The following is a 144,179-nucleotide window of genomic DNA, read 5'->3' as shown; positions in this document are numbered from 1 at the left end:
AATCCCCTGTGGCTGGGGCAGTTCACAGGGCAGGGTAGAGATGCCAACCACTGGAGCCAAATTCAATTCAGAATCCAAACATAGGCTGTGTTTGAGAATCGAGACTCTTTGAGGTTCACCCAACTCCAATTTTACCAATTCCCTCCAGGGAAATATTTCCCTTTGAAGCATTTTGGGATGCAGGTTTGGGTTTCTGGTGTGGTACAATTTATGTATAGAATGAACAGTCTGCACCTAACCCTCTCATTGCCTGTGTGTGCAGTCGACAGCGACCTATAGCCAAGTCAGCAGTGGAAGGCACGACTGGAAAGCATTTCTGCTCATGTGCATCAAAATTAAAATTTAAAAGGCAAATAAAGAATATTGAATTAGCCCAGATGTTGTAAAGTTAATATGCATGTTGATTTCCTCAGAAATAACTCTTGAGAGTTGCAACAAAAAGACGGTGGAGGAGGGGAAGGAGGGCTTGAAGTGAAACTCATTTGAAAATGGTAGCTTTTAAACTGTTTATAACATCAAGCAATGTCTTTCAGATAATTATCAAGGCCCACAACCTGAAATACTCACCCAAACAAAAATAAACAAACAAAAACGGGATAGTTTCCCTGAAAAGATAATAACTTCGTAAGATCTGTGGTTGGAAGGCATCTATAGGAAGATGGGGAAGGAAGTGCCCCCTCAAGCGAATTGGAGAGAATCTATTAGGTCTGAATGGCTCCCAAGCCCCATTGGAAAAATAAATAAGCTTGAGATGAAAGCTAACTTGGGAGCTGGAGAGAGCTGAGAACTGCACTCACGCTGAGAATAACAGGCTGATGAGCCTACTCACTGGGTATTGGGGTCAGCACTACTCCCTCATGGTTACATTATCATTTAGGGCAAAGCAAATTAGAGGACGAATCTGTAGTCTGGGTAGAAACTGAAGCCCTTTCTATTCCTGGCCCTCTGGAAGACGTTGTCCCCTCACCATTAGGTCAAAATGACTTGAGACCAAAGAAGGGAAAGTGCCAACATTGTCAGCCTACCTGTGGATCTGCTCCATCGTTACTGCATACACTGTAAATTTCTGAGTTAACATCAGGGTTCCCTGGATGCCATGGGCTTGTCTTCTTGTTCAGCCCTTGGACACACTTCCATGTGACTCCATTGTGATGTCATGTACCTAGTATGTATCCCAGAAATATCTGAGAGCCTGGCCTGCATTGTTATTATTTCCTTCTTCAATTTCTGAAATATATTTGGGAGTGGACCTGATAAGCCATGTCCCCTGAGCCTCTCAGAGCCTTTTATTTTTCACTCAGTTGTTTTTGCATTACTCAGGGAGTCTTCACTTGACGGTTCGATCACAAATAAATACAATTTGGTTGATCCACCATCATGGTGCCCCCCCCAAATTCATAAAGACTTAAGAAGTAAGAGTTTGTTCTTATATCATGCCGTCTCTCTCCCTTTGCAGATTTGAACACCTACCTGTCAACTTGGAGTCTCCAGCTTTACAAATAACTTCCCCAGCACCCACACATACCTTCTATCATTCATCTTAGACTTCTCCAAACACCTTTGACACTGTACAGATCTGGGAAACAGTGGTGTATTTGAAACATTTTATAAACAAATGCATTGGAGAATTGAAGTGTGCCTCCATGAGTTGAAGAACAGACACCCCCTTCAAAAGAAAAAAAGAAGAAGCTAAGTTTGTACAAGTCATGGAGACATGAGTGATGAGCCTAAAGAGAAATAAGGCACAGCCCCATTCCCACCTTGAGCAAACTCTACATGCATACTCTCCTTCCCCTCTTGTATGTCTCTTTGCACACACACATTTCTCATTTCCTATTACGAATGAAATCAGTATGCTTCCACATTTACTTAAATTAAGCAAGAAGCCACAAAGGACAGATAGCCAGATTGTGGTGATAAGCAATTTAAAACTATGAAGTCTGACACTAGTTCCCACAAAATGGATGATAAAGTAAAATGAAAACCCAGGTGTGGTGGTCTGTGCCTTTAATATCACCCTTGGGAGGCAGAAGCAGGCAGATCTCTGTAAGTTCAAGACCAGCCTAGTCTACTTAGCCTTTTCTAAGCCATTCAGAGTTGCACAGTGAGACCATGTCTCAAAAATAAGTATATACATATGTGCATATATAAATGATGCTATAAAAAAGTCTATGTAAGTTGAGTGAAGGAGGCATCATCAGCAAATCTCATAGCTCCCTCCCTCACAGGTACCTCCACAGCAACTTGGAAAAGCTGAAGCTCGTGAACCTCATACTGAAGGCTGTAGCTGACTTCCTGAAGCAGGAAGAAGCTGACAGGATCCCTCAGCAGCCCTGTCCACCATCAGAAGCCAAAAAGATGTGGAAGTTGGTGGCATACTCTCTACAAAGCTCATCCCGTGTAAACAGCTATGGTATGAGGATGGAAGGCAGCTCAGCTTATGGTCACTTGAAGGCTAGTCCATAAAATACCTGTAGCTCAATGTAGAAAACCCATGAGGATGAAAATGACCAGGAAGTTCCCTCACACACAACAGCCCTCACAGTTTGTGAGTTTGACAGCCAGAAGCTTTCCCAGGGCCATTTAGGAAACACTAGAGTCTATCTCCTGCCTCTCTTGGGGAACACAGAAGATTAATTTGAGATGTGAGAGACCATCCTGTTCTCTTCTTAAGCCTGGCTGTGGGGAAAAATCATCTCAACAAAGCCTAAGATGCTAGGGTTTTAGCAGAGTCTACCCACCTAGGGGAAGGGAGATACCCAACTCCATCAACTCTAGCCTTCCTGGCTCACCTAAGAGTGGAGGACAGAGCAGGTGGTACAGTAAATTTTACTGCCAGTGAGACAGGCTCCCAAGATACAGACTTAACCAGAGGTCTTCAGAGTGCTTCCCCACATCACCAGGGCCTGCCTACTGCAGTGCCTCCTACCCAAAGCATCCTGTCTTCCTCTCAAGCACAAATTACAAGGCAAAGAATCAGCCCTCCAATTTAAAGAGAAGGACAACAGAAGTATAGTCAGAGGTGACAGGAATTGAAAATTTACCACACCAGAAAAAAAAATCTTTAAATATGGCTAATAAATTAAGGGCTTTAAAGGGAAAGGAAAAATGCACAAAACAGATAGAAATGTTATCTAACAAATGGAAAAATCTATGAAGGAATCATAAAGAAATGCTAGAAATGCCTAAAAACTACACTAATAGAAATGATGAATGACTTTGATAGCTCATAAGGACACTGCACACAGCTGAAGGAAACACAACTTCCAAAATTGGAAAGTAAAGCGAGGAATGACATAGTAAGGGTTATAATAGTAATAATTAATAATAGAGAACAGAATATCTAGAAGCCATAGGGCAACCACAAATGTGATATATTATATATAATGTATTCAGTTTTCTGATATAGATACTCCTAATTAGTACCAGCACAGTATAGCTTTATCTCTTTATTCTATGTGTGTCATTTGGTTTAAAGTTTGTTTCTTATAGACAATATATAGTTAGGCTATAGCTTCTCACTCACTCTACAAATCCAAGTCTTTTAGTAAGTGTATTTAAATTAAGGATTTCTAAGTAATCATCTACAGTATAGAAGCAGTGTAGAATCATTAGAAAGTAGACTTGAATTAGCGGTGAATGTGTGCCATAAACTTTTGGGAAACAACCTTAGATATAAAAACAAAACACAAACTTGATGTGCTAAGAAAGAAGAAAATACAGAATAGAATAGAATGTTCAATTAAAAGCACAAAAGATGGGGCCTCTGGTAATGGATCAGTATTTGTCCCTAGTACACGAATGGAATTTGGGAGCCCAATCCACATAGAGGGATACTCTCTCAGCCTAGACACATGGGGGAGGGCCTAGGCCCTGCTCCAAATGATATGACAGACTTTGAAGATCCTCCATGGAAGGCCTCATCCTCCCTGGGGAACCAAAAGGGGATGGGATAGGGGGTTGTTGGAAGGCAGGGGAGGAGGGGAAGGAGAGGGAACTGAGATTGACATGTAAAACAAGCTTGTTTCTAATTTAAATAAAAAAAAATACTAGTACAGCCCTGTTATCTAACATGCACTTTTCTTGGAGATTTGAAATAATTTGGAATATATATATATATATATATTTGGATATATATATATATATATATATATATATATCCACAAAAGAAACAGAAGACATATACAGGAATAAAGAACAGGGCATAGATAGAAAACAATACCAGTTAACAGTTAATAACAATTCAACTGTGTACATAATCACAGATGTGTGAGAAGCTATAGCCTAACTATATACTGTCTACAAGAGACAAACTTCAAATAAAATGGTACACATAGATTAAACGTAAAGAAGTAACGCTGCACTGTGCTGTTTCTAACCAGGATTATCTACACATACAAAAAAAATCAACAAGCAAAGTTGTCAGAGGAAGACAATAGGGTTGTGTTTCAGGAGAGAAAGGGGGTACACTGGACAAGAGACTAGAGTTTGATCTGCAGAATCCCCAGAAGTTGTGTGTGATAACTGCGTCTATAATCCAGCACTCCTACAGCAAGACAGGAGATGAAGACAGGGAAATTGCCCAGAAGCTCCTAAGCCCAGAGTAGGCAGCATAGTGACACAAACAGCAAAAGAGACCCTGCCTCAGCAAGGTGGAAGGCTAGACCCCTCCCCACTCCACAAAGCTTTCCTCTTACCTCCACATGCATGCAATGGTATATACATCTGCACACCACACATACACACACACACACACACACACACACACACACACACACACACACACACACGCACGCACGCACATGCACACACATGCATGCGCACACATATGCACACATACACAAACATACACATATACACACGCACACATGTGCACATACACACACACACACACACACACACACACACACACACCAAATTATACAGTATTCTTAGGCCAACATGGATGTTGGGGAGGTACTAAATTTAAATTTAGAAATTATAAAATATCTGCCCCGATACCAACTAGAATTAAGCTGGAAATCAATGACAAACACATGACAGGAAAATTCCAAAATGCTTATATATTAACAAAATAACTCTAGATAACATTTGGATCAAATAAGAAATATTGAGACATTTAAAAATATTTTAATGAAAATGTAGCACAGAATTTTGTGGGACACGACAGAAGTAGAGCAAACAGTGAGATTTACAGCATTGATTACATGTTGTATAAAAGAAGAAATCAAAGTAAGCATAAAAACCATGATAAAAATTTGAGAAGGAAACAAGAAACTTAAAACAGGAAATCAATAGAAAAGTAGGTCTACAGAAAGATTAATGAAATTAATTATCCTCTATTTAGTCTAACTAAGGATAGAATTAATGAGACACAAATTGCTAATGTCCTAAATGAAAGAAAGAAGGGCAAGCTGCAGGTCCCATTGATTGCAAAATGATTACAAGTACTCATCCTGAAGCGTTCTATATCCATGAGCTGCATAGTCTACGTTCTATTGACCGTTTATGTGAAAGAAACAACCTGTAAATCTTACAAGGAGAAAAACTAGGCTTCTATCTACTAAAGAGACCAAGGTGAAGAAGAGTAAGAGCCTTTCAAAGCAGAAAGCACTGGGCCTAAGTGAATACCATCTTAGGCCATTGCAAATAACAGAATTGCGAAGGCTGAGTAAGCCATAAAGAAAATGGGTCTGCTTTGGCTCAGGCGTCAGAGCCAAGAAGGAAGTAATATCTAATGATGGTCTTCATACTAATGCAGTCTCAAAACTGTCCTGGGGCATCACATGGCAAGAAACAGGGAGTACATGGGAGACCTAGCTCAGCAGGCTTTTACTGTGGATCCACTCCTAAGATAACCCATTAACTCATCAATCTTTTAATGCACTGGTCACAGGAGTGGATTAATCCACTCATGATGGCAGAACACTCCTCACCTCTTAAAAAAAAAAAAACCAGCTGGTTTCATCTTCTAATATCTCCTTGTGAGGATTAGATTTCAACATGAGTTTCAGAAGGGAAACATCTATTTGAACCACTGAGTTGTACCTGAAGGTTATGTCCTCCCCGAAGACATATGAGACAGGACAAAAAAGAAAAATTGTGAGGACATGAGAAAAGAAAGGAGTCCCTCATCCTAGAGTCTGGCCAACGGCTTTATAAGCAAGAAATCCAACATACTTAACATTTGCTGTAAGGAAAAGATGATAAAATAGAGAGACTGTGCCCTTCATATGGAGGTATTTTATGTAACAGCATCACTGATTCCAGCTCAAGACCTGAGTATGTATGACCTTGGGCAGGATCTTATTCCTTTCCCCAGTCATGGCCTGAGAATCTCTGATGAAACTCGACTTTGTTTACAGTAAAATCCACCAACCTTCCTATGTCCCTGTGAAGAAGACTTCTACCTCAGCTATGACAATCTTGCCAGGTGCCCCTCAGGAACCACCCACTCATTATCTCATATTTCTTAGAAATGTTTTGAACATTGCAAATTCAGATTCAGAACTATAAATGACAGTTGTAAAAGAAAAATATTAGCTACAACTCTCCCTTGTGAAGTCTGTACCCTTATTTGGATAGAATTTATTCTCCAGGAGTCTATCTTGAGAAGCCCAGACCCATGCTCTCTGGCATGTCTGTCTCCTCTTCTGAGTGCCTTTCTTTTTATTCTCAATCTTTCTGCTTAGGCCCATATTAAAATATCTTTATTAAGCCTCAGTTCAGCTCATAAGCTGCCTAGTCTTGAAATTCATTTCTACACTGAAGCTGTGTGTCACAGTAACAGGATGGTGGAAGCAGAAACATGAGGCAACAGTAGCTAGGCAGCTCAAAGAGATCACACTGAATACATCCTGACCTTTTGGTCTTCCAGAACTGTAATAAGAGTCAGCCTTACAAGTTTCTAAGCTTCCCTTTAGACCCATTTCTCATTGTATCATATGGTAGTTTCTTTAACAAAATCCACTGGTCCATGTGCTTAATTTTTCTTCTATAAGCACACATTACCTTTTTGTGACTTTTTAATTATTTTATCTTTTGATATCATAAATGGCCAGATCATTTGATATTGGATAGCCAATTGGTATACTATTTCCTTGGGAAGACTATTATTTCTCCCATTCTCATCATTCCTTAGCTGCCTGTAGTTCTTTGACTAGTGTTGACACCTCCTGAGCTTCTCCCTTATCCATGTTAACATGTCTATTGATGTCATCCTTGTCCATCTCATGTTTAGGAAGCCATGCTGGTGAGATTTTATGAGTGTATCTTCTGGAATTCCTAGGAGATACAGTCTCACAGCAAACGCCCTGTTCTTATAGTTTTTTATAGTCTTTGTGCCCTTTCTTCTGCAATTATCCTTGAGCCATAGATGCAGGAGCTGTATTATAAATGTATCAGTTGTTTCTGAGCTCTACAATCCTGCATTTTTGAGCAGTTATGGATTTCTGTAACAATCTCTATGATTTTCTGTAATGGTCTCAGTCTGTTGCAAAGATAAGTTTCCTTGACAAGGCTCAAGAACTACACTTATCTCTGGGTATAAGTACAAATATTTAGAATGTATTAGGGATTGTACTGGTTTTGTAAAGTGCTGGTTATAGGTTCTTCTCCAAGATCCATGATTTCACTAGCCCTGGGTAGTTGGTTAGGTTTCCAGTACCCTGGTACTGGTTTCCCTCTTCTTGAATAGGTCTTAAGTTCAACTAGAGAGCTGTTGGTTACCACCAAGTTATGCATGCCACTACTGCACCCTTATGGTTATTACACAATGCTAGTCATTGTTGTTTGTTATTCACATGTGTTGTGTACATATGTGCCCAGGTATATGTTAGGGAATGGGTTGCTGCACATTTGCATATGCATTTAGAGACCGGAAGTCAACCTTGAGTGTCAGCTTTCAGATGCCATTCACCTAAATTTTGAGACAGTATCTCTCACCAGGACTTGAGACTCACCAATTAGGCTAGTCTTAATACCTTAGCTACCTTAGGTATCTGCCTGTCTCTGCCTTTCCAGAGGCATGATAACATGTTACAAAAACATGCCACTATATTTGGCTTTTCACTTGGGTTCTAATTTTCAAACTCAGATCCCCATGCTGATACAGCAAGCACTTAATCCACTGAGCTATTTTGTATTAGCCATCTACTACTAGGCATGAAACCTACTTTGAGTGTGGTTAATATATCCATTGGAGACTGCACTGGAGAAATCAATTTTTCCTTTGAAAGCTGATATCAGTTGGAGATAACTTCTTGGTTAGGAGTGGGATCTATAAGAAATTTTAAACCTATGCTTTGTCTTCTTTCCAGTCCTCGTCAGAATCACAATTTATTTCAGAACTGTCACAGCCCCTACCCATTATCCTATTCTAAAGCCACTTCCACATTTTGGGGTATTTTGTATTAACTATAGCCATTCTCAAACATCAATGTTTTGTCTTTTGTTACTTTTCTGCTGCTAACAACACAACACCAAAAACTACTGTAGGTTATTTGTTTTTAAAAAGAGGCGAATGTTAGCTGATAATTCTACTTCAAGGGAATAGAGGTTGCATCCTATGACCTGGTGACAACCTTCTGTCAAGATCCCAAGGGATATAGGGAATCATGAGTTAAGAAACAGGATTTGTGAGAGAGACCAAGCCAAATGGGCTTCCATGGCTGACTTACTGTTGAGATAACCCATTTGTACACCTTGGCAATCACTTCTTGGCTATTTAGACATGATAGCCACCATGACTAATGGTTCAACACTTTACAATCAATTCATGTGATTTATCATTTTGCTAGAATAAAAGAGAAAAACCACATGGTATCTAGATGCAGAAAAAGCATTTGACAAAAATCCAACAACCATTCATTAAAAAAAAGAAGAGACTGAGATCAGTTGGACACAAAGGAAACTTCCTTAAGTTGTTAATAACATCTACAAAAACCCATAGTCAGCATTATAATTAATCCTGATATTCTAAAGTCTTCTCACTAACATTAAAAGTAGTATGAGTGTCTGCAGTCATCTCTACTTTTCAGCATTGTACTGGAATCCTTACCTAATGTTATTAATAAAATAAAAGTAAATAAGATATATTTGGGCTGGGTAAAATTAAATTAAATTAAACTGACTTTGTTCAAAAGTGACACAATCAGTCATAAAGAAAGCCCCAAATGAATGAATGAGTAAAATCAATGAAAACCTTGACAAAGTAAATCTTAGAAAGAATAAGTGACTGAAGCAAAACTATAGCATATAAAATTTAATCATATCATCAAAAGGTGAATGAAACTTGAAATTTAAAACATGTTACCATTAATATCATCACCCTTCAAAATGAAATATTTATAAATCTGATGTAACATCACTACACCTATTTTAGCAAAGCTACAGAATTTGATAAAGGATACCCAGAAAATAACAAAATGTAAAGATAATCTATACTCATGGATGGATGACTCAATATTATGTTAATATGTCAGTTTTGAACTTGATCAACAAATTAATTGCAGTCACAATAGAAATCCTATAAGGTTATACCATGAACATTGTAAAGCTAAATCTCCAATTTATAAAGAAAAGAGAAATTGAGAATAATCCATTCAATATTAAATAAAAATAGCAAAGTTAGAGGCCGCAACATCTTTTATTATTTTTTAAATTAAAAACAATCTTATTTTACATACCAATCCCATTTCCCTCTCCCTCCAATTCTCTCAATCCCCCCACTATCTCCCCTTTCCACCCCCCATCCACTCCTCAGAGATGGTGAGGCCTCCCATGGAGGATCATCAAAGTCTGTCACATCATTTGGGGCAGGACCAAGGCTCTCCCCCATGTATCTAGGCTGACAGAGTATCCCTCCATAAGGAATGGGTTCCAAAAGCCAGGAATAAATACTGGTTCCACTGCCAATAGCCCCATAGACTTCCCAAGCCCCCCTGCTGACTCCCACATTCAGGGGGCCTGGTTCAGTCTTATGCAAGTTCCCCAACTGTCAGCCTGGAGTCCTTGAGCTCCCACGTGCTCAGGTCAACTGTTTCTGTGGGTTTCCCCAACATGGTCTTGACCCCTTTGCTCATCACTCCTCCCTCTCTACAACTGGATTCCCAGAGTTGGGCTCGATGCTTAGCTATGGATCTCGGCTTCTGCTACCATAGCTACTGGATCAAGGCTCTATGATGGCATTTAAGGTAGTTATCAATCTCATTATAGGGGAAGGGCACTTAAGATGAGGCTGTAACTTCTTGACCTTAAGACTTTATGTAAAGCTACGAAAACCAAGACCATGTGGTATTCAAGAATAGACTGATATATCAAATGTAAAGCCCAGAAATGGGTCCACATAAATGTAGTCAAATGATCTTTGACAAAGAAACAAAGGCTATAATAACTTGGATCAAAGATGTTCTTCTCAACCAGTAATAGAAAAAAAGAACAGACCCTTGTAAGATCATAAGAAAGAAAATTTAAATAGACTTCATACCCTTTACAAAAATTAAATAAGATGGAGCCTAAATATAAATGAAAACAAACAGTGTACAACTCCTAGAAGATACAATATGATACCAGCTCTGTGGCATTCTAAAGAACACAAAAACTCTGATGGCTAACACATGTCGTTGTACTTAAACCTAGATGAAATGATGGCATTTGTATGATGAGGTGTTAATGTAGGTTCAGATGCAACAAATACCCAACTTCCGGGCAGAACTGGGCAGCAAACACTGTCAGCTGCTGACCCATCGCACTGGCTTCAGTCTATTAATTTTTGTAAATTTGCTGTGCTTGAGTTATGGCTGCAATAAGTGCTAGTTAAGTTGCTCTGGGTTAGTTAATGCATCAAGGCCTTGTAAACTGCTGGCATAGTAAGTAGTATTTACTTCCTTGGCTTGCCAATGGACTCCAGCAAAGCACTGGGTGTGAGACTGCATCACAAAGTGCTACACACTCATTCTGCATACTTCCGACAGAGGCAGCTGAGCAATTTCTCATGATTTTCCACTGAGCAAGCATTCGTGGCTGTACATGTGGACACACCTCACCCTTTTACAATCTTCAAGAAATTAGCATGGGCTCTTAGAAAGTCCCAGACAAAAACTGGTGAAACTTCATTGGATGCCAAGAAGGCAGCTGGCACCATAAACTCTGCAAGAGCTTGGCTGGCACACCTCCTTCTACATGCTGCCAAACGGTTATGGTAGGGGGATCTGGCATTGCACTGGGGATCCAAACAGGAAACAAAGGAAGGCCATATACTAACCTGCCTTTGCCCCTAATTAAGGGGTCAGCTTTGGCAAACTACTCATTCAGAACCTCACCATGTTATGGAGAAGGATCCGTGGTACATATATTGTAGGGAGTGCAAGGCGTAGCCCAAATCCTTCAGGATGAAGCATCCAGATAACATAAACATTGTTTTGGTTTGACACATACTGCTAATTATCACTATCCTCTATTTCCTTAACTATCTGGATAGACATAAAGTCTTTAATGCTCTCCTCAGGGTTTTGTTTTTGTTTTAATATTGTACATATATTTATTTTACGTTTGCCTAGCTACCTTGTAGGTTATTTACCAAGCAATTTTTAATGAGGTTATTTCCATTTTGAAAATATGAATACTTGTTCCAAAAACAATGTGATTTTTGCCAAATAAAACAAATAAAAATAACTTTCTTTTCCCATGATTTGGATATGGCTTGTCCCCTAAAGGTTATCTCTTGCAGATAGTTTGCTCTCCAGTGAGGATGGAAGGATTGAGTTCTGGGATCATTAAAACATAAAATGTCACAGAAGGTAATTGAATCATGGGAGCTCCCAGGAATGGACGGATACTGTCTTCTAAGAGTGGTGTTGGTGACATATCCCTGGATTAGTTCCTGAGAGAGAGTTGTTTATAAAAAGAGCAAGCCTGGAACTGAGAAGACACTCAGTCATAAAAGTATCAGTCATGCAAGCATGAAGACATGAGTTCAGATCCCCAGCTCCATATAAAATCTAGCCATGATGCTATATGCCTGTAATGGGGAGGCAGCGACAGGACAAAATCTGGGGCTGGATGCCCAGGCAGTCTAGCCAGTTGATGAGCTCCAAATTTGGTGAAACATTCTGTCATTACAAAAACAAGTGGCATTGCTCCCATATGTGCATGTAAGCGTCATGCCGTATAAGGACAGGAGGGGCAATCCACAATTTTGCTTGCTGGTTTCTCATTCACTTGTTGCCATTTAGAAAAGCAGTGTCCCCTGGGTTCAGGCAAAGGAGGAGTTTTCACAGGGACTCCTTGTCCATTATCCTGGCCCATGGCCTAGCAGTGGCTAATCAATCCAAGACTCCCCATATCCCCATCCAGCTCCCATTCTCAAGCAGTGCTGTGGTTTAAAGGAAAAACTTACACAAGAAGGGATCTTAGCCTTTCTTTTGAATTTCTCACAGTCAAATTTCCCAGGAAAGATCGGGGAACATCTCTGCCTGTATTCAGGCCAGGCCATATTCAAAGAGGAAGCTACTGAGAAACACTTTCCTAACATATCCACCAGAGAGGCTTCTGCAGGTCACTACAGCCATAACAACATGTGTCATCTTCATTTCTTAGTGAGCCCGGAAATCTGGATATGAAAATCCATAAACTGGTGCTCAGAGACATTCATGATCAAATTGACCTTCAAATTGAAAAGATTCCACTCAAAATTTGAAGCCATGTATATTTTTAAAAAGATTTATCTATGTATTAGTAACAGGAAATTCCATTGAGAACTTTGTAGCTGTGCACAAGCGGTATATATCCCACTGAGAAACGGGACTAACACTTCCCCTAGTTCAAGAACAAGGAGTGTGATGGTGGGTCTCTTTCAGCCAACAGTAGCCTACAGGACAGCATCTTGCCAATAAGAGAGGAAGAGCCGAGGACACTGAGGTTTCTTACATATTTATAGGTCTCATAAAAATATTCCTGGCTCCAAACTTAAAGGTCTCCTGAGTCACCAACAGCTAACAAAACATTGAGCTATCAGATGTTACACTGCCAACACCACGAAAAAAAGGAGTGAGTCAAAGAAGAAGAAAAAAAAGAACAAAAGCAGAGGGAGGGAGAGGGATGGAGGGAGGGAGGGGGGAGGGAGGGAGGGAGGAGGGAGGAGGAGGGAGGGGAGGGAGGGAGGGAGGATAAGAGATGGAAAGAGGAAGGAAGAGAATGGGTGTGTTAATGCCTGCTAGTTTAGGCCAGTTTTCTGACTAGATTCATTTTCTTCAGATTAAACAAGTATTTATGAAGTGTATCCCATTGCTACCCAGCCTCCGCTGTTCTAAAGATAGAAAATATATGAATGGCCAAACCCTTTATATAGCATGGTGCAGTGTTTGCATATAACCCCCCCCACACACACACACACACCTTTTAGTAATTAATATAAAGCCTATGAATCACTCACTTGGACACTGAGTAGCACCTTTTGCACAGTGCTAATTTTGCATTTGGGAACTTCTTTTTTCCTGATACTTCGATGGCATGGTTGTTTAGATCTGGAATGTGTTTTATTCTGGGAGTATAGGAGCCCATAGTTGGGAAAAACAAGGCATCCAAAAGAAAAACCAGTAGTATTTATTTCAATAAAACAAAGCCTAAAATAAGCCACACAAATGTGCATATACAAATCTTCATACCACTTTTATGTAACATAGTTACCACATGGTGATACATAAGACCTAGAAGAACACTCACAGGAGTGTCCGTCTGGCCATTCTCCCACCCCAGTTTAAAACTCTACTCAAAATTTAAGATGATAGGTATGTTTAGCTCACAGAGCATAAAGGTTCACCATGCTGCCTACCTGCCTACCGGTCTACCCTGATTTCTTTATTTATTCATGTATAGTGTCTACATAAAGCCAGTTTGTCATTCTGACTTCTAAGCAGCAGCATCTAGCCATTTTATTACTAACATAGAGCTATTCTTAGAAACTGGAAACTTTGGATAGTCCCTCTTTCTGATACTACTCCTTCTCTGTGCACACCACCACCTTCTCTCGGGCACATCCATAGTAGCCTAGGCGGTTTCACCACGTCCCTTTAAATAAATTCTCCCCTAAGGGCCAGTTCAACATTTCCCATATTTAAGTCAGCCCATGTCCCCTTGCTAAGTACCTTCCAAGTCTTGAATCCACAGTAAATCCAGGGTCGCCATCAAGATTTTGATCACAGGCTCCATGGAATTGGCCCCAACTACTTTTCCAACTCCTCAGTACCTCCCCACCCACCCACACTGTGCTCTGGGTTTGGGTGGTTTTTTTCTTCCTTTCCTGCATTCATAAACCAAGTTTATGATGTCAATGTCCATTGTCCCTGTATTCAATATATCCTAGGTTTCTCTCAGAAAGTCACAATCTCTGACTTCTAGCTCACTTTAGCTTCTGAAAGACCTTCCCTGAGCATACAGCCTCAGGTAAGCATTGCCTCCTCCATTCATTAATACTCTGCAATTTTTAACTCACTCATTTTTCTAGCACTCAGGAACTTTTCAACTACCCCACCATGCCCAAGGCTGGAATACAAATCTCATAAGGTCACAACAGTGTCCTATACACACAACATATAACCTGCATGAGATAAAAAGCAAGTCAGGTGCGATAGCACATGCCTGACCTACCAGCTGCTTGAGAGGTTTAGGAAAGTAAATTACTTGAGCTCACAAATTTGAGATGAGCCTGGGCAACATGTAAGAAATATCTCAAAAAGAAAAGAGAAAAGAAGACAGTAAGAATTTGAAAAAAAAAAAGTGAAGAAACTCCCCACACGAACGAGTCTTTTGTACTATTTCATAACTCTGCCTTTTATAGAATGTTCTATAGTTGGGATTATGTGCCTTTTAAGGCTGGCTTCTTTCACTTAGCAACATGTGTTGATTTCTTCCACGTCTCCTCAGGAAATGATAGCACATTTCTTCTTCTTATGGGATAACAATTCATTGTTTATCTGTTCAGCTACTGGAGGACATTTTGAAAGCTTTCAAGTTAGGGCAATAATGAAGAAAATTGCTATAAAGATTTATACACAAGTTTTTCTCTAAGTATACATTTTTTAATTGGTTTGGGTCAATGCCTAGCAATGGGACTGCTGTGGTAAAGACAGTTTTCTACGGAACCATAAAGATGCCTTTCAAGTGGCTATAGCAGTTTGCATTTTCACCAGCAGGACATGAGATCTCCAGTTACCCATGTCCTGAGCAGCATTCGATGTCAGGATTTTGGATTCTGGCCATTCTGTTACATAGCTGTATTTCATTTTTTTAAATTCTCAATTCCTTAATGACAGTCAATATTGAATCTATTTTCTTATATTAACTTGTTACCTTTGATGAGGTACTTTTTCTGACGATCCTTATTTTAAAATATACTTTTAACTTTGAAATCATTTTAGACTTGCAGGGAAAAAAGCAAAGAGGGAAGATTTCTTGTATACTTTCCACTCAGCTCTCCCTAAAGTTAGCATCTCCTGTAGTTATGGTACATTTTGAGACTAAGAAGTTAACCCCATATCCTAGAAATTGCCTTCTCTCTTCAGACTCTATCAGCTTCCTAATCAATGTGTTGTGGTTGTTACTTTCATTGTTGATGATGCTGTTATTGATGATTCTGTTTTTGGCGATGATGTTGCTGATGATGCTGTTGTTGGAGATGCTGTTGGTGGTGATGTTGTTGCTGATGATGCTGTTATTTCAATATCCAGTCCAGGGGAGCACATTTAACTTGCCATGTTTCCCTAGTCTCTTCTGGTCTGAATTGTTTACTTGGGCTCCCTTTGCTTCACCATGCTTACATTTGATTTTTAGTGAGAAACAGTGTATCTGGAATTAGATAACTTCAGTATAAATGATGGAATCGGGACCTTCAAATTTTCCTCCTCCATAAAAACAAGAAAAAATTGACAAGAATCAACAGAAACCAATGAGAAGATGCAGTACTCTAGGAGACTGACTGAAAAGAAGGTCTTGAGCTCACAAAAAAGCTCCTTATATTTGATCCTGCCTTCAGCTCATTCCTTCTTCTCTGGCCCAATGGCTTCCTTGAGAGCCTTCAGGCTGGTACCACTGACAAGGAAAATGAGCCTCAATCTCAGCACCTGCTGTTGCTTGGCTCATCTGCTGGTTCTCTGGTAGACCTCACTTACAAAGTTCCTTTTTTTCATCCAACACAGAGTTTAACCACTACAATATCATAGCAGCACTAGGGAAAAGTTAATTATAAGCAATTAACTCTGCAGCTGCCTGAGGTATGGATAGCAATGGCAGACAATGAACTACTAAGACATCGTAAAAGGAAGATGATGTGCCCAGATGGTCTTTGAAAGGTGTGTGGGATCTAGAACCACCATGCTCTGCAGCTACATGATGTTTGAAGAAAACCATAGACAAAGCTAATATTTCAGCATGTCATGTGGCCCCACACAGGAAGTGAAGATTAAAACTACATTTTTAAACCCCTTAGTTAACTGTGGTAAACAGCCTCTGAGAAAAGAGTCGAGACATTAGCTCTGAGAGGTATTGGAATCTCTGAACAGTCACTAGCTGTTTAATAAGCTAACTGAGCAGAGATCTAAGCACCTGCCCATGATAAAGAATGCTGGCTTCCTCATAGAATCCAGTAGTTTGGGGAAGTCATTCCACAGAAGATGGAATTAGTTTGGGAAAGTTATTCATTAAGTAGCAATTACTACAAAAGGCAGCCATAGTGACTAACTGGGAATGGGAGAATTTGCTTTCCAGAGTAGTCACTTTAGCCAGATGTTGGTGGCATACACCTTTAATCCCAGAACTTGGGAGGTAGAGGCAGGCAGATCTCTGTGAGTTCGAAGCCAGCCTGGACTACAGAGTGAGTTCGAGCACAGGCTACCAAGCAATACAGAGAAACCCTGACTTGAAAAAAAAAAGAGATAGTCACCTTAAGTTAGTCTGGGGACTCTGATTTATTCAGCTAACAAGGTGAGGTGTGTGAAGAAAGAAAAGTTTCCTATGCACAAAGAAAGAAAACAGAAATCACTAGGACCTGTCCTTGAAGAAGACTAGACATTAAGCCTAGATAAGGTGACTGGTAAAAGAAATCATCTCTAAAGAAGTAAAGGGAACAATAACGACAATGTGTTACCACATAAAGAAAGTAAAATATTTTAAAAAGCCATTCTGGGGTATGAAAGTAAAATAATGGAAATGAAAAGAAGTTTGAAGGAGTGTGTGGCAGGTTTGAGCAAGAAGAAAGAATGGGAAACTTGGGACAGATCAAGGAAAAGTATCCAACTTGGGTATCAAAAAAAGAAATGAGGAACACAGTCAGACCCATAGTGCACCATTAAGTATACGTATATGGAAACCGTCAATGGAAAGGAAAGAGACACAGTGGGCAAAAGACCACAAAATTTGGTAGAAAACAGAAATCTACATTTTCAAGAAATCCATCAAGTCCAGGGTTTATGAAACTGGCCATATCATATTCAAGCTACAGAGGCCAAATGGTAGAAAGGGAATCCTGAAAGCATACGAAGTATTGTTGATAAGATGAATAGTAGAAGGCCAGCAAGATGGCTGAGTAGGTGTGGAAGGAGTGAATCAGCTCTACAGAGTTATCAAGTAGAGTCCACATCACATGAATGCCATGACACATATGTGCCCCCATGGCATCTCTCTCTCTCTCTCTCTCTCTCTCTCTCTCTCTCTCTCTCTCTCTCTTTCTCTATCACATACACACACACACACACACACACACACACACACACTCACAGAGCACACCACACAAAGAGAGAGCACATCATACATATACACATCACACATGAAAGCATAAGCATATCACAAAAATTAACTAATATTTTTTCTTATCAAAAACTATAGCCAGTGGTATAATGTTAAAAGAAAAGTAAAGTGATAGAAAGAATACCTGATACCATCAACATCTGGCCTTTACATTCATGTACACACATGTGCATTACATCTGCACGTACACACACACTCCACGTACACAACATATATATGTGTGTGTATTTATACAAATGTACATATATAGAAATATTTATCAAAATATATGCATATATATATCTATACATGTGTACATATATATGTATACACGCATATATGTGTATGTTTCTATGTTTCTATGAGCTGTACCTACTTGAATGTGGCAGCCATCAGGGCTAGGAGTGATGTTATTTCCCTTTGCTGGTTGCTTCTGTTTCCTTGAGGTCTGTCCTAGGAACTTGAACTATGTAATTTCTTTTTTTTCTTTTTTTATTTAAATTAGAAACAAGCTTCTTTTACATGTCAATCTCAGTTCCCTCCCCTCCTCCCCTGGCCCCCTATCCCATCCCCTTTCTGCTCCCCAAGGGGGGTGAGGCCTTCCATAGGGGATCTTCAAAGTCTGTCATATCATTTGGAGCAGGGCCTGGACCCCACATCCCCAGTACAGGGACTGCAGAAACATACCACTTACAATACCCAGCTTTGTTTGTGGATGCTGGGATTCAAACTCATGTCCATTGGGGTCTCTCTGACTTATGGCCTAAAAGATACATCATGATGGAGTTCTAACAACAGAGTGTGTCCATCTGTATCCCTGAATTGTAGCACTCCCAACTACCAATCTTAAGGTACTTGAGTCAATTTGGCTAAAGGCTAGTTTAAATCTTTACTCTCTCTGTGGAAAGCATGGTAAAACTGTAATGATATTGGAGAAAACTAAAGAATGTGATGTGAAAAAAAAACAGATAGATTAAAAATACCTAGATGAATTTTTACCTAGGCAGGCAGTAAAAATCATTTTTCTGGATTTGGGGGAGTTTGAGATACTTGTCAAGTGACTTAAAAGTGTATTCTGTTGTGACTTATCTTCCCATTATAAGCAAATATTTTGAAATTGAAAAAAAAAAGAAAAAGAACCTGTGAGCCAAAGCTTTCTATATTTATCAAAATGTTCCTTCAAAGATAAAAATAAGATCCTTAGCTAAACTAAAGCTAAGATTCTTTTTTTGATAGTATATATGCTGTATAAGCAATTCTAAAGAAAGTCCCCCAGGCCAGAGCTTAAAAACATTAAGTAATCAAATTACATGGAGAAATAAGACTCACCAACACAGTAAAGTACCTAAATAAATATACAAAACCAGTGTAAGTTTAGTCTTCATCTTTTACACCATTTATAAAGCAGTAATTATGAATTTGTGTTAATGGATATATTAGTCATTTTTCTCATATAACTTACCAAATACTCAATAAGAAGTGACTTTGGGGGAAAAGTCTTCTTGTAGTTCACAGTCTGAGAGGTTAACATGATGGAGAAAGCATGGAGCTAGGGGAAGGACAGTGGCTGCTTGCACATACTTCAGTAGATCAGTAATGAGTTGGGAATCAAGGCCAGCTGTCTCCAGAGACCACTTCCCCTGTAGTGGAAAACCTCCCAAAACAGCATCAACAACTGAGAAACAGACATTCAAATATATGAGACTGTGGGAGACATTTCACACTCGCACCCTGACTCTGGCCATGTGATGTATAAAAATGCAGTTTGCATGATTTGTAGGAGCAGCACCAAGGAGCTGTATAAGAGAATAGAAATGTGTGGGAATTTAATTTTCATATAGCATAAAAATTAAGTAGTAATCAATCATAAGTGATGATGCTGTTGATTATAATTATAAAGCGTATAACCTAGTAACACAAGAACAATGAAGAAAACAGACAATCAGAAAACAAATAGATTGAAAAGGTAGGTCCTAAGTTATCATCAATTATATCACATTCAAATGGACTAATTACTCCAATTAAAAGTTGGAATCTGCAAGAACAAGGTTTTTAGTGATCCAGCTGTTTTTGTCTACAAGAAACACAATCTACAGGTTTCAGTTATTTTCCAATAATTTGAAAGAAAACAGACATATATATTATGTAAATATTTGCAAAAATCTGGATTAGCTTTACTAATAACAAAATAGTCAAAATTGTTATTAGAAACAAAAAATGCTATAATGACATAAATATCATTCTATCAGTCCCATTAATAAAATACAATAATTAAGCCAGGAAGTGGTGGCACACACCTTTGATCTCAGCACTCAGGAAGCAGAGACAGGCAGATCTCCTTGAATTGAAGGCCAGCCTGGTCTACAGAGCAAGTTCCAGAACAGCCAGGGCTACACAAAGAGACTCTGTCTCAAAAACAAAAAAGGACACAGTAATTACAAATATATATACATAACAATAAAGCTGAAAATGAATAAAAAAACTGACAGAACTAAAGGGAAAATAGGCAATTTGATGGTAATAGGTAAGTCTTTACTATCTCATTTTCAATAACGCATAGACTAAAAAGAATGAAATAGAAATTAACATAAACCAGCTATATCTAATTGACATGTACAAAATTTTCTACCCCAAAACATCCAAGTCACATTGTTCAGGCTGCAACAATGGCTCAGGAGGTAGCAGCACTTGCTGCTCTGTGGATGACCTCTGTTTGACTCCCAGCACCCACAAGGTGGCTCATAACCACCTGGAATGTCAGTTTCAAGGGATCTAGTGTCCTCTACTGGCATCCATTGGCACCAGGAAGCCACATGGTGCACATGCATGCATGCAGGCATGCATACATACACACAAAATAAAAATATATATTTTTAAAAATATAAGTTTCCTCAAAACCTTTTAAAATTTCTTAGAATAAGGTATATCCTTGACCATAAATACAAAAATAAATTTAAACATCCTGAAATCATCCAAAGTCTGTTTTCTGAATCCAACAGAATAATCTCAGAAGTCCATAAGAGAGGAAAATTTGGAAAATTCACAAATGTGAGGAAATTAAACAACATAAATGGATTAAATAAGAAAACAAAGGATACACCTAGAAAATACTTTCATATTAAAAATATTCACCATATCAAAGCTTATATGCTATAACTCAAGTCTTGCTTATCAGAAAAGTCACAGCTAAAATAATGTATACTGAAAAAGTTTTCAAGGTGGTAACTGTCATCTTCCATCCTAGGAAGGGAGAAAAATATAAGCAAATGCTACCTAAACCAAGGAGAAATGAGCATAGGCAAATGAAAAAGACAGTATAAAATTAGAAAACAAATTAATGGAATAGAAGTCAGTTTACTGTAAAGATAGCAAAATTGGCAAACCTTAGCAGGGTGGACCAACAGGAAAGAAAGATGCCTTGTTGCAATGGGCATCTATCTGTCATATAAGCCATAGAGAGTCCCATCACTTTAGCTTGCTTGTATTGTCTATCAGACCTGAGACAGATCTAGTCCAGTTTCTCATTCTATGGGTCACTGTGGAAATAAATCTGCTTTCTTCTAATGTTATTAAAGAATAACTGTGTAGTATATACGTGTGCATACTCTTGCCACCAAAGTACTAAGTGTCTATTGATTACCTGTACCTTTATAAAGGATAAATTTGTAAGGGAAACACAGCTGTGTCATTGAGGTGGTGATGTTGTGGGGAAGATATTTTCAGTAATGATTAATATATTTTTTCTTCGTGTTGTGATTAATGTGGAATCGTTAACTAAAAATTTAAAGCCAAGTCAATCAATAGGCCAAGGTAGGTTAACTAAAAAGTGACTGGGCAGTATTTTATAAGTTGTGAAGTACAGATTGATAGGGTTTTTATCCTCTTACAAAAGGGTCCTATCTTTATATGTCTACAAAGTGTGCAGAGTAAAGAGAAAAGAAGCACTACAAAAAGAGTAAACATACCTGTTCCTATTCCTACGAATAGAGTAGTTCCCAGCACCATATGAGGACAAAATCAGGCTTTTAGAATTCATATCTACATGAGCATTCAAGAAATAATTCACCCATTCAGAGGTCATAAATCAGAGTATAATATAAAAAATATTGCTGTGACAAGGACAAGGAATACACAGTGGCCTCAGCAGAGGACTAACACTTTCCTGCAGAAGAGAAACCTGTGACAGGGAACAAAGCAGCGGCTCTTTGTGATGGGGAATTTAAAGCCTGGTCCTCCAGTGCAGAAGTAGTGTTTAGAGTTCAGAATGTTTGTCTGTCCTGGTGCGAGTTCAGAATGTTTGTCCTGGTGCGTGACTCCTTCCGATATCACAGACAAAGGCTGGGCAAAGAGCAAAGCCCCAGACTGAACTTGATGACTTCTGGCCCAAAGAAGACATGTTTTCCTCCAAGGATACTCTGGTTTCTGAGCTGGCACTAGCCAAGTGCCGTTATGTCTAGCGCCACCTTGTGTAACGATGGAATACAAAGCTTTTCATGAACCAAAACTTAAAAAAAAAAAAATAAAAGCATAAATGAATAAACTTAAGGGGAGGGCATAGCAGAGTGAAGGAAATGCCTCTTGTGTTATCTGAAATACTTGACTGAGTTAATTGAGTTTTTCACTTACTATCTTAGTTAGTTTTTAGGGGAGAGATATATCTGAGTTGGAAAAATTAAAAATAATAGTTATAGCCGGAAGGTGTGGCACACGCCTTTGGTCTCAGCACTCCACAGACAAAGGTAGGCAGATCTCCATGAATTCAAGGCCAGACTGGTCTACAAAGTGAGTTCCAGGACAGCCAGGGCTGCTACACAGAGGAGCCCTGTCCTGAAAAACATGATGATGATGATGATGATGATGATGATGATGATGATGATGAGATGATGATGATGATAGTTGTGAAGGTGGGAGTTGGAGTTGGGGTTCACTAATTGATGGCAATGTACTATTGTGTGTTATTTCTGGCCAGCCCCATTAAAGAAAACTGAACTGAACCTGTTTGTTTCTGTCAACGTCTTACTCAGTCATGTTTCATTGATAGCTTCTAATTGGCAACAGTAGAATATGTTGACACTCGATGTCAACAACACTGTCCTCAGTGTCAGTCTCTGGATCTCACATGCACATTCATGCACTCACACACACATATACATGCAAATACACATATATACATACAGACCACACACACACACACACACACACACACACACACACACACACACACACACTCACAAATACATACACAAAGATATCAAACGACTCAAACTTACTTTTTAATATCAGTTCTAGATACTATGTCTCTGGACAAGCAATTGAAAACACTTGCAGAACCATGAGAAGAGATAAGCCAGGGGCTCAGTTTGAGGTAGAGCTGCTACTGACCAGGATGGCTGCAGAAAATGAGCTGCAGGACAAAGAACCAGACTGGCTTGACCCTCATGGTGGAGGCTTTTGAGTAATGGAGACTTTGGGCTGTCTCCAGGTCAAAGTTAAAATAATATTGGTAACCTAACCTTTAGCTGTTGGAATAATTTTCTTATCATTTCTTATGCTCGTTGCTATTACTTTCTTATAAGCCCTGGAGACTAATTTTAAAACTCCCCCTCTCTAGGACAACCCTCAGACTTCAGAGTGTCTTGTATTATTCCCAAGAGCCCAAAGTGATGTTTCGAATAATGAATTGACTGACCACCTACTTTTTATTTCCTTCTTCCCCTCTTACCCAGAGGAATGAGCCTCCTCTTTAACTACCCCGCCTGGAGGGGGTTGCAGGAGGAAAGCCAAAATGCTGCTTCTTCATACTGATGCCCCAGGAGTCACCATCAGCTGGATTTCCAACCTTCAGATGGTTGATGATACGTTTCTCCTCAAGCCAGAAGGGTTTGATGCTTATGGATGTCATATGTGAAAGAGAGCTCGCCGTCTCATTCTGAAAGCTAGCAAGCTGGGTACGTGAATGCAGAGACGAGTTATCTAAACCATTTTTTAAATACTCTGGTCCTGTAGGAGTGACTGGGAAAGTACGATTGTGATCAAGAAACGAGAATCAAGGTGGATTATTTTTTAATTTTAAGAACTATTCATAGTTGGGCTGGGAAGATCATTCAGCCAATAAAGTACTTGCTTGTAAGTGGGAGAGGCCTAAACTCAGTCGCTAGGATTCACATTAAAAAACAAAGTCATGTATGATGAAACCATAGGAGGAACCCTGAAGCTTGTCAGTCTTCTTGGTAAGGTCCAGGACAATGAGAGACAATGTCTCAAAAGGTAGGAGCCTGAGGAATGGGCACTGAAGCTGTTCTCTTATCTCCACACGCATGCACATACATGCATGTATACACACATAAACAGGTGCACAGAGACGGGAGCAGTATTAGTTTGCCCTTGAAAGTGGACTGATTCCAAGTTTCCTGATTTCATACAGTTAAAGGAGATGTCACTGAAGATCCACAGTGGGCGCTGCAAGGCAGAGAGTACACAAGGATAGCCACTGAAAACTCTAAACGTACAGAGCTAGGGTGAAGTTTGCATCAGTGGTCAATATTCAATACTGGAAAATATCACCTAAAATTCAAATTTGTGACATTTAGAGAGCCAAACAGAACAAAGAAAAACTTGTTGGCACTCCTGTCTAGCAACTGTCAGCTGAGCAAGAGTGGCTCTCCCCCACCTGGACACTTACATTCTGTTTATCACCATCCTTACATTCTGTCCTGTCCCTCAGTGCCCATTTGATCCCCTTGCTTAAATCTGGACTTCTGAGAGGAAGTGACACCGGCATGAGGAAAATCCATAGACACAACAGACTGAAAGTCACCATGCCTGAGAGCTCCCTGCGCTGGCCCTGCCCTAAGAGATGGAGATGATCCTTGCAGGCAAAAGCACACTCAACTCATTTGCACACTGAAAAGCTGAGCTGCCTTGGAGATGAGACAGGAGTTTGTGGTCGGGGACATTTATTTCTGAACTTAATGACATGGACAGCCACAAGTCTGCCCACAGTATCAATTTTTCATAAAGGAAAAAGAAAAGCTATTGAGTCAAATGTTCCAAGATTGCCTGGTCTAGGGCACAGTGTATTTATAGCTTGGATATACTGACATGAATGCCTCGTTCAGTGGAGAAAAGTAATAAGAGATACTATTCTTGAACACTCGTTGTGTGTTCTCTTTTCATTCTTGTCATCACTCAAAATGGTTTTATACTAACAAATGAGGAATCTGAGTTTCAGAGAGGGGAATTAACAGAGGGCAAGTCACACAGCTGGCTGCTTCACAGAACAAGCATTTGGGGGGCTGGGCAGATGACTCAAAAGCCTGAAGACCTGAGAAGACCCACTTAAAAAGTGCTGGGAGAACCATTTGCAAACCCAGTGCTGACAAGGTGGAGGCCAAAGGATTGCTGGGGACTCTCTGGCCAACTAGTCTAAGTTGCATTGGTGAGCTTCAAGTTTAGAGACCCAGTCTCAGAAAATTCTATATCGAGCAATTGATGAAGACACCCTCTCTCTCTCTCTCTCTCTCTCTCTCTCTCTCTCTTTCTCTCATGCATGCACGCACACACACACACGCACACGCACATAGCATTCAATACCCATGCAAACCCATGCTTCCTAAAGAATGTAGCATAGGCATTTCATATTTGAAAGTCTTTTGTATTCTTAGTACAATTTTCTAAAGATTATTTCCCTTGAGCCACATCACAAGCTCGTGAGGTAGAGAGCTCATTTGCATAGCTTACATATGAAAATTCACAGCATGAAGAATTTAAGTCTTAATTTAGTAATTAGCACTAAGAGCTAGCGTTCCATTTTCCACATGTCTAATTCAGTGTTCTTTCCACTCCATCAGACCAAAAAGCCCACTTGGAGATGAGAATCTGTGTCTTTCACTTCCATTGCTTAATGTTAAGGAGCTGGGGTGTCTTCATATTCTAGAGATGATGTGCATTTCATTTAAAGACAGGTCTCTTTATTTGAAAATAGGACTACTACAAGAATCAGAAAAATGTTTTAGATACTTATTAAAATACCCAGGCTACTTTTAAGGCTCCCTGTAAAAGTGTTCTATAACTGAACTCTCGTTGTAATTACAGAGACAAACTTAGTCTTTTGTGGCAAAGGCAGTCGACAAGGAAAAATAGATCTGGGTAGAATACTTTTTTTGTTTTTCAAAATAGCACAACCTAGTTTAGGATCGATGGTGACTGCCAAAGTAGAGCCACAAACTGGAATTTTAAAAATTATTTTAATGGTAGAGGAGAGATCTGTGGTTTAAACAGATTGAATTTTGGTGTCCAAGAATGTATCTTATTTATCTGCATATGGTTTTACAGGTCAGAAATGTCCACAAGCAGGGTTTTTTAAGGCAAACTTACAGAAATGGAATGCATTGTTAGAATACTGGGGGGGGATGCACTCATTCTGAAGTCAGAATAGAAGACCATGTTACAATTTTTCTTACAGTGTTTCCACTGAATTCATAGATTCTCCCAAGTTGGAAAGAGTCATTGATTCCACAGTTGTAGACAAACACTGCTTTCTTTTTTCATGATAAGGACCCACATCAGATGCCTGAAAGTCTACATCTAATTTACTCTATTAAAGGAACAGATTCTGATATGAAAGTACAGCTCTGAGGGGGAGCATTCTGGGAGTGAAATGCACAGACTTAGGAGGATATGAGAATCTGTCTCAACCCTATGGGAAAACCCACAGGGACCCAGAGGTGCAGACAGACTAGATGATGTTAATAACAGAGCCAAGGCAGCAGGTTGCTTAGGCACCCTGTGCTAGAAAGAATAATGAGAATACTATCAAATTCTAGTTTATAAGATTCTTATATTGGTGTTGACAGAAACAAAGAATTGGTACAGTTGGAGATAAGGTAGGTTCTAGAATGGTGGGCAACTATTTCTTTTCATTTCAATTGACTGATTGATTGATTGATTATTAGGGTTGTTCTAGGGTTGAATTAGGACCTCCTGTCTATTAGCTACGTGCTTTTCAACTGAGCTATATCCCCAGGTACTGTTTTTATAAATTATTTCAACTCAGGGCCCCACAAATCTGTCCAAACTGACCTTCAACTTTCCTTGCAGCACAGGCAGGCTTTGAACTGACAGCCTTTCTGCTTCAGCATCCCCTGTAGCTGCAATCGCAGGCCTGAGCCACCAAACACCACTATCATTCCAGAAGAAGGTGAGAAGAGGCTGTAACTTCAAGAGAAATTTGGGATGCTCTCGACGGTGGTCCAGGAGTGGATAGTAAAGCAGGTTATTCCCCATACTGCAACAGGTTCATGGGGTCAAGGGCCACCTATATTCTTAAGGCAGCCTCACAGGGACACTGCTCTGATGTCAGCAGAGACTATCAGAGAGCAGTCTCACCAAAAGCTGTCAGGAAGAGACACAACAGGTGACTGACCTGACACTGGACATGGACTGTAGGCTGGTTTCAAGCACACCTTTAAAATAAATCACAAGCCTTCTCTATTTGAAAAGAAAAGGGTTTTAGATGACATAGAGAGAGTAAGTCACCTCGAAGTAAATTATACAATCACGTAGGGGCAGAGCAAGGATAGGGAGCAACTCCACAAGACTCTATAGAGTCTAACAGTTAAACTCTCAGAACCCCAGCTTTAGACTTCAAAGTTTCCTATAGTTGTGTGTTGCTCTCCCCTGAAAAGGAGCCACTCCCTAAAACTATGCAGAATGCCCAAAGGATTGACCCTTACACATGTCCTTTTTAAAAGTGAAACCATGTGGATGTCAGGCCCCTTATCCTGTCCTTTTAACTAAGTAAGAGAACCTGAGAATCAAGTAAGTAGATTGTATGTGAAGAGCCATGAAATGTCATTAAGTGCTTTTCTCTGAGATCTCTAGCTTCATTAGAAAGAAATTTGGTGTCCATCAACACTTCCTATTCTTTATTGTCTCTGCACAATATAACTGGAGGAATCAGTGTTTCCCTAAGATGTACATTGGCCTCAGCCTCTGCTCTACTTGTAATCTTATCCTGTGGGAAAAAAAGTCCTTCAAGGAAGCCTGTTACGGAAGTACATCACTTAACTGGCTGGTTTTGTGACAATTTGAATCATCAGAGAGGAAGGAGTCTCAGTTGAGGAAATGCCTCCATGAGATCCAGCTGTAAGACATTTTTTCAATTAGTTATCAATGCGGGAGGGCCCTGCCCATGGCGGATGATGTTTTCCTAGGCTGGTTGTCTTGGGTTCTACTAGAAAACAGGCTGGCCAAGCCAGAGGAAGCAAATCAGCAAACAGCAGCCCTCCATGGCCTCTGCATCAGCTCTTGCCTTCAGAGTTGCCTGATTGAGTTTCTTGACTTCTGTCAGCGATGAACAGCAATGTGGAAGTATAAGCCAAATAAACCCTTTCTTCTCTAACATTTTGGCCATGGTGTTTTGTTAAAGCAATAGAAACACTAAGACATTCATTATCCCTTAAAACTGTATTGAGGAAGGCAGTAGTATGCTAAGCACACAAGGAGTCCATGGGCCACCAGACTCGAGCATCATATTAACATCAGACCATCCATGTTCTGCCATCACAATGGTGTGACCCTTTGAAATGAATCACTAGGAAATGGAGATAAGCATTCTTTCCTGTCACATTGGTAGATGAAATCATGTAGATGGCATATTAACATGTCCCCATGATACTAGTGACTGACGGTGCCAAGTTAATTCCTTTTCCCATCTTGTCCACAGGATACACAAGTAAGAAGTCAGGGGTCTTGTCTGGTACTTTCCAAATTGATAAATGATGTTCTAAAGTAATGAGAGTTCGGGCTTGAGTCTCCTTTATGATTAAATGTCTCTTTTTCCGTATCACTAAACACAAACCAAATGTCTAACCAAATGCAAGTGGTTTCATCACACTGTAAGAATAGAGTGGACAAAGACACTCAGAAAATAAATAGATAAAGGTTGAGGCATGCATCAGGTAAGGAGAGTACTGGAGTTATTCCAGAACAGTTTCCTCCTCAAACCCAGAAACTATGAGGGAGCCAGTAAACATCCACACGAAAAAATTGTTTTCAGAGGCAGGCACATTCATTTTAAAAATCTGTATTTCACTGAACATGTTTAGTTTAAGGTTATAGCTCAAGAAGGAAAGATGAATACTCATCTCAAGGTTGTGAGTTATATGTTAGAAGGGTTAAAATCATAAACAGGAAAATGTCTGGGCATGCCTACCTTTCTTTTCCATTAAAAAGGATTTGGAAGGTCTGTTAATTGTCTCTGTGAGCACCTGCCTCACTTAGCTGCTAACAAATAGAGCAATAGTAACCTTACGAATGCCATAAAAATGGTTTTGGGGGGCATCAGGGAGCACAAGCATGTTCCAGAATTACACAGAAGAAATTACACTCAAGTCAATGTGAAGTACAAGTAAAAATTCCAAAGCTCTACCCACTATCAGTCCTCATGGTTCAGACAATCAGACCTTGACTGTCCAGAGTCATGGAGGCTTCTCCCTTCTTGGCAGCATTTGTGCCCACCCTTCATCGGTCTGAAAAAAATGGAATCAATGTCTCACTGTTGCCAGGTTTTGGCCACTTTTGAGACAGTCATTTAGAAAAGTGGTCACAGCTCTAGGGTTCTGTTCCTTCCTTCCTTTTCCCCAGCAAACTGTGGGGATGAGGAGATGAAAGAGAAGCTGCCTTACAAGAAGATGGAGAACTGGAGCCCAGCCGTGACCCCCAAAATAGACACAAAGATACAGAGAGCATATTTTTCTACCAATAGCCCAAGGGAGAACCTTTTCAATTGAAAAGACTTTTGATACAAGGCCAGACTGCCCAAGATGACCGCCTAAAAATATACAAAAATCCAGGAAAAACAAGCTCTCTATCCTGGAGAGACTGTCAGTGCAAAATAGTTACTAGGCTTTTCCAGTGACCAATAATAAAAGAAAAATAGGCTCCCCATTATGAGGCCAGTGCTGGAGGGTCTGTCCACTGGTTCTGAGCCAGCTTGGGGATTTTCTGAGTGTGTTACAAATTACAGGAACAAAATGTGGACTTTTTGCTCTAGCCATGTTTTCTGAGGCCAGACAATTTATTATTAGGTTCGTTTCCTACATCTGTTGCAGAGAGCTGTCCATGTATGGACATTCATATGCTATTTTGAACAACAATTATACAACACATACAAACATTATATGAAAGAATTGACAGAAACATAAGCAAAAAGTAATGAAGTTAGTGATTCTTTTATTATCAAACATTGGTATATCAATATATATATATATATATATATTATATATATATATATATATATATTGGTTTTTTCGAGAAACCTGTCCTGGAACTAGCTCTTGTAGACCAGGCTGGTCTTGAACTCACAGAGATCCGCCTGCCTCTGCCTCGCAAGTGCTGGGATTAAAGGCATGTGCCACCACTGCCCGGCAACTTTATATTTTATTGACTGTAATTTTTTTCTAAAAAAAAAAATCCTAAGTAGAAAAGATGAATCCAAAAATACAACCTATGCTCATATTCTGAGTTTATTGTTTCCTGATATAGACAGACATTTTTATGATAACAATAATTTAATGCAATGATGCCCCCATTATTTTAGGGGTTACCATAAGACACTTAAGGGACTGAAAAGGTAGATCAGTCAGGTTCTCAGCAACCTTGTTACAAATATAAATAGATAGATGACAGAGAAGAGAGAGAGAGAGAGAGAGAGAGAGAGAGAGAGAGAGAGAGAGAGAGAGAGGCGATGGGAAATATATATCTCAGTGCTAGCTGTAAGAGTTAGAGACAAGAAGGTCCCAGGAACTTAATGACTAGACAATCCGGCCAACTGACCCATTCCAGGATTAGTAAGAAACCCTGTCTCAAACTATAAGATGGAAATCCGTAGAGGAAACACTTGACATTGACTGCTGGCCTCTACACACATGAGGGCGGGATGGGCACTAGTTAGGGAGCCTTCCATCTCTAAGGTCCCATTAATAGTTACTTTCTTTTTCTTCTGACACTCTAATGTGTTATATAATTATTGCTCCAAAATAACAACATGTGTACTTCCATACATGGTGAGCTTTTGAGCTTGTGTCCCAGTCATCAGCACAGTTCCTGACACGTGGGAGATACTTGATACGTGTTCGATGAGTGAATTCCTCTGTTATGAGCATCATTTGAAGGTATATTTCATTTATAGTTTTATATTATGACTTTCATGGATCCAAACCACTGTGTGTGCAATAAATTCCTCTTAGTGCTTAATGCTAGAGGCAGAGCTCCCCCATGCCATTCCCTTTACACAATGGTAAAAGCAATATGTTTCTCCTGCCTGGTTAAACCCTGGCATTCTCCAGACCAAGTTGAAAGATCAACTATCATCAATACTCTTGGTCAACAATTTCTCATGCAATGTTTTCTCTTCTTTCTTCCTATTGTCTGTCCATTGTTTTGTCTTTTATCCTTGTTTTACATAAACTTTAACTTAAACTGCCTCACATATTTGTTGGGAGAAAATAGGAAGTAAACAATGAATTAAAAAATAACAAATATGAGCTGGCAAGATAGCTCAGTGAATAAAAGCTCTGACCACTGTGCCTGCTGACCCTAGTCTAATCCCTAAAACCCATATGATGGAAGAGGAGAACAGATTCTCACAAGTTATCCTGGGTCCTCTACATACAAACTGTGGCATGTGTACACCCACATGCATGCCTAAAAGAAAACAGGTAAAAATCTAAACAATAAGTGAAGAAAGAACTAAAAAAAAAAGCAGTTAGCATATTTCCAATGGCTTCTTATATAAACCACAGAAATACCAACAAAACACTATTGCGTTCTACCCATAATCTTCTCATGTATTTCGATAGAAATAAGCTGAACAGATGTAGTGTTAAACTGTACAAAGACTATTGGACTAGAAAACCAGAAACACAGCTCAACCATTACCCCTCACTAGCAGTGTAACCTTGAACAAGACATACGAATTTGTAAGCATCTGTTTGGCTTCTTCCAGATGAGGAGCCTTCATTCTTTCAACATAAAGAGCCTTCACTGTGTGACAGGGACAATGGAGGGCACTGAAGATGTTAAATAAGATGAAGCTATGCTATTAGGCTAGAGCGTAGAATAGTGACAGACAGAAAAGCAAACAGAGAGAGGGGTTCAGAGTAACTCATTCCCTTGCCATGTGGCACCGGCCAGAGGGGAAATACAGAAGAGAAACATCTATGCCAGACTGGAAGTTTCCTGGCTATTTGAAAGGTAGCATCATCTGCATTGCTTTTTCACAGTTGATTGGGAATTATCTACATGAAAAAATGGGGCAGGGAAGGGAGAATGGGGCACTCCAGGGCTCAGAAAGAGCATGTGTGAAATGATGAGACACAAGACAGAATGACAAGCTGGGAGCTACAAATTGTTGGGCAATAACATAATATACATCCCACCCACCTCCCAGGGTGGTTTGAGTGATCAGCTGAGCGGATGTATACATGGGAAGTGCTTTTAAAACTGCAAAGCACTGGGCTGTATTCAGATGTAAGAGGTTATTATTAGACACTCCATTTTTCCCTTCCTCCAAATTGGAAACATTTGCTGAAGTAAACATTGCTGATGCATTAGCTGTCAAGATGGTGTATTATATTTGGGAAACATTTGCCAATGTCTGTTCAGTTTTCAAATTCCCAGTCACATGTGGTTTTTGTTTGAGCAAATGCATCAAGTAATAATGCGTTTATTGTTAATTGTGCAATATCAGGCTTCAAGGTTTAAATCATCTCCAGTCTATGCTGCCTTTATCCCCAGCTGACGGTGGGTGCTCACCATTGTTTATTAACAAAGACTAATACATGACCACTCTTGATCAAATTTGTGTTGGTCAAAATTCATCAGAGGAAAGTCAAGATTTCTTGTGGGGGGAGTTTATGCAGTGTACATATATACCTATGACTGTGTGTACATGTGGGAAGACTAGAGAAAGACACTGGATATCTATCTTCCTCTATCACTCATTACCCACATGCCTTGAGACAGTGTCTCTCATTGAACTGGAAGTCTGTCTTTTTGGCTAGGCTGACTGGCCAGCCAGCAAGTTCCTGGGATCTTTTTGCCTCTGTTCCCCAATGTTGGGATTATGAACACACATGACCATGCCTTCTGGTTCTTTCACAAATTTACTGAAGACTCAACCTCAGTTCCCCATATGGAAGAAACTTGCATGGAAGTGCTCTTCCCCACCGAGCCATGTCCCCAGCACCTCAAGGTTCTTAGAAGGGACAAGTGTGCTGATAAAAACAAATCCCCTCCAAGCCAAAGTAGAAAAGAAGTTTCATTATCTCCACTCAAAATGGCTTCTCCAAAAAGCTCACTGGAACTCAGAGTCAAATGCTGATCTTCCTCTGTGATGCTTCAAGAAACAAACACTTCTCTCTAGAGGATACTTCTTGGTGGTTATAGAAATCAGCAGAAAGCATTTAGGGTAAAAAAAAACTTGGATGAAGAGCTCATGTTTGCAATTCTTGACATTCACAGACTCAGTCCCTGGAGAGTTTGAGTCACTGCTAGTGTGAAGTGTCCTCCTTTCTCTCCTTCCTGTGGAGGGAGATGAGGCAGGAAGGGACAAGAGGTGGTTTGGTTTATTTCTTTTTATATATTGCCAACAAGTAAAGTAACATGGACATGAATTTTCCATTTCAAATCCCCAGAAATTACCTGTCATCTCTCACTCTTGCTCCTTCCTACAGAAGAGAATTAGCTTCCAGTTTGGGGAGATCTGTGTTGCTGGTGAAATTCTCTATTGGATCATGATTAATGAAGCCACTCATTAGTAATATTGACCACAGGGGACAGGGACTTGATATTGATGAGCCTGAAATGTATTTCATTCTTCCTGTGTAGCTGGAGCAAAACCATACCATAGTTCATTGACGCTGGACCAGACCTGAAAGGTTATTCTGTGTGACTTCATTGTATGACTGAGAAATTCTAAGAGGAAAGTCAGCTTATTTGTTAAAGATCAGGCAGTGACTAAGTGGCACAGTCACACTCCGAGCCTCCAGGGCCCTTCTCCTATACTCACTGCTGATTCAAGGCTACTAAGTTGAGGGTTGGGAAGGGGAACAATTCTGGAATTGGCATCTGCCTGGGGTGGGTGTGGGGTGGCTTTCTTCCAGGGACCCACCTGCTAGCACTCAGTCCCACCACCTGAGGGAGCTGTGGAGTCCATTCTTCCACCACCTAGCACAAGAGTCCATTCTTCCACCACCTAGCTCTGCCATGTGCTGGGGCAGCGAACCCCTGCTTGGCAACTAAGTGGTATGGGTCTGTGGCAAGGCAAGTAGCCAAAGAAACAAACTCCGCTGTGCCTTAACAAGAGCAGTGGCTGAACCGCCAGACAAAATGGGAAAAAATGATTTGTTGTAGAATTCTTGTTAGTCTAGTCAGATCTCATTCGCCTGTGAAACCGGATTTGTAGGCACATGTACTGGCCAATGAGTCAGCCTTAAAAAAAAAAAAAAAAAAAGTCATTCATAATTTATGTATAAACAAGAATAGCTTTTGTTTCAGAGAACTCCAGAGGGTTTCACAGCCCTGTCTCCCAGTCCCATTCCCGAGAAGCGGTTCCTGTCTCAAGGCGGTTCCTATAGGCCTATAAATACTTTGATGTTCAGACATCTGGAACTTATATTTGGTGTTGACTAATGAGTATTATTATTTTATTATGTATTTATATATGATCTAAAAGAAATTTGAGGTTAGATGCCACATAACTCTGTATACACACTGAACAATGACAAATTCTTTTTACCCATTACACTGATGATTTATTACAGGGCATAAGAAGTTCTGAGTCGTTCACTTGACATATAATTGTGCTTGGGAAGATAGTAATGGTGTAGAGGGAATGTAAAATTGCCCTTAACGTATATTGTTAAAATACTTTGAAAGTGAACAAAATGGACTCCAGAGGCACTATTTCACTCGAGATATATATATATATATATATATATATATATATATATATATATATATATATATATTCAAAGATAGCCAATATGGAAACAAACTGGAATTCCTTTGAATAAGTAAAGATGAGTCCCAGTCTTAGAAATCCATGTGGGCATGCTTGAAAGGGCAATAAACAATACATAATGGATCTGACTTCAAAGAGAGCCTATTGGAGAACCAGACTTATTTCAAAGCCCAATGTTCCATTCCTAGCTTGTCTTGATACCAGTAAGCCACAGGTAAATACGCTGAGATCAAAGGAAAGGTGGGTGTGAGGAGGGGTGTCATTGACATTACTTTCTCCTCAAAGCATTTCCCCCAAGGGACGCTGGAGACAGCACCTTGTAAGAGCCTCTGTTGTATATTCAGGAATTTATCTTAGAGGAAGGAGTGTCAGAGGTATTTCAGTCTGTTAAGAATTGCCTCTCAAAGCGTGGTACAGGAGGCACGCTGAAGGCAGCATATACTGGGGAAGGGACACAAAACTGCAGAGAGATAAATGGCTTCATTATGCCCCGCACCAATCCATGCTCGCTTGCCTTTCCTCTGGAGAGCAACATCCGTGTAAACTGGCTTGGCCCATCAGCAGGCTGCCTGGCCTTTTGTGGAAGAATGAGTCCTCTGTGTGCACAGGCAGAGAAGTTGCCAACAAAGGCCTCCACTGCAGTGGTTGACAGCCTGGGCTTGCTGTTCAGCGAAAGCATTTCCAGGGGCTGAAGCTGTGAACAGGAAGTGCTGTTGACAGCGAGAAGAGCTCCGCATGGCTCCCCTAGAGAAGCCTTCAGATTGACTTATCTGCTTTGCTGACAGTCCCCAATTTCAAGGACACAGTAGAGGCGGTATTCACCGCAAGTCCTTACCCAGACTTCTGCTGAATCATACTGAACTGGGTTCCAGGGCTTTTGTATCAGGAGGGAGACAAATCAGAAAGATGCAGCGGATCCTGCAGCAGAAGGGGGAGATCTGGAAGCACAGTAAAATCAAATTTTGAGGAAGAGGTGGTCATAAAATGAAGCAATAATGCTGATACTCATACCTGTGTGATAACCCGACTTTACTGCTCATGATACATAGGTTAAAATATTGCTTGGCATAAAAACTCTTAAAGATATGCTAGCCTTAACTTGAATGACTGCAAAACTATGAGATGGAGGGAGACAAGTTTTAGACACTGCTTGGATTGCATGAAATGTTTCTGTCCTATGCATTTCTCATGTGCTCTGGCATTTTTCTTTGTCTCCCAGTGAATCTAGCTCATATCCAAATTAAAATATAAGTCTTAATTGGGAGCAAACAGTAACTAGGTGTCTGCAAGTAAACAACAATAGATTGGTGAGTAGCTTGAACCAACCTTACTGTAAATGAAGGAAACTGGCTGACATTAGCTGCTGCCCTGGACTGTATTAGTGCCTCCCAAAGATGTCTTCCAGTTTAAGAAGAGTGAGGTGGATGGACCAGTGAAATCTCCCCATGCTCCTTCCCACATTATTTAATGTCCCAGGACTTTGAATTGAATGGTGCCATGCTTCTAACATGGGTTGATATATTAGGAATTAAAATATAGCTGAGATCTGATTCCCTGTTTCCAGGACTCTTACATGCATTATCACAGTCAGTATCCATTAGTCTAGCTCAGCCTTCCCATAGAATTGTGATTTCCCTCCCTCCATCACTGATGAAATAATGTGCCCTGGAAGATTGTCCAATTCTTGGTCTGGCTTCTTCTGGTGTCACACTGGGAACCCACGTTTCCTCAGACTGTTTTCATGAGACTATAATCCAGTTCATTTCTTACAAATGCTGAACAGCTCCGTTCTCACTTCTCTGCAGCCCTGTTTTTACACAGGGACCATCACTTGAATCCTCAGGCCCTGGATGCTAAGAGATGCTTCCAGACATGGCCTTGGTCCCCAAAATGCTCTCCCAGGACTGTGTAATGGCCTCTGCGTAATGCACCTGAGTCTTCCCTCAGCCCACCCTGGCTCTTTGTCCCTCTCCCTTACAGTGTCACCACACTTGACCCATTAGGCATCAGGTCTGAAGCATCCTGAGCCACACAAGTGAATAATCAACTATGAAGAAATTGAGTTCACCTTACAGTGATTTCCATTGCCTTCATTTCTCATTTCCTTTGTAACAATAACTACGGTTTACAGCGTAGTTCATCATAAATCTCACAAATGATGAGCCTTTCGTTCTCAGTGAGGAAACGAAAACTTTATAGACAACACCCTCTCTGAGATTCTAGTCCATTCAGAAGAAAGACAGAAAATAGTGAGAAAATCTGTCCCAAACAAATGGCATTAAATTATCTACTTAATAAATATTTATTGAGCACCTGCTCTGTTCCAAGCCTCTAAGTGCTATTGATATGGATATAGATTTAAAATGTCATAAGTGCCTACTTTCACAGAGATTACATTCAGAAAACCATTAGCTGTGTGAGTATAGTCCCTTTACCTTTGTGAACCATGTTTTTCCTTATGTGGAAAGTAAGATCTTTTATCTAAAGGGAAAGAACTTCCATTTTCAGCCCCAATCCTCTGTGCTTCTTAATATATGTGCAATATATATGTAGCTAAGTAAATGGGGATAAATTATGAATCATGACCACACACACACACACACACACACACACACACACACACACACACACACACTTGTCTGAATGGATGTAAAGGAAACGAGGAAAAAATTCAATTTGACCCAACAATATTCAACAAATACTTACTAGGTGCTGGAAAAATTAAAAACACAAGGATAAATTACATACTATCCCTTTGCACGTCAATATCTAACAGAACAGACATATAAGATGAATTACTTTTTAGGTATGTTTCAATTGAATTAGAATTATATCACTTTCCTCACTCTAGCCCCCTCTCAAATTGACAGCTTCTATTTCTTTGATTATTGTTATATGTACTATACATGTATAGATAGTGTGCATGCAATATATATGTAGCTATATACAAATGACAAGGACAATATATATGTACATATGTATGTATATAAGTATACATGAATATACATACAATGTGTGTATAGTTTTATGGCTGACCATTCTGTATTGAGCAACCAGTAAGAGACTCATCCCAGAAAGGGACTAGTTTCATACACTCCTTCATACACTAGTCATTAGTTTTCTCTAGTTCTTTGTCTAGGGATAAAAACCTCTGAAATTTTCTCTGTTTCACATTGATAGTTCCATTGCTCTGATCTTATTTCTGCAACCATTACTAGGAGAAACCGTTTCATAGCTGGCTTCTGCCATCCTGCCTCTTAGAGTCTTTCCATGCCTTCTTCTGCGATGTTCCATGAGACAAAGATGCAGGGGCTGTAATGTAGATGTATCTTTTGGAGCTGGGCTCCTCACCATCTCCTTTTTGTTCTGGTTTGTTTTTTCAAGACAAGGTTTCTCATGTAGCTTTGGAGCCTATCCTGGCACTCACTCTGTAGTGCTGGCCTCGAACTCACAGAAACCTACCTGCCTCTGTTTCCCTAGTGCTGGGATTAAAGGCGTGCACCACCAACACCCAGCTTGCTCTTCACAATCTGTTGGCCTCTGCACTGTGTCCAGTTATGGTTTTCTGTGATGTCTCCATCTGCTGTAAAGAGAGGCTTCTTTGATGAGGGGTGGCAGCTACACTTCTATGTGGGTATAAAAGTAAGATTTAGACTATATGCTGGTCTAGAAAAGTGGTGGTAGTGGAATGTTTTTAAAAGTCCATGACATCATTAGCCCTAGGATTTACAGTATCAGGTATGAGTTCCCTCCTGCTGAGTGGGCCTCAAGTTCAACTAGACAGCTGCCACCAACATGTGAGTACCACTCATTGCATCTGAAATAATCAGATATTTTCCCATGCTGATCATTGTCATGGTTCATGGATATTGCAGGTGGGTAAGACTGTTTATAATTGCTTCCCTTCTTTGGCATCTTGCACAGAATTTTCTGAAACCATGAAAGTAAAACCTAAGGAAGGAGACTTTCAGGTCAAAACCAGCTCAATTCATCTGAGTCCTATGTCTTAAGTGTATGGGGGCTTGCACAATAGGGACCACCTTCAACCTCTGAGAAGTAACCAAGGGCTTCATCAATAATCTGTACTATTTTGGGATCCATGTAATGAATTCATGTTATAGTTTTTAATTACTATCAATTTTTGCAATATACAAAATTACAAAGAACGTAAAACTCACCGAGAACCCAACCAAGCAGAGGTGAGATGTGGCTCCTTACTTCTTCAGATACACCTTGGCCATTCAGCCATATTCCCAGGTTCGTTCGTCCAGTGCTATCATCTTCCTTATAAGTTGGATCACTTGTACTCCTTACTGCTAAGAGAATTCAGGAAGCTACTTACACTTCGTTCCTTGCAATTGAGAACATCAAAGATGTAGAACTACCTTGGAGTCTGAGAAAAGTCAAGAAAGGATGGCCATATTGCTTCTTCCTGAGGTTGGTAGCTAAACTCTCAATTCCTCAGTGAAGATGAGGATTTCATAGAGCCCACTGTGCTAAAGTGTTTCAGAGACAGGACTAGAGCAGACTTCAGAGCATCTCAAAGTCCTTGGAGTTTGACTTTGTTTTTCTTTGCTTTGAGAAGGTGGAAACAATATCTGGGGTATCACATATTCTAGGCAAGCACATTACCACTGAGCCATATCCCAGGCCTCTTTTCATGTTTTATTTTGAAAGGAGTCTCACTAAGTACACCAGGCTGGCTTTGAAATAACTCCTTATATATCCCTGGAAGGTCCTAGACTTACGATCTCCCTGTTTTAATTTCCCAAGTATGTACCACCAAGCTCAGCTTCAATTCTTTTTGGGGTTTTCTGTTTGTTCATTTGTTTGTTTTGGTGGAGAGTGAAATTAGGTACAGAGAACAAGAATTATTTGTGGTCAGTCCAAGCTTATCTAATGCTATCCTAGCTTGGCTTTCAGGCAATTTCAGGGTTCCATTCTTTGTCATTATGCTGCTTCAGGAGATTTTTTTTTTTGATCTTAAAATTTTCATATTTTATTTTATTTCATGGATTTGTGTGCTTTGCCTGCATGTGTATATATGTGTACCATATGCATGCCTGGTACCATCGGAGTCCTAAAGAAGGTTCTAGGTCCCTTGGAAGTAAAGTAATGGATGCTTATAAGTCATATAGGTGCTGGGTGCTGAACCTGGGTCCTCCATAAGAGGAACAAGTACTCCGAGCCACCTCTCCAGCCCTATGTCAAGGGACTTTAATCTGAGATTTCTGGTGAATGCTTATTCCCAGTCTGATGGTCAATCTAGTAGATTGGATGAATCTATATGTTTTATAGAAAGAGCCTTGAGCATGAAAATAATTGCTTTCCATATGACTTAGGAATCTTACAAGGAGCACTTGAAAGGAGATTAGTTTCTAGATAAAATGTAGTTTCAAAGATTTGACATGGCTTTTCATGGTAGATACTTGATATGATATAAAAGTCTGATATTTTAAGATGAGACAGGTCAGCTTTATAAAATATGGTGTGTGGTGGAAATGTAAGACCCTCAGAAAGCCCAGGCTTCCAGAATCTTAGCCCAGGACCTCGGCCACCCCAATCACAGAATGGAGGCGAAAGCTTGATGCAAATTTCATGAGGCTTTATTGTAGTTTAACGCCATGCTAGCTCGGGTCTTTGATCCACCCGCCATGTCTGATGGCTAGCAAAGACAGTTCGAAGCTGCTGCGTACAGATCTTTATAGGGCAGCGAAAGGGGAGTGTCTAGGGGTATGCACAGGTTCAGGATTGGTGTGCCTCCAGGCTTGGAGGGCTTGTCCTGTGTTGATTGGTCAACTGTTGTTATGGCCCATAGGCCCTCCCAGGGTGGTTGCTATGCTTTGTGCATCATTGCTGTGCGCTTGTCCATAAAGCACACCCAGGGTCATAAAGCATAGCGCCACCAGCTAAGTTCTGATTGGTTCCTTGTCACGAGGCAGGCATCTGACTTTCTAGTGTCTAGGACAAGGTCATAGAAGCACATGTTCAGCCGTTATGGCTGCCAAAAGGGAAGCTGGTCCCTTCAGAAACACAGCTAAAAGACAAATATTCTCTTCAGTCACTTAGTGATATGTCAGTTTCCCATATGGTATTGTTGCAATGACTAAATATTGTGGCATTTATTTATATTGCAAGTTTTGTATTTGTAATCAGTGAATTTATTAAGTATTTTGTTTTTAACTAGTTCACTTGTAACCATACATTGCCATTAACTGATTAAGAACAGTCTATGTTGAAATGTCAGGCATTCTGTAGACATGCTTAGAGAACAATATACACCAATGGTCTTTCACAGTCAAGTTTATAACAATATGCTAAAACAAGCTAAACAAAAGTGTCATTCATTCATCTCAAGTGGAAATACTATGCTTTCAAAGCCCAGAAGTAAACAGACATAAAGGAACACAGCAAATAAATACACTCCCAAATATCATTCATTTAGTACACACTTGACTGAAGTTATGGTCCTCAGAATGTTCTAAAAACCTTATTCACATTTCCAGGAACATAATACATATTTTATAAATCAATTTTATGAATTGTCTCTATCCTCTCTACCTCACAACAGCATGAAATTGATGGCGATCAGAGGAAAGTGGGAAAGAGGTGGCAGGTGCTAAACTCAGAAATGACAAAAGGCATCAAAGAAAACACAAATGAGAATTCTAAGAACCAAGGAGGTCAAGGACACAGTCCTACTCATAGTTTTAAAGAACTTGCTGTATCACAGCATTGTACAATTTCAATAACTATAACCCTAGGATCTGTGGGGAAAGCTATTGAATTTACTATAGTCTCTTTATAAATGTGTGGAATTCATTCATTTTTAAATCTTTTTCCATCCATCATTCCATTAAACTTATTTACCACTCTACAGTTGAACACTTCTGCTTATTTCTTCATTTAGTCAAATAGGTAACTTTGATATAAACCAGCAGTAACTGAAGATCACAGATTTAAGTGATACATATGCCTTGAGATACATTGTTCATGCTCTTAGAAAGAGCTCCAGAGAGTCTCTAATCCCACACTGATTATCCTGTGTCATTTAAACAAGACTTACTTGTCTTGGGGACCTTTTATGATGGTTAATCTTCATTAGACTGGCTTTAGAATCACCTAGGAGGCACTTCCCTGGGTGTGTCTCCTGAAGGCATTTCCAAAGTTTACCAGAGAAAGGAAGACATACCATGAATGTGGGTGGTACCATCTCATGGCCTGTGGTCCTGGAATGAATAAAAAAGGGGTGGGAGGGGACAAGAAAGTGTGAACAATGGCATTCATCTCTTTCTCAGTTCCTGACTGTGGACACAACGTGACTAGCCATGTTGCCTCCCCAGCTATGACAAACTGTTTCCCCTCTTAAGCGCTGAACCAGAATACACCCTTCCCTAGATTGCTTTTGTCAGGTGGATAGTCAGAGCAATAGGAAAAACAACCAACTGACACACTTTTAATCAAGGAACATTTCAGAAATCAAATCTTTACTGGATACACAAGGAACATGCTGTCTTAGGGCTCTGTAAGCTTTACAATACTTAATAACCATCCCTAATTCAGATGGCAATTATGTTCTGAGTAGCTTGAAATCACAAACCCAAGATGAGAAGATGATTCAACTCTGTGAATATAACACATGTTTTGAAAAGGAAAGAACTAGTGTTCTCTCAATAGATCTTCTTCCTGGTTTTGCCTGTGTGAAACTAAAATTTCCAGTCAAGTAGACAGTGGATGAGTCAATTAGAAACTAGAGGATTTTTTTTAGCACCACCAAGGAGGTAGAAACACAATTACATTTTATAACTTGTGTAACTACATTTTCTAAAGTGACCTGATTATCAATTTATCTTTAGAATCATGCCCAAAGGTCTAATTTCCAGATACTATTTTCTCTGTGACCATAGACCAATCCCTAAGGACTCCACTCTCATTTTATGGAGTTATGATCTCAGCTCACAAAACAGCTCTATGGGCTTATGTTTACATAATCATGTATGGGTAAATACAATAACCAGCCAAGTTCATAAACTTCTGTTTCCAGGGATGTGCTTTCTCATTAAGTTCTAGGCTTTTTCAGTGACATGGCTATTTTTATTACATTCTTCCACTCAATCAACAGAGATTTTGGAGAGCTAACTATGAACTGGGAACTGCAGATTAGCAATCCACCAAAAAGGTAGCAAACTTGGAGTTTTGTCAGCATAACCCCAGCATCCTCAAGGCTATTGTGTATGCAATACCTGTTATATCAAAGCATTTGCTGATGTCATACATATGTGCAGGGGTCAGTAACTTGCATGGAAATTCTTCATTGTGAAACATGTATATGGTGTAAGAATTTACCAGAATCTCAAAAGCCACTTTTGCTCTATAAATTTCTCTTAGAAGCATTTATGTTTAAATGTGAACAGAAGAAAAAAGAGACTTCTATTCATAAACACACCTTCTAACTTCTTTGAAGCCTACTGTTTTCAGCATTACCTAAAGAATCACTCTTCTGTAGGCTGAGATGTATTAAGGAATTATTAACTTCGGTGTTTGCTTTCCCCCAAAAAAATTATAAAAGGCAGCTCAGCATGAGTTTTGTGTAGATGTTAACATCTACTAAGCTAGCCACTGCCTTTTCAGTCAGACATTAAGAATGGAGAAAACTCTCAGATGTCATTTAGTCCAGTAACATTAAACCAACAACCACTGGTGAGAGCAGGCAATATGTGCAGGGAAACCTTTGAACCACAGAGCCACCCAGACTTCAAACAGCAAATCTGCTTGCATATTTCATTTCTTGATGGTGCCAACAAAATTTGCTTAAATAAAGGATTGCACAATACAATAATGCATTTGAAATCACTGAAATAATCTAGGTCCCTTGAGTTACAGATGACAATTCTCATACTCAGAGACAGAAAATTTACCAAAGACTACAGAATGGGTAAGTAAAAAGAACCATATTTTGTTTCCTATTGCTGAGATTAACTCCATGACCAAAAGCAACTTGGGAAGGGGAAGGGTCATTTCACCTTACAATGTACAGTCCATCATGGAAGGAAGTCAGGAAAGAAACTCCAGGCAAGAAGATGGAGGCAGTAACTGAAACCATGAGAGCTCTGATTACTGGCTTGCTCCCCTATACTTTCTCATTCTGCTTTCTTATACAACCTAGGATCGCCCGCCCAGGGGTGGCCCACCCACAATGGCCTAGGCCATGCCACATTATTTATTAATTACTAATTACTAATCACCAAACAAGAAAACTTGCCCACAGACAACCTGGTGGTGGTATTTTTAAAATAATGCCATTTGTTTTTTTCTTTCTAGATAGCTCTAGCTTGTGTCAAGTTAAAAAAAAAAAAAGAAGAAGAAGAAGAAGAAGAAGAACATCAGCACCACAAACAGTATCTGGATTCAATTCGGTGTTTCTCACTCTTTGTTCAGATTTTGTCCAAGTTGTTCCTGCCACAGACTAGGAAGGTATTTAAATGCTGTGAGCCCTAAATTGTGACCATATTTCTATACTGTGACATGTGAAAATTTCTGTTCTTTCCAAGGTGTTTGTTCTCTTTCATAGTGTATTTCCTGCAGACTCAAAGGGGTCAAGACACTTCAATTTGTAATTATACCTCAGAGTTTTGCTCAAAGGAAGTGTCAGTATTACGAGATATCAGTTAATTCAAGATTGGCTTGTCAAAAAGACTCTAGATTTGGACCAGAGAAATGGCTTAGGCTCTAATCACTTGAGTTCAATTCCAGAGACCCACAGAATAGAAAGAGAGAACTAACTGACTCCCACAAGTTGTCCTCTAACCTCAGTGTTTCCCCAGACTTGGCGTCAAAGAAAAAATGGGAGGATTGAGAGAGACCCCTGTAAGGGGGCGGGGGGAGGGGGGAACAAGGGAAGAACACCAAAATTGAAAGGACTTCTGGTTCCCCATGGAAATGAGAATATTCAAATGTAAGGGTACACTTAAGATACAATCAACACCGTATTTAGTCTCATTGGCCTATTAAGTATGTTTAACACATGTGCAAGATTGTCCTTCTCAGGCTTGCCTACAAAATCCATTGAATTTTATAAACATGTGGGTATCAGGTGTCTATACCCATTTACCCCTGGCTTTTCAGTATATAGAAAACTATAATAATAATAATAATAATAATAATAATAATAATAATAATAATGAGTAGCAATAAATTTCTGTTATGAATATAATAATGTGAAAAGAAACAAACTGTTTTAAGCAATACTGAAACTAGATAGGATTGTGTTGGCTAAGTCTATATAAAAAAGAGGTATAACAAACAGCCTTAACAAAACAAATTCTCATTTCTATATTCTAGCCCACTAGAATATAGAGTTATCTCTGCCTTTACTTCACCTCTGTTTTTCCAGGCAATAATTGTTTCTAAGAATGGATTATCAAGAGGGAACTATGAGAATGAGAAGGGAAGAAGAGGAAGGATGCAGAGGTCATGAGGGACCAGAAAGGTTGAGTCAGGGGAAGAATAGAAGAAAGGGTATGTGTTAGGTAGGGTTTTAGTTGGGGAGGTGGTAGGGGAGGATGGGAGGGAGAAGGGAACTGGGATTGGCATGTAAAACAATCTTGTTTCTACTTTAAAAAATAAAAAAGAATGGCTTATCAACCTTTGGATCTTTGGATCCTCAGTATCTCAAGCAGAATCTCTATACCTAAACTTTGACCCTTAGAATCCTGGCTCAGTATACCTATCAACCACCTTCAACTAGGCTCTTCTTCTACCTTTTTTTTATGGGCTTTCTGACTTGACAATTTGGTGTTATTATTAATATCAATTTTGTAATTTATTTGAATTGATCAGTGAAATGATAAAGAATATAGACAAACAAAAAAATTGAAGGAGGAGGGAAGGGAAGGAGAGACAGAGACACAGAAACAGAGAACAAATAAAATCAGAAATGCAAGAGAATTACAACTTATGATAAAAAAGATCATAAGAAATTGCTATGAATAATTACACATTAACAAAGCAGACATTGTAGGTGAAGTAGAAAAAACTAGACACACACAACCCTCTAGGACTTTCTTAAAAAGTTTAGAAAGCCTGCCTTGACAAGTTTAGAAAGCCTGACAGCCCTATAGTAATCAAGGAAACAGACTGGCGTATTTAAAAGGCTCACAACTCAGTAAAGCCTAGAACAATGGTTCTCAACCTGTGGGTCATAAGCTCTTTGGGTGTCAAAAGACCTATGACCATCAGAAATATCAAATACTTACATTACAATTTGTAACAGTAGAAAAATACAGCTATGAAGTAACAATGGAAGTGATTTAATTGTAGGGAGTTACCACAACATGAGAAACGATATTAAAGGATTGCAAATTTAGAAAGGTTGAGACTCACTGGCCTAAAACCAAGTGGCTTCTCAGTGAATACTAATGCTACCAAACACTTAAGGAATTAGTATTCTGTCTTAGAAAACTCTCCCAAGTTATAGAAGAATATAAAATACTCTGTAGTAATTAGAGGTCCATTTGTCACTCCAATACAAAAGCTGGCCAAGACACTACAAATAAAATGTTAATTCAATATTCTTGGTTAGCATAGTATAGAAATTTTTGATAAAATACTGTCAGACTGAATTTAATAGCACTTTGCCAAAAAAAAACAAAACAAAAAAAAAAAAAAAACCAAACCAAACACCTGATCAAGTAGAATTTACTCCCAGAAGGAAAGGCATTTCAACATTTGCAAATTGAGGGGAATGATATACTTGGGCCTGCAGAATGAAGAACAAAAAATGATCCCCTTGCTCAACAGGTGCAGAAAGACATTGAAATTTAACATCTTTTCCTAATAAAATTCTCAATCAATTTTTTTTAAAAAAGGAGGTCCTTCTATTCTCTACCATATGGATAAACTTGAAAGACACACTGGTTGGGGTAAGTCAGCCACAGAACAACTGCTACATGATCACATTGCTAGCAGGAACCTACAGGAATCAGAAACAGAAATATAGAAATGTAGAAATAGAAAGCAGGATCATGATTTCCTGTACCTGTGAAGGGAGGAAATGAGAAGGTGCTTGTCCAACTGTATGGGGCACAGTTTCAGCCATGCAAGACAACTAAAGCCTAGTGTGCACATAATTAACTATACTGTGCAGTACACTTGAAGACAAGTTTATCTTGTCTTCAGTGATATTATTTCACAAAAAGACTGTTCAGGTGATAGCTATGTGTCCGACATTATTTAAGAAGCAGTTTCATGGATGTATACTTATTTTAAAACTCTTAATTTAAAAGATAAATAAAATATCTTTATTGGGTGTCAGCCATACCTCAATTATACAAAAGAAGTCAGCTGCACAAAGTGGGGACTCATCAGGACCCTGGCTCTAGGCTTTGCAGCCTTGCTCTCCTTTGTACACATGCTGATTACCATGGAGTCCCATAGGTAGTGACAGTTTCTCAAACACTCCACCAAGGTCACATTAGAACAAGAGGCCCAAGAGGCTGTGATGCTGAGGAACCAGGTGATGCCTCTTCAAATATCAAAGGACACTGACAGTGCAACATGCCTCCTTCCTCGGAGGATTCCTCACCTCTTGCTCAATGTGGACCATTCTGGAGACTTGGGATGAAATGAAAGGATTATATGTGGGACTCTGAGCCTCAGCCAAATTCCTAAGAAGTGAGCCAGCGCTGTGGCTGAGACCAAGCCCTGCTAGAGGAATCCAAAGGCCAGTGGTTGAGAAATGTTCTCTTGGCCCATCAAATGGATGGTGAAAGCTTTGCCAAAGTACCATCGCCAGTGGACTTACTGTTAGATTATTCAAGGTAGGCCCTCCATTCAACTGCATGCTTCGTGGGCTGTGTTTCCTTGATGTCATTGATAAGGAAAGTGAGGTTCTTGAGGGTAAGGAAATTGTTCTAGATCACAGTTTTTAAGTGCAGTCCCATCCTCATGGTGGAATCAAGATGATAAATTGAATACACATGCTTACAGCCTTCTTTATCAAGTACAAGGCCGTTAGATAAAAGAGAGATTAACCACTTCATGACACCTCTTTGCTTCCATTATGCTAGCAACTACGCCATCTGTGAGAAGTGTTGAATGGTAAAACACTGTTAACCACTTATCTACTTTAAAATATATTCTCTGTTATAGAAACCAAAATCACTTTCTCTTTCTCACCTCCACTACTGGGAAAAGAAATTTAGTCAAAATTAGCTCAACTAGTACTTCATGATTCCTAAAATCAAGCATGATGTGTCACTATGGAAACCAGATGTAATCCAGTCTGATCCACACAAGCATCCATCCTCTTCAGCAAAGTGAGGCTGTTTGATCTCAGTGAGATTTGTGTTAACATCTGGATATATCACACTATGTGTTGTATGAATCATTCCATAGCTAAAGGAAATGAAAATAAGCAATTAGTTCAGTTAAAGGGTTCCAGTGAAACAAAGGATATTCTGTTCACCACTTTTCATTTGTCTTGGCGAACTGTGACAATAATACCTTTTATTTGCACAGCTCCTTTATTCTAGTAGATTCTAAGTTCTCATGCATGATGGGAAACTACAGTAGGTTTGGCAAGGAAAAACAAATGTTATTTGTTCCATATTAAAACACAAAAATTTGACCATAATTGATTTGGGTGTGTGTGTGTGTGTGTGTGTGTGTGTGTGTGTGTGTGTGTGTGTGTGTATGTGTGTGTATGTGTGTGTGTGTGTGTGTGTGTGTGTGTGTGTGTGTGTGTGTGTGTGTGTGTGTTTGTGTGTGTGGTGTGTTCCATAGATGGGTGCAGTCTGGTACAAGAAAGAAAACATAGCATTTATAAGCAGTTGTGTGTGACTCTTGCCCCTACCATAAACTAGCTAGGACCTATACTTATGTCACTTTCAGTCTTGATAAACTTCAGTATTCTTTCCTCCAAAGAACAATAGTGGAGCTTTATTTCCTATGATTATTACTGAGATAAAACAAGAGTTATGGGCTTAAGAGATGAATTACATAGAATGTTTACAGTCCAGGAAGTTTCCTATGGCAAATGTTAAATAGAAGTTTTCAGTTGGCAATATTATGAAGTTTCAAGCAAGCTAACATGTGTAGCTCATGCTTTCCTCCAGTGTCTATACTCAACTCTTTCTTCTCTAGTTATTGCGTAGCACTTGAAACATACCAGGAGTCTTGTGGGTGTTTATCAGGATGGATGACGCTGCATAAATTTTATTTCATTTTCATTGAAGAAGTCAAATTCAGGGTCTTATATGTGCTGGGAAAGTGGTCTACATTAAGGTACACCCCCAGTCCCCTGGATTTCTACTCTGCTATGCAGATAGGAAAAAGAACACAACAGATACACAAATAAAACATGTACCATCAAATTCTAGATTAGCTTCAAAACCAATATGAATAGAAACAAAAATCTATGAATAGGTTTAACAATAAGAACAGAAGACACTAAAAATCCTTCAAAATTCTTTTTTTTCCAACTTTTTTTTGTTTGAATTAGAAACAGGATTGTTTTACATGTCAATCCCAGTTCCCTTCTCCCACCCGTCCTCCCCTACCGCCCCCCCCAACTAAAACCCTATCTATCACATATCCTTTCTGCTCCCCCTGGATGGTGAGGCCTTCCATAGGGTGTCATCAGTGTCTATTGTATAGGGCCTAGGCCCACCCCCACCCACCATGTGTCTTGGCTCAGGGAGTATTCCTCTATATGGAATGGGCTCCCAAAGGCCACACCTATGATAGGGATAAGTACTGAACTTCTACAGAAGGTCCCGTAGATTTCTGAGGCTTCCTCACAGAAACCCATGTTCCTGGGGTCTGGATCAGTCCCATGCTGGTATTCCAGCTATCAGTCTGGGGAGCAAGAGTTCCCAGATGTTCAGGCCAGCTGTTTCTGTGGGTTTCACCAGCCTGGTCTGGACCCCTGTGCTCTTCACTCATCCTTCTCTGCATCTGGGTTTCAGTTCAGTTCAGTGATTAGCTGTGGGTGTATGTTTCTATTTCCACCAGCTGCTGGATGAAGTCTATAGGATAGCATATAAGTCAGTCATCAATGTCATAATCAGGGGAGGGCATTTAAGGTAGCCTGTCCTCCATTGCTTAGATTGTTAGCTGTTGTCATCTTTGTAGATCTCCAGACATTTCCCTAGTGCCTGATTTCTCTATAAACCAGAAATGTCTCCCTCTATTATGATATCTCCATTCTTGTTATCTTCTATTCTTCCCCTGACTCAAACTTATTCTTTAATATTCACTAAAACCTTTGTTTTTGAAATCATCTAAGTGAAGATGTTTTAAATGTTTCACAGAAGATAAACTTTAATCATTCAAGAAAAATAGCATATCTCAAAATAAATATCTGTATTTTTTCCTAGGTTCAAATGCTTCTGTGGACTGCTAAGGTAAGTATCACTTCTTGGGGGGGGATATTTTTTGTGGTAGGATTTTAGCAAAGGGTCATATTATCCTTGAAAAGGTTTTACATGTGTCTTCACTAATGTGATGCACATAATAGTTTCAGATGAGAAACAAACCTGTAGTCTAATGTGATTTGATCATAAACAAAGACAGAAAGTGAAGCCCCTCCCAGACTAAAGAAAAAGACAATAACTGGGGTGGACTTTCATCTACAAGTCTTGAGTGGGGGTAAATAAATGAGGGATTGGTTTAATTGACTTTATGAACAAAGAACGGTTTTACACCCATTGCCAATCCAAACTATGTGGTGTAATCAGTCCTTTCAAGCTGGTCTTGCTGGTGCCTGAGTTAAAGCTTGGGCGCAGGATTTAGATTTGATGGTTGTGGTTTGTGGCAAAAAGTTGGAGTTTTGTTCATTCTTTGTCATTTCTTCTGCTATTTATTTGTTGTTTTTTATTCTTTTTGTTTTGTTTTACTTCCTTCTCTACCTATAGATGAAATAATGACTATTTGATTACCTGACCAAACTAGCTGTCTGAACTCAAAAAAAAAAACTGATTTCTCTGTAAACCAGAAATGAAAATTTCTGAAAATAAAAAAGCAGCCTGAAAATAAAAAAAGGAAAAGATGAAAGCACTAAGAAATAGAGGAATTTATGGGAAAATAGAAATTTGAAAGAGATGGCAAACAACTAACAGGAACTAAGAAATGAAACTAGGGCTGTACTTGGAATAAAAAGTGGAGAAAAAATAAAAATGTGTTCCTTTTGCATTTGTATTTGTTATATCTTTGGAGGGAATTTCTACACACAAACACAGGAATGTATGTATGTATGTATGTATGTGTGTATGTGTGTGTGTATGTATGTATGTATGTATGTATGTATGTATGTATATCATTCTTTCCAAGTCCACAACAAAGGAATAAATGACTGGCCTTTGGTAATTCCACACTTCCATGCTGTGGGTTTGTTTAGAATAAAATTCAGCCTGGCAGCAAATCTCCTCTGGGCTCCTAGCTCCTTGTACATCCCTATAGAGTGTCCAGAAAGAGCACAATTGGAGATCTGTCATCTGACAAAGAACTTACTGAAGTCCACATAGGAAATAAACTGCTTGTTATCGAAGAGTCATCAACAAGCTTCTTTCAAAAGATTCAGAACTTCCATATAATTAATGCTACCATGCATTGAGAGCTTTCCATTACTGGAATAACAGGATGCTAAATCTGACATACAATTTCACCTTCATATCACTTTATTCCAACCACACGTCTAGGCATCCACTCTTTGCACATACAATGGAGGAAACTGAAACTGAAGAACACTAAAAACCGAGCCCATGATCAGAGAGTGCACAAGTATTGGATTTGGAATGTGAAACACCCAAGTCAGCCAAGTCCAAAGCCCTTTTGGATGTGGCCACTTCTTTGAATAAGAGAGTAGAAAGCCATGCAGGCCATCAGGCACTGAAGTCCAGATGTCCCCAGATGCCGGGTTTCACTGGAATTGGACTTGGTCCTAGAAGAGCACTTAGCGAGTGTTAAGAAATGGAGGGTTGCCACAGACTCAGCCTGGTTGTCTACTCTGTAATCACTTATCCAACACCACTATGATGCCATTTCATTCTCTAGCTTATTTCTGCCTCTTGTTTTTATTCTGAGAGGATGAACCAAAGCATGTGCTAGCATCTTACACAGAGTGTGTGTGGAGATACAGAATGATGATGACCCTGGAGGACCTTAGATCTCTGCAAGCCCAGCTCCAGCTCTGTTTAGCACTAACTCTGTGGGCAGTAAAAAAAAGTAACAGTAGGACAGGAAACTAGTACAATGGCAGAGCACTTGCCTGGCATACCCAAGTTACTGGGTTCAATCCCCAACACCAACACAAAACAAAATAATAGCAGTAACTATATGGCAGTCACTGTGTGCGGCTTTATGCAAAGACAATCTTTTTTAAAATGTTTTATTTCTTGATTTTACAGTAGTGCATGTTTTACTTGAATGTAAATATGGTTTCTGAAGGCATACCTTGTTTCTGTAGAGCCAAAAGAGGCTTTTGGGTCCCCTGGAACTGGAGTTACAGATGGTTGTCAGCCATCATGTACATGCTGAGAACTAAATGTAAGTCTTCTGTGAGAACAGAGAGTGTGTCTAACTGCTGAGGCATCTCCCCAGCCCCAATTCATATTGTCTGAATTCACCTGCAGCTCTTTGTGATATATCCATAGTCCCCTCATATAACAGATTAGGAAACTGAGAACCAGGGAATTTTCAAGACTTCAATCCAAGAACCTTACCTGCATGACCATCATCAAGCTACTTGACCTCTTAAAGGCTTGGTGTATTATTTATTGTAAAAAAAAAATCACGCAAACATGGCATACACTGTCTACCTATCATCTTTAATCCCATACCTCTTTTCAGCATTGAATAGAATGCCCTGAAGGAATTGGGTCATGGGTAATCTGTTATCAACTTAGACATTGACTGAAGGACTGGTAAAGGGATGTTTAAGGGATAATATAAAAGAAGTACTTACAGACTAAACCCTCCGAAGGCAGAATTGTTGGTCAATCACTTTGACAGAGAAGTCACACAGACTGAAGTGCCCATCACTGCCTTCAGACTGCTTTTCTGACAGCGGAATTAAACTTGAGGCTGTTGAAAGTGACAGAAGTAACTGAAGTGTAATCTCCTCTATCATGAGGAGGTCTTCCCACACACAGACCCAATGTTCCAATAGCTTCCAGGGCCTCCCAGTCATATCTTTCCAACCTCTGTTGATTCTACCACCTCACCTGAAAAACCCTACCACTGCCTCTTGTCAGTCTCCTAGATCCTTCTATGATGAGTTCAAACAGCATGTTTTTAAGGTTTTTCTGGAGTTTAACACAGTTAACTGCATTAACTTGGCACAGGCAGCCTGATAGCATGGTAGATATAACACACCCAGAGAAGTAACTTTATCTTATTCTGCTCTGTATCCACAGCAACTGCCCCATAACATGCATAGTTGGTGCAATAAAATTCAGTATGATAAGAACCCCTTGTCCTTAACCTCTGCATCACACCATAAATCAAGTATGTATTTCCCCAAAGAACTGCCTTTGTTCTCTGCAAACTGCCTAACTCTAGCTTTAAGTATTAACAAGCTCAATATGGCTGTGGTTTGCCCTCCATGGCAATGGAAACTGGGTTGAGTTGGAATTGATTTGCTAGTGAAAATAGATTGCTAATGAGTCATTCCCTTACTCATCATGGGGTGAAAGTTTAGGACAAACCAAGAGGGAACTCTGCCCTTAGCCACATCTGAAATGGAGAATGCCCACTGGGAAACCACCTCCACTGTCCCTTCCCATGATTCTTGGACTGGGTTTCATTGGAAGAGTTACAGGGCTGTTTCTCACTGATGCCAGGCAGAAAGTGGACGGAGTAGGCCACAACTACTAAATGGTAAGCACAAATTCCTACTGCCAGCTCTCCTGGCATTTCTGGCACTTGCCCATGGAGTTATCAAGTGTTTGGAAGACAAAGTCCTAGCCACTAACTTTACTGTGTGTATTATGTATCTTCTTCCTTTATTTCTGCAACAAGGAACAAAGACATCCTAATTACAAAAAATTAGTCAACTTCCATGAGTCAATATATATTTACTGATCCCTGTTTTTTGCCAGAAGTTTGGTGTAGAGGATACTGTGATAGCAAATAGAGCCATAGACCCTGTGGCAGACATTGTAGAGACAAAGAATATGGATCTAATTATCAGTTCTGTTTTGTGTAAGCCATGTGACCTCCATTAAAGGCATTAATTGCTCTGTCACAATTTTCTCATCTGTATATGGGAAGGACAATAGCAGTATATACCTTCTAGGGTTACTATGAAAAATTTTAAAAGTAGTTATATAATTATATATAACATATATATATATATATATATATTATATATATATATATATAGTAGTTATAGCAGATCTTGGAAAAGTTTGGCCACTTGTATACTAGTTTGGTGAGGGACACAAATTTTAACAAAAATAGTAATTATAAAGACAATGAAAGACCCAAAATAATTCTAAGTGAGCCACAATGTATGAAAGTGAGAGAGAATTCCAGGCACACTTAAACTAATCTTTTGGTCAAAGAAGGCTTTTCTGGGGAAGTACATGTGAAAGGTGACTGTAAAAATTGCACGGTAAAACCTTCCAGGCAGAAGCTCTATGGTGAATGACACAGTTCCAACAATTGGAAGAGCAATGGAGTTGGAGGACCTCTGACAAGGTTTAGGGAGCTAGGCCCAAAGTGAAGTAAAGAGATGAGCTCACAGGGATGGATGGGATCCCAGTGACAGATGGACTATGTCTGGGATGTGGTGAAAGAGGTAAGGAGTCTTTTTTTTTTTTTTAATTATCTGGCCAAAATTACTCTAGCTAGAGGAATAAGAAACCAGAGAACCAAGGAATTTCCAACAGAAGACTAACCATGCCCTGTGAAACTGTGGGGGAATGCTGCCATTTGGAAGGTTTGTTTTAATTTGTGTCTGGTTGCTCACTTGTTCCCCACCCCCACCCTCTGCCACCAGCATTGGGGATCAAATCCAGGCCTGTGCACTGTAAACAAATGCTGAGTCACTGAACTGTGTCTCCCCAGCCCCTGAAACTGTGATTTGAGGTTAACAAGAAGTCTACTCAGGACAAACTGACATCCTCCTCACCTCAGACCTTAGCCAAGCCATTTCACTCCAGATGTGCTTCATGCTGAAGAGATGCCAGTGAGGAAATGTCTATGGTAACAAAGGGGATTAGGGAATTTCATATTTCTGAGCAAAGAGATGGTATGGAGAAATGAGAATTTGAAGGTGTATTTGAGAAAGAGTACTTTAAGTCAGGGAGCACATAGGAAGGAAGGAGACAAAGTAGCTTCAGGAAGGATAGGGCATGTTCAAACAAAGTCCACAAAGAATGCATAATTGCCCTACGTGCAAGTCTCCATGCTCCCCTTCCACTATGCTCCCGGACTCTGGGTGGTTTGGATTTATTTATAGGAATTCCAAACAAAGACTGTCAGTTCTCTCTCTCTCTCTCTCTCTCTCTCTCTCTCTCTCTCTCTCTCTCTCTCTCTCTCTCCCAAAATATTAATCCCACAGTAACAACACCTAGTGAGAATTAATTTGAAAAAATTCCAAGACAGAACAGCATGATTAGAGCATAATTAGAGAAATCACAGAAAATGAGTTTCTGCCTGAAAATGCAAACAGCTAAATCAAAAAAAGGAAGGTGATACAAGATGTAAATGATGACTTTAACAAAGAGAAACAAATAAAAGGCAATCTGAAGTACTGGAATAAATATATTCTTATTTCAGTACTTCAATATATATCCATCAAAAAGGACCATGAAAGTCTCAGCAATAGAGTGCATCAAAGAAATAGATGAATATATGAGCTTGAAAACAAGGTGGAGGAACTAGAGTAATACAACAAGGATGAAGATAAAATAGTGCGTATTATGTGAGCTCCAATATATACAGAGTACTACCAAGAAGATAAAAACCTATGAATAACAGGCAAAGAATAAGGAGAATAACCTCGTCCTAAAGACATAAAAACCTTTTTTTTTAAGAACCATAAGGGAAGATTTCCCAAAGTTAAAAAAAATAGATGCCAAACCAGACAAGAGCAATATTTAGAACACCAAACAGAACCAGAAAAAAGAACAACCCATTGTGATATTATAATTAAAATATGCAATACATAGAACAAGGAAAGGATATTGACAGCACCAAGAGAAAAAACCAAATCAGGCCCATCAGAATAACATCAGGTTATTCAACTGAAGTTGTAAAAGCCAGAAGGACCTGAGTAGTTCTGAAAAACATCTGCCAACCCAGACTTTTATACCCAGCAAATCTATCTGTCACAATTGGAGGAAAAATAGAATCTTTCTAAGATAAAAGTAGGCTACAGGAATTTATGACCATTAAGCCAACTCTACAGAAAATAGTTACAGGGATTCTTTAGAATGAAGAGAAAAAATAAATAAATAAATAAATAAATAAATAAATAAATAAATAAATATCCACAAAGCCACAAGAAAGAACAAATCATGTTAGAATAATAATAAAAACAAGAGTGCAAGAGGGGGAAATAACATTGAAAAAAATCATCAAAATGGCAGAAATAAATACACAACTTTCAGTAATAATTCAGAATAGTAATGATCTCAATTCTTCAATCAAATGATGCATAGTAGTAGATTAGATAACACATCACAAAAGACCGAGCAACCTTAGATCGAAAGAGTGGCGAAAGGTTTTTTAAACAAATGGACCTATTAGTAAATAAGTGAGGCTGTCCTAATATTTAGCAAAACCGACCTCAAAATTAATGAGAAAACATAAAGATAAGTACTTCATACAGGTTAAGGAACAATGCTTCAAGAGGACGTTATGATTCTAAACATATATACTCCAAACCGGTGAACTTGGTTTCATAAAACAGACTAGGGCAATTGTAATAGATGTCTTCAATAGCCCACTCTCACCACAAAAATAAATAACTAAAGAAATGTGTAAGTTTTTTTGTTTGTTTTTGTTTGTTTGTTTGCTTTGTTTTCTTGAGACAGGGTTTCTCTGTGTGGCTTTGGAAGCTGTTCTGGCAATCACTCTGGAGATCAGGCTGGCCTCAAACTCACAGAGATCCACCTGCCTCTACCTCCCTAGTGCTGGGATTAAAGGCGTGAGCCACCAACGCCTGTCGAAATGTGTAAGTTAAGCAACATGACAGATTAAATGGGCTTAACACACATCTACAGAACATTCCATCAAAACACTACAGTACAGACCCAAAGCCACAGGATTTCCACAACATAGGGCAACAGCAGGAGGTGTTCCAATCAGGGCCCAGCATCAATAGTGCAGCAGCAACCAGAGACCTCAAACCAGACCAATGACTGTCTGCCATGAATACTTGCAAGTAAGGATATATGGGGCAATGGGCTTACTGCATGACTCACTCTGTCACACTACAGCGTCCATGACAAAGACTGATTTTTTTCTTTCTCTCTTTTTTCTTTTTTGTCTTAAATTTTATTTTATTTTTTGGGGGGCAGTTGCAAGGACAGAGGGTGTATATGAAGGGACAAGAAGCATGATGTGAAAGATACAAGGAATAAATTTTAAAAAGAATTTAAAACAAATCTCTAGGATATATATTCTTCTTGGCAGCCAATAGAATTTCCTCCAAAACAGATCATAAATTGGCACACAACACAAATCTCAACAAGACAGGAAGACTGAAGCAATTCCTGGCATCCTATCTGATCACAGTTAAATAAGTCTACAAATCAACAACAAGTGAAACCATCAAACTACACAAGCTCATGAATATTAAACAACATATTAATGAGTGACTGGGTCCATGAAGAAATCATTACAAAATTCTAAAAATTCCTGGGATCAAATAAAAATGAAAACACAACAGACCAAAATCCATGGCATATGATGAAAGCAGTCCTCAGAAAGAAATGTATATGCCTAAAGACCAACATTAGAAAATCTTAAGTAAGTAACTAAATGATACATATTAAGCCATTGATAAAAAAAAATGTGTTAGCTAGAGCAGTAAGACAAGAGAAGAAAATAAAAGAGATACAAGTAGGAAAGGAAGAAATCAATTGTTTCTATTTACAAATGACATTGTTAGAAACCCTAAAAGCTCCATCAGAAAACTCCAAAAGCTGATAAACAATTCCAGACAAGCAGCAAGATACAACACTAACACACAAAAATCATTAGTCTTACTCTATATCAATAACAAATTATCTGAAAAGAAATTTGGAGAAATAAACCCATTCATACTTCAAACCATAAAATGTATTAGAATAAAGCTAACTGGGCCTCTAGAATGAAAACTGTAAAACACTGAAGAAAGAAATTGAAGAAGATACTAGTAGGCTGGGAAGACATCCCAGGTTCATGTATTGGGAAAATCATTATTGTGAAACGACTATCTTCCCTGCCCCTGCCCCAAAATCTATAGATTCAATGTGATCACAATCAAAATTCTAGTGGCATTCTTTCACAAAAATAGAAAAACAAGCATTCCTCCCTCTGTGAGTTCGAGGCCAGCCTGGTCTACAAAGCAAGTTCCAGGACAGGCACCAAAGCTACACAGAGAAACCCTGTCTTGAAAAATGAAAAGAAAAGAAAGGAAAGGAAAAGAAAAGAAACAAAGTCAACAAAGGCTGGTGAGGATGTAGAGAAAGAAGACTGCTTTTTCACTGTTGATGGGAGTCAACACTGGTGCCACTACTATGAAAGTCAATAAGGAGGGTGTTTTCAAAAATTTAAAAATAGAATTACCATGTGATTCAGCTTTACTACTCCTGGGAATGTACCTAAGAGACTCTATCTTGATGCAGATATCTTTGCACATTCATCTCTGGTGCTCTGGTCATAGTAAGTAGAAAATGGAATCAGCCTAGCTGTCCATCACCTCATGAATGGACAATTGAAATGTGGTGTATGTACACAATTGAACTGTATTTAGCTATAAAGAAAACTGAATGTGTGGGAAAGTTGATGGGAATGGAATATATCATACTAAGTGAGGTGATCTAGATCCAGCAAGAAAAACACCACATGTTCTCATGCACATGTGCATTCTAGCTTCTAGTTTTTAGATTTTGTGTTTAATGTGGAATGTCAATAGGGCTGAGGAAGTAGCTAGGAAGTAGAGAGAAAACGTTAATGAGTGAGGGGATAATAGAACACATGTAATATAAGAACAGTGGGTGGAGAATACTGCGGGTTAAATGCTTAAATGGTCCTGGGTGGGGGATTGGAGAAAAAAGTAGTAGCTGAAAAATGGGTGCATAAAAACTAAGGCTATATGGAAAATGTATATAAAAACCTAGTATTTTTGAAACTGGTTTTAAAAATATAATCTTTAAAAGGAGTTGGAATAGAGTTACCCTGTACTGGTGGACAATGCTAATTCCAGAAGTCATGGATTTATCAAATGTAAATTATAAGATCAGGAATGGGATGTAAGTTACTGGTCAGAGAGGCCCCAGAAGTCCCTAAAACAACACAGGTTATTATCATTGCTCTTAGCATAACTAGATGCTAAGACCCTGCTACTGAAGATACCATGCACTTTAGTGGCAAGACCTAGACAGGTCAAGCTGAAACTTACTTGAAAACTTCCTCCCAGCTATCTAGCTTTCATAGTGCTGGGGAGTTTCTGTGCAGGTTGCTTAGAGAGAAAAATTTATTGATGGATGTGGTGATTTGAATGAAAATGGACTCATTGGCTCATAGAATGTGGCACTATTAGGAGGTATGGCCTTGTTGGAGTACGTGTGGCCTCTTTGGAGGAAGTGTGTCACTAGGGCTGAGCTTTGAGGTTTCAGAAGCTAAAGCCAGACCCAGTGGCTCATGATCTCTTCCTGCTGCCTGTGGATCCAGATATAGATCTCTGGATCTCTCAGCTACCTCTCCAGGACCATGTCTGCCTTCATGACACCATGTTTTCCACCATGATGATAATGAACTATACCTCTGAACTGTAAAGCCAATTCCAGTTAAATGTTTTTATTTATAAGAGTTGCCAAGGTCATGGTGTCTCTTCACAACAATGAAACCCTAAGACAATGGCACTTTATTTTCAAGACAGGGTTTCTCTGTGTAGCCCTGGCTGTCCTGAAACTCACTCTGTAGACCAGTCTGGTCTCAAACTTACAGGGATACTCCTACCTCTGCCTCCTGAGTTCTGGGATGAAAGGCATGCAGCACCATTAGCCAGCATTATCCAGAAGTAAATTCTGAGTACAGCCCTTGCAGACAGGATGTGCCCAGCAGTGCAATAGTGGCATGAAGGTTGTGGGGGTAACAATCAGATTTGAGGTTTGCAAGACAGGAAGTAATTCATATCTATAGGTATGTTAAAAAATACCATGGTACAAATATACCCAATATGCCTGGTGTGTGGAAAAGGCCAGGCCAAGAGACACTAATTGAAATGGTGTTTATTATGAAGTGAAGGTGCAAGGCAACTGCAGAAAATGCTAAAAATAGAACTACTGGCTAGATCCACTTGAGGATGAGTATGAAGGCTGGGGAGCCGGGGTGGGGGGAGTAAATTTTGTTCTGTCAGAGTTAAGGGTAGCAGTGAATTAACTGTCCTGTGCCTTAAGATTTTCATTGGAAGTAGAAAAGATAAGAAAAGCGGAGCATTCAAGGTCAGGTTGGAAGAAAAGCTCAAAATGACACTAGTAAAGACTGTTGAGAGTGAAAATTATCTGGAGCCCAAAGAAAGGCAGATTGAAGAGAATCACAGACATCTGGAAAGGTTATCAAAAGGCAAGCTGGGTTCATGACAACTGAGTCTCCAGAAACCAAGAGACATAAGTTGGGGTAAAATGTCCAAGGAAGCAGGATGTACCGCTGTTTCCAGGTATAGGGGCACTAGACATCAGTCCTTGCTTTTACCAATGGGGTTGTGCTGGACAGGACCCTCACTATATTTCTAAGTTTATAAATTCCTGGGATCCAAGTACATGAAGAAAATAGTCAATGTCTTGAGTCTAGAGGTGAAATTTCACAGTCTAAGTCCACATATTTCAAAGATGACATTGGATCGAGGACAGTAAAGAGTAGGGAACGTGGCATTGCAAAGAGTTAAGTGGAAGACTCCAGGTTGGACACTGTACAAACACCTTCCTCAGAGCAAAGGTGCCTAGACACTGCTGCAGGCCCATTATAGGTACTCACGAGGATGAGGATCAGACAGATTTTTGGCTTAACACTTAATAAATCATCTTAATGTGACCTAAGACTGGCCTGGAAGACAGTAGTGGCTGGTCGCCAAAAGACCTGTCCTTTGACCAGTCTAAGAATAGATTGACATCAGCAACATCTTTTGGCTGTAATAAGAGAGAAAATTTTAAGCTTGGGTCTCATTGCCCTTTGCAATTATATGCTGTTTTTGTCAAGCCAGTCTGATTCTTCATGCATTTCCTTTGGATTACCCCCAACCTGCTGTGGGAAAATTAGCTCTTTGGCATGTCCACACATATACATCCATGTAGACATCGGCCCCCAGCAATGTATCCTTAGGAGGCTCACTGTGACAACCAGGTGAATGGAAGAGTGTAGACTCCAATTAGACTCTAATGAGCTGTGCTAATTAAGTTTTTTTTTTTTTTTTTTTTTTTTACAAATTGCTTTAAATTCTAATGAGTTAGCCCTAAATGGAACCTCCAATTGATGTTTACTTTGGCTCTATCCCAGTGAATTTGTAAAACAAATGCTCTATCCATGTCCCTGCCAGCCTGTATGGGGAAACAAGGGATAGGATTACTGAATGCCAGACAGGCAGAAGCATTCATCATCCCTTTAGGCTGCTACAATGCTGTCAGCTACTGATACAAACACTGATACTGAACACAATGGGTGTCTACTAGGAAAGACGTGGCCATCATGTGACAGCCACTGAACCAGGGTCCCGGAACTCAGAGTATGCTCAAAAGAAATGCTTGTTACATGCACACACATGTATACGCATGTAAGTGAAAGTAGAGGCATGAATTTGGAAAAGAGAAAGGAGGGATACATAGATGGGTTTTTAGGGAGGAAGTAGAAGTAGTTATACTATAATTTCAAAGAAATGAAAAGAAATAATTTTAAAAAGGAGAAGAAAGCTTTGGCTGATGAGCACAATGCCCAGGGTCCATGATAGCTGGGGAGAGAAGACTGACAACAGAAGGCTCACAAAGAGGGAGACCAGAAGAGGTTTTTAAATGTTTCCTCCTGTTCTAGATACTCCCCCAATAAATTTACAGTAAAACTTGGGAATCCTTTTACTCAAGGTCACTGCCTAGTATGACATTTACAGAGGATTGTCCTTTGATGTAGAGAGTCATAAAAATGGTGAAAAGATGAACCAAGGCCAAAGGAATGAATACTATGCGACAATATCAGTTATATGGCTTGGTTATGGGTTCTAACATACACATTACTATTCATTAGCAGTCCAGTCAGACAGATACAACAGTGTCATTGTAAACAAGGGACAAACTGAGTACTTGCTCTGGTAATACTTAAGTCAACAGTAGATACAAGACATCCAACATCCTCTGGTATTTCTTTAGGAGCTATTTTCACCAGGATTGTGATAAGGGGAGAGCACCAGGGGAAGGGGATGACTTTCTCCAAGAAAGGAAGTTCAGCCTTCCCCTCAGCTTAGAAATAGGTATTTGGCTAATGCTAGGAGAAAAAGTTTATATCTTCTGAATAGGTCTAGCAAAAGTTGCCCAGTGATTTGTTAAACTGTGTGGGTTAGGGGTTTTGCCTACTTTGGGATTTTTGCTGGAATTCTAAAGAAACTAAAGAATTGTATTTGGCACCCTTTATCATACACTTGTTTCACCATTTACTAAGAGGACTTAGTAAATATCTAATGAAACCCTGCCACGTAATCTAAGCAGAAAATAGGGGGTTATTGAAACTGTATAAGAATCACTGAATAGGGTTAGAGATCCAATTTGAAGTTTATACTGCTAGAAGCAATCCTCAAACTATATTGCTCAAATATTCAAGTAAATAACAATATCTCTGTCCCCCTTATGAACTTAGCAAGAGGAATTGTACCATGTGCAGTGGAGCTGGACATAGACTCTGCCATGACAGGCCTTGAAACCCATGCCTGCCTAGCACTCTCACCAAAGACAGACTCCTCTCAGCAGCTTCTTCCTGGGGCATCTCCACCTGAAAGAAAGTGCCACATGAGCAGTTCTGATAGATGAACTGTGGTTATGGCAGGGCTCCAAAAGTCCTGGTGCCAACCTGGCAGGAGCATAAAATATAATGTAAAATATCCTTGCCATGTGAAGCATATCAAACCAAGGACATTTTTTTAATTCACTTTAACAAGTGAAATACTTGGGGGATTAGAAAGTGAAGGAATGGATGTAGAATTTACCTAAGCCAGGTTCAAAAATCTACACTCTGCTACCTACAAAACACAGAACGATTCTTCACCAAGTCTGAACTTTGATCTATGTTCCTTCTTTCTAGATTGTAGAAAACTCCTATCTGATGAAGCCTCCAACTTTATTCTTGAGGCATACTGACACCTTTAACTGCAATCTCTCCTAGAAATTAGCTTTTCAATTTTTACAGTCTAGGGGCATTAGAGCACACACCTGCACAAATGCTTTGGCTGAGTTTTGTATTCACCAAGGCAAAGGCCTGCTTTGAGAGCAAGACAACTGTATCTAGACATAAATAATTATCAGAAGAACTAAACTGCAGTGAGAGTGGGGAGGAAGAGACACTATTGCTCACAGCAAGAAATGGGAGGTGAGAGACAGTCTAGAAATGAAATAAAAGATCTCAAACGAGAAGGGATATTTACACTAGCCTTTTAAAATAAGTTGGCTTTCAGCAGGAAGACGGGTGGAGGGGCATCTGATGGAGAAAGAGATGTGGGAACCAAACAAGGAGTCTGCAGTAGCAAAGAGGAAAGATGGAACATGCGCGCAGAAGCAAGAATGTGTGCTTAAACATTTGACTCTCCTTGGGAATAACTGGGCGTCCTGCCTTTCCATCCCTACAACTAACTACTCTAGCCAGTTTTAAGAGACTAAACTCCATGTGGTATACATACATGTACAATGGGGTTGTTTTCAGCCATACAGAATGAAGTTTGGTAATTTGTAGGATTATGGAAGCAAGTGGGAAAAAAATCACAATAAACAAATTAAGCCAATCTCAGACAAATAGCACAATTGTGTCATACATGGTTCCTGTATTTTATATAGATAAATAAAATCATGTGTATATTTATGACATAAAACAGAAGTGAAACTGTCTAACCCCACTAACAGGATGTAGAAAAGGACCGAGAATGGGACAGTGTGGAAGCATAAGGGGCAATATGTTTAATATACAACATATACCTGTAAGGAAATGCCCTTATGATAGGACCATACACAGTGACTATGTACAATGGAAATGAATAGCAATAGTAACAAAGATAGACAATTTAAAACAGAAAAGACTAGACCAGCCCAGTTTCAAGTGCCCTGTGTTCTGAATAAGACGAAAGAAAACTATAGACCAGATCTAAAGCAAATCTGGCCACATCACTGAAACCCATTTTCTTTTAAATATTCCCATGATATAGAAACAACTGGGGTTGCAGAGACTGGTTCACTGGCTAAGAGCACTTGTTGGTCTTAGAGAGAATCTAGGTTCAGTTCCCAGCACCCACAAGGCAGATCACAACCATATGTAACTCTGGTTTCAGGATATCTGATTCCCTCTCCTGACCTGAGTAGGTACTGCATGCACACGGTACACAGACATATATGTAGGTAAAACACTGAGACAGGTTTTTTAAAAAAATATTTTTAAAGAATATAGCAAGAGTTTCTTGCTAAGAGAACTACTTTCATCTAGCTTTGAAAAGTCTAAATTAGAGCTGAGTTATTTTACACTGAGACCCAGAAAATGGGCCAGACTTTGAAAACTGCCTTTGCTATAAATGACTACTAGGAGAGTCAGAAACTACATCATCCAGTCCCTTCATAAGACTTGTCTAGGAGAGGCAAGATCAACACTGTTCTTGTTCAGTACAGTGTAACTTTGTGTATGGCAATAATGGTGCCTTCTGGTGAAAGAACAATGTCAAAATTCTCCTGTGCACATAAGCCCAAAGACAGACAGCCATTTTCACATGGGCAATATAGCAGAGAAGACTTCCATGTTCTGTTCCCAGAGGGCATTACCAACTCTCTGTGCCCTGTCTCCTTCTCTCTAAACAAGTGGACAATGCATGGATCTCTTACTAGCATTGTTATAATAATTACAGAAAGTTCTTAGAATAGCACCTGGCACAGAGAGAGCATTCCATCCACATCAGCCAGTCTGCGACAGAGATGTCAGTGACAGACCTTGACAGAGATGTCCATCAATTCCCATGCATCTATAGGTTAGCCAAGATGTTGGAGAGTTTGGAAAACATTTAAGGCAGAGAATACAATTTATGTGGTGGAAGAAATGATAGGGAACAGGACAGTTGACTCTGAAACCTGGGTTGCACTGTAGCTAAGGAATGCAAGCTTATTCTAGCATCCCAGCAGTGTGTAGAGATGAAAACAATGGCAAGCAGAGAGGCAGATTCCTCCTTGTAGGAAAGAGAAGTAAGGCTCTTTCAGAAAAGGAGAAGTTGCTTCCACCAGGAGGGAATGTTTTGTGAATGGACATGTCCAAGTTCCAAAGGCACAGCAGGATAGTGTCCACTTGCCCTATACTGTCTCAGTCCTGGAAACAACTTCAAATATTTAATGTTACAGTTTTGTGGAGAAAAGTAAGAACTCAATAACAAGAACAGGGTTTTAGTGTACAGACATGTCCAACTTTCATATTCCATTTTCACCATTTTACTGCTTTGTTCATAGGGACTGGAGGCGTGAAGGCATAAAAAGATATACCAGAAGTCACACAGTGAAGAACTTTCTCCTGCTCTACCCTATGTGACCATGCAAGAGTGGCAAGTGAACTCAGTTCTCTCAGAAGGACACAGGAAAGAGAAAGGATTCAACATGGCTGTAAATTCAGAGATAAAACATCTTCATATGAATTCTAGTGGGTCTTTGGTTGAAGAGGCTTGAGTCAAGGCTTTGGAATTGTAATGACAAAAGGGAAACTGTGAAATTGTGTCTTTAAGCCTTATGTAGAAATCTCATTTTGGGTACATGACAATCATTTAGCACAAAAACAAGTAATTGGAGTCTTGATACACGTTAGATATTCAGTTATAAGAGCGGATATACTACAACTTATGGGCTCTTTAGAACTTGGAGTAGGGGCTGGAGGGATGGCTCAGCAGTTAAAAGAACCTACGGCACTTGCTGAGTTCAGCTCGAAACACCCATGCTGGGTAGCTCACGACCACCTGTAACTCCAACTCTGGAAGAGGTGACTGCTGGGCCTTCTCCTGTTCTCCCCTCATTGGAAGCCCTTGACTGAGGCAAGTTACCCTGTCCCACCCATTGAATCCCCAGAACCTGGGGGCAGCCCCAAACCATCCAGCACTGCATCTGCTGTCATTGGAGCCTTGACCCTGTCCCTACCAGGAGAGAAAACCCAGAGACCTGGGGACACCCCCTCACACCCCAAACCACCCAGCATTGTATCTCCCACCATTGGGGCCCAGGCCCAGCCCCCACTGGGAGAGGAAGATAACCACCTAAGCCACAGGTCCCACCTACACAATTGGAGGAAAAGAGATCCCCTAAGTCACAGGCCCCACCTGCACCCACTGGAGGAAAAGATGGGTAGACAACAGTATAAGAATATATTCAACAACATAACTAGTAATATGACACCACCACAGATTAGGGGTTCTACACCAGCAAGACATGAACATCACAACGCAGATGAAACAGAAGAAAATGACGTTAAAAATAACTTTATAAAGATGATAGAGGCCCTTAAAGAGGAAATGAGAAACTCCCTGAAAGAAATGGAAGAAAAAAACAAAAAACAGAAGAAATGTAGGAAAAGACAAACCAAAAAATGCAAAAATCAACAAATCTCTTAAAGAAAGCAAGGAAGGCCAACAAAAAAATAATCAAACAGGTGAAAGAAACAATGCAAACAGTTTAAGACTTGAAAACTGAAATAGAGGCAATAAAGAAAACACAAACTGAGAGAATGCTGGAAATAGAACATCTGGGTAAATGATCAGGAACTACAGATGCAACCATAACCAACAGAATACAAGAGATGGAAGAGAGACTATCAGGTGTAGAAGATACACTAGAGGAAATAGATTCATCAACCAAAGAAAATGTTAAGTCCAAAAATAAATCTTAATAAAATGGGTGTATTTCTACATGTTACACACTAGTCAGTTGGATCAGATTTCCACTTTTTAAAACACAACCAATTCCAACCTTTTTGAATTTCAGAAATATCATAGCACATAGACAAGTGTTTGAATTATGATTTATGAGGACTAATAATACGTTGTATAGTAAAGTTCTTAGTGACTTAATTCATAGCCACGATGTGTGGTATTGTTATCCTATATTTTATGGTCAAAGAGGCCCAAAAGCTGATTCATGCAAGGTCATCCAGACAATTAGCCCCAAAGCTCTGAAGCAAAATCTGCTGACTCCAATTCTCATGCTTTGCCAGCCACGACAAGCCCTAATGAACAGTAGATGTGAAGGATCACCAGCACTCTCCAGACCAAGTCAGCCCTGGAGGGTAGCTCCCAGGGTTCTCACACCTGAGTGTTTTGACCAGGCTCCATTTGCTGGGTTCAGCTAACACTATCAAGGAATCGAATCATATTTTCTCAATATGATATGAATGGACAGAGTAGATACAATAAAGCAGATGAGTATGCCATACATACTAGAAGAAATGCTACTTGTAGCACTCAGAAGAAAGAAAAGGCCCAACAAATCCTAAAGGGAGTCATTATCTTAAGCAACTACACAGGGTCTACAGTCTGTCCCTTTCATTCTTAGACTCATGAAGTCTTCCTTGTCATGGTTATTGATTTGCTTGGACCCAGACCACTGACTCACTCTAGTAACACAAGTGGATATTCATCAGGGGAGTTGTCAAAGCTGCTCATTCCCAATAAGGAAGCCCATTGTCAGGGTGATGGATCCTTGTGTCAACCTGACCAGCTTTGGACAAGCAGTATGCAAAGCCAAGTCACTTGAGCCTCTGTTGAAGGCCCTAATTAGAGGTAGGGAATTTACCATGTGACCTCGTGTTTAATGATACCACATAGGTTGACAAGGTGATGCTTGTTGCCCCATTATGAGACAGACCCACCAGAGGAAAAGGGAAACTGGGGTCAACTTGATAGGGTGTCATCTGTGTGGCTGCTGACATGACACTGAGGTTGGTCCCTTGCCACTCTCTTCTCAACCAATCCATTTTATGCCAACTCCTTCCTGAAGGACACATTCTAAATGGTGCATATGAATGGCAAGTTAATTGTGGTCAGGACTAATGTAAGTGTGTGAGTCACTGAGATCCCTTGGAGAGACTTCACCTTACTCGATGCTAATAGTTTATCTGTGGACATCTGAGCCCGATTCTCAGAGCTCAATATGTCACTATCCAACCTGTGTCAGGGCAATCTGACTACCAAGTTTACAAATAGAAATTAAACAAAAGAATGGATTGTCAAACCAACACAATGTCCAGATAGGAAAAAACCTGTCAAACACATATATTCAACGTTTTATATGTATTTATATACTTACAAGCTTACACATAATTGGTGAGCCCAATATATGAAAATTTTAAGCTTTCTTGTTTTCATTTTTGGATAGGGAATCAGGTTTAGGACCACTAACTTCCTTGTCTAGAGTTGTAAGCAAGCAAGTGGCAGATATGCACAATTTTTAAAATCCCCATTAATCCTATTATCTCAGAACATTCTGCAAATTTTCTATGAGCACATATTTTAATACTGTAATATTTTGTAAGTTTCTACTAGTTAAAATATTGTAAATGGATTGCTATATAATTCAAAGAACACCATTGAGTTGACTTGCTACCTCAGCAGTGAGGAATCAAAATCATTGAAAAGATGATTGGGTATCAAGTTGTTTGCAACTTTTTCTTTGGCAAATAGAGCTGCAGAGAAAACCCTCTTAGATGAATGTTTTAACAAACACTGTTTTAGAGTTATTTTCAGTTCACCGGACAGTATCAGCGTACAGAGAGCCCTGTGTGACTTGCTCAGTTACCCCAGTGCTAACTTATTGTTTTACCATAGTACATTTCTCACAACTAAAAAGTAAAATTTGCTGTGAGTTTGAGGCCAGCCTGGTATCCAGAGCGAGTGCCAGGATAGACTCCAAAGCCACACAGAGAAACCCTGTCTTGAAAAACCAAAAAAAAAAAAAAAAAAAAAAAAAAAAAAAAAAAAGTAAATTTGATACTTTTTTCCAATTTCATTAGGTTTACCACCAATGTCCTTTCTGTGTTCCAGGATCCAAAACAATGTGCCATACTGCATTTAATGTTAAATTGTATGCATGCATATGCCATTGCAATCTATCCTGGATGTGGAGGATTGAATCACTGGAAGTATGAACCCAGAACACAGTTTTTATTAATATTAGTGTCAGTATTAGTAAGTATTAGTATTAGTATTAGTATAAGTATTAGTATTAGTATTAGTATTAGTATTAGTATTAATTACCCACCAGAAGTATGGTGACAACACACATTCCCCATAGATACATTAGATGCCTGTTTATGCTGCTGGCATTTCTGCCCCCTGTGGTGATGGTGTCCAATAATAGCCAAGTCATAAAAAGAGGGATGGTGGTTGAGGGCTGTATTTCTCTGCTGATCTATCTGGGTCTACAAAAATTTGAGGCTCCCTTAGCAAACCTTGCCTGGGGAAGAGAGAGGATGAGGAGGATGGTGTGGTGTAAAGAATTAATAGAGGATGTGGAGATACAAATATGGAGACACAAACATGAAAGATATTATGTCCCTGTAGTCCACAGTGAGAGTGTCCTGTGTTCAGGAGTGGGAAAAGAAATATTGTTTAAAACTCTGTGGCATCAAAGAGTAGCCATAGTCATTAAAGTGCTTACGTCAGAAGCACAAGGACTTAAGTTCAGACCCCAGCACCCATGTAAAAAGTCGGATGTGGTGACAATGCCTATCAGTAATCCCTGCATGGGGAGAAGGGGTGGGGCAGAGGCAGGAAGATCCCTGGAGACCATTGGCCATCCAGTATAATTCAACTGGTGAGATTCAGGTTCAGTGGGAGAACCTGTCTCCAAAAAGCAAGGTAGAGAGTGATCAATGAAAGCATCAGATGCCAGATGTTGACCTCTGTCCTCATCATGCTCCTACACATGCACATGCACACGCACATACACACACACACACACACACACACACACACACACACACACGCACGCACGCACGCACTCACGCATGCACGCACGCACGCACGCACAGAGAGAGAGGGAGAGAGAGAGCACAGAGGTGAGGATAAACACAGACTGAGAGAGGAAAGTTACCTGAAACAATATGGAAATAGGGGTCAGGAATTGGGGTGGGGGTGATGTTAAAGCAGAGGATGCTCTGCTGGTGTCATGAGACTGCAACCCCAAGACCCCAGGTCCCACACCTAGATGTGCAGTCAGACGATGCATCAAGAACCATGAGAAATCAAGAGGAAACTGAAAGGCTTCAGGCAATTGCAGGAAGGGTAGAAATGAGGACTGACAGCCAAGTCTGTTCTCTTTGTGGTGTTGGAAATCAGGTGGCCACAGGAGGTGACCCTGACCTCAGTCATGAGTCAACCCAGTCCGGCAGGTCACCACACACTTGTGAACGTGCCTTCCTGTCTGGGCTGTGGTTTGCCTTTGCTGAACAGAAATAGGGGCGAAATGAAGGGGAGGACAAAGGCAGATTCTTGGGTTTCAGAAATTCCTCTGTTGTCTACCAGATAATTGCTCAAATGCACCAAAGGGAAAGCCGTCAGTGCAATGCACAGGCTGGGAGGTTCCTGGAATTTTAAGTGTGCTGAGCCAACTGCACAGAAAGACCTTATCTGTCCACAGGTAGGAAGAAAGAGAGAGGAAGAGAGAGAGTGCAATATAAAAGCTCATAGTCTTTTGGCTTATGTGTGAGATCATTAATCATCTTCCCAGAATGGAGGATGGTTTCCTTACTGTAAAAGCAAAAGAGAAACAGATCCCTTTGGCCAATATGCTACCCAGATGTTCTCCAGAGCCCAGTGTCTTTTTTCCACATTTGATTTGAAGAAGTGAAAGCTAAAGTGACAATGAAAGGGTAGAGGTTTCCTAAAGACAACATGACCAATCCTATCTCACCTGGAGCAACAGTTCGCCTTCAAAATTACACAGTCTGCAAGCTTTCAGGAGGCATTCAGCCATATTCCAACGAGAGCCATGGAAGCATTTGGTGGGCAGACTCTGGCCAGTACCTGTCAGGAGACCTGTTATCCGGGAAGATGGAGAGGGGCTTTCGTGCAGCCTACCAGCTGCAGGCATGGCCTGAATCTGATATGCCTGGATGTAGCCCAGCCTTGCTTAGCTTCCCACTGAGTCCTTCATTCTCTGGCAGTTAATCACCATGAGAAACAATTAAGTCATTCACATGTTTGGTGGAAATAATTCCAGGAAGCCTCAGCTAAGAGGGGAAAGGTGTACACAAAGACAGTGAAGTTCAGCAGAATTGATCTAAGTTTAAAGAGACAAACTCATTAGAGTGGGCATCTCATGCGCTTCCTAACAGTTTTGAAGTGCTTACAACAGTAAATATGTATGGCTCAAGAGTGGCCATTCACATCAAGACAACAGAAACAGAAAAGCAACCACATCCTTACTTTCTCCATCTGTCTGCAATTTTCAGAGGTTGGGGACCAAATTGCTTTTTACCCTGGCATCTCCAAAGACAGAATCTGTAGGTCTCAGTGCCTGCTATTCTTTTTTTCTTAGTATTATTCTATACTTTTAGTTACGTAAATATTGTACTAAGGTAAATCTTACATCTCCTTGACCAAAAAAAAAAAAAAAGAATATCTCTTGCCAAATGTAAGCATTTAGCTATGAAAAAAAAAAAAAGAAAAAAACAAAACAGATGATAACCCTCATAAAGAGGGTTCTTTTTTTTTGAGAGGGTTCTAAAGAAAGTTTTGCCCCCTGAAGTTTGCTTTAGCTCCATTTATAAGCAGAAGGAAAAATAAAGACCATGAGTAAGCAATGCACAGAAGAAGAAAAGAAGACTTACTGACTCTGATCAAAACCTTTCCCAAATCAAAAAGAAAACTGGAATATGAAAAATAACATTTGCTTCCTACAGGAATCAATAATAACATTACATCCAGATACTGCACCAAAATGGCCCCAAGCACAATCAGGGCATAGTCCCTCACTTTGGGAAACATGAAACCTAAAAGTCTCTGAAAATGTTTGAGCTTTGATACTCTATGATTGTCATAGTGGCGCATTTTAAATTCTAACAGTAGAACTTTCTGTGTGAGGTATATATGGCCCAGCTGCTTCAGGAAATGACCAATGAAGCACAGATCCTTCCTCTATACTCAAAAGCCAAATTCTCAGGAAACTTAATGGGCAAATAGGATGTCATGGGTGTGTATACTTTACTAAGCTTCTACCTTTCTAGAGATGGTACATTTGTAGAATTTAGGTTTTCTTTATATTACTGTCAATAGGTCAAGAAGTGTCCCATTTCAAAAGGCAGGATAGCATTGAGGAGATGGCTCAGCAGTTAAGTGCATTGGCTGCTCTTCTAGAGGAACCAAGTTTGGTTCCCAGCACCCATATTGGGCAGCTCACAACCACCTCACAGTCCAGCTCCAGGAGATCCAATCTCCCCTTTTCTGGACTCCATCAACACCCACACTCTTGTGGCATACATTACACATACTCACACACACACACACACACACACACACACACACACACACACACACACACACACACACAAAGATAAATATTTTTTGAAAGCCTAGACTGAGCCGAGAGCAAACTATAGAAAGGCAAAGTCATTGAGAATAGATTAAGTATTTTAGTGAAGGTAACATAAGAGTCTAGACAAGACAGAGAAACCACGCTTGGGAAAACTGTGGCCTGGAAACATGCTGACTCATGATCCAGGAAAACCAGCTGTAAGCTGAGGGTAGGCTGAACAGCAAGAAGTTTGAAGGTGGGCATCTAGCTCACATGGTACAGTGCTTGCCTAGTGTACACAGGGCTTTGTCCCTAGTGTCTCCTAATTCAGGTGTGGTGGTGTGTGCCTGTAATCCCAGCACAGAGGAGGTGGAGGCAGGAAGGTAAGTTCCAGTTTCTTTTCAGCTACATAGCAAGTTTGCTGTCAACCTGAGGCCTGTTCTCAAAAACATAAATATATATACACAAAATAAAAAAGAAGAATCAAGAGAAACTGAGGTGTAAGGAAGAAGGAAACAAGGAGCTAAACTGAAAACAAGGCCCAGCTCCCAGAATGTTCCATCTGTGTGGTACCTGCAGCACACCAGGTAAACAAGCATTGGAGAACAGAAAGCTGCCTCAACCTCACAAGTGTGTGAGCACGCTATCCACCTCCCTGTACACATGGACCCATCCTGCTGCGCTGAACATGTGATCACTGTGTGCGGTCATGCTTAGAGGAAGGTGGCAGTGAAGGAACTACAGATCAGAATGCTTAGAATGCAGAAATAAGATGGAGGAAACTGCAGCCCTCAGAATAGGCCGTATGCAGAAAGGTGTAGGAATAACCATGGGAGGAAGGCAATATGTATAGGGACTGCCTACTCCTCCAGACTCCTCTACCCAACCCTGAATTCCACTTAAAAGAAGAGGGTGCAATAGAACCCTCTTGGGGAACTTTTTTAGATTTTTTATAATTATTTTTTAGAGTCACTCATATTTACATATCCACCCCCCATTCCCTCACCCTCCCATCCTCCCATGTTCCCCATGGGGACCCTTATAAAAAGATTTTTAATCACGTGTGTACGTGCAAGTGTGTGTGTGTGTGTGTGTGTGTGTGTGTGTGTGTGTGTGTATACCTCATGTGGGTTTGTTTCACACAAATGCAGTTGCCTGCAAAGCTAAGAGGAGTTGGGTTCCGCACAGTTGAAATTACAGGCAATTACTTGTCAGCCACCAGATGTGGGAACTGAACTCAGGCCCTCTGAAAGCTCACTCCATGCTCTTAACTTCTCCAGCATCAGAAAAAGGAACCTAAAACAGCATCCTGAAGCATGAGGAGGCTCCGATGGGTGGGACAAGGTGGGCTGTGAGGAGGAAATTTCAAGCTGTGAAAACAACTTAGAGATGTCCACAAGGTAATTATTTACAGCTTCCTAGATGCTTTCTAACCACAGAAACCCAAACCTAAAGAATCTGTCGGCACATCCTAGGGGTGCCGACTGAATTTACAAGCCACTCATACAGAAGAACTGAGCAGATTCCCTGATTTTATCCTGGCTCCCGGGCACTCACAAGGAGAGGAAAAGGCAAATGCCTTAACAATTTGAAAAGCACATCTTAGATTCATCAATCAAAAGGCGCTTACCCTAAAATGCCTTGACTTGTTTATAAATACTATATTACAGCAAGGCAATCCCTTCTGGTATGATAGCAAGGGGTCCTTGAATGGAAATTTAAGAAATTCCTGGGATGAGAGTAGAAAAGGTTCATTCAGGTACTTAGTGCCTGGTTACATATTCAAGTGGCAACTTTGAGTGCCCAGATGTTTCTTACAGTGTAGCACATGAATTCTGAGAGGACACAGCACAGCATCTGCAGCACCAAATAGGGAAGAAAATGGAAGCAGGGGCCACCAGTCCCTCTGCCAGTCTCTCTTTAGTGACCTCCCTGGTCTATGATCCCTTACCCCTGCAGCACCTGGGGCTGCAAGCTGAGCCTGTTGCACTTCACATAGATCTCTTCAACTTTGCCTCAACCATGCTCTTCCTCAAGTCTTCTTCTTCGCAGCAAATGGTACTAGACTTGAACACTTGTAGGTCTAGTTTGATTCCCTCTTCCCTCCTCTGTTGGCTTCCTGTGGCTGTTATAGCCAATTTAACCACATATCTGGCTTAATACAGCTTACAAAGATTCTTTCTCGGGTCTGGAGCCAGGAGTCTGAAACTGAGTATCACAAGAGATGTGTTCTTTCTGGAAGTTGTGAAAAACACCTTATCTAGCCCTTGGGGCCTGTGGGCAACCCTGAAACTCTGAACTTTTACACAGCACTCCCTTCTCTGCCTGTCTTCACCCAGTTTTCCCTGTATATCTGCCTCTCTCGAGAACACTGACCACAAGGTATATATCTTACCCTAATCCAGAATGAGAAGTCCTTGGTTTTTAGTTAATTTACAAATAATTGGTTTTATTATGACATTTTTCATATATCTATATGTGGTTATATCTTGCTTGGCAAGCTCCATTCTCTGACCCCCAGACAATTTTTATTAGTTCAATTTAAGATATAACCATATATATGTATGTATGTATATGGCTTTTATTTGCCCCCTGAATCCACTGACCTCTCTGATCTTTTCTCCCATTATTGCCTGTCCCTAAGTAGTTCTCTGGCTTTCTTGGTAGAATAGATGATAGATAGATAGATAGATAGATAGATAGATAGATAGATAGATAGATGTAGATGATATAGATTCTGTCAGTTAGAGAAAACACGTGAGACTTGATTTTCTTGGTTGATTTTGCTTAGCATGATGATCTCCAAGTATTCCCATTTCCCTGCAAATGTGCAAATGTCATGATTCCATTCTTTCTTATGATTAAATAAAATTCTATTGTGTGTGCAGAGCACAGTTCATTTTCTATTCATCTATTAATGAACAGCTAAGCTGGTTTCATTTCCTGGCCATTGTGAATAGTGCAGCAATAAATATGGATGAGCAAGTATCTCCGTGCTGTGTTGACTTGGAGTCCTTTGGTTATATACCCAAGTTGGTATTGCTGGACCTGTGGCGGTTCTTTCTTTTTTTAGTGTTATGAGGTGCCTCCAAACACATTTCCACAGAGGCTCTACTAGGTTCCACCATCAGCACCAAATAACACTATCTCTTTTCCACCACATCCTCATCATCATTTGTCATCATTTGTTTTCTTGAAGGAACTCATATTAAATATATTTTCCCAGACTCTTATTCCAAATCAGGTTGCAGTCTGAGTTCTGTAATGATGTATTTTGAGGACCTCAATTCAACTCACTTGTCCTTTTGCTTGTGTCAATTTGGTCCCTATATTCCCCCCCTTACATTCATTGTATTTTCTTTTAACTCCCCATCTCCATTGCCACATGCAGACAGAGACTCCCAGTATCCCTTCCTACACCACTCATATGACAGTGAGATGGACTCCCTGTCTCTACCCTTTCTGTCTTAGTTTTAATGGTCAACTTGATGTAGCCCAGAGTCATCTGATAAAGAGATCCCAATTAAAGAATCATATTGGTATGTGGGCATGTAGTGGGTGATTGTCTCAATTGCTAATTGATATAGGAGGACCCAGCCTACTGTGGGTAGTGCTGTTCCCTGGGCTGGTGACCTGGGCTATATAAGAAATCTTGCAAAGAGTAGTAGTATGTATGTGAACCAGCAAGCAGCATTCCATCATGGTTTCTACTTGAGTTCCTACCCTGATATAAATCCCTAAGTTGGTTTTGGTCAGGGTGTTTGTCACAGAAACAAAATGGAACTAGAGCACCATCCATTTCCACACCGAGGTTCAGAAAAATCTTTTGAGAGTCACACCATCTCAAAACACTTAGGAGTTCTTGACGAACTTAGACTAAACTCCAAAGCCCCCTGAGAGCTCATGAGTGCACCCTACATTTGACTGTAACCCACCTTCCCTCTACCCCACATTGCTTGGCTCTATTTAGTTGGTTTACTTGGCGCTTACTCCTGGCTCTATTCTGGCGGCATGTCCTGTCCCTTATGCCCCATGCCCAATCTGCTTGGCTAACTACTCTGTTATGCTTACTTCAAATTAAAGGTCACCTCCTTGTAAATGCTTTCCTACCCACCAAGAGGAAAACATCACCTAGGTCCTTTCCCTCCAAGCAGTTAGCCTTCCCGGCTCAGCACCAACTGTCTGGTAATTTCCCCAGTTGTTGATTTCCTTTAGCCTTATAATGGTTGTCTGCTTATTCATTCTTTTATAGTCTATCTCACCTCCCCTAGCATATGTATATGTTCTCACACCAGGGCCACTGCCTGCTTCACTTTTACCTATACCCACCTTCCAGAGCTCTCTGAATAAAACAGTTTCTTCTTTTTTAAAAGGTATTTAGTGTGTGTGTGTGTGTGTGTGTGTGTGTGTGTGTGTGTGTGTGTGTGTGTGTGTTCAGGTACCCTTCGAAGCCAGGAGTCTTGGACAACCCTCTGGAGCTGGAGTTAAAGGAAGTTGTGAGCTTCCTGACTTAGTTACTGAAAATCAAACTCAGTTTTCCATCAAGAACAGTACACCTCTACATTTCTTAATGAAGTTCCTTAATAAGTACTTGCTAGGGGCTAAAGAGATGACTAATTACTGTATGCTCTTCCAGAGGACTCAGATTTGATTCCCAGAAACCACTTAGCAACTTAGCAGTTCACAACCATCTACAGTACAACTCCAGTTCCAGGAGATCTAATCCTCTCTTCCAGACTCCGTGGGCACAATGCATACATGTGATTCACAGACATACATGCAGGCAACACACTTTTTAAGAATAAATAAACTATTGTTTAAAAATAAATAGGTGCTGACTGAGCAAATGACTGAATGAAGAAATGGCAGTCACTTCTATTACAGGCCTGGACTTAAAAGTGGCTAACAAGACAGCTATTAAAACACTTTTGGTAGAGAAATGTGGACGAACAAGTATCCAGTAAGAGCACTCACACTCGCATACACACACACACACACACACACACACACACACACACACACACACACACACACACACAATCTTGATCTTGGGACAGGCAGTAAGGGTGGGAGATCTTGGACCACAAGAGTCAGGTCCAGGACCTTACCCTTCTGACTTTCCTTGCACATATGCCAGAGCTGATAAGAAAGCTGTGCATTTGAGAGGGCATAGGTACCAGCACTGGTTACAGATCCTAGAGAACCAAATACAAAAATGGAAACTAAAACTTGCTTTGCACATGAGAAAAATGACTTGTGAAATATCTATGATGCCAGATTCCTATGAATTAGGCATATGCATCTTCTTCACTGTGTTAAAGTATTATCATTAATGTTGGGGTGGCTAAAATAGATCACTGATCTGTCTATAGGCAGCCGGATGTGTCACTTTAAGTTACCTGAGACTCTCAGAGTCAACACTAGCCACAGACTAAACAAGGCCGCTATGAAGGAGAGGCCCAGAAAGTCTTAATCTGGTAGATGGGACAGCAGGGGATGTTGTGGTGGTGGAGTTGCTATCTTGTCTCCCCCAACTTCCCTGGGATCCCCTGACTTTAAGCACTGAAAGTCCTGAACTCCGTAATCCCCAAGTTCTGGGTAAACTGAGATGACTTTGAACCTAGTAAGGGGTCAGGACTGAAGTTTTCTGTGGAACTCTCAGCTCAAAGAACTGAAAGCTGTATGGGGGTCACTACTGCTCCATGTGATCTGGTTTCTTCCTCACTATTTTCCTAAGGACAATGCTCCCCCCAGCATTGACTATGACCTGAACAGGGTCACCTCTCTACCTTCATAACTCCACAGTCTACTTTTGCCTGGGAGCTACCCAGTCAGTGTGGTCCTTGCTGCTCTCTCTGTGGAGTCCCTCCTACCTGCCATACTGATGCTGCTGCCCAAGTTTCCCTCAGCTCCCAGATCTACTGTATTCTCAATGCTCTGATCATTCCATGCATGCAACTCTCTTATGCACTTCTCAAAATATTCTTTGGGTTTCATCTGAGCCCATCCTCTTTCTGCCTTCCAGTTCTGCTCATAATTCCTGGCCCACCAAGACCTGCTTTCTACCACATCAGATAGAAACAGACTTACATCATTTCTTTATTGCTTCTGGCTGTGTATGTGGAGGGGTGACACGTGAGTAGCCACAGTGTGTGCTCCAACCATCATTACGTTGGATAGCCTGTTTGGTTTCATCCCTGTTAGTGACACCTGCAGTGTTAGAGATAAGAAAGGATACAACACGCACCACACAGCAAATAAATGAAATGAGCACCACCTGCGAGGGTGTGGACAGCAGGGTCAGTGCCAGCACCAGGAGGGAAGTCTCCTGGCCCTGCTTCCCTCTCTTTGATGTGTGGCTCATTGATTTCAAACATGAACATCTCTTTTTCCTGAGATTTTTGGCACAAAGCAGTCATGAATTTTTTTTTGTAACCAGCCAACTGATGGTAGTGGGAAAGTTTTCTGGGGTTCTTTCATTTAGGGTATTGCAAGAGTCTGAGTGAATAGTTACTGGCTTAGCCAGAAGTTATTACCATGATATCATATTGGATCCTTATCTGGTCATTTATTTATACCTTTCTTTTACACTGAAATTTTTTCTATATTAAATGAGAAATAGTTTGGAGAGGATTTGTATAGGTTTTTCCATAGGAATTTGTCAGGAAAATAGGACAGAAACTAACATTTAGCACATCCAGACTTTGCCTACATTCTGTCATTTAACCTTCCCATTAATATCCCATTTCATAGATGAGGAAACTGGTGTCTGGACAAACTATTTAACAATTAATTACATGGCCAACATGAAGCAGCTAAAACTCAAACTACATCTGTCTCTATTTTGAACTTCACCTGAAAGAGCTTAGTTTTCTATAAACTATACTTCTTCTTGTTGGTTCTCATGTCCATCTGTAGTCCTAGCCATCTAATTACTTTTAATTATATGTATATACCATTATCCAGAAAATAGAACTAAGGGAATTCTTGAGGGTGGAAAGGTGAGCTCTTGTGATACTTTTGATGGTGTGTATATTTCATTATATATTAAGATTATATCTTGATTACCATTTGATGCAAGGGAATATTCTTCCTTATGTGATTAAAGTGAATCAGAAATCTCTTCCCTTTAGGAAGGTCGAGGAAGTACAGTGGGTACAATGGAGATTTTAGAAGACAATTTATTCATTCACTGATAAATGGTCACTGTGTGTGTGTGTGTGTGTGTGTGTGTGAGAAAGAGAGAGAGACAGAGACAGAAACAGAGACAGAGAGACAGAGAGACAGAGAGAGAGAGAGAGAGAGAGAGAGAGAGAGAGAGAGAGAGAGAGACTATTGGAGATGCCAAGGAAATAGCAGTAAAATATTACAGGTTAATGTTTGTCCTAATGAAGTGTGTTTGTTTATTAAGAGTCAGATAAACTAAGGAAATGAGTAAAGTACACAGCAAGAGGGCAAACACTGTGGAAAAATAAAGCAGAATTATAGAAAATGACCTGATGCTTTGATTTCTCCAAGAATCAGTGTAAACAGATGCTATGGGTGACTCGTGGGTGGCATGACCACCACTCCCACAAGCAGCCTAAGAGCACATCAAAGAAAAGGGCACTGGGATCTCATACAAATTCTGCATTGTTTAGGACTAGAAAGTTAGAAGAGAAATACAGATTTTGGTTAACATTAAGAATGAAAAATTCCACAGGATGTTCAGAATCTAACAAGGGGACATCAGATTGAATGAGGATATGTATGCATGCCTTCTAAAATCAACTTAGAATCAAAAGAGAGAGTCTTTGTTAACACTGAGGACAGAGACACAGCACCGCCACAGACTGCACTAGTTGTTGGCACAGAGCATAGCCCATCAGGAAAGTTATTGCGAGCCTAGACTTCTTTACCCAAAAGAACATATTCTGGGGATGGGGGTGACATTACTGCTCTGGAGCTTCCTTTTGGATCCTCCACAGTTCAAGAAACTGAGACAAAAGTAAACCCAAGAAGCATGTGGTCCCGAGGGTGGAACTCAAGCCAGACCACAGAGTGCCACCAAAGAGACAGGAACTGTGCAGAAAAAAATAAAAAAGATTCCACAGCTTTGCAGCTGATATCTTCAAATCTCTGAAGTGCTGTTGCCCTATAAAAAGAGATTGGGCTTGTTCTGTGCAACCCCTGGAGTAGGATATAGGCTAGGAAGAGTACCACAAAGTGTGCTAAAAATGACCTACTGAAGCCTAAGTTATTATATGTTCTCTCTGGGTTTTTATTTCAGGAATGTGCATGCAAAATGCTCTTTACTGTCTATGATATATTGCTTAACCTCAAGCTGCATGCTGTATTTAGAGTAAGTCTAACAACCTGCTCATTATGGTATTGCCACTGTGAAAATCCTATGCCTGAGATATTACAGTCTTCCCTGTTTCCAGCAATGGATATATGTAGCTATTTAACAAGTACAAAAAAAAAGCTAAGTGTTCATCTATTGGCAAATGGTTGATATATTTATAAAACAATTCTAAGCAACTGAAAAATTACTATATATGTTAACATGGATTGATAGGAAAATATCCCCAGATATAATAAGAAAAACTAGGTTTAAACAGTGACCTTCAGTTTTGTTTTTTAAAGAAATTTGATTAACAGAATAATGACCTGTGGAGCAAAAGGAAATATACATGGCTATGTGGTACCAGATTTGGGCTCAAACCATGCTTGATAAAGTGGATTGAAAAGCCTCCATCATGCGGGGAATGTAGCTCAGTTGTCAGAGTTCCTGCTCCCTATGAATGAGGCCCTGCTTTCCAGCCCCAGGTGTAAACTAGAATAGTGACACATACCTTTGCCCACCACATGGGAGTTGGAAGCAGAAGAACCAGGAGTTAAATCTTTAGCTACATGGCAAGTTCAAGACCAGCCTGGGATACATGAAACCCAGCCTCAAAACAAACAAAACAAAAAACTGTCTCATCATTCTCAAGTGACACAAATATTAAAATTATACATTTTTATTATCAAAAGGAAATCATGCTTTTTCATATTATTTTCCAATGTGTTTCTGTAGACTACTTGAATGCAGCTGAAAGCCAATTTTTTTAAAGATTATTTTTTAAATTATGTTGATGCTTGAATGTCTGTGCATGAGTTTGTGCATGTAAGTACAATGGCCTTCCGAGGCCAGAAGAGATGGTTGGATCCTTTAGAGCTGAAGTTACAGGTAGTGTAAACCACCCAGTGTGGTGCTAGGATCTAAACTCTGGTCCTCTGTAAGAGCAGCACATGCTCTTAACCACTGAGAAAACTCTCCAGCTTGGTAACCAACACTTGACCAAAGATTTTAGGTATAAAATCACCCACAGTAAGAGGAGTTTGACAGGCTATCCAGCCTTACTGAAATTATAGTGATTTAACATAAAAGGACTATTTTTTAACTCCTTTTCTATCTCCCAGAAAACACATTTCTGATTATGGCATGTGATAGTGGCTTATGTAATACTACTATGGAAAGTTGTCAAAGGGTTTAAGTGAGATTTCCTGGTTCCTATTCTATAAAAGAAAGTTCAGTCATTAAGAGTTGTTTTATGTACAATAAATTTTGCCTTGAGACTAGGACAGAATTCCCAACCATTCCTGAAAGTGCCCTAAATGTGCTTCTGCCATTTTGAACTGATTACTCATGTGACTCTCTGGTCTGAGCAGTGACAATTATAAAACTAAAATATTGTTCACCTTCACTAATAGGGGGCAGAAAGTCTAAGATGGGCAAAGGGCTGTGAAATGTCATCTCGTAGGCAAGACCCAGCCATTCTATTCAGGAACTCACAGCAACAGTGAGTGCCCACACTGGGGCTGCAAGAGCATGGGCCAGTCAACAGTCAGTATGGATAGAGGAAGGCCCAGAGGCTCACTGAGCTGAACTGTTTCCGGCTGATAGATTCGGGGAGCAGGAGAGTCATGGCCTTCAGTTGTGTACACACTGGTGACCCCAGTGGTCACACAGGGTCCTAGTATTAGTGAGTCACAAAACCAAACCAAAAGCCACAAGTCTGGGAAATGGATTGGTAAGGAGTGGAGAAAGGGGGTGTTGGTAAGGATGGAAAGGAGATAAGAAAGAATACTCCAAATGATTCATGTATATATATGAAATTATTGAAGAACTAAATTAATTTTTAAAAAAGGAAAAAATGTTGAAGATGCTTTATGTCCCAGGGTATTAAATCTTCAGGCACAATTTAATTTTCTATGAAAAAGTAAGCAAATTGTCTCATTAGTATGCAAATATATCATCTCATTAGTAAGCAAATTTCCTTTCATCTTTAATAAATAGTAAAATTGTATCTATACCAAAGAGTTGTTTTAAAATAAATTTCCTTGTGATTCATAAAAAAAAGAGTTGTTTTAGTACAAGGTCTATTTCACAGAATAATAATATTAAATTTTCCCCTAGGGTCTACAATATATCTATCTAGCCATGGGTTCTTGGCCCTGTTAGTAGTGCCAGAAATAGGTTTCATTTCATGGAACAGGCCTCAGGTCTGAACATAAAATGGTTTGTTACTCCCATATGTTTATACCACTATTGCATCAGTGGGCCCTCTTTTCAGGTCAGTCATTATTGTGCCTCGCAGAGTTCATAGCTATGTAAGATTAATGGTTGCTTTACTCCTCAGGAAGCATGCACAGCATCACCCGTACCATAAAAGCTAACTAGTAGGGATGAAACATCCAGGCAAACACTAGCTTGATTTCTTCAGTTCTATGATTCAAGTATGTGGTATCTTCAGCAATAGAGTTTTACCATTAAGTTATAGATGGCGACCAAGAGTACTGGCAACAGTCTGTAATGCTTGAAGGTCTATAGAACTCTACTAGTCAACAACTGAAAAATATGTGACCTATTCATTGAACTGGGATTTTCATTTATTAACATGTGATGTCTAGTCAGGGTGTTATCCCGTTTTGTAATGCAATTCTGTTTAAATTATTTTTTAATGTATGTGCTTTAAGAAACTTCTATAGTATTAAATTTTCATATGGCATTTTCAAAAGGACTTTAATGTTATAGATTTGTGCATCTCTCAACCCTCCTCAGAGAAATGTCTCCTTCCAGTAGGAGGCATTTTACACAGAGAACCTCGGCTGCAGAGAATAAGAGATGTAGAATAAGACACACACACACTTGGTCCAAAAGGGGACATACATATCACACCTACTCCTGGGAGCCTCAGAGATCTATTCAGCAATGGAGGTAGAAAGATTATGAGTCCAAGGTGGTGGATGACTTCAAGACTACACAAACTCAAGCCAGAAAAGATGCCAGCATGGAGTAGGGGAGTGGATATAAATTCCCACCATTTAGGAGATAATAACTGCTGGAAGGAGAGTCAGTTCTTAAAGATGTGTTTCTTGGAAGGTCAATGACCCTTCAGGGCAATTCAGAGCAATACAAACTGGACTCAATAGAGATAAAAAAGAAGTCAGTGAGTAGGGATGTGAGGGTAGAGAAGGGGGATATGGGAGAATTTGGGGGAGACAATGGATATGATAAAATAGATTTTAAAAGTTCTTAAAGAATTAATAAATATTATTTAAAAGGAAAGAAGAAAGCTCATCTGTGCTTGGGGAGATATCTCACTAGGTAAAGTTCTTCTCTTGAAATCATGAGGAGTTTGAGCTCCACTTCCAGAACCTACATTAAAAGTCAGGCCCGATGGAATGCACTTGTAATTTCAATACTAGCAAAACTAGAATGCTGGCTAGTCGCCTAACCTAAACAGTGAGTCTGAGGTCCCAGGGAGAGACTCTATCTCAAAATTCAAGGTGCACATCACCTGAAGAACAACTGTGGTTATACGCTCACTTCCACATACATATGCATGCACACACACACACACACACACACACACACACACACACACACACACACACACACACACTCACGGAGAAGGGATCAATTTCAACAAATCAATAAATTCAATCAATATCTGCTTTACTACCTTGAGTATATTTATACAGTGAACATCTTTTAATTGAAACACACACACACAAATACAAATGCTATTAGTAGGAAGAAACACACAAATTGCCAGCCCCATCCATTCTCACTTTTTGATGTTTCCCTTATGGTCAGCTTCCTAGTCAAGATGGAAGAAATGTCATTGTGGGTGTAGGGTGCACTTGAAGGTAAGATGGACTCATGTTTATGGTTTAAATTCAGCTCCACTAGGCAGGCAGTGGCATGATTGCAAATCCCAGGCAATGTGTTAAAGGCTTACCTAGTATTATATTTTTATTTTTATAATCTTTTATTAATTTATATCCATGTGTCCATATGTGTGTGTGAATAAAGTGTCTTCCTCAATCACTTTATATCTTTTGTTGTTGTTTTGGGAAAGAATCTCACCTGTCTTCCTAACTGGCCTGGAAAGTACTGTCAACCAGGTTGACTTCAAACTGACAGAGATCTACCTACCTTTCCAAGTGCTGGCATAGAAGTCATGTGCCATCATACCTAGCCCATCTTTTTTGACTGACAGTGTCCCGTTGGACTTGGAGTGTACTGATTTCATCAGACTGACTGGCCAGCAAACCCCAGGAATCTTCCTTTCTCTGCCTCCCCAGCACTGAGATTACACAAATATACTGCTATGTCTAGCTTTTATTTACATGGATGCTGGTTTCTAACTCAGGTCCTCTTGCTTAAGCAGCAATAATTTTATGTATTGAGCCATATTCTCTGACCTATCTTACTAATCTTTGCAATTCCAAGGGGTGGGCAGTGTTAGCTGGAGCTTTTCTGTCCCACCCTCCAGTCCTGCAGCTACTTATAAAATCATCACTCAGAGGCTTAATATTCATTATAATTGTTTGGCCAATGACCAATAGCTAGCACTTATACATAAATTAACTCATTTCTATAAATCTGTATATCACCACGTGACCCATGGCTTACCAGTATGTTAGGACATCTTTTCTCCTTTGGTGGCTGGATGGCATCTCCCTGACTCTACCTTCTTTCTCACTGTATCTCTGTTTGGATTTCTTACCTAGCTATATTCTGCCCTGCCATAGGCCAAAGCAGCTTTATTCACCAACCAATAAAAGCAACACATATTCACAGCATACAAAAGGACATCCCACATCGGGGCAGTGTTACTATCCTTGTGTTACAAAAGAAGATACTGAGACAATAAGTTCAATCAGATATACAAGGTCATACACAAGGCTATACTGTGGAACCCCAGAATACACCCTGTTGACCATCAACCCAAGCTGTTTGACCAGATTATGGTGTCAACATAGTTAAAAGCCACTTCCAAGTTTATGAGATTAGTAAATTCTGATCTGCACTCAATGACTCTAAAACCTATGTGTTATCCCTGTTGCCATCAGCCTAGTGTTTGCTTAGGACAAGATGGCTAAGGCCAACTGTCACCCTGGATGTATGAAGTAATATCAAGAATAACTTACTGTTGTGTTCCCACAGGATCCTTGGTGATGCCTAGCTTCACATAACCCCCACACCTATGCAGCCGAGTGTCATCTATCCTGAGACAGCCACTTCCTTTGGCCTCTAGTGAGTTCCCTGCTTTCTTACAGGAGACTTCATAATCACTTTTGTTAACCCTTCGTGAGGACCCTAACCACTTGATTTTCTTCCCACAGCCCACTTCATAAGTTTTGTCAAGGATATAACCATATATCAGCCATTCTTCCAAGCACCTTGAGATCTGTAAAAATGCCTGAGATATGCAATTCACCTTGCTCCTGTGGTGTCTTGATTTTCCTATGCTTACATTGGCTACCAAGGGTGTGTCAAGTGTTAATAGAACTGGCTGATGCCACAGCTTCCTTGGGCTCCTTTCATTCCTTCCACTTGTCTCATTTACATACATTCATAACACAAAGGCAATCTTTGTACAATGCAGTTCTGATTTTTTCCCTCCAAAGGCGTCACTAGCTCCCAGTAATCTAAGAACACATTCTGAACCCTTCATTTCACATTGGCTCAGAGTTGAGCCCTTGCTTTTGCTTATGCTGTACCTGTTCCCACCATGTTCCTTGCCTCAGGCTGAAGGCTAACCATCATTGTCATCGCCTTCCCTTAAATCTTTCCAAAACACACCTTTCAGGATACATTCTTTGTGGCATTCCCCAAACACATGACCTTTACTATCTGTGCTGTGTTGAAATTCTTTTTATGAACGGAAATCATAGATGGGTTTACAAACACACATTTGATGAAAAGTACAGAAGGGATTAGTCATACAACCCAAAAGTAACAACTGCTCTGATTTTTTTTCCAACAATACCAGTTTTCTTCTAGTCAATGGAATGACATGGTACGTGGTTTGGTGTGCGAGGGTGTGTTTTTTTTCAGTTAGCATAATAACTATGAAATATCCATAGTGTTGCACATGCCCAAGTCACACATTGCTTCTTTCTTGCTGCATTGTAGCAGTATGAACATGTCAGTTTGGCCAACTGGCTGCTCTCAGTTTTTCCTCTTGACAATAAAGCTACTATGAATGTTTGTGTGCTAGTATTTTTATGGACTACATTTTCATTTTCTGTTGGGCCAATACCAAAGTGGATTGATGGATCTGTCTGCATCCATATATGAAGATCACATTCACCTTCTCTGATTGGAGGGTCATAGGATGATGCTTAGAGCACAATTAGAATGTTGAGTGTGTGGAGAAAAATTCCTGATGGCATTGTATCAGCAGCAGTGTTTCTCCTACTAGCAACATATTCTGATAATAAAAGGTTCTCTCGATGCAATCTCATCCTCCCAGGTGTCTCATAGCTGCTCTTTTCTAATCACTCAGCCCTCTAATTCTATTCCATAGCAGAATAGACACATATGCAATTTAATTGGCCCACTTATAGACAATATCATCACTTAAATTCCAGGGCTTCTTGTTTTATAAGTTGACTTAGTGGACCTACTTCTAACAAAGGCACTCATTCCCCAAAAAGCACTTTCCATCACTAACAGGCAAACTTTGTGTACAAACACGTAATTACAGAAGAAAAACTAGGTGGAAGGAGTATTCTACAATAATTAATTACACAAGTAAGGAATAGCAGGTGGAGGGAGTGTTCTCCATTCAGACTGTCTTCAATTGTACCCTGCTCTGTCTATCCCATTGATAGTCTATTACCTTGGGCAGGTTAGTACAACCTTCTAAGTCTCCATTATTATACCAACCTAATGGTTATGCTGTGATGGATGTAGAACTGGGTACATAGTTGGGACTTGACCAATGGCTGCTTCCGGTGTATAGAAATGGAGGTGGCACAGCAGAATCACAGTCGCCACATTTCCTTCAAACTGCTCATCACACAAATGAACTGAGTGATGCCAGCTGAGCGTAAAGGCGAGCACAAAAGAAAAAGCCATTCACCTGAGAAGGATGCTGCCCTTTACAGCTTGCTTGATGGTTCTCTTACAAAGTACCTTTCATTTCACCCTTACACCTTTCCACAGATGAAAAACAGAATACAAAGAACAACATTCATTTACTCAGCAACTATTGAGTGAAGCCCTCCTTCTTGCTAGGGCCTGTGCTAAGCAGTGACACTCCAGGCAACTGACAGAGATCTTGACCTTAAAATGTTTTCAGTACATGAACAGATACACAAACAGCTGGCTACAGGCAGATTTCCTGTGACTTGAGACACAAGGTGACTGAGACATTCTGCTCTTCGGAAGGGCAATATGAGTCGCCTGGTAAAGCAGGAGGCCCTATACCACTGTAACCACGTGTCTACTTTTCTTAGTCATACCAGTAGCACATGTCATGGTACATGCTACAGTATAGTACACATGTAAGATGTAAGAAAGAGATTGTGGGAAGCCAATTGGCCTGCACACCAGAAGGGGCACAAGAAAATCCAAATCTGTGATGGAAAAATTAATGTGCTAAAGGGGTGAGGGAGAGAGAGAAGAAGTGAGGAGGAGGGGCAGAGAGATCGGTCATAGTGGAGGCGTGAGAGCAGAAACAAGGAGAGATAACAAAAATATGAAAAAAGAAAATAAAATGGGATCTTTTTAATTTGTATTGGGAGAAGGAACTTACCACTTGAAAAAAAATCCTATTTTTTTCTGTTTAAAACTGTATCAAATTGTTTTATTGAAGAGTTATTTAATATGTAAGTTGCATTGCTATGCACAACATATAATTTTAAGATAAAGTTAAAGAAAATGAAAACATAAGTAGAGAATGGGGAGGGGAAAAGAAGGAGGAGGAAGAAGAGGAGAAAGAAAAAGAAGTGGAAGAAAGAGAAATGGGGAGGGAGAGAGGGAGGGAGGAAGGAGGGGAGGGAGGGAGGGAGAGAGGGAAGGGAGGGAGGAGGGAGAGGGGAAGGGGGAGGGAGGAGGGAGAGAGAAGGGAGGAGGAGGGAGGGAGAGAGGGCAGGGGAGGAGGGAGAGAGAGGAGAAAGGGAGGGAGCGGAGGGAAGAGAAGAGGGAGGGAGGGAGGGAGGAGGAGGGAGAGGGAGGGAAGAGGGAGGGGAGAAGGGGAGGGAGGGAGGGAAGGAGAGAGGAGGGAGGGAGAGAGGGAAGGGGGGAGGAGGAGGAGAGAGGAGAAAGGGAGGGGGAGGGAAGGAGGAAAGGGAGGAGGAGAGGAAGGAGAGAGAGAGGAGGGAGGGAGGGAAGGAGGGAGGAGGGAGGAAGGAGGGAGGGAGAGGGAGGGGAGGGAGGGGGAAGGAGAGAGGGAGGGAGGGGAGAGGGAGGGAGGGGGAGAGCAGGGAGGAGGGAAGGAGAGAGGGAGGGAGGAGGGAGGGAAGGAGAGAGGGAGGAGGGAGGAGGAGAGAGGGAAGGGGAGGGAGGGAGAGGAGGAAGGGAGGGAGGGAGGTAAGGAGAGAGGAGAGAGGGGAGGGAAGGAGAGAGGGAAGGAGAGAGGAGAGAGGAGGGAGAGAGGAAGGGGGAGGGAGGGAGGGAGGGAGAGAGGAGGGAGGGAGGGAAGAGGGAAGGAGAGAGGAGAGAGGGAGGGAGGGAGGGAGGGAAGGAGAGAGGGAGAGAGGGAGGGAGGGAGGGAGGGAAGGAGAGAGGGAGAGAGGGAGGGAGGGAGAGAGGGAGGGAGAGAAGATATCCACGAAGATATTTAAAAGGCTACTTCTGGAATAGCTTGTTTACAGCAGAGGGCAGATGTGACAATCAGCCGGCCCATTTGGTATTTCATTTCCCGAGTTCTCCCATGTGGGCCCATCCCCTTGCCCTCTGTGCTGGCCTATAGTGTTGCTTCATTCCTGGTTTTGTGCTTTAACTGCCTGCAGAAGACCCTTCTTTCTGTTTTCTGAAAAGAATGAAAGCTTAGCTCAATCAGTAGAGAGCTTCAATTAGTCCGGGAGTCCGGAGACTACCCAGGAGTTAGGAAAATTACTGGTAGAGGCATGTGGCAGGGCATGGCCGACATCAGGACAATGTGTGTCCTGTGCATGTGGAGCCCTGCTAACATAGTCTGCTCCACTGCCTGCAGGAATAGGGCCAGACTTGGCATCAAAGCCTCTTACAGTTCACCTCCTGTCTCCCACTTTTTTCTTTTCACTCTAGTTTGTTGTCCTGGTTTGATTGGGGGAAGGAAAACTGACTAAGACTCAGTCCAGTGTAGAGGGGTCTGTTTGAGAGTGCTCTTGGGGCAGCATCAGTTGAAGAAAGGGGAAGCGTTGAGGAGGGAGAGAAGCTAAGGTGATGAGCAGTCTTGGTGGAAGCCTCAACTGACCCTGCAGAAGTGGAGATAAGAGAACAACCGGCATAGTTGCTCAGACTTAAGGTGATGAGTGGGACTTGGCCTTCACACCCACCTGTGTTCATCAAGCACTAGATGCTGGCCAACTCAGGAAGAGTCATGACCATCATTAATGTTGGCCAGCATCTAGTGCTTGATGGACACAGGTGGGTGTGAAGGCCAAGTCCCACCCATCACCTTAAGTCTAAACAACTATGCAGCCATGTTCCCAGCCTCCCAAGGGATTGACTATAATTTCCCATGTATGTATATATGAACTGACTTTTGAATACTATCAGAAAGAAATTGAATGTGTGGCTGTATTGCACCTTGCTTGTCTTTTCACCCTACATTGCAACCATCCCCTCAGTATTTACAAGGGCTTGACACTAGAACTCCCTGGGGATAGGGAGACCCAAATCTGCACATGCTCAAGTCCCTTATCCAAATTGACACAATGCTTATACATAATTTATTTATGCACCTCTTCCCATATACCAGCAAATCATGTCTAGCTACTTACAATGCTTACTATGATGGAAATTTCATGTAAACTCTTGATATGCTGGATTGTTTAAGGACTCTTGTCAAGGAAAATATTCATTACATGCTCAGTACAGGTGTAGCCATTGCAGACCTGATTACACAGAACCTCATTTGGGATGGGCTGAGTCCAAGGACATAGAACCTAGAGAAATAGAGGCCTAGCTGTGTTTTCCCTGTTCCCCACCAAAGAAGGGAAATAACCTTTGAATCCAATGGGGGGTCCGGGATCAGTTTATAAAGTTAGACTTTGGATATTCTTATTCCAAATATAAATCAGTTAGTGATATAAAGGCAGCCAGGACATACTGGCTCACATGCAGCTGCCAACTGAAGAAAGGTTCAGATGGCATTCCTTCAAATGCCTGGGTGTCTGGCATCCCACCCTGCTTATTCTGACCACCCAGACTGTTCTGCTAATCAGAACTGTCTGGTTTAATTGTTTTTGCTAAATACAGTTGACATAAATTTTATGCACAAAATATATGTAAGAGGCAAGGAATCACCCCACAATAAATACCTCTATTCTCACTTCCCATTCAGAAAAAAAAAAAGCAGCATCATTATCCTGAGACATCCAGTGAGTTTCCACCCCATTCCAAACCTTTGTCCTTCAAAGTTTCCAATCACACAGTCAAGCTTTGTGTTTATATTTTCTGATGGTTGGTGGTGTTGATTTGTCCGAATTTGGAATCACTAGAAGACAAGCCTCCAGACACACCTGTATACAAAAAGAAAATTGTGAATGAACATCCCAGAAACCATTGCCCCTGTTTCTTGATTGTGGATGCTATGTGACTGGCTCCTTCAATGTCCTGCCATGATGAAATGTACCTCAGTCTGTGATGCATAAACGCTTGCCTCATTAAGTTGCTTTCTCACAGCAACAGGAGAAGCAACTAAAATGTATTTCCTTGCCCAATTTACAGTTGTACAAGTCTGCATCCATAAACTACATGCATGCATATCTACACATACACAAATATATACATACATGCATGTATGAATGGAATCATACTGTGTTTTTCATGGCTCTTGTTTTTCATTCAACAGTATGATCCTGAGATGAACTCACAAGCATGTAGATTGATTTGGACAACTCTAAATCCTAAACACTATGGTATCTGATATTAATAAAAAGCCCCAAGTAGTCAGGAGTCAATAAGCTCTCTGACTCTTTCCAAGAGAAGAGAGACCTTTGCTCAGCCATGTCAGGTTTTCCATCCTGTAATGGGCCTGCTGGAAAACATTGTTCTTTTCCATTCTTCTCACTGCCTGCTTCCCACAGGGATATTGAACTAACGTCACCGTGGAAAATGTGTCCAATGAAACACCCTCCCGGTGAGCCAGGCCTTTAGCACCCTCTGCATAGGGTGGGAAACAGGCTCACTGCCCCAGCTTCCTCCACCTCCCTTATTCTTTGTTCCTCTGTTGTCAAATAATCCTTCTCCATGATCAGTTGGTGGGGGCCAAGTATTTAACATACCACGTGCCCAGACCATTCCATGCATCATAGCCAAGGACCAGACTCCTGACTATAGCATAGACCTCATTTCACATGTGGGAGAAATGTTTTTGGGAAAAAAATGTCCTCTGGTGCTCTGGATTTATCCTACTTGGTAATTTTGCTTCTGCACCAAAATGTCCAAGCCTCAAGGACAACTCCACATGGAAAAGAGGCCATATCGGGAGGCATTTCCCCTCATTTCAGCCAGCTAAATGTCAATATGTTCTGTTGGCATTCTGCACTTAGTTTTCACTACAGTAGCCACTGGGAAATTCCCTTCGCTGAGTTTGGAATCAGATCCTAGGGTGACCTGATGGGCCCTGGTACTATGGACTCCAAATATCCAAGTTTTCCATCCAAAAAGCATCAAAACATTTTCTCACTTGCTTGGCATGAAATGACATAACCAATAAACCATGGGCTTCTTCTAGCCATCCCCATGTCACTAAAACAGCTGGACTGGCACCCTTGTGTCCCTCATTTGGTCAACATGGGTTTTCTCACAGCACTAGTAATATTTATTTTTGTAGCCAGCTCTTCATAACTAAGTTAGCAGCTTGTATAGGCTAGGAAATGGTCTTTTTCATCTTTATACTTCTGATACCAGGCCCTGGCACAGAGGAAGCACTGTCCTATGTTCCTATTCCTGTGTTCCCTATTCCTGTCTTAACCCCTAAGTTGACCTGAGTGGCTAAGTGCCACATAGGAAAGTTACAGCTTGAAATGGCTGACAAAGGTGAATATCTTTACAAAGAGCCTACAGAAAATCCTAGGCCAAGTCCTTGACATAAAGGTAAGGGTTCATATGGAAGAGACCAAGTACAAACATTGAGTCTTAAATGTCAGGGTGGATAATTCAGGTAGATGAACTGACAATATACCAGACACTAAAATAGCAGTAGGTTAATAAGCAAGAAGACTTAGAATCATCAGATAGCCATGCTGAAGCAATTCAAAGTCAACTAGGTTCTACCTAAATTGTGTGTGTGTGTGTGTGTGTGTGTGTGTGAGAGAGAGAGAGAGAGAGAGAGAGAGAGAGAGAGAGAGAGAGAGAGAGAGAGAGTTGAGATGACCTAGAGGTACATGATGGATAAAACTCTGTCCTCCCCTATACAGGCTCATAACTCATAACAAGGACAATTCTTGGGAACTGTCTGTCTTGTTTTGAGGCAGGGCCTCTCACTGGCCAGGAACTTGCCAAATAAATTAGACTGTCTGCCCCAAGAACCCAAGCATTCTGCCATTTCCACATCCTCCGTGCTATGATTTCAAGCACATGCTGCCATGCCAGGCTTTTGTCATGTGAAATCTGAGAATTGAACTCAGGTCTTGAGCTTATGAGGCAAGAACTTTACCATCTGAGTTGTCCACCCAGACTGCAACTGCATTGCCTAGTTTTATGTCACCTTGATACAAGATAGAGTCTTCTATGGGGTAGGACCCTCAAGTGGGAAATTGCCTCCATAAATGATCGGGCTATAGGCAAGTGTAGACATTTTCTTAATTAGTAATTGGTATGGGAGGGTCCAGGCCATTGTAGGTGCTGTCACTCCTGGGCTAGTGGTCCTGGATCCTCTGAGAAAGCAGGCTGAGCAAGCCAGTAGGCAGCGCTCCTCCATGAGTTCTCATCAACTCCTACCTCTAGGTTCTTGCCCTGTTGGAGTTCCTGACCTCACTGCCTTTGATGATGAACAATTGATTACATGGAGGTACAAGCACAATAAACCCTTTCCTCTCCAAGTTGCTTTTGGGCACAGTGTTTCATTACAGCAGTAGTAACCCTTCCTAAAACAATAACTACATTTTGAAAGCCCTCAAATGCCATGCCATGGAATTTGCATAATATTCTATGAGAATGGCAAAAAAATGGCACTTGAGGTAATTGGCTTCCTCCAAATGGTGCCTGGGGTGAAGGGAGATTGTTTGAGGAGTCCAGTGTCTGTTCTCACATCAACAGGAGTTGGGCTTTAATTCTGTCTCTAACTGTGTTGGCACAAGGCTGGATTACCTCCTAACCTAAGTGAGTGAATTGCAGAGGTGACACAGTGTCAGACCCACTGAATCCTCCTTCTCTTTACAGTCCTCTTGCGAACGCTCCAAACCTGGCCATCCTCCTCTGCCATGCAGACGGGACTTTCCTTTGCAGACTTCACCATCTACAAAGCTAGAAAGCATGCACAGCTCTTTTTAGACTTGAGCAGATAACGCATCTGCAATTTTACCTGTTGACAGTTCTCTAAGGGTTTTGTGATGTCCCGAAAGCGTACACATTTCCTGCATGTCGAACATGACATTGAGCAGAGCAGGCACGCACGATACCTGGCACAAGTCTGCAGAGATCCGGAGCCAAGAGGGCTTTGCCTGGACAATTTCTGAGAAACCTGGACACCATATAGACATTATCCCAATCTGACATCATTCTGGCTGGATCTGCCTGCTTCCCATACCCTTAAATCTCAAAGACCATCACATTCTTCTGAAAAAAAATCCTCAGCCAAAAATTTTGGCTGTTGACCTTATTTTATAAAATCAGTGTTGAAAAAGAGAAGAAAAAGTGCATTTCAGTCCAATCTGATACTATAAATACCATTGAAACCAAACCTGAGGATCGGGGCTCTCCAAGGGTCTCCTAACCAATGTCACAAAAGGAAGAATTGGGAAACAAAATTATGTCTACAAAACCTAAAATATCATGTCACTAAAACTGATTCCATTTTTTTTAGTTATAGACTGAATAAGAAAGTATTATGAAATTAAAAAAATATTAGCTTCAAGACTAAGGAGTTGTATGTAAATAACTAAGGCAATGGGATGTTTGAATGGCTGGTACTACTTGGATAATGCTAAGTCCCTATACTTAATTCCATTTTCTTACTGATGCTGTGAAATGGTGGTGCTTAAGCTGTAATCTCACTGGACTACAAACATTCAGGATAAATGTTTAGGAAGTTTAAATAACTAAGTCTGTACAACCAAGGAGGAATGCAGAAAGAATACTTTTGGAGTTTGAAAATGGAGGCTCCAAATGGAAGTGGTAGGGTGGGTGGATTCCCATGGTCTTGCCAGAGCTCTCTGAAACTTGATATGCAGAGAAAATGTGCAAGTGCCCAGAATATATTTCTCCGGGCTGAGCCTCAGTTTACACCATCCTCAATTGGATATCCCAAGGTCCCACAATTCAAAATTCCCTAGCGAAGTGTGGCCTGTGGAGATGTAAGAATATCCTTACACAGAAGTTTGGAGACCCAGGAAAGTTTGCTTGAGAGCCTTCTTGAGTCTATGTACCTGCTTTTTGTAATAACATTCCAGAGGAATAGTAAAACTGAGGGATGAAAAGAAATATTTAATAACCTATCTAAATATATGTATGTCTTTCTACATGTCAGACCAGTGACCAAGCCATAAATTTAAATGCCTACAACAGGAAGAATACATTCCAGTGATTTTTTTACGAATAACAGAATGTATCTTTGCAAGCATCCAGCAGCATCTCATCAGAGATGATTTTGGGTGAACACCAGACACAGAATGTGATCTGGAGTGCTTCACATCTTATTTTTCTGAGATTCTAGAAAACTAATAGCCCAAAACTGTAAAGGACCATTGCCCTACCCACCCCACATGACTCTTACAACTCACCTAGAGGCTCTTTTGGATCCTCTGCATATTGGCTGCCTGTGACACACAGAAAGAAGGCTCCTAGGCAAAGGGTCAGAGTGGTGAGACTCATGCTAAGGTTGAGGATCTTGATGGGCAGCCCAGGGCTGAAGCAACACATCCCAAAGCACAGTCTGTCTGTGCAAGGTAAACAGGATGGAGCATGCTCAGCTCAAGTGAACACTGCCGTCTGTTTACCATGTGTTCTGTTTTGCCTATGCTGGAACGAGGACTTGCCTTTGGGCCTTACAAGCCTAGAGATTCTGTTACTTTGAAAGCTGTGTGGTGGCATTGCTGAGGATGCAGGAGTACTCGTCCAGGTGGCATAAACACCAGTATTCAAAGTTGACAGATGAGGCTCATATATATACACATGGAGGTTGTGTTGAAAATACATACAGGGAAGTAGAGAACTGTAATGAATATGATAAACATCCACAAAACAGGCCAACAATAATATTTTTAAATTTAAAAATAGATGTCTTTGGTTGCAGGATGATGGTCTCAAGTATCAGGTCTTTATGAAGGTCAACACCAAACACTGGCCTTTGTACCCCATGGGAGTCTGGAGGACTTAGTTCTAAAGAGATAATGAGCCTGGAAGTCCTTTATGCCCTTTGTGGGGAGACTGTTATTTTTGATGTCAGGAATAGCAAGAAAAACGGTGTCCAGTTGTTTTCTCATTTCCTAAGAATAATCTCTCCACAAGGCAACTGATGCTGTCTGATGTTTCAAGATACCCAAAACCAGTTAGAAGCATCATTGTTTTGTCTGGAAAAAACAAACAAACAAAAACCCTCAATGTCTAGGATTTCACAGAGACATGAAAATAAGGAAAAGTATTTTGGCTGAACGAGCAATGTTAATCCATGTTTTATATTATCCACAACATTGCATCTAAGGAGAAAGTGTGATTCAAAATTACCAACCAATTCTGCAACTTCTTCACCCAACTTCAGAAACACAGCTGAAATCTCTAAAATACACTTTACACACAGTAAGATTGGTGTAACCTGTAGGGGATGCTTCTGTGGTTCATACTGTGGGCCTGTGAAAGGGATATCAGAACTAGGTTTGATTGATGAAATCTCTAAAGCTAGTCATGATGGGATTATCTCTTGAGGCCCCACAAAAAGTACCTTTCAAATCCAGTATTCTAATCATCTTTTCATTCAAATGTCCTGGCACTTTCTTCTCTCTATGAAATGGTGGTGTTGGTATAGCCCTTTTGGTGAGTGCCATGAAACGGAAGGTAAGTTTATTACTTGATAACCTCAAGTTTGTGCAGAGTAGCATGTACAAAAGTACTTGGCTGGAAAGGTCACCAGAGACATGGCTGTGAGCTCCTACTTAACTAATGTGTAATTACAGTGAGGTCATAGCTATCCTAATTGCCTATCATCATATGACTGGACCATGCAGGAAAGGTGTTTCCTCTCAAACCCAGAGCATTTGTGCAATTGTTTACAATAAAAATAACACTGGGGATTGACCTGGCATGAAATAGAAGGTCATTTAAAGTCACAGTCTACTAACAGGAAGATGTGCAGGCTCCTGATGCATGGCAGCTGATTTGCAGCCATTGTCACCAAGGCCCCAACTTATGCTTAGAATTAAGGAGAAAATGTCCCCCCTAAACTAATGAGTAAAAAGCATTTGGACTGGGTGGTGGTGGTCCATGCCTTTAATCCCAACACTCAAGAGGCAGAGGCAGGTGGATCTCTGTGAGTTCAAGGACAGCCTGGTCTACAGAGTGAGTTCCAGAGCAACCAGGACTATTTCACAGAGAAGCCCTGTCTCGAAAAACCAAAAAGAAAAAAGAACATTTGAGAAGTATTTAGGGATGATAAAGGTAGCCCCAGTTCTACAAACACAAAATTTGTTGGCTTGCCTCTTGGATTCAGGTTATATCCTAAGGTCTGATTGCCATTAACAAGGATATATATTTTGCAAGACTTATAAGGTACAAAAAGTACCCTGGTATAGAACAGGGAGCCTGACTGACAACTGATGGACACCTAGCCCCAGTCACAATGGAGGACACATACAAAGTTCTACTGAAAGATTATTTTGGTAGAACATAGATGCAACACAAATTTCCATAGAGATTCTGTTCAGGTTCATAAGAAAACCACTAGCCTAAAAGCTCCCTAGACCCACCAAGTGAAATCTTTATCAAACAGATTAAAGCACTGTTTATACAAGCCACATAGTGGTGGACCTTGTCCGCAGGAGAATCTAGAACCCAGAGGGTGAAACAGACACAGGAACAATTCTGTAAACAAACTTTCATGGTGTGAAATCCAGGGAAAAAATTCACACCCTTTCTAGCTATGTCTTCAGTGTTAGCCGATGTGTGGCCTGTGTGTCTAGTCACACAATGTTCTCCTTTGCCACTAAATTCCCATACAATTTTTCTGCCCATGGCCTACTTTCTGTTCAAAATAATCAACAGCTCCACTAAAGTACCTGCCACTAGATATACCCCACCTTGAGTATCCTCCTTCATTGAAGAGCTGAAGACAGTGAGTCTTCTCTCATTTCTTCTCTTGCCATCTATATTCATGATATCATCATCCACATAGCTTATCCATCCATGGTTCTCACCCATCACTACCCTCCTTAGGCCTTATTGATCATTTCTGTCCCACTCTGAAACCTCTCTCTTGACCTTCCTACCTTTGGGGTACCACCTCCCCACTTACCAACCACATCTTCTGCTATCCCTATATCTACAATCCTTTAGGCTAGTGAGAACTTCCAATCTACTGGTCCCACAGTTTGTTCCTTTCTAACACCTGTATCTTGTACTCACCTTCCATAACCTATTTTAAGATCGTTCTCTTTCCCCTTCAACTCCCAAGCCTCATTCTCTGCCCTGAAAAACTGAAAAATTCTAACCCTATTTTGTGGTACTTGGTAGGAGCCATTAGCATTAATTCTCCACATTGGAAAGAATCTGTGACTCTAAGAAATTAGAAGCCTGGATAGACTCTGGGAATGCAGCAATTTCCTCCACCCAATGAGCTGTCAGGTTTGCACTTGTGCTGTGTGATATGCAGAGGAAAGAAATTAAAGCCTCATTGATATTAGACTGGAATTGAAAGAAGGGGGGAAAGAGGAGAATTTTAACCCCTTTCTGGAAATTAAGCTCCTAGCTGCAGAATGAATGAAGTAATTGAAAGCGCTAAAGCGCTGCTGTCAGAGACTAGAGCTATTGGGTAACAATGCAAAGCATTCCCTCTTCATTCAGCATGTTGCCCAATGGCTTATAAACAAGGGTTCTGAGTTCCTTAACAATACAGGACATTCATTCTAGCATCACTCACTATTACCCTGTTCATTCTGAAGATTTAGTTACCAAATTTCTTTGCAGAAAAGAGGAATAAAAAGGTAAAGTTCATGACACCTCTATCATCAAAGCATCAATAAATGCCCCTCATATAAAATTAGGAAAATAGAGACAAGAAATACCTGGCACCAAGCAAGCAACTAATGATTGCTTTGCTACATCATAGAATAGTGTAGATAACATAATGGTGCGTGCCATTGACATTAATTGTCCTAAATTGACCCAGTCTCCTAGTTTTGAACATTTAAATTGCTTCTTTTGAAAAAAACTAGTATAAAACACATTTCCCAGAATAATTACTTTTTAATAAAATCAATGTGTGTGATTCTGACTCTTCATCTTTGTTAAATTAAATGGGAAAGGGGGGGAAAGAATCAAATGGTTTGATTGCTTTTAGATGATTTGGTCTGCAAAGCTAACTTTCCTTTTAGAAACTTTGTACTTACTAGTGGTTTATTTTAATACATTTTTAATTAAAATAGAATTACATCACTTTCCTTCTTCCCTTTCCTCCCCCAAGCCCCTTCTAGGTATGTACTCTCCCTCCCACAATGGATAATAACACCACGTTTGTTTGATTAAAACTCAAGGAATCCTTAGTTTATATTTACCAAAAATCATACATAATATGTTAACTCCTGGCTTTAAAATGAGTCAAGTAACTGGAAGTGCTAAAGCACTCTCTCAGAACCTAGACGTGTTGAATAGCAATGTAAAACCTTCAGTGCCTTGCCCAATGGCATGTAAATGAGGGTGCCATATATAAAGGGAAGCTATATCACTTGGGATGTCAGTACTCCCCACAAGAACCATAGACTAACAAAACCCGAGTGTCAAGCATAAGAAAACTCCTTTAGGGGGTTGGAGAGATGACTCAGCGGTTAAGAGCACTGGCTGCTCTTCCAGAGGACCTGAGTTCAATTCCCAGCCACCACATGGTGGCTCACAACCATCTATAATGAGATCTGGTGCCTTCTTCTGGTGTGCAAGCATGCATGCAGATAACTGTATACATAATAAATAAATAAAATCTTTTTTTAAAAAAAAAGAAAGAAAGAAAACTCCTTTAGCGTGATTGGTCAGGGTAGTACAAGTGATCCCCAAATCAATTCAAACTATTGATGTAGTGCTTATTGGCCTCTCAGAGGTTGAAGGTAAGCCACTATTGCCAAGGGCACTGTACACTCAGTAAAACAGAATTCTGATGATGATTCAAGCGGGATCTAACCTCAAAACCTCTGTGGACCAGCTCCACAGAAAGTGTAGATTTTGTTCCTAGGAGTGAAAACCCACAGTCACTTGCAGAAAATGAAAAGGTTTTCCTTTGCACAAGGCTGGCATTGGGTCTTTGATATCATGGTACAACTCCTCCTTCTTCCTCAATAATAGTTGTAAGAATGAGATGGTTCTGAAAGTCAGAACACTGGCTGCAAAAAGTACAGCATCTCCACAATAAAATGAACAAGTTCTGGCCCAATGTGGATCTCTGACCCCTTATCCCATGCAGTGACCTATTGCCACTGATCCCCAAACCAAAAGTGCATTCAAATCCAGTATTAACCTGTTTAAGTTTACCACAGACACAAGCACAAGTGCACACGTGCATGCGTGTGCACACACACACAAACACACACAAACTGCCCTCCTACTTTCATAACTCCTTAGGGATATTGACTCAGTTACTTTGATATGTGTCTGGAGTTGTGTGCTTTAAGCACTGTTCAGGCAATACTCATACTGATGGTCTTCTCACCAGAACCCACCAAACCTGGTAAGCTCTGAGTGTCCATCAATCTGTCATGAATAGTGAAGACTGCCTTTTAAAGACTAACTGGAGAGGTTCATTTTTAAAATGTATAGCACAAGTTATACACTTGCATAGTATTGATTACATACTTTTGTGATTACTTTGGCTTCAAACAGAGTCTAATATTAGTTTCTTCCCAAGAATCTCCATGTGTTTTTATATACTGGATTTCATAATCCCATACTTCAATAATCAAAACTAGTTGTCATTTGGTTTTTTCTTGGCAGAAGATTGATATTGGTATACAATTTAAAGTTCAGGGACTTTATTTAGGCTTCCTTATCTATGTTCCCATGACACTTCCTTCCTATCTCCATCCTCTGGCCCAAGATAGTAACAGATGGTTTAAATCTTGTTTTAGCAACAGACATGACCAATTTTGAGGACCAAAGTAAAGATCCCAAGCATCTATGTGAAGATTAAAGGTTGCAGCATGCGCTCAAAGATGAACTGTAATCTGTGATGGTAAAATCTCTTTATTCAAGAAAGCACCAGGGCAAAACGCAGGCCAGAGCTAGGTCACAGGAACCCGGCAAGCGCGGCCAGAAAGAAGGGGCTAGGGTCTCCACGTGCAGTCTTTAAGAAGCTTCCCTTATGTTACCTTGGCTTTCCTTTACCACGCCCTTATAGGCGAGTCCCGGGTCCACCTGGTACCTGTCCCAGGACTATTGGGCGGGGCTAGGGTGTCTCCCTACATCTATGTAAGAAACTAAGTGTGGTGGCACCTCCCTTTTGCCATAGAGCTAAAGTGGCAGAGACAAGAAGATCCCTAGGGCTTGAGTGTCAGCCAGTCTAACTGAATCAGTGAGTTCCAGGTTCAGTGAGAGACCACACCTTTTTAAAAAGGTGGGACATGATAGAGGAAGATAGCAGGCACAGATCTCTGGGTGCTATGTGTGTGCACACAGGTGCACATGCTTGCATAATATATGCATACACAAAAATAAAAATAAACTAAAGAGCATCTTAGAACATCTAATTCAATCAACAGAAAACCCAGCACTGGCCAGGCATACTTCTTTCCAAGTTTAGGGCAGTTTTCATAAGAACCTGAATGTAGTAAAACTAGCGCAGTTAAGAGACCAGTGCCATTATTCAGCAAGTGAGTAAGAAATTTCCTCTCACATTTATAGTACAGACTAATAGGACTATTCTAGTGAAATGTGAGAGGAAAGGAGGAGAAGAGAGAAGGAAGGAAAAAGATGCGGAGGAGAGAATGGAGGGTTGGGAAGAAGGCAGGAGGGGAAAAGGAAAGGAATGGAGTTTGAGGGTATATCCCTCATACTTCATGTCTACAGTCTGGGTTTCCCCAAAATGTTTTTTGCTTCAAGATTTCTTTTTATTCAAAAGTGTTTATAGTTTTGTCAAAATCACAGGAATTGGAACTACATACTAACAGTATCTGAATAAATGCAGCACTATGTTGGAAGGCCAAAAGAAGGCTAAAGTTACTGATGGCTTGCTCAAACGTAGTATTGATTTACACCAATGGTAATTTTTTTCTGTGGTTAGAGAAAACAGGCTGTTTGCTCATTGTTGAGATGCTAGTTTAATGACCTCATTTAGATTTTGGTCTGTATGTTACTGTTTGGATTCCTTTCCTTTTGTGTGATATTTTTGGGTAATAAACACTTTGGTCCTTCATGAACATCGAGCCAAACCCTCCTGGTCTGAAAGTGATACCTGAAGCCTAAATCTGAGGCAAAAAAAGAAATTTATTTTCTCCTTGCTTGTGAAAACAAAAAATAAAGAAATATAAATTCAGATGTTTCTAGAACTTATTTTGCCTTTTGGAAAATAATCTTCAAATTCATATTGACAAAAGAAAACACTGCTGATCAAAGCCATAAATGGGTTTGGAACAATGAGAGTGAACAGGACAGGCATTTGAATGAATCTATAATAAAATTGTACCTTACAATCTCAGGGTGGGGAATGTCTGTGAGATAGTCACTATTGGTGTCTGGCTAAGCAGGAATACCCCCCAAAAAAGTGTCAACCATCATCCCATGTGATCTCTAATTTTGGTTTTAGTAGAAATTAGTAATCTCAATAGCAATAAAAAATGGAAAGGAAATGGTCATATTTTCAATTTTTCTCAACATCAACCAATAGTTAAATCATTTTAAATAGAGTATAAGAACTCATTCTTAACTAAAATGAGCCTTATTTTACAGAGACAAAACATAGAGCTCTGTCCAGATTCTCCTTCCTGGTGATGATGTAAACACAGATGGGCTCCTTGTGTCCTTTCCTAAACATCTGCACGTGTACTTCAAATTGCCAGAAAGGAAAGATGATTAAATCATTATCTTCTACCATCAAACTGGAGAAACGCTTCAAATGAAGTGGCCACTGATGAGTGACACCAAGGCTAGACATTTTGCCAAAACTGTTGGTTTAATCCTGCAACTCTTTATAAGGCAAATGACATGTCCTTTCAAGAGATGACCAGCAAGCAAGACTCAGTACCTGCAGTTTGTCCACAGTGGCATAGGACTACCCTCTAGAAACTTTAGCACCAGGTCCTCTGTATAGATGTTGTGGGGGTTTTTAGCATGCTATATTTCTAGGGCTCCTAACAGTGGGATAGGGGTGTCTCTGACTTTTTATTGCCTTCCCTTGGGACCCTTTTCCTCCTACTGGGTTACTTCACATTCAGTCTCATTGAGGGTTTGTTCCCAGTCTATTCCATCTGTTATACTGTGTTTGATTGATGTCACTGGGAAGCCTGCTCTTTTCTGAAGGGAAATGGAGGATCCGTGGATCTGGGGGACAGGGCAAGTGGGGAGCAGGAACTGCCAGGAGTGAAGGGAGGGGATGCTGTAGTCAGAATGCATTGTATGAGATAATTTTTACAAAAAAATTAAAAACCACTTTAGTATCTTAATTTGCGTCCTAAAAACCTCTAAGCCAAGAGGCAGTGGGCAGGAGGGAAAGCCAAGAGAGCTCCCCGAGGAAGCACAAATTGGGAAAGGCATTTGAACTTTATTGACCAGAAGATGGACCAGGAGCATCTCAACACAACAGATGTGTTGGCATCCTGCTCCTCAATTCACCATAGAGTTCACATGGGAAGATCTGGCCCATGAACACATTCATATTCTGGGCATGCCCACAGAAGAATGGTAGCTCCACTAAAATCTGTGATATATCTTATATCACACATGGGCCTCCATATAAAATGTGAAAATTGAAATGCCCCAGTTATAGAAAAGGCTTGAGACAAGTGTCCACTGTTTCCCTAAGGACTGCCCATTCTGAATGTGATTGCAATGGGATATAGTCAGAAAACTCACAAAAACAATTCCCTCTGTGCTGAAAGTTCATATGTTCAGTCCTTGTAATTAATCACTTGATGGGTAATATTACCATGAGACCTTTCAAATCATAAGCAATGCCCATCAAAGTCTAAAGCTATGACAAAAAAGAAAACCAAAAATGTATTCAGCTATCCAAAAGCAACAAAAAGTTACAAGTAACTTGGAGAAACTGGCTGGTTAAATTCTCCTCAAATTTATTTGGACTGAGTGGTCTTGAGCTGTGGTTAGTTTATTGATCTGTTCTTGCCAGCAACAAGAACTTTGTATGAATTAGTCTGATGAGCAGTTGGTGTATTTGTTGGATTTTCATCAGGATTTAAATCTTAAAACACTTTAACCAACAGATTATAAGGGTTCAGTTACCATGCAGTGCACTTTTTAGAGAGAGCCATTGGTGTCCTTCACAAGGTCCATTCTGTCAACACCAGACACCATACTTGGAATATCATGCTCTATTGGATCACTCCTGACCTCAGCTTTCCCCACAGGCTAAACTCTCAGTCATGTGTAATTATTTTTCTTCATACATAGCATCTGTCTACCCTCAGGCCCCGTGAATGGTGTTGAGAATGTAGAAATAACCAGAGCACTTCGAGAGGCACAAAGCCAACTGAAGAATATAACAAAGAAAGCCATTAACAATAGGATAGTCTGGTGACAGAAGTTCAGAGACCCCTTTGAGTATAACTCAGAGTGTTACTCAACAAAAGTCAAGGTAATCTTTCAAGAAAATATGCAACCTGATCAAAGTCCTAAATGGTAGATAGATGACTGCTGGATAGAGACAAAGCAAGTGGGCTGCAAGGGACAAGAGCTGAAAAACACTGAGTTTGAGCATCTGATTCTCTTATGATAGGAAGATGACTGGATCTTGGAGGTGACGGAGGTGATCTCAAGCAGGCCTACAGATTATAGAGTGAGAGATCCAGACCATTGGCTAAGTTAAGATGAGCCTAATAATCAGGAATCAGGAATCAGGAAGCAAGGCATGAGGACTAGGATGGAATAGCCAAGAATTTGTAAGTGCTCATGATGGACAAACCATAGACAGATTGTCTTGAACAGTCCTCTACATGTTTGCTGCAGAAAGATTTCCATCCACTCTTATGTAAGATAACAGGTGAGGAATATCTGGAGGAATTGTAGTTTAATCTGTGTCTATATAAATAAAATTTCCCACTGAAAAATTATTTGAGTCCAGTCAGAAAACACAAATCACTCTAGGTAATCACAAAGAACTTAAATACAAGGTATTATTTATTTATATGTGTGGTTGAGTAGCTAGGAAGGAGACAATGAGTTACTCAAAGAATAAGAAACAGTCAGAGACTTCTTTCACACTTAAAGTTGGAGAAATCATGGGGCCCTATATCATCAGGAAGACATTGGAACCATGGTAACCCACCCAGTGGGATCTAAAGTAGAGGGAATGTGGTTCACACAAGAGAAGCCATCAAAACCAGGGCTTAGAGGAGAAATGTCCTGAACTATTTCCTTCTGCCTTTTAGTTATCATCCAGCTTCATGTTTTCCCAAACCAACCTGGAAGCCAGAGGACACAGAAGCCTGTGATACACAGTAGGGTCTCTGAGAATACATAGACAAATGAATGACAAAGAAATGGGTAAGACAGAGGATGTGGACAAGGCAAGATTACAAAGCATCATGTTTATAATTTCTTCTTTGAGAAAGAGATAATTGAGTAGTTCAAAGAATGTTCATCTTGATGTTTATAAAGACAGTTCTGGCTGTATATGGAGATCAGTTTCAGAAGTGAGACTGGAAAAAGTCTAGATACTGTTGTGATTTTAAGAAAGGTCTGTTGAAGTAAGATTGGGAGGGGGTTCTGTATTAGTCAGATCTCCCTAGACTCTGGAGTCAAGAGGAACAAAACATATAGAATGAAATATATATGTATATGGGATTTATAAAATGGCTTATACTTTGTGGCTATTAAATATAAAAATAAATATATATTAGAAAGAGATTTATTAGGATGGCTTACATTACTGAAGCCAGGTAGTCTAATAATGACTATCACAGTAGCTACTCAGACCACTAATCTAGATGTCTTAGTACTTCCAACCTGATGCTGAACATCTGAAGGATTCCTGAGGAGTCACAGGTCTTTACTCCATGTTGGAAGCTACAGAAACTGAGTTCTGAAGTCAGATGAAAGCAGAGAAACAACAAGATGGATGCACACACCATCAAGAAGTAAAGGCAGGAAGAAATTCATTCCATATGGGCTGCCACCAGAAGGTGCCAGCCACTGTTGAGAGTTAGGAGACCTTGTTCCCTTGCCTAATCTTTCCAAGAAATTCCATCACAGACCTGTCTGGGAAGGTCTCTTAGTTGATCCTAGAACCAATCAGGTCAACAATTGAGATTACACATCTTGATTAAGCAGTCAAGCAGCAACATGTGAACAAACAACAGTCTGTCTGGAAGATAACCATTTTGATTTTGAATGAAAATTTCATTTCATGTATAGATGAGTGAAATAACACAATGGACTTTTTACATTGAAACTCACTTGGCAGTATTGGATTCTCTGGCCTTTTTAAGACTAGTTATGATGGATGACTAGTTATAAGATGTGGTATATTCACTTCCAGGCAAGCCAATTTAGTTGCTAGTTTGAGACTCTCCAAAGTCCCTGCTTTCAGTGTCACCATAATGAGTCATGTGACATGGAAGCCTGGGTCTCTGTCTTAGGTTCCTTTTCTGTTTCTATGATAAGAAACCCTTACAAAAGCAACTTAGGAGAAAAACTTTATTTCAGTTCACAATTCCATGTTATAGTCCATCACTGTGAGGAAGACAGCAGGAGCTTGAAACAGTCATATTACAGCCACAGTCTAGATTAGAGAGAAACAATTGCATGCATGCCTCGTACTCAGCTCACCCTTTCCACTCTAAAGCAATCTAGGATCCTTGCCTAGAGAATGATGCTGCCCACAATGGGCTGAGTCTTCCCACAGTAATTAATACAATCAAGAAAATCCCTTATGGACATGCCTGCAAGCCAACCTAATGCAGACAGTCCCTCACTGGGACTCTCTTCCCAAGTGATTCTACATTGCATCAAGTTGACAACTAAAGTTATTACAATCACCTGATAATCAGGCATTGTGTACTATCCTCTAGCAATCCCGCAATAGAAGCAAGAAGAAGCAAACCTTCAATGTACAGAGGTGCTAGGATTCTCATTTTAATAGCACAACCTAGCCAATCCTGACTGACACAATAGCTATCCATCCTTGAGCAGACCATTGAAGCCTCAATTTCTTCAACTATAAAAGGTAGGACTTATAAATTCTCACTATGATATTATAATAAAATAAGTTAGTGTATCTGAACATCCTTTGCCATGGTGGCTTTTACTATGGTATTACCAGTACCTTTTTAAGATAGAGTATAACAAGAAAGAGAATATTTCATTCAGTGTTGAATCATTCTCCCATTTATAAGAAAGCTTTGTCTTTTGCTTCAACTGCTGTTCTACACCTACCACAAGATCTTTGAGTAAAACATTATATACCAGAAGTTCAGGCTGCCAGTATAAATCAGCCCCCCAGCATCCCTGGAGTGCCTTCTATAAACCTTTTATACAACGTGTCCACTATACTACTTAACATGTTATATCAGCCTTGAGTGGGTCAAAATACCTATTATTATTATTATTATTATTATTATTATTATTATTATTGTGTATTGTGAGTGTTACATGTTACAGCATAGCTGTAGAGATCATAGAACAACATTACAGTCATTTCTCTTTTCCTACCTTTACGTGGGTTCCAAGGTGCAAACTCAGGTCAGCAGTCCTCTCGGTTAAGTGCTTTTATCTGCTGAGTTATCTTACTGGCCCTCTACCAAACTCTGGTTTCATTTTATTAAAGTAGGAATCCCAAAAGTAGAATACTAATGTTCTGTGTGCACAGAATTTTGCTCTTGTCATGGTAGTTAGAGTTGCTGAAGCCCAATTTAGGATAGATGACTAGAGTACCAAAAATATACAAGTAAGAGGAGAATGTCTGGAACTCATTCTATCCATGATAGATATCCATGTGCTTGACTGCATCTACACATGACATATATATGCAGGTATGACAGGTGGAGATATTCATCCATTCCATCAATAAACACTAACCCTCTACTCTATGCTGGAACTTCAAATGGAAAACAAAAGTGGACACATCTCTGTTCTCGGTTGCTTACCTTCTCTGAAGGAGAGGTACCTCTCACCAAAACTATCTCAGACTCATAAATTGGGAATTGGAACAAGTAATGTAATGACTTTCATGCCATGAGAGTGTTGAGCCTTTAAACCAGAAATGTCAAAGTTGAACTCTCAGGGGAAGAAAAGCAAAGAGGCTGTGTGAAGTAGACAGGGGAGACCATTCCATGCAGAAGGAAACCATATGCAAAGATACCATGACAGGCTGAGTGGAAGAGAATAAAACTGGAGAGAGGGGTCCGAGGTTAAGAGCACATATTCAGTTCCAAGTACCCATGGCAGGCAGCTCACAACTTCCTGTAACTCCAGCTCTGGTGAATCTGGTGCCCTGTTCTGTCCTACCTGGGCACCTGTACTCATGTGCACATACCTATACTTGGCCATACAGACATACTTTCTACCAAAGACAAGATAAATCTCTTCTGCAAGTCTGGCCTTTGAGTACTGGGAACTGAATCTGGGGCTTCAACATTAGCTGATCTTTACACCACTGAACTTTCACCAGCCCACTTTATATATTATTTTGAGACAGTGACTCATTAACTTGCCCAAGTTAGTCTAGAACCTATGATCCTCCTGCCCCCACCTCCCAAGTAACTGAGATGATATCTCTACACCACCAGGCCTGGTTGTTAATTGATCTTGAGTGGAAATTGTCTGGCAGGAGAACATGACCCACCCAAATGCAACAATAAGTTAAATGAGATATCAGGATGCAAATATTTCAAAGTCAAAGACCTTGTTGTCATTCATTGATGTATCTAGAATAGTGCTGGGTTCAATAATATTTGTTGAGATATACAGGGCCAGAAGAATAAGAATCACTTCCAGGGATGGGAGGATTGTCAGGAGGCAGAAATGGGACCATGTAGGATCCTGCAGAGTATAAATGGAAAGTCTAAGTGTCCCAGAGAGGTAGTCCATGGAGAAATATCTGATCAGGCAGAAGGTAGAGAGGCCAGAGTGCCCCAGACAGGATGAGTTCACTGTGGCTGAAACACAGAGTGCATGTAGGGAATCATGGCAGGTGAGATCACAGAAGTAGGCTATGGTTAACTTCCAGGGGGCCACCTTGAATGCCAAAGTTATTTCCCAAGCTGATCTATGTCTCTTCACTTGGCATCTGGGCTTCTCACTCATGAGAACCTTGTGTGCAAGAGGGGACAGGTGCCAAGAAATCCAACTCTCTAGAAGCAAGAACTCCACACCAATGTGATGATAGATTTCTTTGTTTGTTTTTTATTTGGGAATTCCAGAACACAAGCCAGTCCTTCCTCAGGGGAGCCACTGGAGCAGGCTTCCTTGTATCTGACACGTGTATCTCACAGTCCCAGTCTATACTTGTTCTACCCTTCGGGAGACAGAGACGTGGAACTAGACACAGATGTCAGCTGGCATTCCATCCCCATCCATCGGGAAGCCTGTGCTGCTGCTGCTCCATCCTGCTGAAGTTCTAAAGGAGTGCTGATCCCATCGAGACCCCAGGCCTCTTCTGCTTGCCACAATTAATCTATGTCCAACTGCCTTGGACAAATCAGAGCTGTTGGAATAAATTACTGATCACAAGACTTCTGAGTGTTACTTGGAGACAGGAATGAAATTCAAGAAACACAGAATTTTGAGACACAAGGAAACAGTTGAATAAGAGGAGGAGGAGCAGCAGCGTGCCTGGTAGGTGGAGTCAGCTCTAGCATATCATCCGTTTCATTAAGTGCTCACTCCATGCCGAGTACAAACTCATTATCAGTATTAACTCAGTGGACCTCTGCAACCATGCCTACGAGCAGAACCCTATGAGCCTGTATCTTCTCTACCCCCCCCCCCATGCTAAGCACTGGACAACTGCCAAGGTTTCTGCCCCTCTAAGTCCCAAGTATAACCATTCTACTTCTTCCTCCTCTCTGTAGCTCTGCTAACACTGGAAGCAGAGTTCATGGCCTCGGGACCAAGTTGTCTTTGTTGTCACAAAGTTAACATCCTGTGACTCTGCTGGGGTCAGGTGCTTCTTTGTACATATGCATTTGAAGTTTGTATCCAGAAAGGAACACACACAGGTCACTGATAATGTCTCATAATGCAGTCTAACAGCTAAAGTGGGTACAGCTCAGAATGTGAATCGTAATTACAAATTTAAAAGATAAGTATCAGCAAGAAACTTCAATTGTTACTTTCTAACCAACACCTCCTCCTTCCCAAATTCTATAACTGACACATAATTCAGTAGTTTATCTTCAGGGTTTTTTTTTTTTTTTTTTTTTTTTTTTTTTTTTTTTTTTTTTTTGAGGACACACAGAACTCCCACTGAGAACCTGCCTCCCCCGACAGGATAAAGGAGATATAAACGTTCCTGCCTGGGGCCAAATTCCCCTGTCCACAGTATTGCTCATCTGCTGCGCCCCATGCTTCCTCCCGGACAAGAGTCTTCTCATGTGCAAATGGGACTGGGGCTAAAGTAGATATCAAGGGCCCAATTGGAGGCTTTATTTTATCCCTTTGTGTTCACAAAGCAAAATCTGTGTACATGGGGACACCTGCCCTTTCTACTGAGAGTCCACTCAAGCTTCACTGAACCAATGGTTCGGCTCTGTGCTCAGCTGAGGGCGTCTTAGCTCATCACAGGTCTTCTAGCCATTCCACCTCAGCAGGAATGGGGCAATGACAGCATTCGCTGGATGCCAAGAACTCTCCTTACATTTGCAGACAATCCTTTATGCCTTCTGAAGCAGGTACCAGCATCTCCCATTCCACAAATGAAGAGATGCAAGTTGTGATTGCAAAGTCATTTGCCTAAGGACATAGAGTTGACTAACAGCACAGTGAAACTTGAAACCCCTGGGTCACCTGGTTCTAAACGTGTGGTCATCGTTGTGCTGCATCAAGTTGTCTCTTGTCAGAACTGCCTTGAGAACAGGTCAGGGCCCACGCTTCTCTCTAAGGAGAGTTCAGAGTCACAGGGGTCAGGACTGGTCATGAAAGGAAACACTTCATGTCTAGAAGCTTGCAAGCCAACACCACATGATGGCTGGACTAGACAAGTCATAGAGGCTTCTCTCCACCCTGAGGTACTTCACTCTGTGTTCCCAGAGATAAAGAACTCCTCCTGCATTGCTTTCAGCATCAGAGATGCTCCCCTCCTTCATACAAGCCAGACCAAGAAACCCTAGACACACACAGGCTGGAATCTACCCTGCTGGGAGGCCTCCCAGAGCATTCAGTATGGGGATGCTGACAGATTGCTTGAGCTGCCTGGAGGTCTGTTATGCTCTGTGGTGGGGCTGAGGACATCATTCATCCATCCACACAAGGCTGCCTGAGGGGAAAGAGCCTCGTGGCTTCCAGCCCAAGATGGCTTCTTTTCCTCCCGTAACGCTTGAGAGTGAAGTTGATGACCTCAAATTCCATCTGCCTTGGAGTTCTTACATAGCAGCTGCCAGGAGTCCAGGGTCTCCAGAAGCAAATGGGAAAGCTCAAAGAGGCTTCGAAGATCTTTGGGTGTGTTTGTGTTGGTCTCATCCTGGAAGCATCGTTGCATGGCACTGCTAAAGCAGGCACCTAGGATGAAGCCAACCTAGCTCCCAAAGGGACTGAAGATGGAACATGGTGTCTTAGCTCCTGCTTCCGGACTCATCTTAAAGTGCATGGAGAAGTGTGCCCACATCTGGAGAACAGGCTGGCTTCATCTCTTGTATTCCAGGTAAATCTTTCATACTTTGTGGTCAGGCCAGTGGGTGGTGGAACAAGAATACTGAACACTCAGTAGCAGGTGTGAGCATGAAATAAATTGAGGAGTAAATCCCAGAATTATGCCTCACAGCAGACTCTGCCATATTTACAATATTTGATTTTCTCTTCTCCCAACTGTGTGAAGTCAAGAAGGAAATACTTGGGAACTTTGTTTTCATACATCTCTCATGCACTGAGATCCCAAAGCTGTCAGCAGCAGCAGCAGCTAAGGCAAGGAGGCTTCAGGAAGGGTTCCAGCCGAGGCAGTGGGACAGCGGCTGACCGCATCCTTACTAAGAGTGATAATCGCTTCCTCTTTAAAGGGTAGCAATCATTTCTTCTAGTGCATTTCTGTAAAGCACTCTGTGTGCCTATTAAGCCATTGAGAAGGAAAATTAAAAATTAGTCACCTTTATTATTAAATGAATAAAAATGCAATACCCACTCTTTGACTTCAGGCAAGGGAGCAAGAGGGAATAGAAATCCTGCTGAAGCAGCTGATAGAGCACAGTCTTTGCTGATCTGGAGAAATTTGGGCTCCAGCATCCCCTGGCACTGAAGGAACCGGCTTCCCTTTTGGCAGCCATTACAGCCGAACACATGCTTGCCATAAACCTGCCTTGGTCACGTAGAGGTCAGATGCCTGTCTCGTGACAAGGAACCCATCAGAAGTTAGTCACTAGAAAGTCAGATGCCTGTCTCATGACAAGGAGCCAATCGGAAGTTAGCTGGTGGCGCTATGCTTTACGACCCTGGGTGTGCTTTACGGACAAGCGCACGACAATGACGTAGAGAGCATAGCAACCACCCTGGGAGGGCCTATGAGCCATAACAACCAGTTGACCAATCAACACAGGGCAAGCCCTCCAAGCCTGGAGGCACACCAATCGTAAGCCTGTGCGTACCCCTAGACACTCCCCTTACGCTGCCCTATAAGATCTTTTGGGAGACCCAAGGAGCCGTCTTTTCTCGCCATCCGCCATGGCGGGTGGGTGAAAGACCCGAGCTAACATGGGGTTAGTTCGTTAAACTACAATAAAGCCTCATGCAGTTTGCATCAAGCTTTCGCCTCCATTCTGTGTTTGGGGTGGCCGCCGTCCTGGGCTAAGATTCTGGAAGCCTCAGCTTTCTGAGGGTCTAACATTTGGGGGCTCGTCCTGGATTTGCGACCACCCCTCACCTGAGTGGAGTCGATCTTGGAGGTAAGTGGGTACCCTGTATTGTCTGTGTCTTTGTGTTTTTGTGCCGGCTGAAATCTGGTTCTGTGCTTTGCAGTCGCTCGTGTCTCGGGAAGAGACAAGAGCTCTGGTCTCGGGAGGAGACAGAGTGTGATCAGTAGACGTGCTTGGGAAATCACCGACTGCCACCCTGGAAGACGTTCCAGGAAGTCTGTGGGAACCTCAGGGACGCTTGGGAGATTCCCGTCTGGGAGCCGGTGAGGGTACGGTAGTTCTCCTGGATTGGGGAAGTTATCCGTCCTCCCGGCCGTCTGTATTTCTGGAATGGTTTTGTCTGTCTAGGTGGAGACAGACATCTGATAGTTTTTGTCTGTGTCTTGGGTGTTGTTTTGTCTTATCTGTGACTTTGATGATGGGACTGACTGTAACCAACCCCCCTCAGTCTGACTTTTGACCACTGGATGGACGTTAAGGACCATAGTTAGTCAGTTAAAGTTACAGCACCCTCTTTCGTTGAGTCATGTGGCGCCACACTAGGTAACTTTATCTTCCAGTCTTTGTTTCTGTATGGTTTCTGTACAAGAATTGTTTAGGGCAGAGGTTCGGATGACAGCTTCTGCAGTCTGTAGGAGCGGGACTTGGTAGGACCAAGTTGCTTGGTCCATCTGTAAGGGGACCCAAGCGGGTCGCCCAATTTGTAGGACAGGGGCTTGCTGGGAGCAAGTCGCCTGGTCCGTCTGTAAGGGGACCCAAGCGGGTCGCCCAATCTGTAAGGACAGGGACTTGGTGGGAGCAAGTTGCCTGCTCCATCTGTAAGGGGACCCAAGCGGGTCGCCCAATCTGTAAGGACAGGGACTTGGTGGGAGCAAATTGCCTGCTCCATCTGTAAGGGGATCCAAGCGGGTCGCCCAATCTGTAAAAGAGGTACTTGTTGGAATCAAGTCATCTAAAATTCCAAATAGGACCCTAGTCTGTGTTACTGTACTGTCTGTCCATGTTTCACATTTGTGTTATATGTTTCTTAAGCATCTCTTTCTGTCCCTGCTCTCCCTACGCACATGGCATGCATGGGTCAGGGGTCTTTTCTTGATTCTCTGAGCACGTGGCGCCACCTCAACTATGATCGGCAGATGCACCCGGAGGACAGACTGCCACTCTGAGGACACCCAGGACCCAGGAGGTACAGACTCGGGCCAAGGACACTTGGACCCGCCTCAGTTAGCCGCCGAGTTCTGCCGCCGTCTTCCCGGCGCCATTGCCTTATGAGCAGCGTGGGCGGATTGGGTTGGCGTCTGTTCTTTCCTGTCTATTCTGTGTTATCATCATTGGTTTTCAATTCAGGATCCACCACGCCACCCCCTTTCTATCCCCACCTGCGGGTCTGAGGCATGCCCAGTAGGACTGTTTCTGCCCCAGCTGCCGTTATGGCTGTTTCCCTGCTCTGGGGGAACATGGCTACAAGGCCGAGATCTGCTACCCGTCTTTCTGTGCTCCACACACATGGTATGCAGGGGGGCCGCAGGAGTCTTTTTCCCACCCCTGGATTGGCCAAGGGTCTGGGGTTACCAGCAGCACCCCCACCCCAGGTCTCTCTGCCTTGAGCACATGGAGCTAGCTCAGGCAGATGAACCATCTGTCCTGATCCGGATATTCAAAAAAAAAAAAAAAGGGGGGGGGCCTTAAAGTTATTAAGAATTATAAAAGGGACTTTGACAAAATTTTTATGTTGACTGAGAAATAAAAAAAATGTAGGAGACTTAAATAATAAAGAGGGAAAGGAAAAAAGAAAATTTGTCTAAGAATGTCTAAGAGAGTCAGAGAAATAAACTAAAAGGTTATAGAGAGTTAAAACAAGAGGAAAAAGTTATAGAGGGTTAAAGCAAGATGTAGGTCAGAGAAAAGTTGGAGGTCAGAGAAAAAGATTGTTACAGAAAGTTATAGAGGGATAAGTAAGTTATAAAAGGTCAGAGGAAAGTTGTCGAAGGTCAGAGAAAAGGTTGTTACAAGTTAAAAAAAAATGTAAACTGTGCTATGGTTTCTCATGTCTAAAATTTTAATCATATTAAGCTGATTTTGTTTTTTAAAAAAAAGTCCTGTTTATTTCTCAAGTAATTTATGTATACTTGTTTTAAAATGTTCTGTTTCCTGGTTTAGCCAGCACATGGCCAACTGGTCACATGACTTGACTGGTCGCCATTTTGCTAAAGTTAAAAAAAAGAATACTTAAACCGCCATCTTGACTAAAGGTGACCACATGGAAATTAGAGGTACCATCTTAGAAACAAGTTTTTCAATTAAGATTTAAAATGTTAATGCTTCTATATATTACAGAAAGACCTTAAGGAAATTTAAATTTCTTTTAAAACCAGTTTTCAAATGTTTGTTTTTATTAATGTTTGTACTTAAAGAGCTTCAATTTAGAATTATTTCTAAGCAAAGCCTGACAATGTAAAGTTCTTGTTTTATAAAAGATGCTAATCTGTTACAGTTTGTGTTTTCAGAAGTTAAGTTTAGGGTATTGGTAGCACACACCTTTAAGCTCAGGGTGTAGGTGGCACATGCCTTTAATCCCACCACTCGGGAGTAAGAGGTAGATGGATCTTTATGAGTTCAAGGCCTGCCTGGTCCGGCAGATAGAATTCTAGAACAGGCTCCAAAGTCACAGAAAAACCCTGCCTCAGAAAGAAGTTAAGCTACTGTTTAAGAAATATAAGGTAGCTCTATATAGTTTTAAGTTCAGCTGTATTACAGAAGTAAGACTTTACCTAGCCACCTGTGTGCTTCTTGTATGCTTAAGGCAAGTAATTAAAACAGACCTCTAATGCTTCAGAGATCTTCAGAATATGGCATTTAAATTGTTATCTTTAAAGTTTATAATGTCAGACAGACCGCCAGATCCGGACAGTGACCCAAAGTCTCCAAAGAAGATTACGAGGCACCTCAGTTCCTGCACCTGGACCAGTGAGAGAGATGCTCAGATGTGATACCTGCCGCCTGCCAGAACCTGGCCGAGACTGTGGACAAAGCTGCTGGACACTGGAAAATTGATTGCACCCCTTTGCCTAGACAAAACAAGGTCAGTCTTTTCCATGTCCGTCTTCCACAGAGAGAAAAAAACTCTCACAGTATAGGCCTGGCGAGGATTGCTGGTCTTTGAGACACCTGCCTCCAGCGGTAATGGAGAAACTTGGGTTTGGCTAACTGTATATGGACTTGCTTCTGACTGGCTTCTGTCACTTTTTAGTAGATTTGGATAAAGTATACCCTTCTCAGATCTCTGAAATATTACTGGTTGTCAGCTTGACAGCATCAGGCAGTCAGATCCACTATAGACTAGTAAGTGTGTTAGCTGATAAAATAATGACTATCTACTGTTCAGGCACAAGCTCAAGGTTTTTAAGTTTATTTTGGTTGTCATCTAAGTACAAACTTAAAGGGCTTTTCATCAGGCCAAAGGCACCTCTGTCCAATCCATACCTGGCTCTCTGGACAGAAGAAAAATGTACATGCTTATAGCCCAAATCTGTAGTTTTTGCTAAATATGTTCCTGCTGTTTAAACAGATATCCAAATATCTGCTTTTTCTACACTGTGGGCTTCAGAAAATAAGTTTTAACCTCTGTTCCTAGTTTAAACATGTCTTAAACAGGTTTCTGCTTCTGGCTGACATCTGAGTATCAGTTGCTGACTACAGGCTGTTCTAAGTAGACTGCGAGCCCTGGACTTGCTGTGGATGTGAACCAGTCAGCTGATGTGGACACCCCCTGTCTCTGCAACAGTGTCTGCTAACCAGAAGCCCCTGATGGATTCCCCATTGCCTAAATTCCTTTTTGCTTTTGACTAGCATTTCAACCTTCTGGGGTCCCTAACTTCGTCCCAAAGTCAGCAGGAAGCAGTTTGGAAAAGAATTTCGCCGTCCATTTTCCCTGGTTAAAATGCTAAGTCAAAGGGAACTCCCTTGCATGGGGATGCCAGTATCTATCACTCCCTGATGGGGATGCTAGAGAGACAGCAATTCCATGATTGGAATTTACAAAAAAGAAAATGGGGGAATGAAGGAACCGGCTTCCCTTTTGGCAGCCATTACAGCCGAACACATGCTTGCCATAAACCTGCCTTGGTCACGTAGAGGTCAGATGCCTGTCTCGTGACAAGGAACCCATCAGAAGTTAGTCACTAGAAAGTCAGATGCCTGTCTCATGACAAGGAGCCAATCGGAAGTTAGCTGGTGGCGCTATGCTTTACGACCCTGGGTGTGCTTTACGGACAAGCGCACGACAATGACGTAGAGAGCATAGCAACCACCCTGGGAGGGCCTATGAGCCATAACAACCAGTTGACCAATCAACACAGGGCAAGCCCTCCAAGCCTGGAGGCACACCAATCGTAAGCCTGTGCGTACCCCTAGACACTCCCCTTACGCTGCCCTATAAGATCTTTTGGGAGACCCAAGGAGCCGTCTTTTCTCGCCATCCGCCATGGCGGGTGGGTGAAAGACCCGAGCTAACATGGGGTTAGTTCGTTAAACTACAATAAAGCCTCATGCAGTTTGCATCAAGCTTTCGCCTCCATTCTGTGTTTGGGGTGGCCGCCGTCCTGGGCTAAGATTCTGGAAGCCTCAGCTTTCTGAGGGTCTAACAGCACCTGCCTGCAAGTATGACCTAAAGATCTCTGTGAGCACCAGTTTGGAGACCTGTTCATAAAAGTAGCCCAGTTGCCAGCGTTGCAGCCTACTAAGAAAAACTTGTAAGTTATGTTTAGCAGAATTGAAATGATTGAGCAAGAAACAATTCACAAAGAAAGGGGTCATCCATCAGGACCCGAGCCTTGCTATAGAGCTGGCTCTTCTTCACAGGCAGCCAGGCAACTTTATATACGGGGAAACAAGACATGTATAATACACTGTATACAGGTACACAGTGATTACAGCCTGGCACTGCCTTGTTTGCACCGTGACTGATTGGATGTTTTCTATGGATTGAGAGTACAATGGTTCCCTAATACTCAACAATTGCATTTGTTACAAATATATACTTTGGTAGACCTTCCAGGTAGTGTGTGAATGGAGGTATATTGCACTTTGTTTCAAATATATACTGTGGTAGACCTTTCAATTAGTGTATACATGAAGTTCAAATGCACTTCATTATCTAAGTGCTCAAGTCCAGAGGCAAATTGAACTACTCTGTCCAATGTGGGGTATATATAAAACAGACTAGCCGCTCTTGGCTTGGTTATCTCTAAGTGGCTGAGCTTTGTGATAGTGACTGAGTCCAGATTTCAGGTAATAAAGTCAACATCAGTTTTGAACGTAAAGGGACATGGAGAAAGGCAGTGATGAGGTAAGAAATGGGTGACGGGGCCTAAATACTGCAGTGATGTCATAAACACATTCAGTCATCAGGAATCGCTTCCAGAAAGGGTGAGGAAAAGGCTCTCAGTGTAAATGGTGCCCACAGGGTGGCAAAGGAGCCAGAGAACAGTGAGAGTGTTGGCAACAGCAGGAGCTGTTGAGTCCAGAGGGTGGCAATTAAGTCAAAACTGTGACATCAGAGACAAATTCCCCCAAACAGCTTTGATGACTGGAGTCCCAGGAGTAGAAGGAGTCAACATCTAGTCCCAGGTCTCCTTGCATTCCATCCCAGGTGTCCACAGAGCTAAACATTGACATGACCTTGTCCCTGCTCTTGTCTCTCCTATACACTCATTGTGTCCCCCTGTGCTGACGGCTTAAGCTGCCTGCATCCATAGATACACCCATCTCTCAGGGCTGGTGCCTGGGTGTGTCCAGGACAGAGTCAAGCTGAGAGAAATGCCTTGACCATTGTTGGGGAGCCGCTCCTCCCTGCTGCTCCCTGTTGTCATTTAGGCAAGGAGGATTATTAGGGTGTGCCTTGAGGTCAGCCAGGGGAATTCTCCATTTTCCCAAAGGTAGCACACAATTACAAAGAGAGGTCACAGGACCTGATCTTGTGAGCACATCATGCTGGCAATGGAGCCTAGGAAGCTAATGATTTCTGTCATGTCCCTCTGTCCTCTTAAGTTTCACAAAGCTTGGGTCCCTTTCACACACAAGCCACTAAACGATGTACCATACACTCTCTACACAATGTTCCCAACCTCTACTTCTGTCACCCATAAAAGCTCTCATTCATCCCTATAGCTCTGGTTAGAAATCACCACCAGCTATAGTATATACAGGTAAAAATGACAGAGATACAGCTTCAAGCACTCCAATACCACAGACCAGTTACAAAGGAAGTGAGCACAGTTTACACCACAAAGAAGTAAAAATTCTTTTAACAAAGAAGAAAATGGCAAGCAGTATTGGGTAGTCGATAAATAGAAATGTTACATTTCATAATACCCCCCACTTATTTCTCTCTCCTTTTCTGACCGTAAGATGTTGGGACTTATTAAAAAACTTCAGAACCATGTATGTTTGATTGAACACAAATTTTCCACACATGTATGGCCCCAAAATGGACTCTCTTTGACCCCGTATAACACCAACTTAAAGTTTTGAGAGGGGACAGTGAGATACTCCAGCCTTGTGTGTTTGAAGCACATAACATCTTACTGAGATTTTTAAAATGACTTCTATTTCATATATAAATTCATCTATTGATGAATTAAGTTGCAGGTTTGGCTTAAGTTAGAAACAACAGAAGCTGAGATTAGGAACCAAAACTATTAGTCATATACCTAGGTATTTTCGATTAAAACTGGATGGACAGATAATAAAAATATCTAAGACAAAAAAAAAAAAAAAAAAAAAAAAAAAAAAAAAAACAGGTTGTGATGAACTTCCAAGCAGGAAGAACCATGAAAACAGCTATGGGAAATAAGTGGCCTCTCCTGGTCCAGATGGATCAGATAAAGAGCAAAGAGATGGTACCAGAGCATCATCTAACAAGGGAATAGTTGGTGTGAGAGCTTCATGGGAGGGCATCGTCCCTTCTCATATTACAATTTCCCCATCTTTGCTCAGCATCCTTGTGTCCATACAAAGCTGACTGGGCAGCTCTTCTATTTCAGCCCTTGCCGTATTCCTAGGAGAGGGCACAGCCTTTGGTATCAAGCAGCTTCCAGCTTCCTTAGACCCTGACTTTCAGCCACATGATTCTGATAGCATACCCTTCATACCTGCTTCTTCCTCAGACTGTCATCCTTTGCACATGTCCTCTCTTTGAGTAAAAGTCTTGCCCAGCTTCCTAGAACCAAACCGAGAATCCACCTCTGTGGCCTGCCCCAGATCCTCTAAGGGTGGTAGGATCGTGGATTCATTTGAGTGCCTTCTCATGTTTCTCTGGCCTGTGCCATGGCTCTGTACTCTGTGGTTTGTGGGATTGGGGGAGTTCTTATTCAGAGACTATTTTTCCTAAAGCAGTAAATCAGGGATGACACTAGACTAGGAAGAGAACACCAGCTTCTCAAGCACTTACGTTCCAACCAATGCAGAGGAGCCGAATACAATGCCATGACTGGAACAATGTCAACTGATTGATAGTAATTACTGTGAACAATGAATAAAGGGATATGCATGCATTTATGAATCATATGCACATCTCATAAAGTATTCACTGATTCAATTCTGTTGATAAAGTAACATTGTCACAGCCTTATATGTCAGAGTGACTCTGAACTCTCCACAGTGCTAAAACCTGGAGGACATGTATTAGTCAAGAAGGAAAGATCTGAGCTAGGAAGAAGGCTCAGTAAGAGTGCTTGTTATGCAAACCTGAGTTCAAACCCCTGACATTCGCGTTAAAAACCAGATATGGCCAGGTGCATACCTTTATCCCCAGTGCTATGAAAATCAGAGGCAAGAGAATTGCTAGACTTGCTGCTTGCCAGCCTAGCTCAAGGTTTAATATGAGATCTGTTTAACAAGAATAAAGTGGAGACTGATAAAATGGACACCAGATATTTTCTTCTGGCCTGCACACAAACACTTACATGCACATATACCACATCCACAAATACCACACATATATATGCACAAATATAAAAATTAAACTAGCTAATTTAATTGGTACAGTATGCCAAGTGCTATGTATTTCCTGTGCATAGTGTCATCTAATCCCATTGCCAACATTTTTACTCTATGTTACAATTTCAGGAATAAACAAATTAGGTCTCCATGAAATTATGATAGCTTGTTCTAAGAAAATGTTAGTGGTGCATTTTGAATCTTGCCTATTTGGATACCATGGACTCTTAGTTACCACATTGTAAGTATAGTGGATTAGCTAACCCAGGAAGCTACCCCTGGGTAGTATGCTGATGAATGTAAAAGCAAAGGAGATGGCACTAGATGACATCAAGAAGCAGGGATTCCTTCTACCCAGTGGAGTCTTCTCCCCTGAAGCTATTGGTTGGTTGCATCATCCACAAACCATGGAGGATCAGTGGTGGCTTCTTGCACAGGGTTACATGAGTTCTAATAATGTCTTCTTTTAGGAATTTTTCTTATGTCTACTTTAAAAGTTGTACTGAGTAGTATGTTTCTCCTGTTGCTTCCTTGATACAGTGCTTAGAAGGTGCTTTTCTATCTTTTAGATGCAGGCATTGCCATTAAGTATTGATGTCGCTGGAGTGAGCAGTAAGAATATACTCACCCAGATAGAGAACTTGCTAAGTTCCACAGAACCAAGAGAACTAGTGGCACCCTTACCCCTGCCACTGGCCAATCACTCTTACAGCTAAACATCAGTAGGTGTTTTTGCTTATTTCAGTGAAAGAATTTCAGAACCTCAGATGTTCTTTCATGTGAGGATCCAGTTTCCTGGTCTCTGGAATTGGAGCATAGAGATGAATACCAGCCTGACCCTACCTAGATATTAGTAACTGGAGGCCAAAGCATATGTCCTGCCCATATCTATAACTCAGGACCTGGCCCAGAACAGGTCTTACTGCGCATGAAATAGAAAACTGATTTCAAGAAAGAGATAATAGGGAATATGTGATGCTATCATTAATTACATCCATGAATGAAATTGTTTGATGGAGCCAGAGTAGATTTATTGTTTTCTTGTTTCTAATTACTTTAAAACATCTGTTGTCTTCACAGTGTCCCCTTCTCTCCTCTTCTAAACATGGCTTTCTGTTTTACCATGGCTTTCCTTACTGTGACTTCATTCCCCTTACCCATTGCTTTCTATGTTCAAAGCCAAAACAAGGAAGATCAGAGTGGCACCTGGATATAATACAAGCTACTGGCAAAACTCTGAATCTATGAAGCATACCCCAAGAGAGTTTAGTAATAACCAGACCATCCACCAAGCACTTTGGTTTTATAAATAAAGAACAGAGGTTTAAGTCATGAAAAGAATGCAAAATCCAGGTGGAGAAAGGAGTGGATACCAGTTGTATTAGTCAGAAGGCCAAAGAGATCACCCAAATCTCTAGGGTTTAACACTTCAAAGGCTTCTTGACTGGTTGTGGTATATATCTAATGCAGGGGAGGAGAAAGCATAGCTATATCTTGTCATTCACGGACCTATCATCATAGGGGAGAAAACTATATCTTAACTTATGGCTAGTTTCTGGGTTTGCTATTGAGAGAAGAGATGAGGGTTCAGGCCCTCATTTTATATAGGTTCGCCAAAACTAACATCCATCACACCCACTCAGAGCCCACTGGCCAAACCAGTCAAGGAACCATTAAATTCAAGTATGTTGTAAGATAAGGCCTTCTAGATGCTCCAAAAGGACAGAAGGTTTAAACATGCACATGAATAGAGCTTCTTACCACAAACCATGAAGTATACCTGGGGGAAATTAGAAGGTGCTGGCACTCATGCTAGATAATGATGTAACTGAACCTAGTTCCACTCTCCCCAAAACAGAAGGCACCCCTCAAATAGAGCATCCATGGCTACAACTCTCTGATATCAACCTGATTCTAATAGTTGACTCCATGGAGACTGCTAAGTACAAGAATTGCCTGGCACCAACCCTAAAGCCAGCCAGCTGATCATTCTTCAGAGGCAGAGGAGATTCTAAAGTCAAATCAAAGCTGGGGCTATGCCATCTGCTGGTAGTTGATGACTTTGTGTAACCTTTTGAATCCCAAAATAGGCTCAATGAGAAATTGTCTAGTTCAGAAAACTGAGAGAAAGAAAGGGAAATCTATTTAAACTCTTTCTGAATGAGGCTGTACAACTATGTTCTTGGAAGTTACCTTCTGAGTGTGGGTGGTTTATACTACACAATTATGAACCATGGGAAACCATGAACTACATGGCTATTACAAATACATTGAAATGCATTGGATTTTTATATACACATTATAATACATATGCATTAGAATAAATGCATATAACACGTTCCTCACTCTAAATACAAACACTGAGTAAAAATGGATTAATTTTAATAGAAAAATCAGTCTCAACTAAATAAAAGTTAAGTAAAACATTTCTATGAAGATTTGTCAAATTAGCTGCCTGAGGAAAAGACATTTCAACCAGACCCCAGCACAAGGTGGCTGCTTTCTGGGAGGAAAGGGAACACCAACATAGACAAAGACATTGAACTTGGATACACACTGTATATAAGCACTGGTATGTAAGTTACCTATCAATGGAAGAAAACCTACTTAAATTAGCAAATGACAATGATAATGTTTATATCAGAAGATTTGTATTTGAGACACATCTGGTGGCACAGTCCTATAATCCCAGCTACTAGGGAAGCTGAGGCAGGGGAAACAAGGTAAAGATGGTCTTGGGCCACCGAGCAAGTTTAAGGGCAGTTTAGACATCTAAGCAATGCCCAGTCTCCAAAATAAAAACATAGGGGCTGGCAAGATAGCTCCATCAGCAAAGCACTTGTATAGAAAATCACGAAGACCTGAGTTTAACACTCAGAACCTGTGTAAAAGATGCCAGACATGGGTGCTTGCACTTGTAGCATGGGAGAGATGGGGACAAGTGTCTCTCTGAGGTTCTCTGGCCAGCCTGGCCTTCTTGGGGACTTCCAGACTAATAAGAGACCCTATCTTGAAGAAAGTGGTCAATGCCTATGGAAAACCATTCAAGTCTGACCTCTGACCTCCACACATATATGCACTTGAACACACACAAAACTACACACATACTCACTCTCTCTCTCTCACTCTCTCTCTCTCTCTCTCTCTCTCTCTCTCTCTCTCTCTCTCTCTGACACACACACACACACACACACACACACACACACACACACACCCCTTCTTTAAAAAAAGAGCTTTGAAAGGGCTAGGGATATATCTTAGAGGTGTGTGCTTTTCTAGCATGCACAAGGCCCTAGGTTCTGTCTCTAATCCTGAGGGAAAAAAGATTTACCTATTCAGAATTAAATAAATGTAACGAAATGGTATTGAGCATGGCCTACATGATGGATAATTGTTCTTGAGTGCATGAGTAACTAGCAGAGTCATAACCAAAAGTCTTGAACTTGAATCAAGCAACAACAATATGAAGTGGGGACAATGCAATGAAATGTAAGCTTGTTTTTCCTTCTTTCAAACAGGAAAGATAAAGGCTGGCTCCTCAACTTTCACAACAGAGCTCCGAAGATGTCAAAATAAAGGCCAAAGAGACCTATGGACTTGTCTACAAGAGACATTAGAGAAATGAAAGCTATTGAGATGGTCTTTGCTGGATAAGTACAAGGGTCTTTCTCCAGCATGGAACAGCATCCACTCTCAAGTATACAGTATGCAGAGCTGTATATACATACATACAGCAAATGCTCCTATGCTGACCCATCTGCCTCTGTCAAAGGGATTTTGACAATGCTACTATTCAGTCAGGTTCATTCTGCAGGACACAGCAGCAGGTGAGCAGGAAAACACCCAAGAGCCACCTTCCTGCTTTCTGAGCGTGGGTGTGACGGAACAGGTTCAGGATGCTGAGCTGGCAGCCGCAGAAGAGGATTAAACAGGACCTCCCTGCTCCATCTTCACGTTACTGTGATGCTCTTGGGATTTCCCACTTTCTGCTCTTACATCACTGATTGCAGAATCCATCTCTTGTAGCAATCATGGGTTCATGGACACTTTTTTGGTGACTTACGCTTGACATCTGATCAAAAAAGCATTCCAATAGCCTCATAACTGCCTTTTGGATCAACACATTAGAATTTTTGACATATGAGACTTTTTGACAGTTCAATGTTTGTATACCTCAAACTGTCAAAAGTTCTCATATATATATGTTTTCCCTCCCCATTGCCTGCTGCTACTCACTTCCTATGCCTCCAAAGCCCCCTTTCCTGTTGATTCCCTAAATAGATGTGCTGTCAAGCTTCCTTCTAAATATTTATGTTTAATAGCAAGAGGCTGTGCTTCTCTCAGCCTTGGGCAGAGAAATCCTGTTTAGCAGAGGGCAGTGGTAAATACAAAGACTTATATTTGGGCAAAGTGCTGAGAATAATTCATTGTTGACTGTACATCCCTTAACCAGACATTTATCACACACATGGGCACGCACACACACCCATGCAGGCACGCACGGATGCATGCATGTATGCATACCTCTGCATTAGAAAAGAAATGTCAGAAATACTTGATTTTGAGCTCAGAGCCCACTTTGGTAAAGGGAGAACTGTACTTTCACAGTTGTTCCAGATGGCAGGAAATCATCATCGCACAGACCCTGAATCTGTAAGAGGAAGCTCAGAAAATCTACTGGAAAATTTTTGTCAGTAAAACCAACCCCATTTCTGCAAGGCCAAGCCTTCCTTGTGAACACTGTCAGAGCCTAGTGGGATTCTAAACAGTGCCCATACCTCTGAGATGAACAGGTGCCTGTCTCCAGAAGTGCTACATTCCTTGTTCACACTCCGTCTTCAGTCCTTGTGGGAGAGCTGAAAGAAAACCAAAAACAGTCATTAGGTTCTTCCCATTCTGCAGATTTTATAGGCTTCATCACTTGCCTTGGGTCAGAACTCAGTCTCCAAAATTAGTGGACAGACTCCTGCAAAATTAGTGCTCTCTGGCAGGTCCTGTGTCAATGTATAGCTCCAGGTCACATGCTGACTGCATGTCATACATGGAACCAGGAAAAGTTACTGCTCCATGTACAGCCTGAAAATAGGCGAGGGACTGGGAAAGAAGTAGTTACAAGAAGATGCAAAAACTGGAGGTCAACTGAGGCCTTAGGAGCGAACCAGATGTAAAGAAGATCAGGTTCAAATCCCAGCTCAGCCTTGCACTCCTGCTTTCCCATGCACTGCTCTTATCTCCTTCTAACATACTGTATACTTTATCCATTTGTTGTTTATACGTACTTTAAAGCACAAAGTTTATGAAGACAGATGTTTTTGAATGTTCAGGGATATACTTCTGAGCCTAAACAATTTCTGGCACATAACAAACAGGTGTTGCATAAACTGTACTGAGTGAATGAATTAATTACATATCCCAGGCTTTTGGTTACCCTCTTCGAGCCTCAGTTTTCTCATGTATGGTCTAAATGAGGCCTGCATGGACAGATGACAGAATAGGAATATGCCCAACTCAACCTAGACCATAATAATATGTGGCTGTTTTTATTATTCAATATTGGTGATTTGAGACTAAAGGAATCCTAATGAATGTTAACAATCTCAACTTGGGGATGTGGGGGAAGCCTGTCATGTTACATCCTCAAGAATAAGTAATAGAGTGTGCTATAAGAAAAGAAGAAAGAAGAACACAGACATGGCAAAGGGCTAGACAAAACTGCTTGCTGCTTTGACAAATAAACACACTCTGTTTTTGTTTATTGTCTATGCTCTCAACTGTGCCTGAGGACTGACTTCTGGGTCAGCTTTAGGGCCCTAATTTTAACTAACCAGAGGTAGGTGAATCTCCAAAGCCAGGGAAACATGAGCTCTCCCTTGTGGGCACTGTCACAGGCTCTGTGCTCTGAACAAATTCACAGGGATGGAGGTGTCTGCACAGTGACTACACCAAGTAAAACAAGAGGCTTTCCGCTCCATGACACACCTATGACTCAGTCTGCCCAGACAAAGCTGGAGATTAAGTTTCCTTGCCAAATCTGCAAGGAGAAACATGACACCTTTGCTGGCTAGGAGTGGAACACGCTTTATTAACCCAGCCTTAATTATATTCCATTTTGAGATTCAATAGTTTCGATTGCAACATTGCATGAAACCAGGGTGAGCTGCACCCCATGGGACTCTCATTGACAAATGAGACCAGAAAACTGCCTGAGAAACAGTGACCTGCTTATGGCAGCTGGTGAGGGAGGCAGTATGGAGCTAATGCCCAGCTCTGGAGGAGCCCCTGATTTGGCCACATCAGGGCATGGCTGAGTTGGCAGTTACCTGGGTCAGGGAAACTCATTGGAAAGGTCAAAAGTGAATGTGGCAGGATTTATATGATGCCTAAGACCAGGAACTGGGAATGCCATTGTCCCAACCCTGGATGAAGTTCTTTTCATCTCATTATCCTCTCGGTCGTCACTTCTACAAGAAGACAGAAAATGGCCATTGGCTTTAAGGTGCACAGATTAGAGCCAACACTGTACTAAGGAAGGAAATGAACCTTTCACTTTTATTTTGAGGTCAGTTTCTCCGAATATTTTGTCTGACTTTGTAGTTTCCAAATCAAGTCACTGAGAGCACTGTTTCCCCAATGGCTGCCATCAACAGAATTATCTTGATGACTTCCTAGTACTGACCACACTCTTCGTCGGGTAACATGCTTAGAGGTTTTTATGAATTACCTCATTGAAGCACCACAATAGTGTTATGAGGTGAGCATGTACTTTCATTTGTCAAGTTTCTTCATTTAGAAAAAGGGATACATGGGGTTCAACTCAAATCCACACAATACCCAAATAATTACCCTAACTGCCATCCTCTGCCTCCCCCAGCTGCAGCATGCTGAATCACACCTAGTCTTCCATGGCCCAGAAGTTTCAATAGATGGTAGCCTCAGTAATGTTTGTTAATTAATTAATTGAATAGATCATTTTAAAGAGCCTTAGATTGGGAACAAAAGGGTTAGTTGGATGTCAGCCCTGACAGCAATACTCCAACTGGAGTAGAGCCAAGACATCTTCCGGGGTGTTGGTCCTCCCATCTAAACAGAAAAATGGTTGGACTAGATGACCTCTGATCTGATTCAGGGTCTTGCCCCAAGTTCACCTCCCCAACTAGCGTCCAAAGCCAACATTAGGGATCCTCCTGCCTCCCTGCCTTCTTCCCCACACCCAAGTCCACAGACACATAAACAGGTACTTATCCTGACAACACCTTGGCCCAAGTTCCCATGAGTCACGTGTCAAGCTAGGCAGGGATGTAGACATACTCATGATTACTGCTGAAAACACATATTGGTGACTATCTGCCGGAGGGAAGAGTAGTCATTGCAAGCAGGAATCCGTTCTCCTACAGATGGCAGGCATGAAGAATAAGGCCCTCATGAGTGTAAGTAGCCCCTCTCTTCATTCAGAAAATCATTCAAATGCCCCCAAAGAGTCTTCCTGGGCAAAGCACCAAGCATTAGCATTTAGCTATGGTCATTTCTACAAAAAGGTCATGTTGCTCATTGGAAGACTACGTTCAACTGTATGCAGTAAGCACTAGAGAGACAAAGAACACCTGAAGTGGAGAAAGTCAGTAATTCTCACCTCAAGAGCCTGCAATCCTGTGAGAGACCACCAGGATCCAAACTGTATGTGCAGATGTGAACAAAGATGCTAATTCTGGAATAGGTGTAGGAAAGGAGGAAGCCGGGATGGCAATAGGGGCTGACTTCTCAGCAGACTTAGTATTGGAATTGGTTTCTGTTTGCTTCCTTGCTTGCTTTTACTCATTTTTATTTATACAATTTTTATATAATATATTTTGATCATGTTTTCCCTCCTACAACTCTCCCAGATTCTACCTGCTTACCTAACTTCATTATCTCTCTCTCTCTCTCTCTCTCTCTCTCTCTCTCTCTCTCTCTCTCTCTCTCTCAAAGCAAAAAATCAAAACAAAAATACCAATAATACAAAATTGCCAAAAACAAAACAAAAAGCAAGCGTGCACACACACACACACACACACACACACACACACACACACAAAATGAATGAATAAATAAATAACTCATAGAATCTGCTTTGTGTTGGCCAGCTAAGCCTGGACATGGCACCTGCCCTCAACCTTGACAAAAAGAAGGGACTTTTACAAGAAGAAAGGCAAATGGGGAGCAGGCACTTGTTATCTCACAGTGGTACGCACCTATGCACACATACATATGGGGTGCCCAGATACCGAGTGTCCCTTTGCACATACCTGTATGCACTCAACTCGGTTTCTGTGGTTTCAGTCCTGAGCCTGCTCACTACCCATTAGGATGGTCAGTCACTCATCCCCAGATAGCAAAATCAGAACACATAGCTCTTCACTGCAATTTATCTCTATGTTTTACTTTTTCAGCCTTGTTCACCAAAACTGCCTTTCACTTTTCTGTTGGATAGTGAGAAGGCTACAACTTTCTTCCTTTTCCTTCTGACATATAATCTATCTTTTTCCAAAAGCAGGCATACCAAAAACCACATTCTGAGATGCTCCAAAAAACAATGGGTGCATTTAGATGTGTACCCAGTCTAAAAACAGAGAGAGAGAGACTTGCAAGTTCATTTTATGGGTCCTGTGTCATTCCCAAAGGATCTAGGTTTTTCCCTATTTTAAGACCCCCATAAAACTTAAGGTGAGGGCTGAGGATAAAGCTGAATTGGAAGTGCTTGTCCAGCATGGTTGAACCCTCACCACTGCAGCACCACACAACAAAACACTTGACATGGACATATAACTTCGTAATGTAATTCAGAACCCCAGTCCAAAGGTCACTAAAGAAATCCCAGCCCATCATCACCTTTGTATGTATTACTACAGTTGAAATTGGATTTATAATTCTCTGTGTGTGTGTCTCTGCCTCTGCCTCCGCCTCCGCTCTCTCTCTCTCTCTCTCTCTCTCTCTCTCTCTCTCTCTCTCTCTCTCTGTATAGCTCTGAGGACAAACAACCTTGAACATTCTTCCCCAGATAGTAATCTACCTTTTTTTTAAATGAGGTTCCTTACTAGCCTAGGACTCACCAAGTAGACTAGGCTAGCTAAATAGTGAGTGCCAGATACACTTATCTCCACCCACCATGCACTGGGATTACAAGTGAGCACCACCCTTGCCCATCGTGGTATCTGATCCAACTCAGGTACCAGTGTTTACAAGACAAGCACTTTACCAACTGAGCCATTGCCTAAGCTTTATAATTTTAAGTAGTTGAGAAAAATAAGACTAATAATCTCTGACATGTGAAACTTTACATTTCGGTGTTAATAAATAAAGTTTTATTTAAACATAGCCAGGCACATTCATTTTCTTACTGTCTGTGTAGGGCAACAGCAGATTGCTTAGACAGAGATCAAATAGCCAGCAAAGTTTAAAATATTTACTGTCTAGTACTTTATAAAATATGTATACAGCAGCTCGAGTGTGATGGAAGCAGGTTGCCATACTAGACACAATGATTTTCTTTTTTCATTTTTTTTGTTTGCTTTTTGTTGTTGTTTTAGATCTTAAAATCAAAGAGAAAAGAAAAAAACACCTAAATGTCAGTGGTTTTGTTCTAAGAACTAAAGGATTAATTTAACCTTTGAGCCACACTAAATCTTGGCCTTTGTCTTTTTTTTTTTCTCCCACTTTTTAATTTAAGTTAGAAACAAGATTGTTTTCCATGCCAAAGCCAGTTCCCTCTCCCTCTCCTCCTCCCCTGCCCCCCACTAATATCCTACCTATCCCATACCCTTTCTGCGCCCCCCCCAGGGTGAGGCCTTCCATGGGGGATCTTCAGAGTCTGTCATAGCCTTTGGGATAGGGCCTAGGCCTTGATCTTTGTTCTTTAAATAGAAGCACAGTGGACTTTTAAATGACCCAGATATAAAGCAGTGTATGAGAGGAAAATGGAAGTCACTATTAAGTCGAACGTAAACATTTAAACTAAGAAGTAAACAACTCTTTGGGTATAAGAGAGATATTTGTTTTAGTACAGCTTTATCTCTGTAGACTATGAAGTGTTCTTGAAGGAAGATTTCTTCTCTAATTTATAATTGTTCATTCTGAGAGGAGGGGAGTTTCTATAATGTTTTTGTTTGTTCATTTGTTTGTTTGTGTTTTGTTTTGGGTTTTGTTTGTTTGTTTGTTTGTTTGTTTTGATTAAAAGGCTCGAAGTAGAGACCCAAAAGACTATAGGAGATGTAGAGACGATCCTGCCTGTACTTTAAGTTGTAGTTAAGATTAGATGCAACATGTTTAAGCTATCTTAAACTAAACTAGGATGTCACTCAAGAACAACCCAACATTTATGAAATTATGATAGAATAGTTTGTCTTTATGCAGGGCACAGACTGAGGATCAGAGGTTTGCCTGAAAATAATGGGTGTCCCTGGTATGTACTATTCTCAAGATAGAGGCTGGAATAACACAAAAGGGTAATGAGGCAAATCCATAGGTCTGGAGAGATGAGGGAGAGACAGGGGAATAAAATCCTATTCTCACATCGTGTCTTCATAAATTGGGGTCTAGACTGAGCTGAAGAAGACATATAGTATGCCAAGGAGGAACCTATAGAAAGGGTTAAATGACCCCTTTGATATAGAAAACACAGGCAGTAGCCAGACAAAGATCTGTAGACGATAGCACATCTGGCATCCTAGGAGCTGACAAACATTAAACACCAAGTTGGTAATGTTCTTTGTATATTTTTACCTCTTATAATCCCCAACATTCAGTAAGGTTATATTCAAAATGTGCAACCTAGGTGCAAGTGTGGTGTGACAAATTAAAACAAAAAGTTTGCTGCAAATTGAGTAGAAACTGTAAAGAGAATAGGGTTGGTCACAATCAGCTAAGGACAACCACATTCCATGGAGCAGGGTCAGCAGCAATGGAGGCACCACCATGGACAAGAAAGATGCAAGAACAAAAGTGAGTGATTCCAGAGCATCCCAGTGTCTTACATGCATAGCTTAGGTTATCTTAACTGCCCAGAAAGTACTCAAATTCACATATAACACATTCCACAAATATGGTCTATCTGTTTACAGCCACTAAACTGATGGCTTTGAGGTGTGGTTTGGTTTTCAGACTTAAAAGTTACACCCAACAGATAAACTATAATAAAAATAACTAATTCTAGCTAGAAAGATATGACTTACAACTATACTGAGCATGGACTCACAGAGAGCTGAGGAGTTAAGGCAAAAGTTGTACAGACCACCCAGTCCAATGAAAATTCACATGCTGTTGCTACCCTTCACATTCATGTAGCTGATGTCATGCCCTCTTTATTATAGAACATGACGAGGCTTCATCGTTCCTTAGCCATACATCAACCAGACTGAATGGTTCCCAAGAGGCTAAAACTTGCCTTTTAGATAAGAAAATGTTAGCCATTACAACGATTTGCAATCTTCTGAAGTATCAGAATATATAAATAGATATATAATGCAATGTGGCATTAAAGTTACATGAGAAACGGATGTGTCTGAAAGAAAAAATATTTTAAAAGACTCATCAGGGGAGGAAAGCCAACACTCTTGGGCAACCTCCTGAAACTGGCTCATTGAAGGAAACTTATCTGTCATTCTGGATGGTCCAAATATCCAAATTAACTTGTAAATAAAATGTTAGGCTCAATCAGATGAAGGCATTGCCCCAGACAATATATGTAGGGATTAGTCTTAAGCAAAGTCTTAATTTTTATATTTTATTTATTTCATAATTGAAATAGAATTACATCAGTTTCCCTCCTCCATATCTTCTCTCCAGCCCCTCCAAGATACCTTCCCTCAATCCCTTCCTATGGCCCCATTCTCAAATTGATAGCCTTTTTTCTTTATCATTGTTACACATGTATAATTATATGTATGTATATATGTATATACACAAATATACTTAAATGCAAAGTGCTGAATCTATTTTGTTCTTTGTGTGTGTGTGTGGTTTCAAAACTGACCACTCTGCATTGGGAGAGACTAATTCTCCTTCTCACATCAGTCATTAGCTGCCTGTAGTTCTCTGTCTAGGGGTAGGACTCTGTGAGATTGCCTGCCCCCTTCCATATTAACATGTCCAGTCCATTGATCTTGCCATTGCTCCAGTCTTGTTTTTACAGGCATTTCTAGAGGAGACTGTTTCACAGCAGACTCCCTGATCCTCTGGCTCTCATAATCTTTCTGCCCCCTCTTCTGCAGTGGTCCCTGAGCCGTAGATACAGGATCTGTCATGTAGATGTGTCTTCTGGTGTTGAGTTCCCTGAGATCTGTTGACCTCTTCATTGTGTCCAGTTGTGGTTTTCACTGATGGTCTCCATTTGCTGTAAAAGTGGGCTTCTTTGATACAGGGTAGTAGTTTTATTTATCTGTGTATATAAGGATAAGATTTAGAGTATAATAATTCACCACCACCACTTTTGAACAAAGTGGTGGCAGTGAATTCTTTTCTAGGGTTCATGATCTCACTAGCTAGGAAGCTGGCTAGGTTTCCAGTACCAACAATGATTTCCCTCCTGTTGAGTGTGTCTTAGGTCCAGTTAGACAGCTGATGGTTGCCACAAACATGTGGGGGTCACTTAATGCCTAGTTTGCTTTGCAATAAATTTTATTATTAACAAAAGAAAACCTACCCAGCCCTAATATACTGAATTGAAATTATAATTTTTTAAAGTAGACATTAATCATATAAAATACTAAAAGAGAATTATCAGAATTAGATAATAGCTATATGTTTTAGAGCTGTTATAAAAATAAGATAAAAATCTTTCCTAGAAATGTACATGAATCAACTTCATTGTGACTACCAAAGCAATCAACTTCAAATGAGAAGTGGGAGATCTTATCTATTCTCCTTTCCCAGGGGGATTCATGTCTGTCTCTTAGGATTCTCCTTATTACCTAGTTTCTCTGGGATCATGGGCTATAAGCTGGTTATCCTTTGCTTTATGTCTAATATCCACTTATAGGGTGGGGTGGGAGAAGGTAGGGGTAGCAGGAGGAGAGGAGGGAGTGGGAACTGGGATTGGTATGTAAGATGGTTTTTAAATTTTTTAATTAAAAAATGAGATATGGGCACAAGCTAGCAATACCAGCTAACCAGAGAGCTAGGACAGGAGTATCACAAGACCAAGGCCAAGCTGAGCACACAGTGTGTTTAAGGTCAGCCTAGGAAACTTCATTAGACTCTGTCTCAAAACAAAAAGTCAAAAGAGGCAGCTGATATAGTCAATAGAGAACACTCCCTAGCACATGAAATGTCCTGGGTTGAGTCCTCACCGTGACACAGGAAAAACTAGACCAATTTAGCTGCAGTAATCCTTCCAGCTGTGCCTCACCCAGTGCAGTCTAAGTTAACATCAATGAATCCATCTGTGTCCAAGAATTTAATTCCTGTTAAAATAACAAAATATCTCAGGAACAGTGTCAATAATCAAAACATGTAGGGATTTCTACCAGATGTAAGGCAGACTGAGGCAACTGAGGAGATCATTGGCAAAGCCACCACCCAAGACAGGTAAAAGAAAAGACAGCAGAGCACATCATAGCACCCCTAAATCAGCCCCTACACCCTAAGCAATGAGGCAGGAGGCCCCACTTGAGGGAACAGAAAAAAAAATGTCAACTCTATTGTTTTAGGGAACTCTGACAGGCTAGACAGCTAAATCTTATAGGATTGGAAGGTGAAGGATTATCTCAGTCATTTCCACTTTCTCACCTCATGCAAAGCACAGAGTATTGAGTAAAAAGCAATCTTTTACTTAAATGTAACAAAACTACTAGTTTAATAAAAACTAGAACTAAAACATAATATCAGTTTTCTTCTGCTTCTCTTATACCTTTGTCCAGAAAATTGTAACAAACAATCTACATAGTCCACAAATCAACAGGATCTATAACATTGGGATCTACCACCACTCCAAATCTTAATTATGTTTATTGTAAATACCCTAAATAAGTTCTTGAAGGCATCAGAACTCTTGAGGAGTTTAATATCAGATGCCAGCAGAACTTAACACTTCAAAAAGCCAGTGCCATTTGAAGGTCAATTGCTAGAAATGGGAAGTTAGAAAGGAGTAAACAGGCAAAAAATATCTCAAAGTAGAGGTACATGAAAATTTAAGGAAATGGACACTATGCAAAAGTCAAGATAGGGAACTAAAGAGATACATACTACAACAATAAGTAGAACTGAAATGATTGGTAGGAACCAAGGCAAGGACAGAAATCCCAGTATTAGAGGAGAGTGTTCCTTAATCAAGTGTGCTGTGTGAGAGCCAGATGGGTGTCTCAAGATGGAGAAGGAAGCAAGGATAACTGGGGGCTCACCGTCAAAGGAAGAGCCCCAACTGAATTTGAAAGACCTCTTCAACAGAACCATTCAATTATGGAAAAATAGTCTTCCTAACTGATCTGAACATTAGGATGAGGAAGGAGAAAGTAACTAATTTTTTTAGGGAAAACCCTACTTTACGTAAGTATAGGAAAGTACTTTCTGAGTAGAACTTCATTTGCTCAGGAATTAAGGTCAACCACTAACTCTAATAAAAGGTTAATATCCAGATTGTACAACGTAACTAGCTTCTAAGAACCAAAGGGCCATAGAATTAGATGTCAGTCTTCAGATGTCAAGGGCATTTTTTTAGAGAGATCATTAAAATATGTTCCCTTTAACGATCTACAGAGGCTGCCTTTTGTTCTCTTAAAAAACCTGGGAAATGGCTAAAATGATAACCAACTTTCCAATTTGTCTATCCAACTCCTCCGTCTTAGAATACAGCCCCAGACATTGTCTCCTCCACAATGACAAGTCATGTTTCCAAGTTCACTATACCTCTGCCTGAGGAAGACCTGGAGCTACCCCAAGTAGCTGGGGCTGCAGTTGAGACTTACAACCTCAACTTGGACTTAAATTTGGGATTTCCAACACACCTACTCTTTACTCCCAGGGGCATTTGTCTGTGTAAACTTATCTCAAACTGAGTCAAAATCCTCTCAAGAAAGCCTGGACCACAAGTTGAGCACCCAGGGGCAGAAACCTTGAGAAGAGACTGCAGTAAAGAACTGGGTCTTTTCCTTCATCAGATAGAGGTTAAACAATAGCTGGCCCAGCGTGACTCAGAAGATGCATCTGCACGTGTGAACAAAGCCCCGGCCTTTAGACTGTGTGATCATCACACTTATGGTCATGAACAAACAGAGCTGCTGTGACTCGTACCTCAGATTTCTTTCTGGCAAGGATTTCTGCAGAGTCTACTCCTTACAGGTAAGGTAAGAATCTGAGTAAAGCAAGAGCAGCAACTCAATGAATCAACAGGAGGATGAGTGGATACACATGATCACCCACAGCAACCTTGCCCCTAGATAGGCAGGAGTAGCATGGATAGAAGGAGAGAGCACTCTAAGGAGGAGATCATAGCACACGGAGACAACCAGACACATCCTCACAATGGCCACATCAATTGGTGAGGTTCTCATAACTTCGGGTTCCATAGGGGAAGCACAAATGAAAGAGCAATTGATTTTTTATGCCTATCTCTTGTGTAGAATGTCATGTGAGCTAGATGTCCCAGGTGACCGAGAAGGAAATGCATGCTAAGAAGATGAATGGCTCAGAGGCAAGACATTTGCTTCAGCTACCTAGGGTAATGAAGGCCTTCATGTTCATTGATGGCATCTTTTTAAATGAATCTTCTGTGGATATCGTTCTTCAAGCTCTTTACACAGATAGACCTATTACCTCCCACTGAAGGACTAACAGAGAAAGCTGATTGGCTAAAAGTAGATATGGATGTGGCTCGAGGGAAAATTATTCCTTCACCTGTGTCTTTCTTATGCACAAAGGGTAGTAATAATGATAGTAGAGTTCTTTTGGCTAGAGGGTCTTCAGTTTAAAAACCCGTTAGCTAGGCAGAGACTTCTACTGTAGTGAAAATGGTGGAGTTAAAGGAACAGTCTTAGGGACATGCTGGAAGAGTAAAGGGTCAGGCAGGCTAGGAACATGGCTTCCTCAGCTCTCTACAGAGCACTGATTTGTGTGTGTGTGTGTGTGTGTGTGTGTGTGTGTGTGTGTGTGTGTGTGTGTGTGTATGTGTTTACATACACGCACCACATATATATATGCATATATACATACACACACACATATATATACATATATATATATATATATATATAGAGAGAGAGAGAGAGAGAGAGCAATCTCATGTGTAAGTAGTCATTTCCACCAAAACCCAGCTACATTGGTTCTCCCTTGACCATGATTTAATGAAGATATTGACAAGATAAAGGACTCATGCTTTCAGCGATGGACTGGCTGGCTTCTGTCCAAGAGAAGCATCAGGAGGAAGACTGTCCTCTCCCAGCCCCCTGGAAAACCCAGGGTTGCCTGCTGAGTGGAGCTAGCAGCGTTCTCTCCCTGTTTCTCCATGTGACTTTTAGGAAGAAAATCCTACTGTGAGCCATCAGATGCACTGCCACTGTTATAGCAAAGGAGAAAAAGTATCACTGCTCATGGCAACTCCATCAATGTGGGCGACACTTCTCTCTTGAATGGAGTCAAACTCCTTTCTCTCTCTCTCTGAAGGGTGAGGGAAGGAATTTGGGAAGTAATGAAAATTGCAATAGGTAGGTCAGAAGAAAAACCACGTGGGCCACCACCTTAGAGCCATCGAATTTGTGCATGGTCTCATGCAGGTCACTCTGCCCTGCTGCATCTATTTCCCAGAATGATTTTCCACTTACCCTCATTTGTTTTAAAGGACTCATGCTGATTGAATTTAAAAAAGGAAAACCCTTGGAGTACAAGCTTAAGACTCAGATAAAAAAGCCAGTCATTCATTCATATATTAAATAACTATTATGACCTTCTCTTATATACCAGAAATTGTCCCAGGCATTGCCTCAGACTTAATGAGTTGGTTGTTTCTTATTCTAAAAAGAATTCTGTGAAGGTTTAATAATTCAGTACAATAGATATCAGTGTTGAGAAAAACAAAGTGACACCAGGCAAGCACACATGCACACACACATACTCGTACACACACACACACACACACACACACACACACACACACACACATCAGAACTAAGTTTTAGTTACTTACTAGAGATGGACCACTAATTCACCTCTGAGTTTCCTAGCAGACAATGCAAAGAGAGAAACATGATCTATTTCATAATTTGTAAAATACTAATAGCATCAAAGCTATTTCTGATGCTGAGATCTGAATATTTAATGTCAACTTGACATACTTAATACTTAAACTACAGAAACTTAATTCAACAAACATTTGATCACACCTACTCTGTACCAGGCCCTGTGCCAGGTATTAAAATGAGCAAGATGAGTAATAGCTAGTGTGTGTTCCTCAAATCTTTCCTCAGCACAAACTGCAAATCAGGCATCCCAGGCTGTCAATGTGGATCCCTCCCGGCTCCTGAGTATGCCCCATAGCCCTCCAGGAACAGATGATGGAATAAACTACTAGGAGTGTTCTTAGTATAGGAGAAGTTCTAGCGGTGAATTGAAGCTAGTGATACTGAGATGAGGAGATAGGAACAAGAAACAAAGGTTTCTCTGAGGCATAAAGATACCCTCCAACTGCCCCTGAGCATATACCTGGAACAAAGTCCATGCACTTGTAACTGTTTTTCAAGGATTTGTTATCAAAAACTGATTTGTCAGCTTTACGACCATATCATTGAGTCGTGTAAACCATCAGACCCTCACAGCAGGAGAAGGCCCTTCTGTCCTGCCTGAAGTGTTAGATCCCAGGCCAAATGGGTTCATCGCATCTAGCAGATTGGAAAACAGAAGCTGACTGCGAAAGGATGCTGCCCCAGAAGTGTAGCCGACCCTCAGAGAGACTATTTCCCTGGTCCTCATTTTCCACACGAGAAATCTCATCAAGGTCCATTAATGAAAGTGAGTCATGAGTAATCAAGTGACTAACTCAAGGCTATTCAGGACAGAACGGACCACAGCAATACTTCCTACATCCATGAACCTTATTGGGGATTTCAAATACTGACCCCACCTTGGATCTGTGGCTTCTTGATCATGGTTCATTTGCGTCTGCATCCTCGGCAACCACCACATGCCATCAACAGGAACCACGGCGTGCAGCTTCACATCAGGGTCTTACACCCAGGGCAGCCGGCCTCATTGGACAAAGACTTGGAGAACTCAGCACACTGGAGAAAAAGCAGGGGTGCCTGGGTCCTAGTCTGAGCCTTGTGATTCTGAATGGCGGGTGGGTCTCATAGTCAGTGACTGAAGACTATGGTTTCGCTTTTCACAGGACCAGAACCTGGTCTTCTGCTGCATGCTGGAGCCTCAAGTCACAACAGAGCTCTGAATTCATTGTTCTTGGAACCTGAGTCCCATGGGGCTGCCCTCATGAAGCCTTTCACAGTGTGAGTCCTAGGCTATTCAAAATAGCAGCAGGCGCCCTTCCCCTTGCCGACGTTAAAACACTGCCATCTAGTGGTAGCTATGGCTCTTCTAGACAAATAGCAGAGACAGCTGTCCTGGGCCTACCCGAGAGACACTTGATAGGGTGCTAGACCTTCAAGTCTTTTTAGAGCTTGGATGGCTATTGCTCGCAAAGTATCCTGTGATTTCTCCTCCTGGGGTGCCTACAATTTCATAATTGTGTTTGGACAGAGTCCAAAGTGGGAAGGAACCCAGACACAGAGGATTAGAATGGCAGTCTTGCAGGCTACAGAACCCACATGCGACCCCCTAGCTCAGCCACGTGTCAGGTGCCAGACTTTGGATATATCATTTCACATCCCGTGATAGCAGTTACTCATCTGAAGGTTGAGGGAATAGTTTGATCTTTTAAATGGCCAGGAAATCCTTATATTAATGAAATCACTAGTGTGTCAATTTTCTGTAAACAAAGTTGTGGAAACAAATATAAACATGTATTTACCTCTGGTATATAGATTTTCACACATGACAAATGTACAATGGGCTAAGTATCTAGGGAGCTAAACCTGTGAGCTGGATTCCCATGATCATTAAGATGACAAAATGCCCTTGGAAATGGGTAGCTCTTTGATGCAATGAGTAAAATTCACATCCCACTGAGAAGAGGCACACTGAACTGACTGAAAAGCTACCAAAGCAGAGAAAACCTGAGAGGAGATCATTTGAATCTCTTTAGCCAAGTTATCAAATATCATTGGGAGAAGTCTGTGGGAGGATTTGAAGTCTGTAGGTTCTAACCACCAAAGTATATGCTCTATTCTGGAAGCCCAGAAGGAAAGCAAGCCAGGGAGTTGCAAAGAAAGCCACCTCAGGAGCTTCTAGTTAAGAAGTGTCCCCTGCAGGCCCTTTTTGGGGCTAGACTGCTTGCTGCTGTGGGACCCCCAAAAGAATCATGCAGATTTGAAACCCATACAGACATTGTGCAGTCATTGTGCAGCTTGTTTTAACATATAAGTTAATGTTATGGCAAAGACCAGGCGAGCTAGTGGCAAGCATAATTTTCTAACTTTTATCGACTACACTGGCTCTAAAGAGCTAAGAATCTGGTGAGGGAGACTCAAAGGGAGCCTTGAAAGTTCATTAGTCTTCCTTTTAGAGCATTAGCAGGTCTTCATTAACTGCAGCACGTGGAGACTCATCTAAAATTCTAGTTCCAAAATGAGTCCCAGAACAAAGATCCTGACTCCTGAGCATCAGTTGGGTCGCAGAAATTCCCACTTCTGTCTTGTTTTTCCAAGTGATTCTACCTCAGGTGATCCAGACAGCACTTTGAGAAATCTTGGTCAAGAAATCAGTCATCTGGGTTTAGTTGTCCAGCCACTTCTCATCCAGATGGGTGAGATAACAGATCTGGGGAGGGAAGGCTGAAATATGCAGTGAGAAGCAAATTACCCTAAATATGTAGACTGGAATGAAATCCCATTCAACAAAATAGCCAGAAGTCTTGACAACAGACAATAAGTGGAACTCAGAACCTAAAGATGTTACCCAGCAGGTAAGAGGACATAGCCAAGATGTACATTCAAAGTACTGCATGATTGTAAATTTTCTCTGATTCACTCTAAAGAGCAAGAGATGTCCATTGTCTTTATCCCATCATAAGATAGAAAGAGTTTACCTTCTCCTTACTACTTCTGCCATGCTGTCGCTCCGGGAATTTTCCAGCAGTTTTCAGGTTACCTCAAACATCAGGGTCATTACTAATGCTTTATCCTCAACTGGACTCTCCCCCCAGCACACACACACCTTCTGCTCCTAAGGACTGCATAAGTAAGATTCAACTCAAGTGTCTCTTTTATTGTAAGACTTCAAATCATGACTATTGTTGAGGATTGTAAGCATTTTTAAACAATAACTCATTACCAGTCATAAGCTAAGCATGTTGCAAAGATAATTTATAAACTACATCTAAGAATAATGAACTATAACAGGGTCCAGCACATTATCCAGTCACTGGGGTTCACCAGACCTGGTCACCTGCTCTGGTCAACAAAGGCAAGTTCATTGATATATGCAGCCAAGTATAAACACTTATATATTGTCTGTTATAGTAGCAAAGCTGAGAAATGCATACACTGAATAGTAGCTGACTCTTCAGAAGATACATTTGCTGACTGTGGTCTAGAACGATGAGTAATCTGCCTACGGTGCTGTTCGAAACCAATCTCTCTACATGCCGTATTAATGAACAATCCCATTTCTATTCCTTCCTCCATTTGCATCGTGTCTGCATCTCACGTAAGACTTTGTCATTATATTCATCTAGAAGTTTATGATTTATTTAGCCAACTTTTATGGAGTTCATGCCAGTAAGACAAAGTCCATGCCTTTGTATATAGAACAGCTAAAGTAATAGCCTTGATAGCGTTCAGATTAGCAGCCATCAGTAAAACAGCTTTGGAGTACAAAACCACACCATGGGAACGTGTTAACTATTCATGAGGTATGGACCCTTGTCCCAGTGTACAAAGCACACCAGAAAGTGCATAAAAAATACAGATGGGCATTCTAGTCATCCAGCATGTACCTTTGGAAATCACAGAGCCAAAAGATGTACGGAAAAAATGTGTGAAGCAGTAAGAAGGGTAAACATGGCACCTCTGAAGCTTAGAAAGCAAGTTGGTCATGGGAGCAGAAACGTGGGCCAAATTCAGGAAGGGATCTCAGAGGCAGAGAATGGAAGGAAGAATGGAGAGTTGACCTGAGTCTTGGACGATGAGGATGAGATCATCAGGTAGTGACGAGAAGCACCTACTACCCAGAGGGGAGAATGTGCCCAGAGGTTAGGGTGCTGTGTTCAGATAGCAGATGTGTAGTGCCTATAAAAAGGTGGTAAAGAAGAAGCAGGACAACATGGTAAAGCTGGACCAGGAAGGCAAGAAGAGATATTAAGAGGATTAGAATTTTAGGTTTATGTAATAAAATGATCACTCATTTATTAGATTCTATTTTATGAATTTATTTATCAATTTTTATTCACATCTCAGTTATATGATCAAATCTATCCCTTTTCTGAGAACTCCACGAAAGCAATGGCAGTCATGTTCACCTTGCTCAGCTTCCCTTCTGCGCTCACTATTGAACTGGCAGTGAGAAGCTAATGCCTATTTGTTGAATTATACTGAGTTGACATGTTCTTCCCTTTGCAAGGATGATATTTCCCAGGATTAGATCTCTGCTGCCTCTGGAAACTCATCGCAGCCCCAGGTCTATGTCTGAGATGGGGAGATACAGGGATTTGAGTAGGCATGATTCCTCAGAAGAGGAGCACAGGTGCATGGAAGACCAGCACCTGGGTTGACGTGGCACTTGGAGAAACTGCTGAGGTCACATGTCAGACCAGTCTGGCTGAGTCTATGTCTTCAGGCTGTGCCCTGCTGAATCAGTGAGTGCCAGGCCTGCCCTGAGCAGTGTTGAGAGGCTAATGACTGTTCCATGGTGAACAAGGGATCTGGCACAGGTCCCCAAACTGACAGTGAGTGCTTCCTACGAGGAGGTCAGAAGGGAGCCCCCAGCAGTCCTGAGTTCTCAAAAGCGCAAATTTAGCACATGACTCTTCTCTCTTTCTATTCCCTCTGCATCTTTCTGGCTGAATACAAAGAGTTACAGAAAGTGGCCTTTTCCAGAAAAGAAATTCCTACCCATGTGGCTTGTGTTTCACCAGGCAGAACCTAAGGAAGACAATGGATAGGATACAGGGATCATAGATCTTAGGGCTGGGAAAGGGAGGTAAAGTTACCAGCACTTTCAGGGGAGCAGGGATGGAGGGAGGGAGGAAGGGAGGGAGGAAGTCAGTCAAAATTCAACATAACAACAGATGTTTAGTTGACTGAATCCATATTTGAGGCCTCAAAGAAAAATAG

The 144,179-nt window shown here is 40.9% G+C and overlaps 1 long non-coding RNA gene across 8 annotated transcripts; it reads right to left on the bottom strand.

The window, feature by feature from the left end:
- Nucleotides 1-30,159: 30,159 nt before the first annotated feature.
- LOC103160568 lies at nt 30,160-140,584 on the bottom strand. 8 transcript variants are annotated; one of them, XR_004768252.1, is made up of 10 exons: nt 139,859-140,584; nt 126,558-126,635; nt 91,603-91,719; nt 52,767-52,885; nt 41,871-42,033; nt 38,983-39,120; nt 38,267-38,387; nt 35,640-35,742; nt 33,484-34,272; nt 30,160-33,363 (listed from the first exon to the last, which is right to left on the bottom strand). It is a non-coding gene; the product is annotated as an uncharacterized LOC103160568 (long non-coding RNA). The 8 variants fall into 8 exon arrangements; XR_003482864.2 differs by lacking the exon at nt 38,267-38,387; XR_004768251.1 differs by lacking the exons at nt 30,160-33,363; nt 33,484-34,272 and having other exon boundaries at nt 34,370-35,742; nt 38,267-38,430.
- Nucleotides 140,585-144,179: the final 3,595 nt, after the last annotated feature.

Source organism: Cricetulus griseus, chromosome 2 (assembly GCF_003668045.3).
Source record: "Cricetulus griseus strain 17A/GY chromosome 2, alternate assembly CriGri-PICRH-1.0, whole genome shotgun sequence".
NCBI classification, from domain to species: domain Eukaryota; kingdom Metazoa; phylum Chordata; class Mammalia; order Rodentia; family Cricetidae; genus Cricetulus; species Cricetulus griseus.
Note: the sequence above shows the minus strand (reverse complement) of the source record. Positions and strands in the feature narration are given on the sequence as shown.